At 36.0% G+C, this 124,364-nt stretch overlaps 5 protein-coding genes and 5 pseudogenes across 8 annotated transcripts; 4 read left to right on the top strand and 6 right to left on the bottom strand.

Annotated features, from left to right (window-relative positions):
- Positions 1-5,889: 5,889 nt before the first annotated feature.
- On the bottom strand, positions 5,890-12,210 carry LOC142622768 (vacuolar-processing enzyme-like). The gene is made up of 9 exons (XM_075796297.1): positions 11,862-12,210; positions 10,025-10,189; positions 9,781-9,937; positions 8,637-8,722; positions 8,349-8,548; positions 7,883-7,931; positions 7,293-7,502; positions 6,842-7,048; positions 5,890-6,364 (listed from the first exon to the last, which is right to left on the bottom strand). The coding sequence occupies exons 1-9, from the start codon at positions 12,093-12,095 to the stop codon at positions 6,182-6,184; spliced, it is 1,491 nt and encodes a 496-aa protein (XP_075652412.1). The 5' UTR covers positions 12,096-12,210; the 3' UTR covers positions 5,890-6,181.
- Positions 12,211-18,240: 6,030 nt separating this feature from the next.
- LOC142622524 (senescence-specific cysteine protease SAG39-like) lies at positions 18,241-19,508 on the top strand (annotated as a pseudogene).
- Positions 19,509-25,729: 6,221 nt separating this feature from the next.
- On the bottom strand, positions 25,730-28,069 carry LOC142622087 (putative protein phosphatase 2C 72; annotated as a pseudogene).
- Positions 28,070-33,260: 5,191 nt separating this feature from the next.
- LOC142622196 (senescence-specific cysteine protease SAG39-like) lies at positions 33,261-34,644 on the top strand. Its single transcript, XM_075795636.1, has 2 exons — positions 33,261-33,741; positions 33,847-34,644. Exons 1-2 carry the CDS (start codon positions 33,306-33,308, stop codon positions 34,434-34,436), a joined length of 1,026 nt encoding a protein of 341 aa, XP_075651751.1. The 5' UTR covers positions 33,261-33,305; the 3' UTR covers positions 34,437-34,644.
- A 19,333-nt stretch (positions 34,645-53,977) lies between these two features.
- LOC142621440 (uncharacterized) lies at positions 53,978-55,039 on the bottom strand. Its single transcript, XM_075794703.1, has one exon. The coding sequence runs from the start codon at positions 55,037-55,039 to the stop codon at positions 53,978-53,980; it is 1,062 nt and encodes a 353-aa protein (XP_075650818.1).
- Positions 55,040-55,226: 187 nt separating this feature from the next.
- On the bottom strand, positions 55,227-78,639 carry LOC142621362 (putative protein phosphatase 2C 72; annotated as a pseudogene).
- Positions 78,640-79,294: 655 nt separating this feature from the next.
- On the top strand, positions 79,295-84,553 carry LOC142622700 (senescence-specific cysteine protease SAG39-like; annotated as a pseudogene).
- A 7,283-nt stretch (positions 84,554-91,836) lies between these two features.
- On the bottom strand, positions 91,837-95,112 carry LOC142621210 (uncharacterized). Its single transcript, XM_075794531.1, has 4 exons — positions 94,110-95,112; positions 93,580-93,905; positions 93,290-93,423; positions 91,837-92,629 (listed from the first exon to the last, which is right to left on the bottom strand). The coding sequence occupies exons 1-4, from the start codon at positions 95,110-95,112 to the stop codon at positions 91,837-91,839; spliced, it is 2,256 nt and encodes a 751-aa protein (XP_075650646.1).
- An 8,242-nt stretch (positions 95,113-103,354) lies between these two features.
- LOC142622358 (uncharacterized) lies at positions 103,355-115,604 on the top strand. 4 transcript variants are annotated; one of them, XM_075795808.1, is made up of 9 exons: positions 103,355-103,648; positions 106,390-106,917; positions 107,159-108,257; positions 108,378-108,659; positions 108,771-112,904; positions 112,995-113,643; positions 113,731-114,063; positions 114,308-114,589; positions 114,738-115,604. In XM_075795808.1, exons 2-7 carry the CDS (start codon positions 106,406-106,408, stop codon positions 113,937-113,939), a joined length of 6,885 nt encoding a protein of 2,294 aa, XP_075651923.1. In that variant the 5' UTR covers positions 103,355-103,648; positions 106,390-106,405; the 3' UTR covers positions 113,940-114,063; positions 114,308-114,589; positions 114,738-115,604. The 4 variants fall into 4 exon arrangements, with proteins under 4 accessions (XP_075651923.1, XP_075651924.1, XP_075651926.1 ...); XM_075795809.1 differs by lacking the exon at positions 114,738-115,604 and adding an exon at positions 106,251-106,285 and having other exon boundaries at positions 114,308-114,729; XM_075795811.1 differs by lacking the exon at positions 114,738-115,604 and having other exon boundaries at positions 106,393-106,917; positions 114,308-114,729.
- A 2,123-nt stretch (positions 115,605-117,727) lies between these two features.
- Positions 117,728-123,751, bottom strand: LOC142621186 (nuclear intron maturase 3, mitochondrial-like; annotated as a pseudogene).
- Between the last annotated feature and the right edge of the window lie 613 nt (positions 123,752-124,364).

Genomic DNA, 124,364 nt, shown 5'->3' with positions numbered 1-124,364 from the left:
GGTGCAGCTCCAGCCCAATACGATTGAGGAGCTTTTATAAAATGGTAACAATATAATACTTTTCAAAACTATTGGCCGAGTCGGGATTTGACTTCTACATATGTCTTCATGTTAGAATCATATACCTATAAACAAAAACATCTTTAAATTAATGTTTTACACATGCACAATTCATACTAAAAAATATTTTTACGTAGCACTAGTTAAAATCTCGTGTGTTGTAAAGTTTTATCATAATTTTATAATATATATTTTATTTGACAAAGAATAACAAAATAAATGAGTACTATAAAGAAATGAATAATGAGTTTTCAATTGCTACGCCATATGGTCCATGCATGCATCATGAATTGAGTCACTGCTTCATATGCATCAACATTTGTATTTTTGTTTGAAATTTCTACGAATGGTGAAGCAAAATCAAAATATGTGTAAGGGGCAATTCTCTTTTTATAAATTCAATAATGTACAAAGCTATATTGAACAAACAATATATTTTTAATTATTTGTAAATAAAAATATTAAAAGAAAATTACACTTTGCCCATCTGTAGTTTGCCCGAAAAACATTTTGCCTGCACGTAGTTTAAAAATTAGAACTTTACTCACTTGATGTTAGTTTTATTTATTCCCACCTCAGTTAAATTTTGTTACCTTTTTATGTTTTTCTCATCTCAAAACATAAAAAAACTAAAAAATCAAGGAAAAAAAAAAGATCTAATAGCTAGGTTTTGTAAAAATTAAAGCATAATTTTTACATCTTTTTTTCTTATATCAACTTTTAGATTTCTATTTTAACACATTAAAAATTGAATTGAACAATTTTTGGAAAAGAGTTTACTCCACTATACTGAATGTTGAGCCATCAGTTTCTGTTCCCATTGAAAGACACCATCAGAAATATCACTTAATCTTTCATCAGAATCTGCTTTCCCAAAGCCCAAGAGCTCAATGTCTTCAGAAAATTGCTGATCAACATCCCCTCCAAATAGCCTCGACTGAGTGGACAATACCTTCTGATGTCTAAATTGGTCCAATGACTGCTGAGAACCAGCTTCTTGTCCTTGTCGGTGTGACTATGAGTTGGTAACATGTGGAGCTGAGGAACTGCTTCCAATTTTACATCTCTCAAAGGTCAATACTCTAATGCACTTTGAATTGAACAGTTTGATACCAAGAGCTACTGTTTCATTCTTCGCTGCCTTGAGTGCCTTCTCTATCTTTCACTTCCCTTATTTTTCCCAGCTTAATAAATAAAATTAATGTCGTATTTCTAATTTTCTATCACTATTAATACTATCAAATACTCTCTCCCTCTCCAAAACTTTTTATTTTTTTAGTACTCCGTAAAATAAGTAACGCAATATATATTTTTTTTAAATAGAAGATTTAAAAGTTGATACATGAAAAGAAGATGAAAAATTTAGGTTTTAATTTTTACAAAACCTAGCTTTTAGATCTTCTTTTCCTTTGATTTTTTATTTTTTTATGTTTTGAGAGGAAAGAGACATAAAAGGATAACAAAAATATAAATTTACCCATATTTTCAATTGATGTAGGTAACAGAAGACAAACGAAGCTAGCTTCAGGTGGATAAAGTGCCAATTTTTAAATCACAAGTAGGCAAAGTATTTTTCGAGCAAATCACTTGTGGGCACAATGTAATTTCCCCCAAATATTAATGGTCATAATTTTAATAAAATTACTATAATAAACATATAATCATGCAAAAATTGTCATTTTGAAAGGTGAAGGCTTTTTATTTGATAAAATTTAGTTTTTCATCATACCTGCAAGGCTGCATCTCCCAAATTACTGACCTTGTACAGTGTTTTTTATCAATTGATCCAATTTTATTTTGAAGACTCTAGTCTTGATCGATATTAGGTATGTCTTCAAGGTTTTTGCTAGGTATTTTATGTTTTAATGTGCACAATTGAAGCCAGATTGATACAAATTTATTATGTAAAATAAATGTATGACTATAATGATTACCTTCAATTATTCATTGCTTATATGATCTATTCGCAAGAATAATGTTTCTTTATCTTTTTTTGGCTGAATCTACAGATCTTGATAGTCATAAATTTAACAGTATGCATATTTGAAAGACAAATCAAGTGTATGTAAAGTGTAAAAATAAAAAAAATAAAAAAATACTTGCATGTGATGGTGGTTATGTCTTCCATGTCAAACCGCTTTTTGGAGAGGGAGTGAAAGTTTTTTTTTTTTAAAAAAAAAACCCGAGAGAGAGACATCGTTTGAAAAAGAAATCAATATATAATGGCTAAAACATTAGTAATATTTAGAATAGGTATTTGATGCAGATAGTATTTCAATTGAAATCAAATTATCTTCTCCTTTTTTTATGTGTATTCTCCTTTTTGTTCAGGTGTCTTAGGCTTTATCAAATTAGCTTTGTTGATCCTTGTAATTCATTTTAATTAGAAGTTTTTGTATTCACACTTTATCTAATTAGTTTTGGAGGTGGTATTTGACTCGGAGCAGTATTTCAATTGTGATCAAATTTAAGTAGCATATAGTGATATACATAGGACTTAATATTTATTTATTTATTTATTTGATTTTATCTATAAACTTCTTGCAATTTGGAGCAGCCCAATTTTTATTATATAGTATATGATATTAAATTATGGAGCTTGTTAAATAATAATTTTTAAATTTCATTACTTTACACCCATTTCTATGAAAATAATAAATTACTACATAATAATTTGAAAGGTAACAATCTTCCTTATTACTATTTTTTGGTTTTTTGTTTTTTGTTGAATCTTCAATCTAAAATTTTGCTTATTTATTTTCCTTTTTTTTTCCTGTTCTTGTTTTTCTTTTACAAATTTTGAAATTTAGAAAACATTAATAAAATAAGAAAATATTTTCTTTTTATATATTTTCAATTAAATTTATCATGTAAAAGAGAGAGAGAGATATATACATACATACATATATATATATATATATATATATATATATATATATTAAATTGCCCCTTAGCTCTGCCATTGCTTGTTGTGATTAGAGTAGTATCACTTTCACTTAGATTCACTATTGACACCATTTTTATTATACATCAATCACAATATACTATATCAATAATTAAATTTAAAAAAATTGTAAAAGATGTGTTTTTATACTTATTCAAATATTTAAGGGGAGCCCCATGGTGATTTTTTACACTTTTATTGGTTAAGTTTTGCTTGTTAATTGATTGCCCTCCTATGGCCGTATGTTAAGTAAGAGAGTAATGCTAGGTTTATAGTAAATATTAGTATGTCTTGTAAATTGATGTATTACCGATCCAAAGAAGAAGCTACAAAAACTTGCAATTTAAACAATTTATTGATAACATTACTATTGATATTTAATTTTTTAGAAATTTTACAAGCATGAAGGATATAAGAATGACGTAATCCAATGGTGGATTTATCAAAATTCACTTCCAATAAAAAGATATTGAATAAGGTTGTAGTTTTACTACAACCAATTTTGTAGCTAAACTTTGTTCTAATCCAACCCCTTTGCATAGTCTTTTGAGAGTTTGACTTAAGATTATATTAATAAAGTACTTCTCTTCATTACCTACTTTAAAAAGGAAAAACATGTCTTTGCACATTAAATTTTTTATATTTATGATATATTTGCTATAATTGTCCCTAATTTGTGAAAACAATCTGCTTTTATGGAGAAATTATTATTTACAACAGCACGACGGCTGATGTGATCTTTCCTGACCAATGAGATGATGTCATCTATGCAAATGTATGTGTGGGCTTTTTAATCAGCATAAGGAATAAAAAATAAAAATTACTAGATGATGTCACATTTGCATAAACAGCATTTTATTGGTTAAAATGTTATGGAGGACCATGTCAGCAGTCCTCCTGATAGACCAATAATTTCTCACTTTTATGGTCAGTATTCATATATGAGTGTTCATTTTGCCATCTTAATGGTATTCCTTTAAAAAAAAAAACAAAAAACAAAAGGATCAAAACAAAAAGATAAAATATATATAAATAAAAAACACAGAACAAAAGGATCAAAACAAAGAACAAGCGTTAGTAAAAGCTTTACAAAATATAGGAAAGCTAATACCAAAGGAGTCAAGGCCAGGATATGTGCAAAAAATCCTTTGGGGCCATCTTAGCACAAGCCGGCTTGTCTTTTTCAAGAACAGATCCGCTGATTTTCTAATGCAAAATGCTTGAAAGGACTTCAGAGAATGACCGCTCCGTACATGTGCTAGCACTCCCAGCATTTCATTTTTTATTAGCAATCAGTAAGTTGATTCTCCACACATACACACACACAAAACACTAATAAGTTACACACATAGTTAATTGATCTTGAACCAACAACCTCACCTCCCACCTAGCCTTATAAGAGAAGAGGTGCCAATTAAACTAAAGTTCATCTGTCACCCAAGCATACTTGCAAACCCTATCACTACTTGTCAGGATCAAAATAATTCCGACATGCACAAGCAACATCTCAATTATATAAGGCACTGTGCTAATTACCTGACAAATGACCCTATTGGTGCAATGGTGAAAACTTGCAGTAAACTCCAGAAGCTTGCAGTTGAAAAATTATTGATCCACCCGACTTTTGAGTTCATTGAGAATTAGCAATGACAAAAATCTATGAGAAAATACTCTTAGTCCATGGGTTTACAATGTGTATCAAGAAGTTGTCCAAACCCAATTGAGGAAACTTGAGATTAAGGAGGAGGGGTGTTCCGTTTGGGAATGTGGTGTTCCTCTCGAGTTTCAAGAAATATGAACCTATGAGGTCACGGCAAAGTGACAATGAATGGCTATAGATTGTCGGAAAAAGATTCACATATTCCACTATGGAGGTAATGAAGTTCAGAGTGATGACAGTCGACAAAGTTTATGTTATTTTTGTTGCCTTGGTAGAGGATCCCATTACTAAACTTCAATTCCTTGGCCTTTGTCAAGGGACATTGTTAAGGGTATAAATTATGTTTGTACCCCCTAGGTATCCATTATTTTTCAAGCACCCAATTAATTTTCCTAAATGTGTGTGATTCTTTAGTGTCCCCCCTCCCCACGACACGTACCCACCCACCATGTAATTAGAGAGAAGAATTTTTTGGTTATGGATGAGTTGTCTCAAAAAGTTATCTCCATGGTATAATAACCCTTCAAATTGTGCATGTTATATTTTACTGTGTTTGTGATGTGTTCGTACCTTTGATGTATGTTATTAGAGGGTATTAAAGATTTTGACGTGTATTTACAACCATATTTTTCAAAGAGCATGATTTTTTTCATTAATTTGACCCAAAAAGTACCAACAAATAAGGTAAGGTATTTGTAACAAAAAAGATAAGGGGGGAACATTACTAGATTTTAAACTAAATGAGGACATTGCAACTATCCTATATTTAAGGGGGGAAGTCCAATTTGCCCTTACAATAATTGACATGATTCCAAAAATTTAACCAACCCATGAGAGAGCCACAGTCACCTGGCCTACCATAGTTACTCAATTTGTCGATTGCCATGTTTCTACCTTATTTTCCCAATAAGTCTAGAGGCACAATTTTCTCATAATATTTGTTACAATTATTAAGGTAGTATGTTTCTACTTTCTTTTCACAGCAAGTCTCGAGACACAATTTTCTCACAATATTTGTTACAATTATTAAGGTCACACATTAATGATAAAATAATAAAGCCGTGTTGGTGCCATGTTAAAATTAATAACTTGCCATCTTAATAAGTTGTTAAAAATGTTATGTATCTAACATACTCTTCTTTTCTTCTTTTCCTAGAACGAATCATACGTGCATACACGTATTAATAAATCATTTGGAATTGCATCATCAAGGACCCACATGCAATAGTTTGGAAGCACATTTAAAGCTCTTGCCCCTTCTGTTCATGCAATAGCTTATAGCTGTTCAAGTTACATAAGACAATCGGATGCATGTTCATAAAATCACAACAGCCACTGTCATATTAATTACAATTTATGACAAGTTCTTCAGTACAGAGCAGAATAATGAAGGAGCTGGATTTCTATTTACATGAGGAAATCATGAGAACCATCATCAAATTACAGTACGTTACAAACCTGTATATAGATTACTACAGTCCAAGTTTTGGACTTCCAAATTGCGCATTATGATTCAATCATGCGCTGAATCCCTTGTGCAGAGAGCTCCACGGCCCAGAAGGAATGCTAACACATGCTTGAGCTGATACCTCAGCCATCTGATCCTTCTTAATCCCAGCATTACAGATGTTTGCAAAGGAGCGCATGTGTTTCATCCCATATTGGGATATGGATCCACAATGTGTCTCAAATGTCCTCACCTACAAAAATGATTGATTAGGACACACCATTATAAATAGGGTCCGGTTAATGTGTGCCCTTAAGGCACACGTTAAGCTTTTCATTTTTGGAAATATTTTCCCGAGAATTGAAAAAGTTGTCAATACTTTTTCAATTTCCGAGAAAATATTTTCAAAAGTGATTTATTATTGTGCCCTAAGGGCACACATTAACAAAATCCTTATAAATATAGCAGCAAGAGAATAATTCACTTAAGAATACTCAAGGAAAATGGTCCCACAGATCTTTCATTCAAAATGATTAAAAAAAGGTGGTCTTGCCGTTTTTGTTAAAGCTAATCTTGGTGTAGGCTTTGCCTAGAAGCAATTACGTGTATTAGTTTAGTCATAGCCAGATGAGCTACAAGTAGATCTGGATTATTTTTGTTAAAACAAGAGGGAATACAATAATAAAGGTTTTCACGGAGGTGAAGGGGAGGCAGAGGATTGGTAATATACCAGTGTCTTAAGGCAGTCCCAGTCTTCAACAAGTGGTTGCCCAGCAGGTCGAACAGTGTTGAGTACCTCTGGACCTTTCTCAATTCCAAATAGGAGCTTCCCAATAAGTTTAACGCTGTTATCTATATGCATTCTATGTGACATTGCTTCAACAAACTGCTTCTGAGCTTCAATTTTCCTAGGAGAGCCTTCAGGAGCCTTGCGGAACTGAAAAAAGATTTAGAAAGAAAAGCTTGAATCACAGGCTAAAATTAAAGGATGTGAGCTTCCAAAGAAAATGTATTAGGTGTTGCCAATATATAATGGAGAGCCCCTTACATTTACAACTAGAATTTCACAGCAAGAAAGAAAAGTTACATTGATGGCCCATTTTCCTTATAATCAACAGGTCCTTGTATTATTTGGAATTAAGGACAGTAAAAGATAAATAAAAACAGTTGGGAGAACAAACCTTATCCCAAAAATGGACGAGATCAGCATCTCGCTGGTTGATAGCTTTTGTAGGTGGCCTCAAGGAGTTTTCATCCACAAAAGTGGAGTTTTCATTTTCAGGATTTGTACCCAGATACCAGACGAGATTGTCCGTGCTAAGATCTATATCACCGTATTGCATGACATGAGAACCATAGGCAGAATTTTCATTTGCAGTCCTCGTTTTGACCTGTGAATGCCAGCATAATGATATCATTAGATGCTATCAGAAATTAATAATTGCACGGGCAGCATCTGGACCCTTCTAACACAGCAGATCCCAAAAACACACATAGTTTGTTCTTGACTCCTTGTACATGTCCCATTGTTGACATGAAGGAAACTTGGCCCACATTGCCCAATCAAACAAAAATATTTTAAGTACATGGTAACTCTCTCTTTGCCCTTTAGAATTAGGTGTTTGGCTTGGGTCCAGTGCATTGCAACCAACACGATTTAGACACGTGTCCGCATCATGTCCCATCCAACACAATGGGGCACTGAATGGAAGCTATGCCAAAGATCCCCCCCCCCTTTTTGAACTTTCATAACAATGCAGTTGGTTCTTACCAATCTATACTGATCGCGCAAAGTTTCTGTCCGCAGATTGTGTTGGTCACTGATCACAAAGTCATACCGTTAAAACTAGAACAGAAAAATAGGAATTGAACAGTATCAAGTGTATACTTCTAAATTTTTGTTCATCAGCTTAGTGAAATACCTAAACAGGAGTGATCATATAAAGAGAAGCAACCCAAAATAGGTGTAGAGAAAAGAGATTCATGATGTGATAGATTTCAGCCAACATGCACTTACCTTTCAATTTTTCTATGTTTATATGACTTATTTTTCATTTTTTGGAGGACAGTGGAGGTGCAGAGTCTACTCAACCATGTAAATTGGAACCATTTTGGAGATAGTTCTTCTATATGGTTGAGACTAATCTTAGTATAACTAAAGTGAATCTGATATTTGCAAACTATTCTTGTTATTTCTCATATAACATGCATAAAAATACAGAAATATTTTTGCATACCTGTCTTCCATCCAAGCAACACTATACAAGTCACCCAAACAAGTTTCATATTCTTCGGGAGGACTAGGATCCTCTCCAGGACAATAAGTTCCCCAACTGCTCTCTTCTGCATTTGATGCTGTTGTTGCGTAGATATTCAAACCTTCTGGAAGAAGGCCCTCAAAGATGCTTCCAGACTCACAAGCTTCAAGATAAAATACCTACAAGTTCACATAGTCCAGCTAAAAATTAACATCACACCAAAATGTAAAATGCCTCAAGAAAATGATAGTTCAACTTGTAACACACCAATTTGTTATAGGTCCCAGAAGCGTGCTTCTTCTTTAAAACTTCAATCAGATCGTCAGCATAAAGGTAAGGACTGGTAGGCATGCCTGACAAAAAATTATAATACAGATAAAGAAAATATAAAATTCATCATCTAATAAAATATTTTAAATTACAGGAAATAATATTCTGAACAACGTTTACAAACTAATTGTATAAAATGTATTCAGACTTATTTTCTTGAGTAGACTTTGAACAAGTTTTAGCCCTGGCCAACTGCTTGGGAACTCAAGACTGGTTTGAACTACATCAGGTTGGACAACTCAGGAGATTCCAAGCCTTATAGTAGAGATCTTGCCTTATAATATCGTCGCCAACTTTTAAAAGGATGGTCATCAATATAATCAGGGGAGAGGGATTGAAATTTTTTCTGCTGAACAGATACTTCTATGGTTTTAGCCATGTATATAAGAAAAAAATTAGTGCTTGAACTCCTGCTTCCATCATTTCTTCCAAATGGATGTTCCAATATCTTCTTGTCATTTATTTATCCATGCTTCCTTCCTTCTTTTTTAATTAAAAAAAAAAGAATAAATAAATAAATAATTGTTCCAATGGAACCTTCATTTCTATTAGAGGATTTAAATTGATCCTTTCCAGAGAATTAGATGGTCTTCCTAAACAGGCTTAAGGGTGCATATCATAGAATAATTCGTTTAATTGCCAAGATGATGAAGAAGAAAAGCACATACGTATTTAAAATCTTATACCCATATCGGATAGTAGCCTTACACACGTGTGCTTGAGCACACACAAACACAAAAAATCTATTTGCCAGAACTCTTTAGCAGACCCTGACTCCTCTACAGCTAAATGGGAGTATAACTTTGAAATATCCCATTCCAAAATCATCCAATTATTAATATGTGATGCATAAGTCATAGTTACACACCAAGAAAGATATCTTTTGACATGGGAACCCATGCATCACAGCTTCAGTTTGAGGAAATTAAAAGGTACCTAAACCAGACACAAATAATAGGAAAGCCACACCAAAACTTAAGAGACTAATAGCCCAAGTAAATGAAAACTAAGCAATCTGATGAACTCCTGCAACCAACAAAAGCAAGCACTGAAAAAAATATATTTAAAGATCGCTACTAACCAAGAACACCAGGACCCCCATGATCACTATAGTATATGAAAATATGATCGTTTGGACCGCTATCCACAACCTTCCCACTACCCCCTGTAAGAGCAGTTTTATTTCCAAGGATTACAGCAAAAAAGTTGCCAACAGTAACATCTTCCCCAGTATAATCCTGCCACAATAGAACCCACTGTATAAGTGAGAAAATCACAACTTACAGTATTAGCAGTAATTAAGACCTTAAGGAAAGAAATCTGACCTTTGGCACTCCTTCATACACATCATCGCCATCCGGTTTGTTAATAATAACTCCAGGCCTAGGGTTCTCTTCATTTAAAGCAATGTCATCATACATGAAAACAATAATGTTTTCATCTTTCAACCCACCTTTCTTCAACAGTTGATAGGCATGACAAATATCAGCCTGTAAAAGAAGTTATAGAAGGGGGGAGGGAGGGGGGGCATTAACAATCTCATCAAACAATAAAATCACACTTACAAACAAGAGACAATGGTTTACTGCTAAGCTCTAAATAGGACACAAGCATGCCCAAGATATCCATAGCACAAAAAACAATAACAAATGATCTCATTACTTTATACATACAATAGGAACTCATTAAACTAGTCAACATACCACCGCACACCCTTAGTGCGATGGTCACTCCACAAGTATAAGTGCTTGTGAGGCGTGGGGGGCAAGAGCTGGGATTCAAGTCTCCAGTTGGGAGTTTCACACACGTCTACACTTAGATTATGGTATAGTAGAATTTCTATCTTGTATTAAAAAAAATTAAAAAAAAAAAATTAAACTAGTCAACATAACTGCACTATGCTACAAAACATACAGTTTCTTTTCTTGTCTCAAGGCGAATTATCTTTACGTACCCTATAGCTTTTTGTTCATTAATAGTAATTTTATCCCCTAGAACAACTAAGAAAATGGCAAGGTTCAAGTTAGATTGCATCACACCGGGATTTAACATGTAAAGTCCAACAAAGAGTCCAAATAGGGGAAAAAAGTTATGAATACTTGTGGAACCATGTGAGAGGAGAGCATAACATGGCACTCAAGAGGAGGTTGAATAAATACTTATTCAGTGTACTCACACAGTGGTCCTCCCAACTCAAGATATCAAACCGCAAAGTCCCTGTTATCAATCCATAAACTCACTTATAAAACAAATTGGTCCATCATTGACAATTCTGTTTTCAATGCGGTCATGGTAGGAATGATTAGATCAGTACAAGGTCCTTCCAAATACAACACAATAGTAATGTATTGATAATCCCGAAACTCACAAAGTAAAAGACACAAAAATCGATTGATAATCTCATCCAATAAATCGGCCCGAGCCAGCTTACTAATCAGGTGCCCTAATGCATTACAAAATTTCAAAACACACACACACACACATATATATATACAGAGGAAGACATCCAGTGTTCAAATCCACGCTCGATCGAATTATCAAAGAAAAAGAAGTTCATAAAATTTAATTTGCTATATTTTTATTTGTCAATATAACATGTTATCAAAGGTGGTGCTAATTTCGAACCCTTCTCTACTTGCATCATCTCCTAATATCTTATGCTTTTGCAACATAAGATCAAATTCACCGTTTCCTAATAGCTTATACTTTTGAATCAAGCGAAAGTTCATCAATTGGAACTGATAATAAGTTCTGATCTTTATTGTTACGCAAAAATCATAAAAATCTCACTTATTCAATTCAAACTCGCGCACCTATTTATTGAAAACACTAATCCTAAGTGCTGACTGATTCTTAGACAAAAGCCATTAAATAAAGTACTTAAGAAAATTATTAGAAGCTTTTAACCCAATAATAATTCCATCAACTTTTTACTACTTTTAGGCAAATCCATTATGATCATTTAGCTTTCTTAACACACCACTCAAAACAAAAAATATATATACAAATAAATAAAAACAAAATCAACCCAGGGGTAAAAAAAAGAAATCAAGGAAACACAGTTAAAAATTAGATATTTGTGAAAATAACAAGTTCAGAAAAATCGAAAAAACAAAAATTTACTGGAAGGTAAAAAAATAAATAAATAAATAAATAAATAACCTGATGCCTGTAATTCCAGTAACCATTGGAACCGGCAATCAGAACCGCCCATTTGGTTCCGGACGAATCATCATCGGCCACATCAGCACCACGACCTCTTCCGAAGAATCTGGAAGCTTCTGAAGGCAACCGGAGAATATCTCCGACTAGGTCCCTACCGGCGGAGACCGAACCGGAGAGGCCGATAAAGAGGAGGACGACGACGACGACGACGCTAAAAGCTGTGCGAGCCATTGGGAGGCAGCTCTGAGTTTTTTTTTTTTGTTTGGTTTGGAAAGGAAGGAAGGTTTCTTGAAGTTTGATTGGTTGGTGGAGCTGAGATTTTTTATAAACAGAAAGAAACGTATTTTGGGGTGAGGTGGGGTCCAGTAGCCTTTTTTTTCTGTTTCATTAATATATGGGGGTGTGTCAGGTATGGCCGTACACGTCACCGCTGAGCTCGGGAGTGTGAGACTTTTGGTGTGATTGAAGGGTAAGAGATTAGATAAGGGTGGGACCCGTTGTCTCGTTTTCTACTGGTAGGTACTATGACTTTTTCTACGCATTGGCCTTAATACGATCAATTTTTTTTTCTTTCAATAATTATTGGACTATCACTTGTGAAAAATAGCATCACAAATTTTTTTTACACCTTTTTCCTATTATTGTGACGCGGTAAGATGTCATTAATAAAATAATAATAATAAGGAGTTGACAGATAAGTGATGATTTTTTTTTTTTTACCGAATAAATAAATGATAGTTAACTACTCATAGTTTGCTATATTAAAATTGTGATTAAAAAATTATAGATTAATTTATGATTCTAAAATTACTCAAAAGTGAGTGGTAAATGCAGCTAATGTAACAAGAAATGTTATGTCCATAACATTTTCATAATATTTTTCACATAAAATTTTAAGTGGCAAGTTATTACTGATTATTATTGTTGAGGCAAAAAAATAATTTTAGTAATAGATTCAAATGTAAACCAATAATAACTAACCACATATAATTTGTTGTAAAAATATTGTGAATATAAAACTTTTTTTTTAGAAATAAACACACACATAAAAGAGTGGAAAAGGAGTTTGTAGATGTAGAACTTAATAGGTAGTCCATCACAATTTGTTACATAAAATAATTTTAAAAAATTAGTCTCTGTTTTTCTTAGCCAGAATAAAGCAAAAGTGGTTTGGTTTACAATATGGAAAAGATTTTTTTTTGTTTTTTGAGAAGAAAATAGCCTACTAATAGAAAATGTAACTAATATTTATTATCAAATAATGTCTCCTATTAATTAGCACCACCCACAAAATTATTTCTTCTCTCTCATTTTTCTCTAAAATTGGGAGGTAATGGGCATAAGAGGAAAATAAATCCCCCCCCCCCCCCCCCTTTCCCTTTCTATTGTCACTGTTCATTCCAACCAAACACTTGATATACTTTCCTTTCTCTCTAGTTCTTTCCTTTACCCCCCACAAATCAAACATAAAAGAGTCTGGATTGCTTTCAATTTTGGTGTTATAATTTGTTATTTAATTTATGTTTGTGACTGATCTAACTGTTAAGAGAGAGGAAAAAGGCATCATTTTATTAGTACTTAAATCAATCACAAATATGTACGAAAGGAATATTTTGAAAATGGAATTAAATTTGATAGACCAAAATAAAAACAACCTTAAACTTATTGTCAAAAGTAAAATCTACTTTTTTCTTCTTCTTTTAACGCAAATATACTTTCTTTTCCTTTAAGTTTGGTCATATTCTATTTTAACCCTTGAAATTTGAAAATTTTCCCTTTTAATCCTCTAAAAATTATAAACATATCAAGCTTATCCTCACATGTCCTTTTCCTTATGAATTAGAATTATCTAAATTCAATATAATTACAATGAACTCTGTTACGGCAGTAAGGTTATGAAAATATTAACTTTGTACTTTTACACTATTTTAGACTACAGCTAGTACTTTTCAAATTTCAAGGATTAAAATCAAATATGACCCAAATTTTATTAATAAATTGTATATATTCACCTCTTTTTTCTTTCATAAATCATAATATTGTTTGAATTGGTTCAAAATTAAGCAAGATATATTTTCATAAAATATCATTTCTTTTATTTTAAAGATAAGTATTTTATTTTATCCTCACATTGATTCATTAGTCGAGTTTACATTTAATATAAGTATTAATCAGGGTCAACTTTAAGTTTATGTCACTTGGCCCCCCTATTAATTGTTTTTTTTTCCTTCTAAAAATGTCAATTTGGCTTACATCCAATACATTTTTAACTAAACATATCATTTTGTTTTAAATATACAATAGTAAGTGGTAGTGAGTATTTTTTTTTTTTTATAGAAAAAGTGGTAATAGAAAAAGTGATGCCGACACGAGAAGGAATTTCCTCTCCACACAGCTTTTGTGTTTGCTTGCGCTCGTTCCTTATCTTCATGGGGACAACTTTTGTTTTAGTAAAATAAATTTTTTTGTATGGATGTAAGGAAAACTAACTTAATATCAACTTAACTAGAAAACAAAAAAAGAAAAAGAAATATATTGTCTAAATTATATAATCCATATGTATTATTATTCAATAAAAATGCACATATATAAATTTTTTCTCAATAACCAACGTGTTTCTTGAGTGAAAAAAAAAAAAAAAACTAATATATAATTTTTTTTTTCTTTTTTGGGTTGGGTGAACAACTGATATATAAAGCTTAAGTTGTCAAAGAAAAATTAAGTTTTGGTTTACCATAGAGGAAACTTTGAATATAATACTGAATTCAATTTATATGCCTGCTTCCTATTTGCTAATGACACATTTTATTTTTATATATACGACATAAGACATGATTTGACATGTAGACTTGATTTTTTATTAATTATTTAGTACCGTCCAAATACCAAGAAATATATTTTATTTCAACGGGATTTACTCCTAAATTTCTTATCTAATGGTAAGATATTTAAACAATTAAACTAATTAAAATCCGAGGAAATAAATAATCTTGAATATCTTGATTGGTAGTGCCTTGTATTTTTTTTTTATAGATAAAATAAAATTTTAACATATGTGTGTTTATCAATTTTTATTTTATTTTTGAGAGATAGTTTTACTTTCAAGTTTCAACCTATAATATCGACTCAAAATCTTTTATTCGTTAACAAGAGATTTTGTCAATAGAGTTAACTAGAACTTACATGTGTGTTTATCCATTGAGTTAAGTGAAACTCATATATATTTGTTAATAATGAAAGCTAACTAGTCTTGTTATATACTCCTATTGGACCCTAGTGGCTTTCATTGTGAAGTTTCATCTGTGTGGCTTTTTTTTTTTTTTTTTTGGTAGAAGACGAATTGCATTAAAAACTAAAGGAGAGCAACATACAGTTGAGGGCAGAGCCTCTCACAATATACTTCAAAACTGTCATGATACATCAACATATTCATGTCCACAAGCAAACTATTGAAAACAATAAAATCATAATTCAGATCCGAGCCTTTTCTCATAAGAGCATCCACACAATTGTTAACTTCATGAAAGCAGTGACTCATTCTCATTTGAGGAATCTGGCTGATGAGAGTCCTGCAATCCAAAATAAGACATCCATATGTGGCTTATTTTAGATGTCTAATTGTATTTATTACTGAGAAACAAAGCTATCAGAGTCGTTCGTCTTTCATGGTTCTTTGATTGATTTTAAGCCTATGCACTGACCGCATTGTAACAAGAGCGTCCGCACACTTGTTAGTTTCACGAAAATAGTGGCTCGTCCTCGCCTGAGGATGATGAGGATTTTACAATCCAAAATGAGAGATGCATGTGTAGCTTATTTTAGATGTCTAGTTGTATTTATTACGAAGAAACAAAGTTGTCAAAGTCATTTACCTTTCATTGTTCATTGATTGATTTTAAGCCTATGCACTGACCGCACTATAATTAAGCTCCAGGGGTGATGGGGATTGGCCTGTGGTCCTGTGGACCATCAATGTATGTTAAAAGGGTTCATTTTCATGATTGATTAGAGTAAGATACGTATTTAGAGATAAATAAAGGTGTCTATGTTCAACGAACCTATATATGACTGAATCTAAACATCTAATGTTTTTTTTATATATATAAAATCGAATGTATGGCTGAATCTAATCAGTAAAACACTTTTTTTTCTCATAAATAAATAATAATATAACCTACAAGAAGTTCAATCAGAGACGCAATCTACTAATCTTTTCATAGACAACGAGGATGTAGGATTGTAGGTACCTCTAAAATTGTGTGTTTCTGCCATCTAAAGAAAAATCACCCACCTAAAATGTTTGATAAGAAAATAAAAAATCCCCCACCTAAAATGTTTGATAAGGAAATTTCATATTAAGCTATCATAAAGTCAGTCATTAACGCATTAGGACAAAATTCTTTCCAAACCCACAAGTCACCGGGTGATAACTTTCAAAATAATCCTTTTATTTTTATTTTATTTTTGGTAAATGGTACTTTTAAAGTTTGGGATATTTAAATTTTACACCCTAAAATTTTAGAATTCGAAATTTACCTCCTGAAGTTTAAGGGTGTTTGGATTTTACACTTTAACGTTTTAGAATTTGGATTTTACCTCCTAAAACTTGAAAGTATTTGTATTTTACACCCCAAATTCTAAAACTTTTGAGTGTAAAATTTTAATACTTTCAAACTTTTCAAACTTTTAGAGTGTAATATCCAAACACCTCTAAAATTTAGGGGGTAAAATACAAATTATGAAAAGTTAAGGTGTAAAATCCAAACATCCTCAACAGGGAGTACACGTGATCGTATCAGTAAGTTACTATTGGAGGTAGCAATAGATTTAGAGTTAAATCTTTTGTAAAATCTTCAATTCTCTATTAGTGAATTTGTTTATTTTGAGGATAGCTAGATCAAATCCTCTTAAGTAGTCTTTACCTTGAAATGATTCATTTCATTAGTTTTTTTGGGTGATCATATTATTGTATTCTTTACATTACCACTTTGCATGATATGATATTTTGCTGTTTAATTTAGATCTCATAATTAACCTAAGTAACTACTTGGCTAATTTAAATGTGTTAAAGGGTCTAAACAAACAAACAATTCGGACCAAGGCGTGGATTTCCACGCTCATTATTTGGGTTTGTCTTTTTAAGTTGTAACCAAGGCAATCAGAAGGTCTCAAAGGTCAACAAGAGCATCACTGGGTCTTTCTTATGCCTTAATATTTTACGTGAGAACTTAAAGGAAATGCTGTATGGGATTTTGGTGTGGCTATATGTGGGTTGGGTATTGACTGGGAACTAGGTTTTTGTTTAGGATGTTGGAAAGGATTGGGAAAAACATTGTGCTAGGCTTGAAGATGGCCATGCAACATGAAACCAAAGAGGTTTAATGCTTGATTGGCAGAGGTCGATAACTGAATGGATGGGGCAAGGTGAGTCATTGATTTGTTCTTTCATGCTTGATTGGCTGAGGTCAATAACTGAATGGATGGGGCAAGGTGAGTCATTGATTTGTTCTTTCATGCTTGATTGGCTGAGGTCAATAGCTTTTATTTCCTTAAACATAAAAGAATGGTTCGTGCATTGTGATTTATTGTTTCATGCCCAATTAGTATATTTCCTTACTGAATATTAATTAATAACTAGATGCTTGTTGTTGGATTGTATCTTTGATCACTGAGATACTTTTTATAATTGAATGTTCTTAGTTTACATTTTTTTTAAAAGTCATTTTATCATTTTTGCGTGGTGAGTGATGACAACCAAATGTGAAATGGAAAAGTGAAATTGGAAAACTGGGAAAGAAAAAACTGCAAGAAGCGCTAATTATCATCATCCGTCCAAAAAAAACCCTGCATATAGTCAGCATGGAAAGTTGGAAACAACCTACATGAATGGATTGACAGCATCACAGCAATACCACATTTATAAATGATAGATCCCCAGAACTTGGGAGTTTATTCGTGTTCTCCACAAAGAACAATAGCCACTCAGACATAGCAGTTAGCCGTATAGCAAAAGTTCAGTTTAAATAATAAGTTGGCTACAGCAAATGAAAGCCATCAATCACGAGCATCAATCCAGAACACTCCTGCATAAAATACAAATGGAAACAACCTCGAAGATAGGTCTTACTTGAAATTTGGTTGGCAGAACTTTGGAGTCTATTCTTATTCTCCATTAAGAACAATAGCTAGCCACACATTACAATCAGTAGTATTACAACAGTCCGTTTGATGCGCTAAAATTAACCTTTAAAATCACGTTTAACTTGCTCAACACGCTTAGAAAAAAGGGGCCACTTTACTTCCCAAGATACACATCATAATGGGGATGATCTATTTCCTATATATAGGGAAAATGTATGCTTTCTTCCTCACCATTTATCACCAAAGCCATTGCCAAAGAACCCTCTTCGGTTTGTATACAATGGCTTTAACACAGCAAAAAAAACTTATCACAGTCATGTTTTTTATTCTAGAGACTTTGATATCCCAAGCCATGTGCCGCACTTTGCTTGAAGACGCCCTTGCTGAGAGGCATGAGCGATGGATGGTTCAGTATGGACGCAGCTACAAAGATAGTGCAGAGAAGGAAAAGCGTTTCAAGATATTCAAGGACAACGTTGAATATATAGACAAATTCAATAATGAAGGGAATCGCACTTTCAAGCTAAGTGCCAACGTATTTGCAGACTTAACCAATGAAGAATTTGTTGCGTCTCATACTGGATACAAGATTTCCACCCAACCAAGTTCTCTCAAAGCAAAAAGTTTCAAGTATGAAAACCTTACAGAAATTCCAATGACTATGGATTGGAGAGAGAAAGGAGCTGTTACCTCCATAAAGGACCAAGGCCGTTGTGGTAAGAGGATCACAGTTCCCAACACTCATAAGTTTGGCTTCAATTCCCGTAATTATTGTTCTCATCAAAACATTTTTCACTTATATTTGATTCTTATACACGCAGGATGTTGCTGGGCCTTTTCGGCGGTGGCGGCCGTAGAAGGGATCACCCAAATCAAAACTGGCAACTTGATCTCTTTGTCGAGCAACAACTAGTGGACTGTCTTGTGGAAGGCAATCATGGCTGCAACGGTGGTTGGATGGATAATGCTTTTAGATATATAATAAAAAACCAAGGGCTCACTACTGAAGAAAAATACCCATATGAGACCATGGAAGGAACTTGTGACCATGAAAAGGAATCTATTCATGCAGCTCAAATAAGTGCATTTGAAGATGTACCTTCCAATAATGAGGAGGCATTACTACAGGCTGTGGCCAACCAACCAGTTTCAATTGCCCTCGATGGTTCTGGTCGTAATTTTCAATTCTATCAAGGCGGAGTTTTCATGCAAGAGTGTGGGACTCATTTAACACATGCCGTTACTGCAATTGGGTATGGAACAAGTGATGATGGTACCAAGTACTGGTTAATGAAGAATTCGTGGGGCACCCGTTGGGGTGAGAATGGCTACATGCGGATTCAAAGAGACACCGGTGCTCCAGGAGGTCTTTGTGGCCTTGCCCAGAAAGCGTCCTATCCTGTTGCTTAGATACTCCAATGGTGACATATCAAGTCACCTATGGCTATGATACTTATTGCTCTCGTTCACTATATCTATGTTAAATTTGTTACGGCTATGAAAATGCCTGTACTGCTTCTTGCTACTTCAAAATATGAAAGTTGTAATAAATAAACTTTCTAGCTACTGCTAGTATTAAGTAATGTAATGATAGCTTATAAAATCTTCACATTTCTTTCACTATATGTTGTTAAATTTGTTACGGATGTGATTACGCATGTGCTACTACTTGTAACATCAAAATATGAACATTGTAATAAATGAATTTAACAAGTGCTGATATTATTAAGTAACATAATGATAGTTGACTCTTCAGCATTTAACATATGAAAGTGGCCATGTGTAACGCCCCAATCGGTCAAAAAAAAGTAGAGATCAAATTTTTTAAGTTCCCACGTGCCCCACCTAACATCCTTCCCCACCACCTATTTTCACTCATCTCTTTATCTTTTTGGCCGGCTCACTCTTTTCCCTTCTTTTTTTTTTTTTTTTTTTTCATTTTCTCTCGTACACTCATCTCTATTACTCCGGTCATCCTCTCCACTGGTACTTCCATACACCACCACCATTTCCAGCATCATTTTTCCGGCAAGATCACTGGAAAATTCTTAAGAACCTATTAGCACCTTCACATCCTTTTTTTTCTTTAGGTAAAAATTTCTAATATTTTTTGTGAGTTTTACACATTTACTTGAGGATATTTTTATCTAAGTTTTAATAATAATACTCATGTGATTTATGAGCATTAGAAGTGATATTTATGTATTTTTATGTATGGGTTTTGTATTGGTAGAATTATTTGATGAGTGGGTATATGGTTTGTGCTAATGATGACTACTTAAGGTTTATGTATGGTGGAAAATTTTGGGGTTTTGAGTTGTAATGTGATGGTTGGTAAATCTAATTTTTTTAATTCCATTGGGTTTATTTGGAGTTAGTTGAAGTTCTAAATTTCTTGTCTTGGTAGATATTTTGATTTTACTTTTATGAGTCTCTTAATGATGTAGTGTAAATTTTATGGAAGCTAATCATAATGTTGGAGATGATATTAAATGGGTTAACTTTATATGTTGGAGTTGAAAAATTCTTAGGTAGTCCCAGAGTATAGTGAAATGGTGCTCCTCCTCTCACATTCATGGTGGACCCCACCATGGATTTAATGAGCGGGCCCCACCATGAATGTGAGAGAAGGGAGCTCCATTCTCCGTGCTTTGGGAGTACCTAAGAATTACTCGTTGGAGTTTATGCCTTGTGAATCAATTTGTTGAGAAACTTTGGAAGTGGAATATATTATTATTGATAAGGTTAAATACTAGGCTTGCTTAATTAAGTGCTTATTTGGCAATTCCTAAATTGTAGCTAGATATAATTTCAAACTCTATGCTTATTGTAATAGGTTTACTTGATATTGTTTAGATTCTATTTAATCTCCTTGGAGCTTGGAGAATTAGGTTTTTGCGGTTGTAAGGTAAGTAGTTTTTTAATGGGGTAAAATTCAATTTCTAAAACTTTAGAATGTAAAATCCAAATACTCCCAAATTTTAGGGATGTAATTTGCAATTTACCTTTTTTTTTAGAAAATAATTCACATATATTATCTATTATGATTTGGGCTTGCCACTAATATCACTTTTTTACCTACCTCTAATAGTTTACGAGAGGTGCTATGTCCACAACATTTTTACAACAAATCATAGGTGGTTAGTTGTTATTGGTTCAAATTTGAACCTAACACTAAGATTACTTTTTTGCCCCAACAATAACAACCAGTAACATCCTACCACTTAGGATTTGTTGTAAAAATGTTGTGGACATATCATTGTTGGGAAAGAACTGTAGACTTAACTTTTAACCCTCTTAACTATTTTATTAGGAGTTTTTTTTTTTTTTTTTTTTGAGAAGAACATTCTATCATTTTTAAATTGGGCTTGTCCCCATACCACTATTGGGCTTGACTGCCTAAAACCAAAGTGAAAATTGCATGGGCATTGGACCGACCACTTCAGATAGAATGGGTTTCCCCAAGAGAGAAAAACCAAAACCTCCACGAATGCAAAGGCAGACAGAGAGCCAATCAGACTCAGCCAAACTCAACCTCGTCATCGTCGATGTAGTGCGGTTCAATTCCCTAAAGGTGAGCGAGCATAAAGGTGAGCAACAAGGACGGACCCGGATTTCAAACTGGGGGGCTGAAAATAAGCAAAAAAAAAAAAAATTTCAAATACGCATCCATATAGTATTAATAAACTATCAACCAAAATAAATACCCAAAAATCATTGCTTTTTAATATATTAAGATACAATGATTTTTGGCAATCTCACGTTGACTTTGGAAGAATTTGAATATTTTCTTTTGAAAAAAATGAAAAAACAAGCATTATAGTTGATTTTTTCATGATCTACAAAATTTGTGTGACAATTTTCTTAAATTTGTTTGACAATTTTCTGTATTATAAGATTTGTTTTTTTTCTTTTTGTCTTTGGTCTGTCTTTATTTATCTTTGTCTCTGACATTAACCCACTAACCCAATCCCACTATCGACACTACAAATTTATTCTGCACGCAGCCCTACTTTTTTTTTTTTTTTTTTTTTTTTTTTTTTTTTTTTTCTGTCACAGTATCACTTGTCCCTATTATGTCCAACCCCCAGTCAAACAAACACTTCTCTACAAACTCTACTCTCTCTTTATCTCTCTTATCTATATAATACAAAAGAGAGTCACAAACACACACAGAGTGACAGAGAGTCAAAGCCAAAAAGCCCAAAAAAAAAGAAGAAAACACCACAGGCAATAAAAACATCATCAGTTCAATTCACAGATTCAATTCACAGTTCATCTTCATCACTCATCATCAGTTCAATTAAAAATTTAAAACACAAACACTCCACAAGCAAGCACAAACATTTTATTTATTTTTTAGGTTTTGAAGGAAATTAGGAAAGAATCATAGAATAAATACCTGTGAAGGCTCAAGCAACCGGCGGCGGCGGCGGCAAGATAGGGCTCACGTGGGCAGTGGCGATAGCTGAGCGTGATGATGGCGGCATCGGCGTGGGGCAGTCTGTACTGGGTCTGGATAGACTCTTGCTGTCTCGCGTCGGCGTCAGCGTGGCGTGGGTAGTCTCGCCTCTCTATCTTTCTCACTCTCTGTCTCGCCTCTCTATCTCTATTTCCTTTCTTTTTATTTTTCCTTCTTCCTTCCACATTCTCCGTTAGTTTATTGCTGAGTTTAGTTTTTTTTTTTTTTTTTACATGGGTCATGGGCTCTTGCATCTTGGACTGGCCGGCTAGGCTTGGAATTCAGAAAGGGGGCCTGAGCTAAAAAACCAAGGGGGGCCCAAGCCTATAATTTTTTTTTTTTGAAAAATTGAACCCGTAAAAAAAAAATTTGGGCACAGGGGGGGCTTGGGCCCCCTTAGGCCCCCACCTGGGTCTGTCCCTGGTGAGTGAGCATAAGACCACCCATGTATTAGACTAAGGCTTCGTTTAAGAATTCATAAAAGAATGAAATGGAATGCAATGATCATAAGAAATGAAATGAAATGGAGTGAATTTAAGTAAGGGAAATGAATGAAAAAGAATGGAATGGAATTAAGTAACCTTGATTGGATGTTTTAAAATAAAGGAATAGAAATGAAAGAAAATCAATGGAAAAGAAAGAAATGAATGGAATGTAAATAAGTTTTTTTGGGGGGTAACATGGAGGGAATGGAATAGAATCATTTTATGACAATATTATTATTAGACCCCTATTTTAAAATAAAGAATTGAATATATAGGGGTATTTTGAGAGTTTTAGTAAAAAATTCATTAAATTTGATTTCATTCCCCCTCATTCATCTCAATTTTGGGGAATGAAAATTTGAGGTTTTAAGGAAATAGAGAGAAATGAGTGTTCCCTGCTACCCATTTCATTCCCTTCCACTTAGACTCTCAAACAAGGGAATGAACTTTACATTCCCTCCATTAAAACTCCCAAACAAAGAGATAGAAGAATATTCTAAAATTATTCTTTTCATTCCTTTCCATTACATTCCATTCTCTCTTCCCAACCGAGACCTAAGATTTATTGCTTCAAGCTCCAATAAGTTCCATAAGTTACCGCAAACAAAATTTTAAGAGTAAGGTTTGGTTGATACTGTCTTCATCTTTGGTTTATCCAGTATGTACCAATATTCAAAACCCCTATGTAATAATACAACCACCTTAACAACACAGCGATAATTCCAAAAACATGAGAACCAAATGTCCACAAAGAGATACTTAAAAAAGTGAAGGAGTTTGAGGTGTGTAATTGTAAATAAACTTTATTTATTTTATATACATGTGGCTGAACCAATACTTGATTGCTGTTGTTGTTGTATAGCTTGAAATGCTATTAAGTTGTAGCTTAAGTGTGTTTTCCAGGTACCAATTCATGTGCACATACGTATTACATTTCTATTTGTATGAGTTGAGGACCACAATTTGACTTCCTACTACTATTTTAAAAACAGGCTCACGTGGCGTGATATTGAATGTCATATAAGATTTGAGTGTGTCTTCCTCATCACCAATTAGTTTTGAGGTGGAATGATACAACACACAGTGCGACCGCATATATCTATATGCTATGTTTGTTTGAAAAAGTGGATATTGGAAAAGACTTATTGGCCTTGCTATCATGTTTGGAGCAATTAAAGATTGTTTCTCGATTCAAAGAAAATTCCTTAAGTCGATTGGGCACTTGAAAAAATTAATAGCCTGCAACAAATATAGTTTCTGTTGATGCCCCTGGGAAAAAAAAAAAAAAAAAAAACATATAAAATAGAAGTAAAGTTGACAGTTCGGAGCTCAAGACACAAACGGTGATGCCCTGGTTTAATAAACTAATAATCTGAAAAGGCAAACTGAAGTGCATGCCCTTTTGACTCAATCATATTTCGAGATGCCACTTCCTTGGAGATAGGTTTCTTGCTCATAATCTCTCTCTCTCTGGGAGTCAAAACTGGCCCACGTCTCATACATCTAAGATTATACAAATACTTGTAAGTTTTTATTGGATTAAGTAAATGTCCAATCACATTCATACTCTTTTCATGGGCATACTGAAAAGGGAGTCAGGTTGTTAAAACTGAAGAAACTTAGGAGTCTAGCTAGCTGTCAAAGATTGAAGGGGACAGAATACTTTCATGTTTGTCTCAAATGGTTTGTTTTATTCATCTAAGAGAAGAGTGCTTTATTCATTCATTCCTATATTTGTAAAGCAATGGCACTTCCTCCTTTAACAAGAGTGGGTGGAGGGTGAGATTTTGGGTTCAAATCCCATTGGTTTTGTATATATAACTTCCTAATTTGAAAAAAATTATAATAAAAATGTTTATGACCATTAGTTACTTTGGTTGTTGTATAAAGTTGCTATGCTTAATGATGGTAAATCAATATGAATTATGTTTCAGTGTACCTGTACTGTATTGACTCTACCGTCCACAGCTTATTCTAAAATTGTTGTCCTTTGGCTCTAAATAATTTGGTAAATAATCTTCCTTTATGCCAAACCTTCTTCTTGCATTGGCAGCATTATGTTCTTTCTAAACTTAAAATTATTGTATCATTAACATCATTCATGATGATTTTTTGAAGTGAATGTAACGTAAAGTGCTGACATTAAAAATAAAAATCATTATGCAGAAGCAATTCAAGCAATCAAATATTAGACGAGGAGGAAAGCAAAAGAAAGAGAGTGGTTCACCAGGAATTGAAAATTCATTTATGGATACTAACTCAAATTTTAAGATGGTTCCAAGCTAAAATTTAAATGCACAATCAACATGATCAATCAAATATCTGTCTCTTATGATGATGACCTTCTTGGAGAAGATATGAAGGGTGATGCAGCTTGATTTTTGAATCATAGGAACCTTATATAGCTTGGTATTATAGTTTTCATTCACAGATGAAGTGCAAAAATATATTTTGTTTCTATGCCATAGAACAGAACAAAGTGTTCAGCCCATTTGTGTGGGGATGTTTTGGGGGGGGGGGGGGGGTGTTGAGGATTCCTTGGAGGCAACAAATTAGTTTTTTTTTTTTTACCTTGTACAAAGGTTGCTGCCGTATTGATGATAATGATATTGGATTTTTTTATTCCAATAGAATCTCAAGTGAAGAATGTAGTTCATTTCCTTCTAGTCACCGTTTTTGTGATATATTCAGATATTCTTGACTTACATGCACTCTTTTTTTCATCTTTTTAAATGTCAAATGATAAGCTTGTTGGATTAGGATTGAAAAGAGAATCTCTAATCTGAATATTTTCATTTATTTTTTCCCCCACTGAGCTTCTTGATACAATTAATTATCGTGCTACTCAACAAGTAAACAGATGCACTAGTAAATAGTTATATAGTTGAAAGCAATTGTTGTGTATTCCTTTGCCACTCAACTAGTTTTTTTCCCAGTAATTGCTCTGATTTTTGGTTTCCAAATAATAAAAAAGAACTGTTCCAAGGCCAAAACAAGGCAGGAACGGCCACACATTCAAATAGAGGAAGAAATGCTGCTAGCTCAAGTCTGCACTGGCACAATAAAAATGTTGCTTCTTTTGTAAAAAGAGGCAAGTCGCAGTGCAGTCATCTACTTTTGCACAAGGGTATCTCTTTTTCCATGTGGCAGTAGCCGCCTCCACCACGGCTCTTGCTGCTGCCTGTTCACTATCTGCTGCCCACACAATTGATGCAACTTGATTGTTATTGAGCACATCCCAGACCTAAATTTTCAGGCACAAACGATGAAAATAAAACGCATTATACTAATTAGCAATACAATGAGAAGGAGAATGAAAAGGTATCTGACACTTGAACATGTACAAATTAAAATTTCATTCAATTTGCACTTACCCCATCAGTTGCAAGAATGATGAATTGGTCATTGGAAGTTACACAGTGATAGTAGATATTGGGGATGGCAATTATGCCATGGTTTTGGAGTATGAAGTCTCCGATAGCTCATGACATGGCTAGGCCCAGAGAGTCATCGTGGGGCAGCCACACTCGTTGGACATGTGGTTCTTGCCTTAATGCAGCCACCCGGCCATTGCAGTTCCTTATTCTTTCTGCTTCACCTATGTCAGAAATGAAAATTGATTAGTCACTGAAAAGTTATCTAAAATTAGTAGGTCCTCAATGGTAAGGTGAGTGAAATAACAAGGAAAAAAAATTCACAACTGTGTAGTTGACATGTTACAATTGGTGAAAATAATGGTAGTGTCAATAACAGGCCAATGTAAAAGTGATATTGTTCCAATCATAACTTATCACATCAGCAGTTGCGTAAAGATTGTGAAAATTTGTATCTAATTACTTGTATGGATCAACTCCTTGGTGTGACAAGAACCATAGCAAAATACTATGTAGTATATACCCCCAGCCCTACAATTTTTCAATGCATAAAATGTTGGGAAGGAAATGAGGTCTTACAAGGTAAGCCTGGCTTTAAGTCAGTGGTTAACTGGATGGCAGTAACTCCATTGTTGGTGATTGTCCCCAAGACAGCTCTGGAGTCACCTAGATTAGCTATAATAAGATCTTCATCCTGTTTAGTTTTCCAATTTTAGAAAGAAAGCAAAAATTAAGAAACAAATTGAAAAATTCATAAGAAGTAATTCGTTCATAACTACTTGGCCTTTTTTACCTGTCTTATGACTACAACAGCAGTTGTTCCACCACAAGAGCTGTCCAACTTCTTTTGTAGTTGTACCTCCTTGTCCATCAACTTGAAGGCACTGATACAAGCCTCTTTCCATATGTGAAAATTCTTGCTTGGTCTTAATTCAACATCTATTCTCTCAACATGGTTCTGGAAAGTGCTATCATTTGCTACTGTATAAGTCTTTGCAAGAGCATTCCTTTGGCTTAGTAAGAGCGAAGGCAGGCGGTTACACACTATCTTGCTAACTATGTGACCATTCTTCCCATGCCCATCAAAAACTCCACAGAAAGCTCCATCTTTCCACTCCATAGCCCTTATTAAAGAAAAAAGAATTTATGTTTCAAAACTAATAGTACAGTACTACATGTTAGTTAAAATTATAGTAGTGTTAAAAGCCATTGATTTTTACCTAAAAATCCAAGATTGTATACCATGGTAAATTGAATTTCACCAGTGGTGTATGGTCCAATTTTTATCTAGGAAACTTTTGCATAAACTTTTATGGTATACCTTTGGATAGCTTTAAAATTTTAAATGAACAAACATATCATACAATGATTTAATTGCCACAATATAAATGATTTTGAATTGCCTATGAAGAAACATGAGAAACTAAATTGAGAAGTTGACTTTTCTCGTGAGAATGTAGACCAACTTAAATTCTAATTTAAGCACAAGCTGTAAAACTAGGGACCATAGATACAATTTGAGAGAACCATGTAACAAAACCTGGTAAAGAATGGCAGCATCTTGGTTTAGTCCTTTGCTTCCTTGCTTAGAGTAAAGAGAGCCAAGACCCAGAGCTTCATTAGAAACATTATTTCCTTGGAAGAATATCACATTTTCATGGCTTTCTTCAGCATCATGAATCTCCTTTGATGCAACTGATATGCAGATTCCCATTGCAACTTATATTATTTATTCTATTTTTATTTTTCACTTTACTTTTATAGTCCGAGGATAACTGAAGCAGTTTCCTTAATCATGAATCCAAGGACCCCAAGATGTGCATGTTATAGCAAAATAATGATTATAAGGGGTAGATAACTGTAGAAGTGACTCCCAGAGATCAGAAAGCACGCTTTAGATTCAATAATTCACAGTTTTTTAATTGTTGTGTATTATTTTAGGCCACCCCAAGATTCAGTTGAAGGGACGCATGATGTGTATTTTCTCTTTTTATAAGCTGGTTCTTTTCACGCATGATGTGACTTTTTCTACGCATTGGCCTTAATACGATCAATTTTTTTTCTTTCAATAATTATTGGACTATCACCTGTGAAAAATAGCATCACAAATTTTTTTACACCCTTTTCCTATTATTGTGACGCGGTAAGATGTGATTAATAAAAAAATAATAATAATGAGTTGACAGATAAGTGATGATTTTTTTTTTACTGAATAAATAAATGATAGTTAATTACTCATAGTTTGATATATTAAAATTGTGATAAAAAAATTGTAGATTAATTTATGATCTTAAAATTACTCAAAAATGAGTGGTAAATGCAGCTAATGTAACGAGAAATGTTATGTCCATAACATTTTTATAATATTTTTTACAAAAAATTTTAAGTGGTAACTTATTACTGGTTATTATTGTTAAGGCAAAAAAGTAATCTTAGTAGTAGATTCAAATGTAAACCAATAATAATTAACCACGTATAATTTGTTGTAAAAACATTGTGAATGTAAAACCTTTTTTTTTTCAGAAACAAACACGCGTATAAAAGAGTGGAAAAAGGGTTTGTAGACCTAGAACTTAATAGGTAGTCCATCACAATTTGTTACATAAAATAATTTTAAAAAATTAGTCTCTTTTTTTCTTAGCCAGAATAAAGCAAAAGTGGTTTGGTTTACAATATGGAAAAGATTTTTTTTTTTTGAGAAGAAAATAGCCTACTAATAGAAAATGTAACTAATATTTATTATCAAATGATGTCTCCTATTAATTAGCACCACCCATAAAATTATTTCTTCTCTCTCATTTTTCTTATAAATTGGGAGGTAATGGGCACTAGAGGAAAATAAATCCCCCCCCCCCCCCTTTCCCTTTCTTTTGTCACTGTTCATTCCAACCAAACACTTGATATACTTTCCTTTCTCCCTAGTTCTTTCCTTTTTCTCTTTTTTTTTTCCCCTTCAAATCAAACATAAAAAAGTCTGGATTGCTTTCAATTTTGGTGTTATAATTTGTTATTTAATTTATGTTTGTGACTGATCTAATTGTTAAGAGAGAGGAAAAAGGCATCATTTTATTAGTACTTAAATCAATCACAAATATGTACGGAAGGAATATTTTGAAAATGGAATTAAATTTGATAGACCAAAGTAAAAACAACCTTAAACTTATTGTCAAAAGTAAAATCTACTTTTTTCTTTTAACACAAATATACTTTCTTTTCCTTTAATTTTGGTCATATTCTATTTTAACCCTTGAAATTTGAAAAATTTCCCTTTTAATCCTCTAAAAATTATAAACATATCAAGCTTATCCTCACAAGTCCTTTTTTATGAATTAGAATTATCTAAATTCAATAAAATTACACGAACTCTGTCGCGGCAGTAAGGTTATGAAAATATTAACTTTGTACTTTTACACTATTTTAGACTACAGCCAGTATTTTTCAAATTTCAAGGATTAAAATCAAATATGACCCAAATTTTATTAATAAATTGTATATATTCACCTCTTTTTTCTTTCATAAATCATAATATTGTTTGAATCGGTTCACAATTAAGCAAGATATATTTTCATAAAATATCATTTCTTTTATTTTAAAGATAAGTATTTTATTTTATCCTCACATTGATTCATTAGTCGAGTTTACATTTAATGTAAGTATTAATCAGGGTCAACTTTAAGTTTATGTCACTTGGCCCCCCTATTAATTGTTTTTTTTTTCTTCTAAAAATGTCGATTTAGCTTACCTCCAATACTTTTTTAACTAAACATGTCCTTTTATTTTAAATATACAATAGTAAGTGGTAGTAGTTTTTTTTTTTTTTTTTTGAGAAATGGTAATAGGTTCTAATCTCCACTTTTTATTTAGTTAGTGAATGATGTATCAATTTTTCATTAAAACAAAAGAAAATTTCATTTAAAAAAAGTATTGGAGATAAGCCAAACCCCATAAAAAATGGATCAATAATTGGTTTTGCACGTGTGAGGCATGCGACCCCTAAGCAATTTTATTTTAAAACCAAAAATTTTAAGGATAAAATTTTGCAATGGAAAATTTTAAGACTAAATTGCGATAAATGAAATTGCCATGAGGTAATTGTAATTTATAAAATAAGGATCTTGAAGAATAAATTTGTCTATGAAATACAAAATTTGTTCATTTGCCATGGGTCTCTTAGACCCTTAGTTAATTTCCATCCAAACTAAAAGTTTGTTCAAACCGATATAATTAACCCTTTCTTAGTTTCTTTAATTAATCAGGGCATGGTGTAAGTTTTTTTTTCCAAAGCAAACCTACTTTACTTTTGGCTAAGAACTCAAACACAGGAAGGAAATAAAAAGTTTTTTGTACTATGAAATTATTGATGAACTTTGTCATGTGTCTCTCTTATTGAATTCCAAAGGATAATGAGATAATCTTACAAGTTACGACTAAGACTTGTAGGGAAACTATCAGAATCAATGTACATAAAAACAAGATTGAATATTAGATGATAAAGCAATGATGCCGACACGAGAAGGAATTTCCTCTCCACACTGCTTTTGTGTTTGCTTGCGCTCTTTCTTTATCTTCATTGGGACAACTTTTGTTTTAGTAAAATAATTTTTTTTGTATGGATGTAAGGAAAACTAACTTAATATCAACTTAACCAGAAAACAAAAAAAAGAAAAAGAAAAAGAAATATATTGTCTAACTTATATAATCCATATGTATTATTATTCAATAAAAATGCACATATATAAATTTTTTCTCAATAACCAATGTGTTTCTTGAGTGAAAAAAGAAAAAAACTAATATATAATTTTTTTTTCTTTTTTGGGTTGGGAGAACAACTGATATATAAAGCTTAAGTTGTCAAAGAAAAATTAAGTTTTGGTTTACCATAGAGGAAACTTTGAATATACTACTGAATTCAATTTATATGCCTGCTTCCTATTTGCTAATGACACATTTTATTTTTATATGTACGACATAAGACATGACATGTAAAATTGATTTTTTATTAATTATTTAGTACCGTCCAAATACCAAGAAATATATTTTATTTCAGAGGGATTTACTCCTAAATTTCTTATCTAATGGTAAGATATTTAAACAATTAAACTAATTAAAATCCGGGGAAATAAATAATCTTGAATATCTTGATTGGTAGTGCCTTGTATTTTTTTTATACATAAAATAAAATTGTAACATATGTGTTTATCAATTTTTATTTTATTTTTGAGAGATAATTTCACTTTCAAATTTCAACCTATAGTATCGACTCCAAATCTTTTATTCATTAACAAGAGATTTTGCCAATTGAGTTGACTAGAACTTACATGTGTGTTTATCCATTGAGTTAAGTGTAACTCATATATATTTGTTAATAATGAATGCTAACTAGTCTTGTTATATACTCCTATTGGACCCTAGTGGCTTTCATGGTGAAGTTTCATCTGTGTGGCTTTTTTTTTTCTTTTTTGGTAGAAGACGAATTGCATTAAAAACTAAAGGAGAGTAACATACAGTTGAGGGCAGAGCCTCTCACAATATACTCTAAGACTGTCATAATACATCAACATATTCATGTCCACAAACAGACTATTGAAAACAATAAAATCATAATTCAGATCCGAGCCTTTTCTCTCAAGAGCGTTCACACAATTGTTAACTTCATGAAAGCAGTGGCTCATACTCACTTGAGGAATCTGGCTGATGAGGGTCCTGCAATCCAAAATAAGACATTCATATGTGGCTTATTTTAGATGTCTAATTGTATTTATTACTGAGAAACAAAGCTGTCAAAGTCGTTTGCCTCTCATGGTTCTTTGATTGATTTTAAGCCTATGCACAGACCGCACTATAACAAGAGTGTCCGCACACTTGTTAATTTCACAAAAGCACTGGCTCGTTCTCACCTGAAGAATCTAACTGATGATGGCCATGCAACATGAAACCAAAGAGGTTTAATGCTTGATTGGCAGAGGTCAATAACTGAATGGATGGGGCAAGGTGAGTCATTGATTGTTCTTTCATGCTTGATTCGCTGAGGTCAATAACTGAATGGATGGGGCAAGGTGAGTCATTGATTTGTTCTTTCATGCTTGATTGGCTGAGGTCAATTGCTTTTATTTCCTTAAACATAAAAGAATGGTTCGTGCATTGTGATTTATTGTTTCATGCCCAATTAGTATATTTCCTTACTGAATATTAATTAATAACTAGATGCTTGTTGTTGGATTGTATCTTTGATCACTGAGATACTTTTTATAATTGAATGTTCTTAGTTTACATTTTTTATAAAAGTACTTTTATCATTTTTGCGTGATGAGTGATGACAACCAAATGTGAAATGGAAAAGTGAAATTGGCAAACTGGGAAAGAAAAAACTGCAAGAAGCGCTAATTATCATCATCCGTCCAAAAAAAACCCTGCATATAGTCAGCATGGAAAGTTGGAAACAACCTACATGAATGGATTGACAGCAATACCACATTTATAAATGATAGATCCCCAGAACTTGGGAGTTTATTCGTGTTCTCCACAAAGAACAATAGCCACTCAGACATAGCAGTTAGCCGTATAGCAAAAGTTCAGTTTAAATAAAAAGTTGGCTACAGCTAATGAAAGCCATCAATCACGAGCATCAATCCAGAACACTCCTGCATAAAATACAAATGGAAACAACCTTAAAGATAGGTCTTACTTGAAATTTGGTTGGCAGAACTTTGGAGTCTATTCTTATTCTCCATTAAGAACAATAGCTAGCCACACATTACAATCAGTAGTATTACAACAGTCCGTTTGATGCGCTAAAATTAACCTTTAAAATCACGTTTAACTTGCTTAACACGCTAAGAAAAAAGGGGCCACTTTACTTCCCAAGATACACATCATAATGGGGATGATCTATTTCCTATATATAGGGAAAATGTATGCTTTCTTCCTCACCATTTATCACCAAAGCCATTGCCAAAGAACCCTCTTCGGTTTGTATACAATGGCTTTAACACAGCAAAAAAAACTTATCACAGTCATGTTTTTTATTCTAGAGACTTTGATATCCCAAGCCATGTGCCGCACTTTGCTTGAAGACACCCTTGCTGAGAGGCATGAGAAATGGATGGTTCAGTATGGACGCAGCTACAAAGATAGTGTAGAGAAGGAAAAGCGTTTCAAGATATTCAAGGACAACGTTGAATATATAGACAAATTCAATAATGAAGGGAATCGCACTTTCAAGCTAAGTGCCAACGTATTTGCAGACTTAACCAATGAAGAATTTGTTGCGTCTCATACTGGATACAAGATTTCCACCCAACCAAGTTCTCTCAAAGCGAAAAGTTTCAAGTATGAAAACCTTACAGAAATTCCAATGACTATGGATTGGAGAGAGAAAGGAGCTGTTACCTCCATAAAGAACCAAGGCCGTTGTGGTAAGAGGATCACAGTTCCCAACACTCATAAGTTTGGCTTCAATTCCCGTAATTATTGTTCTCATCAAAACATTTTTCACTTATATTTGATTCTTATACACGCAGGATGTTGCTGGGCCTTTTCAGCAGTGGCAGCCGTAGAAGGGATCACCCAAATCAAAGCTGGCAACTTGATCTCTTTGTCTGAGCAACAACTAGTGGACTGTGCTGTGGAAGGCAATTATGGCTGCAACGGTGGTTGGATGGATAATGCTTTTAGATATATAATAAAAAACCAAGGGCTCACTACTGAAGAAAAATACCCATATGAGACCATGGAAGGAACTTGTGACAATGAAAAGGAATCTATTCATGTAGCTCAAATAAGTGCATTTGAAGATGTACCTTCCAATAATGAGGAGGCATTACTACAGGCTGTGGCCAACCAACCAGTTTCAATTGCCCTCGATGGTTCTGGTCGTAATTTTCAATTCTATCAAGGCGGAGTTTTCATGCAAGAGTGTGGGACTCGTTTAACACATGCCGTTACTGCAATTGGGTATGGAACAAGTGATGATGGTACCAAGTACTGGTTATTGAAGAATTCGTGGGGCACCCGTTGGGGTGAGAATGGCTACATGCGGATTCAGAGAGACACCGGTGCTCCAGGAGGTCTTTGTGGCCTTGCCCAGAAAGCGTCCTATCCTGTTGCTTAGATACTCCAATGGTGACATATCAAGTCACCTATGGCTATGATACTTATTGCTCTCGTTCACTATATCTATGTTAAATTTGTTACGGCTATGAAAATGCCTGTACTGCTTCTTGCAACTTCAAAATATGAACGTTGTAATAAATAAACTTGTTAGCTACTGCTAGTATTAAGTAATGTAATGATAGCTTATAAAATCTTCACATTTCTTTCACTATATGTTGTTAAATTTGTTACGGATGTGATTACGCATGTGCTACTACTTGTAACATCAAAATATGAACATTGTAATAAATGAATCTAACAGGTGCTGATATTATTAAGTAACATAATGATAGCTAACTCTTCAGAATTTAACATATGAAAGTGGCCATATGTAACGCCCCAATCGGTCAAAAAAAAGTAGAGATCAAATTTTTAAAGCTCCCACGTGCCCCACCTAACATCTTTTCCCACCACCTATTTTCACTCATCTCTTTATCTTTTTGGCCGGCTCACTCTTTTCCCTTCTTCTTTTTTTTTTTTTTTCTCGTACACTCATCTCTATCACTCCAGTCATCCTCTCCACTGGTACTTCCATACCACCACCACCATTTCCAGCATCATTTTTCTGGCAAGATCACCGGAAAATTCTTAAGAACCTATTAGCACCTTCACATCCTTTTTTTTCTTTAGGTAAAAATTTCTAATCTTTTTTGTGAGTTTTACACATTTACTTGAGGTTATTTTTATCTAAGCTTTAATAATAATACTCATGTGATTTATGAGCATTAGAAGTAATATTTATGTATTTTTATGTATGGGTTTTGTATTGGTGGAATTATTTGATGAGTGGGTATATGGTTTGTGCTAATGATGACTACTTAAGGTTTATGCATGGTAGAAAATTTTGGGGTTTTGAGTTGTAATGTGATGGTTGGTAAATCTAATTTTTTTCATATCCATTGGATTTATTTGGAGTTAGTTGAAGTTCTAAATTTCTTGTCTTGGTAGATATTTTGATTTTACTTTTATGGGTCTCTTAATGATGTAGTGTAAATTTTATGGAAGCTAATCATAATGTTGGAGATGATATTAAATGGGTTAACTTTATATGTTGGAATTGAAAAATTCTTAGGTAGTCCCGAAGTATATTGAAATGGTGCTCCTCCTCTCACATTCATGGTGGACCCCACCATGAATGTGAGAGAAGGGAGCATCATTCTCCGTACTCTGGGAGTACCTAAGAATTACTCGTTAGAGTTTATGCCTTGTGAATCAATTTGTTGAGAAACTTTGAAAGTGGAATATATTATTATTGATGAGGTTAAATACTAGGCTTGCTTAATTAAGTACTTATTTGACAATTCCTAAATTGTAACTAGATATAATTTCAAACTCTATGCTTATTGTAATAGGTTTACTTGATATTGTTTAGATTCTATTTAATCTCCTTGGAGCTTGGAGAATTAGGTTTTTGCGGTTGTAAGGTAAGTAGTTTTTTAATGGGGTAAAATTCAATTTTTAAAACTTTAGAATGTAAAATCCAAATACTCCCAAATTTTAGGGATGTAATTTGCAATTTACCCTTTTTTTTAGAAAATAATTCACATATATTATCTATTATGATTTGGGCTTGCCACTAATATCACTTTTTTACCTACCTCTAATAGTTTGCTACCAAGAATTTGTTGGGAAAGAACTGTGGACTTAACTTTTAACCCTCTTAACTATTTTATTAGGAGTTTTTTTTTTTTTTTTTTTTTTGAGAAGAACATTCTATCATTTTAAATTGGGCTTGTCCCCGTACCACTATTGGGCTTGACTGCCTAAAACCGAAGTGAAAATTGCATGGGCATTGGACCGACCACTTCAGATAGAATGGGTTTCCCCAAGAGAGAAAAACCAAAACCTCCACGAATGCAGAGGCAGACAGAGAGCCAATCAGAATCAGCCAAACTCAACCTCGTCATCGTCGATGTAGTGCGTTCAATTCCCTAAAGGTGAGCGAGCATAAAGGTGAGCGACAGGGATGGACCCGGATTTCAAGCTGGGGGGCCGAAAATAAGCGAAATTTTTTTTTTTTCAAATACGCATCCATATAGTATTAATAAACTATCAACCAAAATAAATACCCAAAAATCATTGTTTCTTAATATATTAAGATACAATGATTTTTGGCAATCTCACGTTGACTTTGGAAGAATTTGAATCTTTTCTTCTGAAAAAAATGAAAAAAACAAGCATTATAGTTGATTTTTTCATGATCTACAAAATTTGTGTGACAATTTTCTTAAATTTGTTTGTTGACAATTTTCTTAAATTTGTTTGACAATTTTCTGTATTATAAGATTTGTTTTTTTCTTTTTGTCTTTGGTTTGCCTTTATTTATCTTTGTCTTTGACATTAACCCACTAACCCAATCCCACTACCGACACTACAAATTTATTCTGTACGCAGCCCTACTTTTTTTTTCTGTCACAGTATCACTTGTCCCTATTATGTCCAACCCCCAATCAAACAAACACTTCTCTACAAACTCTACTCTCTCTTTATCTCTCTTATCTATATAATACAAAAGAGAGTCACAAACACACACAGAGTGACAGAGAGTCAAAGCCAAAAAGCCCAAACAAAAAAAAAAAAAAAACACCACAGGCAATAAAAACATCATCAGTTCAATTCACAGTTCATCTTCATCACTCATCATCAGTTCAATTAAAAATTTAAAACACAAGCACTCCACAAGCAAGCAAAAACATTTTATTTATTTTTTAGGTTTTGAAGGAAATTAGGAAAGGATCATAGAATAAATACTTGTGAAGGCTCAAGCAACCGGTAGCGGTGGCAAGATGGGGCTCGCGTGGGGCAGTCTGTACTGTTAGGATTTGTGCCCTTAAATCCTATTGTATGATGCTATGTATGATATTATGTATGACATTATGTATGACATGATGTATGACTTAATATTGTATTTGATAAAGTTATTTTATTATTATCTAAAATAATGGTAACATGAATATGAGGCATTATCATATAGTCCATGAGATGCATTGTATGTGATTTATGTGAAAAGTCACAGAAGATGTAAATCACAAGTTCTTTGTAAACTCAGAATTTATAGTTCGTAGTCGATGATGAAATTGGGTATTTCATCTGCGAAGACTATAACGTGTCAACTAAGATGATTTGTCTTGATCATGGAAGTGGAAACTTCTAGTTGATATGTTTTAAGAGTTAAAATATATTGAACAGGACCGCTGTGAGATTTATTATTTTCCTAACGACTGTCAAATGAATAATAATTCTCACGACTTCTATTTGCATGAACTCTTAATCCTGAGAGAATAATGGACCTGATCATGAAGTGTAGGTTGCTTTGATATATCAAGAGTGAGATCTGAAGTGACGGTCAAAATCTCAGTATGTTGGGCAGTCACATTTAGTGTTGATGGAACATATATTCTCAAGATGGAATTCATAGTCTCTTGATGGAGATATAAAATATTCCTTTGAGATAAGTTTAATGGGTTCAGTTATTCAAAGAGTTAGGCCTAACCACTTTAGTAAGAAATTACTAAAGTATATATTTATGAAATTGGATTTCATAAATATATAATGAATAACTTTAAAGAATTAAACCGGGTACTCAAGGATAAGATGTAGTAATTTACAAAGTGGCAGTCTACATTTATGACTTTGTGTTACTACGAATATTTTATGAAGGGGTTACGTGTATAATAAAGTCTTGGGATATAATTTATTAATAAGGCCTAGAATGCAATTATATTTATATAGTGGTATTAAATATAATTAATGGTAACTTTGGACTTGTCAAAAGTTGACGGAAAAGCCCAAGGCCCATTGGAGCTAGTGTCTTATTGGTCCCTTTTGGTCCCACTCCAAGCCACACACTAAAGCCCAATTAGAAAGGCCCAATAGGCTAGCCCAATTAGATAATCAGTTAGTTATAAAGGGAGAAACATACAGAATTTTTTTTAAGAGATTAGAAAAGAAAAAGAAACGGTGTGTGAGAGAGTGTGAAACACACTTTCATTCTCCCTTTGAAAAACTGATTGAGAGACCACACATCTTGGGCGTAAAGTGGAATTGGAGTGAAGATTAAAAGTGTTCCCAAGTGCTTCTAATCTTTGTTTTGAATTTCTCCACACCAAGGTATTCTATCTTGTTCTTAAATTCTGAAATTTATGTAGTGCACGTTATCAATCATGAATGAAATAGATCATTGTTTGTTGCTTCCGCTATGTGTTTTGTATGAGATACAAAACCAGAATTTTTTCCTTCAATTGGTATCAGAGCCAGGTTTTCATATCATGATTGTATAGCGTGTGATTGAATTTTAGAATTTAAGAAAACCGATATCTTTGTGTTTTCAAATTTCTACATAAAGATATTGTTCCATAAATTTTGTGTGCATTAATAAATATATGTGATGTATTGTTCTGCATGTGCACGAATTGGTCATTAATTCTATAACCATTAATGGAAGAATATGATTGGATGTTAATGCTTTATAGCCATTGAAATATGTATGGGCACATTCAAAATGATAACCACTTTTTACATTCTATACATGTTCCATACGGATAGGTAGGTGGTTATTGAAATGGATGGTAGTTATTTAAAAAAAAATAACTACCATTTCATTCACGGCATAGATTTTTTTTTTCTTTTTCTTTGCACCTCTTGAATGGATTGCATGGCTTGGTCTTTTAATTGCATGGCTTGTATATGGCTTGCATGGTTTGTATATTAGTTTTTCAAGGCTAATAGTTTATACGGATTGCATGTGAAGAACATTGGTGCATTTTTGACTTTGTCTTAATTGCATGTTTTGTCCTTTATTGCATGATATGTGCCTTGGTTTATATACAATGCATACGGCTTGGCCACCTTGCATGAATCAAAGCCTTCTTTCCTGGATTGTTTTGGAGTACAATTCCTTGATGGCCCACTTTTATATATAATAAGACAATTCAATAGTAATTGTCTTGATGGATGTTGTCTTCATGTCCAATATATATATATATATATATATATAAAAGATGTAATAATTATATATTACATATATTAATTTTTTATATTATATTATATATAATATAATATGAATTTTTATATGTAATAAAGGTTTTTATTACGTTATATATATTTATATACGTTAATGCTAGTTTAATAAAATTTATTCCTAATTAGATTAGGATTATTTTTCAACGTGTCTAGCATTATTGTATCTCACAGCCTCCATTGTTGATTTATAATAGTGTGAAATATATATTTTGTCTTTGCCTTGAGCTTAGCATTCCATGCGGAGAGTATTTATTTCATGGTCCTACAAGATTAAATTTCTTGGTTTATAGTGGTTTGATAAACACCTTGTCTTAGCTTCGAGCTTTGCATTCCATGCGGATGGTGTTTTATCATGGTACTACAAAATAAGCCTGTTAAAGGGATGAAATGTGGTTACACATAATTCTAGACAATGGTATACACTAGACTAAGTATTATAGTATCATCTATGCCGAGTTCTTACTATTATTACTTAGAGGCTAAATATAAAACGGCATATTATTAGTATTTGATAAGAGTTATCATGATAGTATTAATAATGAGAATAGTTCTCAATCAATCATAGTATTTTATGTTCACTCTATGCTGAGGGATATTGAATATGAGATTGAGTTGTCGTTGCATATATTATTTTATGGTTTTATTAAGGTTCCATATTGTATGCTTATATGCTAAATTGATAATGTCCAATTTACTTATTATATTCATGTTTATTATTTTCAGATTTTGTCATGGCATCATTTAGCCCACTTGTTTCTATTCTTAACCAAAACAAACTGACTGGATCCAACTATGTTGATTGGAAAAGAAATTTGGACATTGTTCTTACTGCTGAAGAGCACAAATATGTGCTTACTCAACCATGTCCTAACTTTCCTTCATTAGATGCTCCTCTTGAGGAAAAACAACAATATAATCGTTGGCAGAAATCTAATGAGATGGCCAAGTGCTACACCCTAGCATCTATCTCAAATGTTCTACAGCATCAAATACAGGATGTAGAACTTGCTTCGGACATAATGCATAGTCTAAAGGAGATGTTTGGTAAGCAAGGCCGTTCTGCAAGGCAAGAAACCATGAGGCAAATTTATAATACTAAAATGGCTGCAGGAAGTTCAGTGAGGGAGCATTATCTTAGGATGATTGCTAATCTGAACACATTAAAAGTTTTAGGTGCCAACATTGATGGAGAATCCCAAGTGGATATGATACTCCAGTCACTACCAGAATCATTCAAGGAATTCAGACTCAATTATAATATGAACAAAAAGATTTATTCTTTGTCTGAATTAATGAATGAGTTAGTGGCGGCGGAAGGCATCCTTGGTACTTCTAGTGTTGAAGCCAATGTGGGTGAAGCTTCTACTTCTCAACCTAAGTCGAAAGGCAAAGGTAAGAAGAAGAAGAAGAAGGACTTCACTAAGAATGGTGGTAAACAAATTGCCTTAGGGGTTGCCAACAAAGAAAAGAAAACCAAAGGAAAGTGTTTCCATTGTGACGAGAAAGGACATTGGAAGAGGAATTGTCCAACATTCAAGGCTGCCAAGAATAAGGGTATGAAAAGTTCATTTCTTCTTGAAATATGTTTGGTACAGAATCCAACAGATTCCTGGTGTGTGGATTCAAGTTGTACTAATCATATCTGCAATGCTTTGCAGGGGTTCCAGGAGACCAGAAAGTTGAATGAGGGAGAACTATTTCTTACTTTGACTGATGGGAGCAAGATTCCGGTTGAAACTATTGGAGTATTTAATTTGTATTTTAAGTCTAGAGTTTTAATATTGGAAGACTGTTTGTATGTACCTAATGTTCGTAGGAATTTAATTTCTGCAACTTACTTAGGTAAACATGGATATTGTGTTATCCTGAAAGACAATGTTGTAATAAAGAAGGATAAAGTGTTTATCTGTTCTGGCAATATTGTGGATGGTCTTTATATTTTAACTCCTGATAAGCATGAATTACACAATTCTGAATTAGATAGTAACTCTCATGTGAAATCATTAAAGAGAAAGTTTCCTTCTACTAGTAATGCATATCTATGGCACTTACGTTTAGGTCATATTAATTCAGATAGGATTCAAAGACTAATCAAAGATGGACTTTTACAGCCCATGGACTTTTACAGCCCATGGACTTTGATGGTTTTTCAATTTACGAATCTTATTTGGAAGGTAAGATGACCAAACGACCTTTTAATGCAAAGGGTAGAAGAGCCCAAGATTTGCTAGAACTAGTACATTCAGATGTATGTGGTCCTATGTCAATCCAAGCAAAAGGTGGCTATGAGTATTTCATTACTTTTACTGATGATTACTCTAGATTTGGTTATGTGTACCTAATGAAACAGAAGTCCGAAACCTTTGAAAAGTTCAAAGAGTTTAAGGCTGAAGTTGAGAATCAATTGGGTAAACACGTAAAGGTCATTCAATCTGATCGAGGTGGCGAATACCTTCTTGGTGATTTCAAGGATTACTTGACTGAAAATGAGATTATATCCCAGTTGACTGCACCTGAAACTCCACAACAAAATAGTGTAGCAGAAAGAAGGAATAGGACTCTTTTAGATATGGTTAGGTCCATGTTGAGTTATTCGACTCTACCAATTTCCTTTTGGTGATATGCCTTAAATACTGCAATGTATCTTCTGAATTTAGTACCTTCGAAGTCTATTCCTAAAACACCTGTAGAGTTGTGGAATGGGCGTAAGCCTAGTATGAGACATCTCCACATTTGGGGTTGTCCAGCACATGTGTTGAAAGGAAAGTCTGACAAGTTACAGTCTAAATCAGAAGTGGTATTTTTTGTAGGGTATCCAAAAGGAACAGTTGGAGGTTTATTCTATGGTCATAAGGATAATAAAGTATTTGTTAGCACAAATGCCAAATTCTTGGAAAATGACTATATGAATAATTTTACTCCTAGAAGTAGAGTTGTCTTGGCTGAAATGAATGAACCGATAGTTGAACAACCAATGGATGAAACTAGGGATGATGTGACTATATTAGATACACCACAAGATACTACTCATGAGATGTCTAGTACACAGATGCCTCATCGTAGTGGGAGAATTGTTCGGCCTCCTATAAGATTCATAGGTTTGGGAGAAACTTATGAGGCTATCTCAGAAGAGGCTGAATCGGATCCTTACACTTATGATGAAGCAATGAATGATATAGATACACATTATTAGGTCCAAGCTATGAAATCTGAATTGGATTCTATGGATTCCAATCATGTATGGGATCTTGTAAAGGTGCCTAACGGTATTAAACATGTTGGTTGCAAATGGGTTTACAAGAGAAAGAGAGGGATAGATGGAAAGGTTGAAACCTTTAAAGCAAGACTAGTGGCGAAATGGTATACACAAAAAGAAAGTATTGATTATGATGAAACTTTTTCGCCAGTAGCCATGCTTAAATCTATTAGAATTCTCTTATCCATTGCTGCTCATTATGATTATGAAATTTGGCAAATAGATGTCAAGACTGCATTTCTTAATGGCAATCTTGAAGAAGAAATATACATGTTGCAACCAGAAGGTTTCATAGCAAAGAACCAAGAGCATATGGTATGCAAGTTGAATAGGTCCATTTATGGACTTAAACAAGCATCTAGGTCATGGAACATCAGATTTGATCAAGCAATCAAGTCATTTGGTTTTGAACAAAATCTTGATGAACCATGTGTGTACAAAAGACATCGAGACAAAGTAGTAATGTTCCTAGTGCTTTATGTTGATGATATTCTACTCATTGGGAATGATGTAGGGGTAATGTCATCGGTTAAAGTTTGGTTGTCAAGCCAATTTGATATGAAGGACTTAGGTGAGGCTAACTTTATTCTAGGGATCAAGCTTTGGCGAGATCGCAAGAATAAGATGTTAGGTTTATCACAAGCTAGATATATAGATAAGGTTCTAGAACGGTTTAACATGCAAAACTCCAAGAAATGATTGCTTCCTTTTAGACATGGAGTTCCTCTGTCTGATGACCAAAGACCTAAGACTCAAGAGGAAGAAAATATGATGAGACAAGTTCCTTATGCTTCTGCAGTGAGAAGTCTCATGTATGCCATGCTTTGTACTAGACCAAATATTTGTTATTCAGTTGACATGGTCAGCCGATATCAATCAAATCCAGGACCAAAACATTGGCAAGCTGTAAAGCATATTCTCAAGTATCTTAGGAGAACGAGAGATTATATGCTTGTTTACCATAGTGAGGATTTGATTCCCATTGGCTATACAGATTCAGACTTTCAGTCAGATCTAGATTTCAGAAAATCCACTTCAGGATGTGTTTTCACCTTGGGAGGTGGAGCCATAAGTTGAAGAAGCGTTAAGCAATCTTGTATTGCGGACTCTACCATGAAAGCCGAGTACGTTGCTGCTTGTGAAGCAGCAAAGGAGGCTGTTTGGCTCAAGAAATTCCTTTCGGATCTTGGTGTTGTGAGAATGGAGCAAGTTCCTATCACATTATTTTGTGACAATAGTGGAGCGGTTGCACATTCCAAAGATCCAAGGAATCACAAGAAAGGAAAGCACATTGAGAGGAAGTACCACATCATTCGAGACATTATTGCTCGTGGAGATGTTGTGGTAGCAAAGATTGAAAGTGCAAATAATCTAGCAGATCCCTTTACCAAAGCCTTGCCTCAAAAGACTTTCGAGTCACATTTGGAGGGAATGGGAGTTAGATTAGTGCACAATAGTTTTTAGGGCAAGTGGGAGATTGTTATGATTTGTGCCCTTAAATCCTATTGTATGATGCTATGTATGATATTAGTATGACATTATGTATGACATGATGTATGACTTAATATTGTGTTTAATAAAGTTATTTTATTATTATCTAAAATAATGGTAACATGAATATAGGACATTATCATATAGTCCATGAGATGCATTGTATGTGATTTATGTGAAAAGTCACAGAAGATGTAAATCACAAGTTCTTTGTAAACTCAGAATTTATAGTTCGTAGTCGTTGATGAAATTGGGCATTTCATCTGCGAAGACTATAACGTGTCAACTAAGATGATTTGTCTTGATCATGGAAGTGGAAACTTCTAGTTGATATGTTGATATGTTTTAAGAGTTAAAATATATTGAACAGGACCGCTGTGAGATTTATTATTTTCCTAACGACTGTCGAATGAATAATAAATCTCACGATTTCTATTTGCATGAACTTTTAATCCTGAGAGAATAATGGACTTGATCATGAAGTGTAGGTTGCTTTGATATATCAGGAGTGAGATCTAAAGTGACGGTCAAAACCTCAGTATGTTGGGCAGCCACATTTAGTGTTGATGGAACATATATTCTCAAGATGGAATTCATAGTCTTTTGATGGAGATATAAAATATTCCCTTGAGATAAGTTTAATGGGTTCAGTTATTCAGAGAGTTAGGCCTAACCACTTTAGTAAGAAATTACTAAAGTATATATTTATGAAATTGGATTTCATAAATATATAATGAATAACTTTAAAGAATTAAACCGGGTACTCAAGGATAAGATGTAGTAATTTACAAAGTGGCAGTCTACATTTATGACTTTGTGTTACTACGAATATTTTATGAAGGAGTTACGTGTATAATAAAGTCTTGGAATATAATTTATTAATAAGGCCTAGAGTGTAATTATATTTATATAGTGGTATTAAATATAATTAATGGTAACTTTGGACTTGTCAAGAGTTGACAGAAAAGCCCAAGGCCCATTGGAACTAGTGTCTTATTGGTCCTTTTTGGTCCCACTCCAAGCCACACACTAAAACCCAATTGGAAAGGCCTAATAGGCTAACCCAATTAGATAATCAATTCGTTATAAAGGGAGAAACATACAATTTTTTTTAAGAGATTAGAAAAGAAAAAGAAACGGTGTGTGAGAGAGTGTGAGACACACTTTCATTCTCCCTTTGAAAAATTGATTGAGAGACCACACATCTTGGGCGTAAAGTGGAATTGGAGTGAAGATTAAAAGTGTTCCCAAGTGCTTCTAATCTTTGTTTTGAATTTCTCTACACCAAGGTACTCTATCTTGTTCTTAAATTCTGAAATTTATGTAGTGCACGTTATCAATCATGAATGAAATAGATCATTGTTTGTTGTTTCCGCTATGTGTTTTGTATGAGATACAAAACCGGAATTTTTTCCTTCATGTACTAGGTTTGGGTAGACTCTCGTTGTCTCGCGTCGGCGTCGACGTGGCGTGGGTAGTCTCACCTCTCTATCTCTCTCACTCTTTGTCTCGCCTCTCTATCTCTGTTTCCTTTCTTTTTATTTTTCCTTCTTCCTTCCACTTTCTCCGTTAGTTTACTGCTGAGTTTAGTTTTTTTTTTTTTTTTTTTTACATGGGTCATGGGCTCTTGCATCTTGGGCTGGCCGACTAGGCTTGGAATTCAAAAAGGGGGGCCTGAGCTAAAAACCAAGGGGGGCCCAAGCCTATAAATTTTTTTTTTTTGAAAAATTGAACCCGTTAAAAAAAAAATTTGGGCACAGGGGGGGCCTAGGCCCCCACCTGGGTCCGTCCCTGGTGAGCGAGCATAAGACCACCCATGTATTAGACTAAGGCTTCGTTTGAGAATTCATAAAGGAATGAAATGGAATGCAATGATCATAAGAAATGAAATGGAATGGAGTGAATTTAAGTAAGGGAAATGAATGAAAAAGAATGAAATGGAATTAAGTAACCTTGATTGGATGTTTTAAAATAAAGGAATGGAAATGAAAGAAAATGAATGGAATGTAAATAATTTTGTTTGGGAGTAACATGGAGGAAATGAAATGGAATAATTTTATAACAATATTATTATTAGACCCCTATTTTAAAATAAAGAATTGAATATATAGGGGTATTTTGAGAGTTTTAGTAAAAAATTCATTAAATTTGATTTCATTCCCCCTCATTCCTGTCAATTTCGGGGAATAAAAATTTGAGGTTTTAAGGAAATAGAGAGAAATGAGTGTTCCCTGCTACCCATTTCATTCCCTTCCACTTAGACTCTCAAACAAGGGAATGGACTTTACATTCCCTCCATTAAAACTCTCAAACAAAGAAATAGAAGAATATTCTAAAATTATTCTTTTCATTCCTTTCCATTACATTCCATTCTCTCTTCCCAAACGAGACCTAAGATTTATTGCTTCAAGCTCCAATAAGTTCCATAAGTTACCGCAAACAAAATTTTAAGAGTAAGGTTTGGTTGATACTATCTTCATCTTTGGTTTATCCAGTATGTACCAATATTCAAAACCCCTATGTAATAATACAACCACCTTAACAACACAGCGATAATTCCAAAAACATGAGAACCAAAAGTCCACAAAGAGATACTTAAAAAAGTGAAGGAGTTTGAGGTGTGTAATTGTAAATAAACTTTATTTATTTTATATACATGTGGCTGAACCAATACTTGGTTGCTGTTGTTGTTGTATAGCTTGAAATGCTATTAAGTTGTAGCTTAAGTGTGTTTTCCAGGTACCAATTCATGTGCACATATATATTACATTTCTATTTGTATGAGTTGAGGACCACAATTTGACTTCCTATTACTATTTTAAAAACAGGCTCACGTGATGTGATATTGAATATCATAAAAGATTTGAGTGTGTCTTTCTCATCACCTGACACAACACACAGTGCGACCGCATGTATCTATATGCTGCGTTTGTTTGAAAAAGTGGATATTGGAAAAGACTTATTGGCCTTGCTACCATGTTTGGAGTAATTAAAGATTGTTTCTCGATTCAAAGAAAATTCCTTAAGTCGATTGGGCACTTGAAAAAATTAATAGCCTGCAACAAATATAGTTTCTGTTGATGCCCCTGGAAAAAAAAAACATATAAAATAGAAGTAAAGTTGACAGTTCGGAGCTCAAGACACAAATGGTGATGCCCTGGTTTAATAAACTAATAATCTGAAAAGGCAAACTGAAGTGCATGCCCTTTTGACTCAATCATATTTCGAGATGCCACTTCCTTGGAGATAGGTTTCTTGCTCATAATCTCTCTCTCTGTGGGAGTCAAAACTGGCCCACGTCTCATACATCTAAGATTATACAAATACTTGTTAGTTTTTATTGGATTAAGTAAATGTCCAATCACATTCATACTCTTTTCATGGGCATACGGAAAAGGGAGTCAGGTTGTTAAAACTGAAGAAACTTAGGAGTCTAGCTAGCTGTCAAAGATTGAAGGGGATAGAATATTTTCATGTTTGTCTCAAATGGTTTGTTTTATTCATCTAAGAGAAGAGTAGTTTGCTTTATTCATTCATTCCTATATTTGTAAAGCAATGGCACTTCCTCCTTTAACAAGAGTGGGTGGAGGGTGAGATTTTGGGTTCAAATCCCATTGGTTGTGTATATATAACTTCCTAATTTGAAAAAAATTATAATAAAAATGTTTATGACCATTAGTTACTTTGGTTGTTGTATAAAGTTGCTATGCTTAATGATGGTAAATCAATATGAAATATGTTTCAGTGTACCTGTACTGTATTGACTCTACCGTCCACAGCTTATTCTAAAATTGTTGTCCTTTGGCTCTAATTAAAAAAGGTGGTTAGTTAGGAAAATAATAAAAAATTGAAGAGAATTGATTATTTAATTAAAAAATGTGGTAGGATAGATGAACTGACGTGGATGTTTTATAAAATTGGATGTGTAAAATAGAAAAGTGGGTTTTTAGTGTAAAAGTGGATGTGTAAAATGAAAGAACTGATGTGGATGCTCTAAATAATTTGGTAAATAATCTTCCTTTATGCCAAACCTTCTTCTTGCATTGGCAGCATTATGTTCTTTCTGAACTTAAAATTATTGTATCATTAACATCATTCATGATGATTTTTTGAAGTGAATGTAACGTAAAGTGCTGACATTAAAAATAAAAATCATTATGCAGAAGCAATTCAAGCAATCAAATATTAGACGAGGAGGAAAGCAAAAGAAAGAGAGTGGTTCACCAGGAATTGAAAATTCATTTATGGATACTAACTCAAATTTTAAGATGGTTCCAAGCTAACATTTAAATGCACAATCAACATGATCAATCAAATATCTGTCTCTTATGATGATGACCTTCTTGGAGAAGATATGAAGGGTAGCTTGATTTTTGAATCATAGGAACCTTATATAGCTTGGTATTATAGTTTTCATTCACAGATGAAGTGCAAAAAAATATTTTGTTTCTATGCCATAAACAGAACAAAGTGTTCAGCCCATTTGTATGGGGATGTTTTGCGGGGGGGGGGGAGGATGATTCCTTGGAGGCAACAAATTAGTTTTTTTTTTTTTACCTTGTACAAAGATTGCTGCCGTATTGATGATAATGATATTGGATTTTTTTTAATTCCAATAGAATCTCAAGTGAAGAATGTAGTTCTTTTTTTGGTAAACAGAGGAGTATATTAAAAGAACTAAACAGCCAGAATAGGCTCAATACAAGATCTATTTAAGTACAAGCCATCAGAATCAGCTTTCAGCAGCTCTCTAATGTCCACAGGCGGACTACTAAAGATAGAAAAATCCTCTAAATGATTGGAGCCCAATCTTGCTAAGACATCAGCACATCGATTCGCTTCACGGAAGCAATGTTTAATTCGAGTCTGAGGGAGTTGAGTGAGAAGGTACCTGCAATCATCCACCAGTGCCGAAATAACATTTTTTGCATTCTTAGAGTTATTCAGCAGATCAACTATAGCTTTGGCGTCAATCTCAATCTCAACGAGCGGAGTAGATGAAGACTAACACCTTTGCATTAAGCCATCTGCGAGCCCCCATGGATTGCTGCAAAGCTCGTTGTGACTCCAATCTTCCTAGCATACCCACGAGACCCAATCTCCATCTTCATTTTACGATGAGGCCGCCACTACCGGCCGGGCATGGATTACCGTTGAGGACCCATCGAATTGAGTTTGAACCACCCGCCTCCGGTTTCTCCCACGATTCTCTTCACCACTTGCCTAGTAGTTGCTCACAGGAGTCCTTGCACGGTGCTCATACTCCATGGCTTCCCTAAATATTTCATGACCCGAGGTGATGTTGTATGGGCTTGTTGTGAAAAACAACTTGGTTCCTATGCTTCCATATGCGCCATAAAGCAAAAGGAAAGACGTTCTCCATGGAGGGTGGTCTTTATGTTTCTTCCAATCAGCCCTTCCATTAGTAGTGACCCAATGTTGCAAATTCCCACTAAAAAAGGAGGTGTTGACGGCCTGCTTCCGATTGAGCCCAGAACTTTTTAACTATTCTACACTCCCTTAGTGCATGGATTATGGACTCGGATTGGGAAAGGCATAGAGGGCAAGTTGACTCCACCTGGACTCCCCTCCTTATGAGGCATTCTTTTACACCAATACTATTGTGCAAACACATCCACACAAAGGTTTGAATACGGGGAGGATATTTGTTTTCCAAACCCATTGGCCAATAAAGGAAGACTCCCGCTTCCCCTCCTCCAATGGCAAGCTTATAGGCACTTTTAAGCTCGAATCCTCCATGCATGGACATACCCCAAGTTAATACGATACGACCTCGGGCTGCAAGGGAAATTGGGGTAGCTTTTAGCTTAGTGTTGATATTATCTGGTATAGGAAAGGAAACTTTAGACCAATCCCATCCATTTACTTTGTGACCACCTCCTTCACTTTAAGCTTCCCCTCTTCTAGAGACAAAGGTCCTTGTACCAAACTTCTAAGAGGCCCATCACTACACCAATTATCAAACCAAAAGCTCAACTCACTATTCCTGCCCACAACCCATCTTGTCCCTTTCAGAAAGATATCCTCGCCTTTTTTCATTCTTGACCATACTCGGAGCAAGGCGGCCTCACGGGATTCTTGGCATTCGGTCTTTGCCTATTACAATATTTGCTTCTTAAGACCTTACTCCATAACGAATCTTTCTCGGCATGAAAACGCCAATTGAGCTTAGCAAGCGAGAGAAAGGTTTCTACCCTTTGCGGTGTGAAGACCGAGCCCACCTTCACTCTTCGGCCGTGTGACCTTTTGCCAACCCACCCAATGCATCTTTTTCACCGACTCGAGAGGAGCCCCACAAAAAGTTCCTATTTACTCTATCAATGTTATCAAGAAGATTACTCGGGAGAGCATTGCATTGCATAATATATCTTTGGAATGGTCGAAGAAGATGCATTTGTACAAGGACGGTTACGCAAGTGATAGAAGATTGGCCTTCCAACTTTGCTAGTTTTTGCTTGACTCTTTCAAGAACAAAATTGAAGTCTTGGTTTGTTGGATCCTTGATGCCTAATGGGAAATCCTAGATATTTCCCCGAGGTTAGGAGGATTGAAGAAAACCCCAATATGTCGAGAAGGGCTTCCCGAGTGTCTCTGTCCACATTAGGAGAGAAAAAAACTCTAGATTTGGCTTCGCTAATTGATTGGCCCGACGTCTGAGAGAACTCATCCAAAGCCTCCCTAACGGCTAAACGATTCTTTGCCATACGCCCTTGCGAATAATACCGGAGTCATCCGCAAAAAATAAGTGAGAAAAAGCTATTCCGCTTCTAGAGGCTTTAACGAGGATTCCATTTCTTATCTCTACACTTCTCCTCTATTAAATGGCCCAAGACTTCTATACACGAGAATAAAGAGGTAGGGAGACAATGGGTCCCCTTGCCGAATACCTCGAGATGGCCGGAATGGGTCAAGGTTACCCCCATTAAATAACACAGAAGTGGCGGTGGAAGACACACAGTTCATAATGAGGTCAACCATATCTTTATGGAGGTTTGCTTTCAATAGGGTTTCTCGGATAAAACTCCATTCAAGTTTATCATAGGCTTTTTCGAGATCCACTTTAATTGCCATGTAGCCCACTCTTCCTTTCTTTTTGCTGATAGTATGGATGATCTCTTGCACTATGATTGCATTATCGATCCCTTTTCTTCCAGGCACAAAAGCTGACTGAATAGGAGAAACGAGCTTGTCTAACACAGGTCTAAGTCTGGCCACTATAATCTTTGTGATCATTTTATACACTGTATTACAGAGACTGATAGGGCGATAATTTCCAATGGTTTCAGGGCTATGAATTTTTGGGATAAGAGCCACATTAGTTTTGTTAAGGAACTCAAGAATTTTTTTTTTTTTTGTATCAAAACATTTCTTTATCTCTTCCACAACAGAGCCTCCAACTATCATCCAAAAGCGCTGAAAAAATCCAGCATGGAGACCATCTGGTCCCGGGGCCTTAAAAGCCTTATAGACCAAAGAGCTGATTTGATTTCTTCCACAGATACCGACTCATACAAACTGTCTCTCTCCATATCAGAAAGGGTCGCTTGCCAGGGAGAAATGGGACCCAGTTGAAGTTTTGCTTCAAGGTGGCTAGTTGTGTACAACTCGACGAACCCCTCTCGAATGAAACTCATTATCTAAGCCTCCTCATGAATCCATTCCCCAACACTGTTCTTTAAACAAAAGATCCGGTTCCTCCTTCTTCTCACAATGGTGGACACATGAAAGAACGACGTGTTTCTGTCACCAAGAATCATCCAATTCACTCTAGATTTCAGGGCCCATAGTTCCTGCTCTTGATTCAGAACCTCATCTAACTCTCTCTAGAGGGCTTTTTCTAATTCCACCAGTGAGTCTGAAGGCCTTTCACCTAAAGCTTTCTGAACACCGTCTAATCTGGCCATGACACGTCTCTTCTTTGCAAATATATTGCCAAAGTGATCTCGGTTCCAAGTAGTAGCATCTCTAGTAAATTTTTCCACTGTTGTATTAAGTCGGTTTGACTGACCCCAAGCATCCCTTACTATATTAGGAAAGGACAGGTCATTGAGCTAGAAGCTTTGAAATTTAAAGGGCCTGTTCAGCCTGATGCTAGCCCCCGGCTCGAACTCCAGCAAAATTGGGCAGTGATCCGAATGAACGCGAGTTAGATGAGACACCCTTGCATTAGGGTACAGGGTGCACCACTCAGGGTTCCCAAAAATTCTGTCCAGCCTTTCTTGGATGAGGTTCCGAAATCCCGGACGATTAGACCAGGTGAATTTTGGTCTAGAGAAACCCAAGTCCACCATATTACATGCATCCAAGCAATCCTTAAAGAAGGGACCAATTAGCATTCACTACCCTACCCCCATATTTCTCATAATCTACCAAAGCTTCATTAAAATTCCCTGCAATAATCCATGGACTTCTATGCAAACTAGCCACATTAACAAGATTATTCCACAACACATAACGTTCATTAAATCTAGGACTAGCATAGACAGCAGAGAAAATGCATTCAGAGTCAGAAGGTCTCACCTTGACAGAGACATGAATTTCTTGCTCGGTGGTGTCAAGTGGTTTTACTATGACCTTATCAGACTTCCACAACAACCATAGCCCGCCTGCGTACCCTATAGTTTTCGTATGGATGGCCTCGTCGAAAGGAAGCCTATCCGCGATCTCTTTAGCTCTGTCCCTGCCAACACGAGTTTCCATTACAATAAGCATGGCTGGATTATGGTGTTGAACCAACTCCCTTACATGGTTCTGAAATTCGGGCTTCAGAGTACCCCTACAGTTCCACGCAATGATATTCATGACTAACCAATGACTGAGAGTGCAGCGATCATCAAAGGGAGGCAGAAGCCTCGCCTCTGCCATCAAAATCCATCCCATTTTCCTCACAAGATTCATTGTGTTGCCCAATAACTTGGTTGCAAATAGCTATTTGATCAACCTTCTCCTTGTCAAGAGAGTCATCACCGGACCGATTACATCTAACATCGCGATTTGATGAGTGATCTCCCCAATTAGCTTCCATTCCTCCTCTGTCTTTGGTTCTTCAAACAAGTAAGACCACCATGGTTTCATCATTGCTCCCCACGCTGGGTCCGAAAATGGAAGGCTGACCAATCTTGCACTCCGACGAATTTTCGTTAGCGGCGAACTCCATCTCCATGCTTCCTTTAGCTTGTACTTGATCACCATCGTTTGGATTTCCACAACCTTTTCCTTCAAGCATATTACCCATTTCATTTCGTGACTTGCTGAGAAAAAGAAATTCTCCATTATTGTTTAGTGGTAGGTGTTCTTTCGTGGGAGACCAAATGGTCTTAGGAAGCTGCCTGCCTTTGTTACCTTCTCTAGAATCGGCGCTTCTAGAGTTTGCTGGGGCTGCCCTAAGTCTTGCCAAGACTTTTTTACCCCTGATGGATAATGGGCCTTCATTACTTTTATTTGTTCCTTCCTGAAATAGGCCCAATTTGTTTGGGCTCTCAACACTTCCCCTTTCTCCTCTAAGGCCCGAGCATTCTTTGGATGATTCTCCAACATACACCAGCCCATCATGAGCTTTCCTTTTCCCTTCAGTAATTTTTTGACTACCCGAGCCAGGTGTCAGCTTGGCCGCTCCTTCCGTGGTAGTACGCTTCTCAGTGCCTTCATGCCATTTAGCATGCATGGAATTAGTGGGACTGGGACTGGGAATGTACCATTTGTCCTTTCTACTACTGGTTTTTTTTGCGACTCACCACCATCCAAGGACCATACGTGTCGTCCTTTGGGTCCACATCATGATTAACGCATGGCCTGGGTTCCTTGGCACAATTGTCTTCCCTGTTTGGACTATCTCGATCTTCTAGTGTGGATGGATTTTCCGACGCTGGCTTCTTGACCGTGTAGAAACACTCCTCCCTTCGGTGACCGATGCGACCACAAGTGAAGCAAAACCTGTTGAGAACTTCATAAGTTACTGGTTGTTCAAAATTATCAACCAACACCGCATTTGCAAGCGGTTTCTCAATGTCCACCTGAATACATAATCTTGCATATCTACCCCTTGTCTCAGTTGCTGTGTGAGTGTCTATTCTAAGAACATTCCCAATGGCTTGGCTGATGATAAGAAGGGCTTCTGTGTCGTTATACTTGATTGGAAGTTCATTAAGGTGGACCCAAACGGCTACTGAAGACACCATCGTCGTAGCTGGTTTAAAATTTGGCACCCAAGGTCTTATGGACAGGAAGTTTTCTCCTATGAACCACGGCCCATTCTTCAATACAACATCATGGTCTTCCTTAACTAAGAAGCGGATGAGAAAGAAGTCCTTGCCAAGATCAATGCAATCTATTCTTCCTACCGGCTTCCATAAAGCAAGGATTTTGGCATGGAGAAAGTTATAGCCCACTGTTCTCCCATACACCTTAACAATCAGAGCCTTGGACCACGGTGCTCGGATGCGTTGTTTTAAGCTCTGGGAAATTTTTGCAGTAACAAGACCTTCCCTCAGTTCCCTTATCGCATCGCTTTCCATGTCCGTTTCATTGGAACTTGGTGTCATTTCGGTCTCCTCTCTATCCCTCAGATCGAAAGCTTGTGCAAAAGCTCCTGGTATCTCGCCTATAAGTTTATCCTTAAAGGACAAACGTGGGTGGATAGCGTCAGAAGCAGCCAGTGGCTCAACGGAGGCCTGCTCAGTTGTATCGTAATGTTTATCTTTAACTTTCTTGTTACTACGGATGAGTTCATTTTTTTCCTCACTAGAAAGGGAGAGAGCGTTTTCTCTCGCCATACGTTGGAGTTTCCAAGTGAAGAATGTAGTTCATTTCCTTCTAGTCACCGTTTTTGTGATATATTCAGATACTCTTGACTAACATGCACTCTTTTTTTCATCTTGTTAAATGTCAAATGATAAGCTTGTTGGATTAGGATTGAAAGGGAATCTCAAATCTGAATATTTTCATTTATTTTTTCCCCCACTGAGCTTCTTGATACAATTAATTATCGTGCTACTCAACAAGTAAACAGATGCACTAGTAAATAGTTATATAGTTGAAAGCAATTGTTGTGTATTCCTTTGCCAATCAACTAGTTTTTTTCCCAGTAATTGCTCTGATTTTTGGTTTCCAAATAATAAAAAAGAACTGTTCCAAGGCCAAAACAAGGCAGGAACGGCCACACATTCAAATAGAGGAAGAAATGCTGCTAGCTCAAGTCTCCACTGGCACAATAAAAATGTTGCTTCTTTTGTAAAAAGAGGCAAGTCGCAGTGCAGTCATCTACTTTTGCACAAGGGTATCTCTTTTTCCATGTGGCAGTAGCCGCCTCCACCACGGTTCTTGCTGCTGCCTGTTCCCTATCTGCTGCCCACACAATTGATGCAACTTGATTGTTATTGAGCACATCCCAGAACTAAATTTTCAGGCACAAACGATGAAAATAAAACGCATTATACTAATTAGCAATACAATGAGAAGGAGAATGAAAAAGTATCTGACACTTGAACATGTACAAATTAAAATTTCATTCAATTTGCACTTACCCCATCAGTTGCAAGAATGATGAATTGGTCATTGGAAGTTACACAGTGATAGTAGATATTGGATATGGCAATTATGCCATGGTTTTTGAGTATGAAGTCTCCGATAGCTCGTGACATGGCTAGGCCTGGAGAGTCATCGTGGGGCAGCCACACTCGTTGGACATGTGGTTCTTGCCTTAATGCAGCCACCCGGCCATTGCAGTTCCTTATTCTTTCTGATTCACCTATGTCAGAAATGAAAATTGATTAGTCACTGAAAAGTTATCTAAAATTAGTAGGTCCTCAATGGTAAGGTGAGTGAAATAACAAGGAAAAAAATTCACAACTGTGTAGTTGACATGTTACAATTGGTGAAAATAATGGTAGTGTCAATAACAAGCCAATGTAAAAGTGATATTGTTCCAATCATAACTTATCACATCAGCAGTTGCGTAAAGATTGTGAAAATTTGTATCTAATTACTTGTATGGATCAACTCCTTGGTGTGACAAGTACCATAGCAAAATACTATGTAGTATATACCCCCAGCCCTACAATTTTTCAATGCATATAATGTTGGGAAGTAAATGAGGTCTTACAAGGTAAGCCTGGCTTTAAGTCAGTGGTTAACTGGATGGCAGTAACTCCATCGTTGGTGATTATCCCCAAGACAGCTCTGGAGTCACCTAGATTAGCTATAATAAGATCTTCATCCTGTTTACTTTTCCAATTTTAGAAAGAAAGCAAAAATTAAGAAACAAATTGAAAAATTCATAAGAAGTAATTCGTTCATCACTACTTGGCCTTTTTTACCTGTCTTATGACTACAACAGCAGTTGTTCCACTACAAGAGCTGTCCAACTTCTTTTGTAGTTGTACCTCCTTGTCCATCAACTTGAAGGCACTGATACAAGCCTCTTTCCATATGTGAAAATTCTTGCTTGGTCTTAATTCACCATCTATTCTCTCAACATGGTTCTGGAAAGTGCTATCATTTGCTACCGTATAAGTCTTTGCAAGAGCATTCCTTTGGCTTAGTAAGAGCGAAGGCAGGCGGTTACACACTATCTTGCTAACTATGTGACCATTCTTCCCTAGGAATGGCAACGGGTCGGGTTCGGGCCGGGTTTTTGCATACCCGGACCCGACCCGCGGGCCAAGACCCGGAACCCGGACCCGGCCCGATTATTAATCGGGTTTTTTTCCCGGGGCCCATACCCGCCCCGCCGGGCCCCACGGGCCCCGTTTATCTTCTTGGGCCCAAATCTAGCCTAACAATTTTTTTTTGAAGCCCATTAAATTTTTTCCCTAGATTCAAGCCTATTCAAGCCATTTAACATGGCCCAAATGCCAAAATTTGGCATTTAGGCCACATTATAGGGCAACCAAATCAAACCAAATTATAAGTTAATCATAAATCAATAAATCACAACTAAGATTTTAAATCAACAAATCACTTAAAAAGTTACAAAATAAATCCCACAAGTCTAGGAAATTACAAAATGTCTTATCCTCCAACTAACAAATGAAAAAGACTAAGAAATTCTTACAAAATGTCTTATCCTCCATAACCGGGTTTTTATCCGGGGCGGGTTTCGGGTCGGGTTTCGGATTTTTTTTATAAAACCCGGACCCGACCCGAACCCGCTTCGGGTTTTTTTAAAAAAACCCATACCCGACCCTATTCTTTATCGGGCCGGGTAAAATCCGGCCCATTAGGGTCGGGCCGGGCCGGATATCCGCGGGCCGGATCTAAATTGCCATCCCTATTCTTCCCATGCCCATCAAAAACTCCACAGAAAGCTCCATCTTCCACTCCATAGCCCTTATTAAAGAAAAAAGAATTTATGTTTCAAAACTAATAGTACAGTACTACAAGTTAGTTGAAATTATAGTAGTTTTAAAAGCCATTGATTTTTAGCTAAAAATCTAAGATTGTATACCATGGTAAATTGGATTTCACCAGTGGTGTATGGTCCAATTTTTATCTAGGAAACTTTTGCATGAACTTTTATGGTATACCTTTGGATAGCTTTAAAATTTTAAATGAAGAAACATATCATACAATGATTTAATTGCCACAATATAAATGATTTTGAATTGCCTATGAAGAAACATGAGAAACGAAATTGAGAAGTTGACTTTTCTCGTGAGAATGTAGACCAACTTAAATTCTAATTTAAGCACAAGCTGTAAAACTAGGGACCATAGATACAATTTGAGAGAACCATGTAACAAAACCTGGTAAAGAATGGCAGCATCTTGGTTTAGTCCTTTGCTTCCTTGCTTAGAGTAAAGAGAGCCAAGACCCAGAGCTTCATTAGAAACATTATTTCCTTGGAAGAATATCACATTTTCATGGCTTTCTTCAGCATCATGAATCTCCTTTGATGCAACTGATATGCAGATTCCCGTTGCAACTTATATTATTTGTTCTATTTTTATTTTTCACTTTACTTTTATAGTCCAAGGATAACTGAAGCAGTTTCCTTAATCATGAATCCAAGGACCCCAAGATGCGCATGTTATAGCAAAATAATGATTATAAGGGGTAGATAACTGTAGAAGTGGCTCCCAGAGGTCAGAAAGCACGCTTTAGATTCAATAATTCACAGTTTTTTAATTGTTGTGTATTATTTTAGGCCAGCCCAAGATTCAGTTGAAGGGACGCATGATGTGTATTTTCTCTTTTTATAAGCTGGTTCTTTTTACATGCATGATGCACCCCATGGAACTCAAATCCATGTTCAAACTGACAAACTTGCACACCTTTTTCTGTTTGTGACAGTAATTTTCTATATCCTTTTCATGCATTTAATCCTATTCTGTGATATCAAATTAAAATTACTGCATGCAATTTAGTATGGACTTGATTTTTTATTTATGAATCATCTAAATTATGTCACGTATTGAACTATGTCTAGATTCTAGAATTGAATGATAGTTAAAACTTGAAACTCCAATTTGTTAGTTACTTCGCTTGTGATCATGTACATGATGACTTTATTTTCAGGTAAATTTGAATTGGCCCTTTAACTTATATGTTTATCAGCTTATTTACAATCTTTTAAAGTCTCACTTATCTAAATACAATTATTATTTTGCTAATTTTTAGCAAAAAGTTAATCCAAATGCATACGAAATTTATTAAAAATGAAATGTCTGACCCAAAAGCTAAACAAGCTTATATTAACTTATTGCTTGAGTGGGTGATCAAGAAATGGAGGAATAAACAAAGGTTGATTCCTATCAAAATGTGAATAAGATAAAAGATAGTTGTTGACCATTGACCAATGGATCCATTTCCTTTCCCTGTAAAGTGCATCAACTTGGTCAATGGTCAACAACTATCTTTTTCTACGACTTTTTCTTAGGTACTATGACTTTTTCTACGCATTGGCCTTAATACGATCAATTTTTTTTCTTTCAATAATTATTGGACTATCACCTGTGAAAAATAGCATCACAAATTTTTTTACACCCTTTTCCTATTATTGTGACGCGGTAAGATGTGATTAATAAAAAAAAATAATAATGAGTTGACAGATAAGTGATGATTTTTTTTTTTACTGAATAAATAAATGATAGTTAATTACTCATAGTTTGATATATTAAAATTGTGATAAAAAAATTGTAGATTAATTTATGATCTTAAAATTACTCAAAAATGAGTGGTAAATGCAGCTAATGTAACGAGAAATGTTATGTCCATAACATTTTTATAATATTTTCTACAAAAAGTTTTAAGTGATAACTTATTACTGGTTATTATTGTTGAGACAAAAAATTAATCTTAGTAGTAGATTCAAATGTAAACCAATAATAATTAACCATCTATAATTTGTTGTAAAAATATTGTGAATGTAAAACCTTTTTTTTTCAGAAACAAACACACATAAAAGAGTGGAAAAAGGGTTTGTAGACCTAGATCTTAATAGGTAGTCCATCACAATTTGTTACATAAAATAATTTTAAAAAATTAGTCTCTTTTTTTCTTAGCCAAAATAAAGCAAAAGTGGTTTGGTTTACAATATGGAAAAGATTTTTTTTTTTTTTGAGAAGAAAATAGCCTACTAATAGAAAATGTAACTAATATTTATTATCAAATGATGTCTCCTATTAATTAGCACCACCCATAAAATTATTTCTTCTCTCTCATTTTTCTTATAAATTGGGAGGTAATGGGCACTAGAGGAAAATAAATCCCCCCCCCCCTTTCCCTTTCTTTTGTCACTGTTCATTCCAACCAAACACTTGATATACTTTCCTTACTCCCTAGTTATTTCCTTTTTCTCTTTCTTTTTTTCCCCTTCAAATCAAACATAAAAAAGTCTGGATTGCTTTCAATTTTGGTGTTATAATTTGTTATTTAATTTATGTTTGTGACTGATCTAATTGTTAAGAGAGAGGAAAAATGCATCATTTTATTAGTGCTTAAATCAATCACAAATATGTACGGAAGGAATATTTTGAAAATGGAATTAAATTTGATAGACCAAAGTAAAAACAACCTTAAACTTATTGTCAAAAGTAAAATCTACTTTTTTCTTTTAACACAAATATACTTTGGGTCCGTTTGGATAGAACTTATTGCTGAAAACTGAAAACTGAAAACACTGTAGCAAAATAATTTTTAAATGTGTAAATAGTGTTGCGGGACCCACTTTTAATAAAAAATTGCTAAAAAAGTACATGCACAATGCGCGCACAGTACGCGCATAGTGCACGCACAGTACGCGCACTGCGCGCTTGTCCCCGCAGCAGCCAAAAAAAAAAAACAGCAAAACATGGACGCAACAACTTTAAGCTGCATCCAAACGCCCTCTTTCTTTTCCTTTAATTTTGGTCATATTCTATTTTAACCCTTGAAATTTGAAAAATTTCCCTTTTAATCCTCTAAAAATTATAAACATATCAAGCTTATCCTCACATGTCCTTTTCCTTATGAATTAGAATTATCTAAATTCAATAAAATTACACGAACTCTGTCACGGCAGTAAGGTTATGAAAATATTAACTTTGTACTTTTACACTATTTTAGACTACAGCCAGTATTTTTCAAATTTCAAGGATTAAAATCAAATATGACCCAAATTTTATTAATAAATTGTATATATTCACCTCTTTTTTCTTTCATAAATCATAATATTGTTTGAATTGGTTCAAAATTAAGCAAGATATATTTTCATAAAATATCATTTCTTTTATTTTAAAGATAAGTATTTTATTTTATCCTCACATTGATTCATTAGTCGAGTTTACATTTAATATAAGTATTAATCAGGGTCAACTTTAAGTTTATGTCACTTGGCCCCCCTATTAATTGTTTTTTTTTCTTCTAAAAATGTCAATTTGGCTTATCTTCAAAACTTTTTTAACCAAACATGTCCTTTTGTTTTAAATATACAATAGTAAGTGGTAGTGAGTTTTTTTTTTTTTGAGAAAAAGTAGTAATAGGTTTTAATCTCCACTTTTTATTTAGTTAGTGGATGATGTAGCAATTTTTCATTAAAATAAAAGAAAATTTCAATTAAAAAAGTATTAGAGATAAGCCAAACCTCACAAAAAATGGATCAATAATTGGTTTTGCACATGTGAGGCATGCGACCCCTGAGCAATTTTATTTTAAATCCAAAAATTTTAAGGATAAAATTTCGCAATTGAAAATTTTAAGACTAAATTGCGATAAATGAAATTGCAATGAGGTAATTGTAATCTATAAAATAAGGATCTTGAAGAATAAATTTGTCTATGAAATACAAAATTTGTTCATTTGCCATGGGTCTCTTTAGACCGTACCCTTAGTTAATTTCCATCCAAACTAAAAGTTTGTTCAAACCGATATAATTAACCCTTTCTTAGTTTCTTTAATTAATCAGGGCATGGTGTAAGTTTTTTTTTCCAAAGCAAACCTACTTTACTTTTGGCTAAGAACTCAAACACAGGAAGGAAATAAAAAGTTTTTTGTACTATGAAATTATTGATGAACTTTGTCATGTGTCTCTCTTATTGAATTCCAAAGGATAATGAGATAATCTTACAAGTTACGACTAAGACTTGTAGGGAAACTATCACAATCAATGTACATAAAAACAAGATTGAATATTAGATGATAAAGCAATGATGCCGACACGAGAAGGAATTTCCTCTCCACACTGCTTTTGTGTTTGCCTGCGCTCTTTCCTTATCTTCATTGGGACAACTTTTGTTTAGTAAAATAATTTTTTTTGTATGGATGTAAGGAAAACTAACTTAATATCTAGAAAATATATATATATATATATATATTTTCTAAATTATATAATAAAACTGCACATATATAAATTTTTTCTCAATAACCAATGTGTTTCTTGAGTGAAAAAAAAAAAAAACTAATATATAATTTCTTTTTTTTCTTTTTTGGGTTGGGTGAACAACTGATATATAAAGCTTAAGTTGTCAGAGAAAAATTAAGTTTTGGTTTACTGTAAGTGCACAACCGCACAGGACCCAAAAACAAGCATGGGCCAGCCTAATGAAATTTTTAAACAACACGAATTTGTAGAGTGTGCTTTAAACCTAGGTTAGAAGTGTATGGGGATTAAATGACACACTAAAAATTGCCAGTACTCGAAAGTAACAAGGAGTAATGCAAATAGGCCTCCTCGGACGTAAGCCGAGAGTTGTTCTTATATTATATCTCTCTCTTTGTCTTTTTTCTCTTTTAGATTACAAAAAGTTCCGTCCCGTTTCTGTTCCAGGTCCCTCCTTAAATACTCCTCTTTTTAATACTTTATACACGTGTTGCCCCAACTCCTCCCTTAGCCTAGATATTTCTTTTCTTAGTGCCTTTGAACAGTAACTAGAAGTTTCCCTTCCACTATTCAAGTGTCACTTCCCCATTAATGCGGCCAGGGTGGTAGGTGCAGGGTCTTTAATGTGGAGGTAACAGCCTTTACCTTTGACATTTTTCCAACATCGGTGCTTCTAGGACATTCAAGGGTTCACCCCCTTTAACCATTGGTCTTAACCGTGTCATTCCCTAACCTTTACCATGAAGTCCTGGGTTCTCTGGTGTCAGTCCGAGGGGAAAAACATCCTCGGCTGGATCCTCGGATCCTCGGCGTATGGGCCGACCCGAAGTACTAGCAAGCCCTAAACTCAAGAGCAAGTCGGCCTTCCTTAGCAAGACCAAACGGCCCACATTCCTATCAAGATCTTTTTACTCCCCACAATAGCCCCTCAAAACTCTAATTTTCGACATCCGAGGAGAAAAATAGGGTTTTGATCTAACGAGGATCCACTCCTACCACTTTATAAGTGATGGCACGTGTGGAAATCGTTTCGCGTCCCAGAAGATGCCACTTGGCCGTTTTATTTTCAAAAACGCGCGCATTTATTACTGTAAGTTACTTTTTGGTCTCCCATGTTCAACGGTGAGATGGGCATCCAACGGTCCTCGTTACTCCACGAAATTTTAGGCGGGACAAACATAATTTCGAGGCCGCCTTTTCGCACGTCGTGACGCTTCGGGAACCTGCGCCTTCATTTAATTCCTCAGGGGGTAATCCCATCAAGACATCAGCCATCATACCTTACTTTGCAGAAATCCGTGGAGATTTGCACACCTTCAACCTTGTAAGTTCTTACTCCTATTCTTAACCTTTTCTCCTCGATATTTGTCCTCGGCTATCACTACAAACACTCTCCCTTTTAGAGTTTAGTCTATCGTCCCTCTGCAATGGGAAAATTCAAGTGTCTAGTTGATACCGCCGCTGGGATGGAAGGTTTTAGAGCCAAATACCATATTCCCAGCGACGTAGGGTTAAAATACTGCCCGGCAACAGCCGTGGCCGGTTCTAGGAAAGAGGGAGAGGTTATCATTCCTATGATAGCCTTTATAGAGGGTGGGATGACCCTACCAATGAAACCTGTAACTAGGGAGTACCTCCACAACCATCGGTTGTGTCCCGATCAATGCCTCCCAAACGTTTTTAGAGTTCTAGGTAGTGTAGATGCTCTAAACGAGCAGATGGGTTTAAACCTCACATGGCACAATATCGTGTTCCTATATGAGTCCCATAAACTTTCTAAGGTAGGTTATTATATTAAATCTCGGTCCAGCACCGTTAGACTAATCTCCTGTCTGCCCAAATCAAACAAAGGCATGAAGGACGACTACTTGATCGTGTCCGGGAACTGGCACGACGGCTTCCACTGCCCAGTTGAGTGGGGGGATCCAGGTGCGACGCCGTAGGATTAATCTCCCCACAACTCAACTTCTCTTAACACACACATAGAAATGCGTATTCGCACTTGCTTAAATTTGTTAAACTTCTATAGAAATCTGACCAAGTTTGTTTGTTTCGATGTCTTTTTTGCAGATAAGCAACACGTGCGTCCTCGTCTAAGTCACTGTAACATCGCAGATCTAAACCGGGTACTTCGCTCCGAGGTGTTCGTTAGTGAAGACCTACAACTCCGAGCTGCTCACCTCATTCTAGGGTACACCCCCCTTTCCAAAGACTTCCAGGAGATAGAGGACGCCATAATTGCGGGCGACCGAAGACGAAAGAGGATAAACGTAGCTCGGCCCCACTTTTTGGACGACCGTGACCTCCCGGACGCTCCTAACACCATTTTGTACAACCGGCCGATAGCAGCAGTCCCCCTCGCCGTGCACTCACAAGCAACTGTCGTTCCAGAAGAGCAGGTGTCTTCTTCACATACACTTGACGACGAAATAGACCAATTCCATCTCGAAGACACCGAGAGACCTCACGGGAACCAGTTTGTGGTACTTTCCGACGAGGAGGAAGAAGCCACCGAGGCCTCTGGAATTGCAGGGTTTGTGGTTGCCCTTCCCGAGGACGAACTTGAAGAAGACATGGGAAGAATGGAGGGTCTCCTCACCAATAGGGCTGCTAAGGTTGCAGAGAAAAAGAGGGGGACGTCTCAAGTTCCCCCATCCTTACCACCTCCTCCTCCTCCAGCTGAGCCAAAGCTGCCAGCCGAGGATCCCAAGAAGAAGAGAAAGGGGGATATTGAGGGGACGACTAATAAAGACCCCAAGAAACCACGCCAACAACTCCCACCGGCCCAGCAGCAGAAGCTGGACAAGGGCAAGGGTAGAGCCCGCTCGGTTGAAATCGGGGAAATCAGGGACGAGGCTGAAGTGCGCCGAGCACCGACCACCTGGTCCCTAGATCTAAGGCTGGACGGCGCTCCCATCTCCTGCCAGTCCAGTATAAGGGCGGTTCAACAAGGCCATGCCCACCACCTGGCCGAGGTCCTGGAACGCCCTCTCCTGCTGCCCAAGGACATGGAGACCTTGGAAAAAATGGGCCAGCCACAACTATTCCTCTTCCTAAAAAGAGACTTAGCGCTGGTAAGTGTTTCTCCTTTTAACAATATTTATAAGTAAGTTTGTTTTTGTTATTCCTAACTCCATCATACTTTGTTACAGGCTATTCAGGAGGTCTTTGTAGCTGAAAAGTGTATTGAAGACACTCGAAAAATAGCCAGAGCTGAGCTCGAAATCAGGGTGGAGACTGAGAAGTCCTTGGGTACAGCCCTTGCCGAGAACGAGAAACTGACCTCGGAGGTAGCAGATCTGAGGAGAGAGAAAAATGGGGTCGAGTCAAACTTGAAGACTATGAAGACCCAGATAGAAGGACAGCGCAAGCTCCTTCGTGAAAGAGATGAAGAGCTCTCCCAAGCTCAAAGGGAGTGCTCGGATCTGAAGAAGCAACTGGCGCTGATGAAGGAAGAAGCCAGCTCCTTCCAACTCTCTCTTCAAGCTGCCAAGCAGGCAAGTTTCGATGAAGGGGTAGCAACCACCGAGGAGCAGCTGACAGAGGAGTTCGCGGCTTTATGCCACGAATACTGTCAAAAAGTATGGGGGGAAGCTTTAAACGTAGCAGGAGTTCCCCAATCTTCGGATTTGAGGAAGTCCGAGAACGTTTGGCTTCCCCTAGAAATACAGGAGATTGAAGAGGCTCCTGCTGCTACTCCTACCCCTGAGACAACTCTTCCTGCTCTACCTCCAGTGGTCCCACAAAGAAATTCCCTCGATCCTAGAACCTTCGGTTCCAATAAAGAGAAGGAAGGAGGAGTGGATGCAGAGAAGGACTTGAGCCGCAAAGGGAACCCAACGTCCTTCCAACAAAGACAGCGGATAAAGGAAAGCAGGTTATGACTCCTTTTGAGCTGGAGTTGAGAAAGACCGAGGGCACTAGTACCTTTCAGCAAGATCCTCCTCCAACAGCTTAGGACTTAGCTTAGGGCTTCTCTTTTTCCATTTTTTGAATTATATATGTAATGCATACTCAACTGATTAATGAAGAACGATTTCGTTTACCTTTCACTTGGATTGTATCTGTTTTTACTTTATTCTTTTTGTACTTATTACAAAAGTTTCCCATTAAGTCACATCAAAAGTTTCTCAGAGTATAAAAATCTAACTCCAAGGATTGCACAATCATAACTTCCACATAATCATGCGTATATCATTAAAGATTTAATACAAGGTGACATGGTTAATACATTTAAATAATGCCTCAATTAAAAAGAAGAAAGGACCTCATATAATGATTAAACCTTTGTAATGCATATCACAGTATCTAGTAAGATGTAAGATCCGAGGACCATTCCTTACACAAATTTACTCAACACTTAAGACATAAAACTTAATATCCGAGTTAATAAACAGTAGCGTATTAACATCCAGACACAATCAGAAGTTAACTTTAATCAAAGTCGTAGTCCGAAGACAAATCTCAAGCAATCTTTCGTTTAATTCTTAAAAATTGTAACTGTAAATGTTAATTTTCCCAAAGTAGGAGGTCCGAGGACCCGGCATAACTAAGGTTCTGTTTAACAAATGATAAGACATCAATTTCCACAAGGTTTGTGGTCCGAGGACTGCACTTAACCAAGTTTCTGTTTGATTCTTTAGAACAGTAACTTCAAATGTTAATTTTCCCAAAGTAGGAGGTCCGAGGACCCGGCATAACTAAGGTTCTATTTAACAAATGATAAGACATCAATTTCCACAAGGTTTGTGATCCGAGGACTGCACTTAACCAAGTTTCTGTTTGATTCTTAAGAACAGTAACTTCAAATGTTAATTTTCCCAAAGTAGGAGGTCCGAGGACCCGGCATAACTAAGGTTCTGTTTAACAAATGATAAGACATCAATTTCCACAAGGTTTGTGATCCGAGGACTGCACTTAACCAAGTTTCTGTTTGATTCTTAAGAACAGTAACTTCAAATGTTAATTTTCCCAAAGTAGGAGGTCCGAGGACCCGGCATAACTAAGGTTCTGTTTAACAAATGATAAGACATCAATTTCCACAAGGTTTGTGATCCGAGGACTGCACTTAACCAAGTTTCTGTTTGATTCTTAAAAATTGTAACTTCAAATGTTAATTTTCCCAAAGTAGGAGGTCCGAAGACCCGGCATAACTAAGGTTCTGTTTAACAAATGATAAGACATCAATTTCCACAAGGTTTGTGATCCGAGGACTGCACTTAACCAAGTTTCTGTTTGATTCTTAAAAATTGTAACTTCAAATATGAGAGCTAGCCATAACTTTGAAATATTAATTGACAAAAGCTCATTTGATTAATAATAATACCTTCTAAGATTATTTACATTCCATGGACGTGGTACAATTCGTTCGTCTAGGTCAGCTAGCCTATACGACCCTATGCCTGCTATTGAAACAATGCGATAGGGGCCTTCCCAGTTAGGTCCTAGCTTACCCCATGATGGGTTCTTAGAAGTGCCTACAACTTTCCTTAATACAAGATCACCAGGTGCAAGTGGCCTTAGCTTCACGTGGGCATCATATCCTCGTTTTAGCTTCTGCTGATAATAAGCCAATTGGACCATAGCTGCCTCACGCCGTTCCTCAAGTAAATCAAGATCTTTCTCTAGAAGTCCCTGGTTATTCTCTGGGCTAAAAGAACTTGTCTTTAGAGTAGGAAAACCAAATTCTAGTGGTATCACCGCCTCGGCTCCATAAGTCATAGAGAATGGTGTTTCTCCAGTGGACCTGCGCGGTGTGGTCCGATATGTCCACAGGACATGAGGGAGCTCTTCTACCCATTTGCCTTTCGCATCATCCAACCTCTTCTTGAGCCCGTTGACTATGACCTTGTTAACGGCCTCGGCCTGCCCATTTCCTCGAGGATAAGCTGGGGTAGAGTATCTATTTGTGATGCCCATGTCACCACAGTACTGCCTAAAGGCGTTGCTGTCGAATTGAACGCCATTGTCTGAGACAAGTGTATGCGGTATACCAAATCTAGTAACAATATTTTTCCATATAAATTTCTTGGAATCAACATCTCGGATATTGGCTAAGGGCTCAGCTTCAACCCATTTAGTGAAGTAGTCTGTCCCTACGAGCAGCCATCTTTTGTTGCCAGCAGCTCTCGGAAATGGCCTTACAATGTCCAGGCCCCATTGTGCGAAAGGCCAAGGGCTGGAGAGAGGGTTAAGAACCCCTCCAGGTTGGTGGATATTAGGGGCGAACCTCTGACATTGATCACATTTTCTGGCATAGTCCTGAGCCTCCCTCTGCATATTGGGCCACCAATAACCCTGAGTCAGGGCTCTATGGGCTAAGGACCTTCCCCCAGTGTGACTCCCACAAATTCCTTCATGCAATTCCTCCAGTAATGATTCTGTTGATTCAGGGTGTACACACAACAAATACGGTCCTGAAAAGGATCGTTTGTATAACTTCTGGTCCTCGGACAACCAGAAACGCGGCGCCTTTCGACGTACCTTTTCTGCTTCGACCTTGTCTTCAGGAAGGATGTCATTTTTAAGAAAAGATATGATCGAATTCATCCAGCTAGGACCAGGCCTTATTAGATGGATGCGAGGTGCATTAGCAGTTACAAGAGAAGGTTCTACCAGATCCTCAACGAGAATAACCCTTGGTAGACCTTGAGCCGAGGATGTGGCCAATGTAGCCAAAGAATCTGCATGAGTGTTTCCACTCCTAGAGACGTGAGCTAAGGCAAAGGAGTCGAATTCAGCTTGCTGACGTTTAACCTGGGCCATATAGTCCTGCATCCTGGGGTCTCTAGCCTCCATGGTCCCCATGACTTGGCCGACCACTAACAGAGAGTCCGAGAACACATGGATTTCCTTGCCACCCATCTTATGTACCATTTTCATGCCTACCAAGACTGCTTCATACTCGGCCTCATTATTAGTAGCTGAGAAGGCCAATCTCAAAGATTTTTCAAAGACAATTCCTTTAGGGGACATTAGAACAAGTCCAACACCAGACCCTTTATGATTAGCAGCCCCATCCACATAAACTTTCCAAGCCGAGGGCGATACGGCTGTGATCACACCAACTGATTTTTCACCCATGTGTGCTTCCTTTGAAGTTTCTTCTAACAATGGTTCAGTAAACTCTGCCATCAAATCAGCGAGGACCTGACCCTTCACCGAGGTGCGAGGCTTGTATTTAACATCAAAAGCTCCCAAAATGGTTCCCCATTTTGCCACCCTGCCAGAATAATCAGCACTACGCAACACAGCCTTGAGAGGCAACTGGGTCAAAACAACCACAGTATGAGACTGGAAATAGTGAGGAAGTTTGCGCGTGGCGTGGACTACTGCCAGAAGCGCTTTTTCCAAGGGCAAATAGCGCACCTCGGCCTCATTCAAGGACTTACTAACGTAGTAAATCGGTCTCTGCACTCCATTTTCATTCCTTATAAGGACTAAACTCACCGCATGACTAGCCACTGCCACAAAAGCGAATAAAACCTCGTCCACCTCAGGGCGAGATAAGATGGGTGGCCGAGAAAGATATTGCTTAAGCTGTTGGAAAGCTACCTCGCAGTCCTCGGTCCACTGAAACCCTTTCCACTTGTTCAACAACTGAAAGAAAGGACGGCACCGGTCAGCTGACCGAGAAATAAATCTATTCAGCGCAGCAATCATTCCGGTCAATTTTTGAATCTCTTTTGGGTTCCGAGGCGGCTGCAAATTCTGAATAGCCTTAACCTGCACTGGGTTTACCTCTATCCCCCTATGAGTAATCATATATCCCAAGAATTTTCCAGACCCCACACCAAAAGAACACTTGGAGGCGTTAAGGCGCAACTTATATTTCCTTAACATCTGGAAGGTGTTGGCCGAGTCTGTCATGTGCGAAGGTACTGTCTTACTCTTCACCACCATGTCATCCACGTATACTTCTATGGTTTTCCCCAGTTGCTGTTCAAACATTCGGGTCATCATTCTTTGGTAAGTAGCCCCAGCATTTTTTAACCCAAATGGCATGACCTTATAATGATAATTCCCTGTTGGAGTAATGAAAGCAGTCTTCTCCTGATCTTCTAACGCCAAGGGAATTTGGTGGTAACCCTGGAAGGCATCCAAAAAACTCATCCGAGGATGTCCGACAGTAGCATCTACCAGTTGATCAATCCGTGGCATTGGGAACAAATCTTTAGGACAGGCCTTGTTCAAATCAGTAAAGTCCACACATACTCTCCACTTGCCGTTCTTCTTCTTAACAATAACAGTATGAGCCAACCATTCAGGGTAGAAAACTTCTTTGATAGCCCCTGCCCTTTTGAGTTTAAGAACCTCTTCCTTCACAGCCTCAGAATGTTCTCGGGATGATCGCCGAGGTGGCTGCCTCCTCGGAATAATGGCCGGATTGACGTTTAAATGATGACAAATAAAGTTTGGATCTACGCCCGGAGCCTCATAGGGGTCCCACGCAAAGACATCTAAATTATCCTTCAGAAATTTCAACAACTCCATCTTCTCTTGGTGTGGCAATCGTATGCCAACTTGGAATAACCTCTCTGGATCATCTGTTATTACAAACTTCTCTAACTCCTCACAAACAGCCTCATCTTCTGTCATCGCTCCAGGTGCCTCCGGAGCTGTTAATTGCTATGACTCCTGGATGGGCAAGGTTGATGACTCAATTTCTGACTGACGAAGCACCGCAGCCGATATGCATTGCCTAGCCACTACCTGGTTGCTGAGGATTTCCTCAACATGCTCCCCCTAGGGGAATTTCACCTTAACATGTAAAGTAGAGGAGACAACTCCCAAGGCGTGCAACCATGGCCTGGCGAGGATGGCTGTATATGGAGAATACGTGTCAACCACGATGAAATCTACCTCAACCGTTTCTGTGCCGGATTGAACGGGTAAACGGATCTGTCCCTTCGGCACAACGGCCCTTCCTTCGAAGCTTATAAGTGGGGAGTCGTAAGGAGTTAAATCTTCCAACTCCAACCTCAGCCATTTAAATAGATCAGGGTACATGATATCTGCACCGCTGCCCTGATCTATCATCACTCTTCTCACATCATAATTCCCTATCCTGAGGGTAACCACAAGAGCATCGTCATGGGGCTGGATAGTCCCTACTTTATCCTCCTCGGAAAAACCCAAGACAGGTAAAGTACCCTTTAATCTCTTCGGCCTGCTACCCACATCCTCGGCCTGCAGATGGGAAACCGCCATAACCCTAGTGGGACCTGAGCCGGTCCTACCAGGTGCAGCGAAGATAACATTAATTGTTCCCAATGCTGGCCAAGATGAACTATTCCTCTGGTTGTTTGAACCAACTTGACTGACCTGCCCGGTGGGCTGACACAAGTGCTGCTTTAACTTTCCCTCACCGACGAGCTGCTCTAGATGGTTCCACAGGGTCCGACAGTTCTCGGTAGTGTGGCCCACATCCTGATGGTACTGACATAAAAGGTTTTGATTTCTTCTCGCAGGGTCCCCTGCCATCTTGCCGGGCCATCTGAAGAAGGGCTCTTTACGAACTTTTTCTAATAACTGATGCACTGGTTCTCGGAACACAGTATTTACAGCCTGGGGTGCCGCCGAGCCGGATTGTCCGAAGTAATCCCTCCTCGGCTTGTTGTGATATCTGTCCGACCTGAAATCCCTTCTCTCCTGCGGGATAACCTTCTCCTTTCCTTTCCCCTGCTGCTGGTCTTCCTTTACCCTTTTATATTCATCAATACGATCCATAAGACGGCGTACGCTGCGGACGGGCTTTTTCGTCAAAGACTTTCTCAGGTCGTGATCAGTAGGGAGGCCCACCTTAAAGGTATTAAGGGCCACCTCATCAAAGTCGCCATCTATCTCATTAAACATCTCCCAGTATCTGTCGGAGTATGCTTTTAGTGTCTCCCCTTCCTTCATGACCATGGATAGCAACGAATCCAATGGTCGAGGGACTCTGCTACAAGTAATAAACCGCGAAGCAAATGCCCTAGTTAGTTCCCCAAACGAGCCTACAGACCCCGATTTGAGACCGTTAAACCATCTCATAGCCACAGGTCCCAAGCTGGAGGGGAAGACTTTACACATCAGAGTCTCGTTGTGAGAGTGCACTGCCATCCTTTGGTTGAAGTGACTCACGTGCTCCACCGGATCAGTCCGGCCATTATAGATGGTAAAGGTGGGCTGGGTGAACCTCCTGGGAAGCTTTCCCCTCTCAATCCTCCGTGAAAACGGAGATTTAGAGAGCTGGTGCAACGCCCTACTCATGGTATCGTTGCCTAAGCCCCTAGAACGAAACTTCTTACGTCGGCTTGTTGGTTGATCGTCCTCCTCACCGGAGGATGTTGCGCTGGTGGGGGAACGTGACCTCGAACTGTGGACAACCCCCCTATCTTTCTCTGAGGAAGAACTAGACGAGGACGGGGAAATCTTACGTTTAGCACGGCATAACTTCCTCTTCAAACGATTGATTTCCTTCTGCATGGATTTAGAACCCTCATCGTGAGTAGTGCTACCTCCTCCATGAGTATGGCTAGCGCCTGGGTATTCTGTATGGACGCTTCCCTCACGATCCCTACGATGTTCAAGACGTTCAAAGTGATCTTCCGGTTGTGATCCTTGTGACTCTGCATGGTGAGAGCCTAAGCCTGCCATAATATCCCTACCTCTTCTAGACTAGATTCCCACAGACGGCGCCAATTGTAAGTGCACAATTGCACCTGGACCCAAAAACAGTTATGGGCTCAGGCCCAATGAGCCTTAAACAACACGAATTTGTAGAGTGCGGGCTTTAAACCTAGGTTAGAAGTGTATGGGGATTAAATGACACACTAAAAATTGCCAGTACCTGAAAGTAACAAGGAGTAATGTAAATAGGCCTCCTCGGACGTAAGCCGAGAGTTGTTCTTATATTATCTCTCTCTTTGTCTTTTTTCTCTTTTGATTACAAAAGGTTCCGTCCCGTTTCTGTTCTAGGTCCCTCCTTAAATACTCCTCTTTTTAATACTTTATACACGTGTTGCCCCAACTCCTCCCTTAGCCTAGATATTTCTTTTCTTAGTGCCTTTGAACAGTAACTAGAAGTTTCCCTTCCACTATTCAAGTGTCACTTCCCCATTAATGCGGCCAGGGTGGTAGGTGCAGGGTCTTTAATGTGGAGGTAACAGCCTTTACCTTTGACATTTTTCCAACATCGGTGCTTCTAGGACATTCAAGGGTTCACCCTCTTTAACCATTGGTCTTGACCGTGTCATTCCCTAACCTTTACCATGAAGTCCTGGATTCTCTGGTGTCAGTCCGAGGGGAAAAACATCATCGGCTGGATCCTCGGATCCTCGGCGTATGGGCCGACCCGAAGTACTAGCAAGCCCTAAATTCAAGAGCAGGTCGGCCTTCCTTAGCAAGACCAAACGGCCCACATTCCTATCAAGATCTTTTTACTCCCCACATTTACCATAGAGGAAACTTTGAATATACTACTGAATTCAATTTATATGCCTGCTTCCTATTGGCTAATGACACATTTTATTTTTGTATATACGACATAAGACATGATTTGACATGTAGAATTGATTTTTTATTAATTATTTAGTACCATCCAAATACCAAGAAATATATTTTATTTCAGAGGGATTTACTCCTAAATTTCTTATCTAATGGTAAGTGTAAGTGCACAATTGCACCTGGACCCAAGAACAGTTACGGGCTCAGGCCCAATGAGCCTTAAACAATATAAATTTGTAGAGTGTGGGCTTGAAACCCAGGTTAGAAGTATTGAGGGTTTGATGACAAGCTAAGAACTGCAAATATTCATAAACAACAAACAGATATTACAAATAAACTTCCTCGGACGTAGGCCGAGAGCTCTCCTTCTCTTATGTCTTTTTCTTTTCTTTTAGATTCAAAAAGAAGATCCCTCTACTGTTCTAGGTCCCTCCTCTTAAATACCTCTCTTTCTGATACTTTATCCACGTGTTGCTCCAACCCCTTCCCCCTAGATATTTCCTTTCTTAGTGCCTTTTCATAGTGACCAGAAGTTTCCCCTCCACTGTTCAGGGGTCACTTCCCCATTAATGCGGCCAGGGAGGTAGGTGCAGAGTCTTTAATGTGGAGGTGACAGCCTTTGCCTTTGGTGTTTCTTGAATATCGGTGCCTCTAGGGCATTCAAGGGTTCCCCCTTATAACCATTAGTCTTCAGGGAGTTGTGCCTTGACTTTTATAACGAGGTCTCAAGTTCTCCTGTGTCTATCCGAGGAGGGAGTCACCCTCGGATGAGTCCTCGGATCCTCGGCGCATGGGCCAACCCGCAGTACTAACAAACTCTTAACCCAAGAGCAGGTCGGCCCTTCTTGCTACAGCCCATAGGCCCATTACCCACTTGGGTCCTTTTACTCCCCACAGTAAGATATTTAAACAATTAAACTAATTAAAATCCGAGGAAATAAATAATCTTGAATATCTTGATTGGTAGTGCCTTGTATTTTTTTTTATAGATAAAATAAAAGTTTAACATATGTGTGTTTATCAAATTTTATTTTATTTTTGAGAGATAGTTTCATTTTTAAGTTTCAACCTATAGTATCGACTCTAAATCTTTCATTCGTTAACAAGAGATTTTGTCAATTGAATCAACTAAAACTTACATGTGTGTTTATCCATTGAGTTAAGTGAAACTCATATATATTTGTTAATAATGAAAGCTAACTAGTCTTGTTATATACTCCTGTTGGACCCTAGTGGCTTTCATGGTGAAGTTTCATCTGTGTGGCTTTTTTTTTTTTTTGGTAGAAGACGAACTGCATTAAAAACTAAAGGAGAGCAACATACAATTGAGGGTAGAGCCTCTCACAATATACTCCAAGACTGTCATAATACATCAACATATTCCTGTCCACAAGCAGACTATTGAAAATAATAAAATCATAATTCAGATCCGAGCCTTTTCTAGCAAGAGCGTCCACACAATTGTTAACTTCATGAAAGCAGTGGCTTATCCTCACTTGAAGAATCTGGCTGATGAGGGTCCTGCAATTCAAAATAAGACATCCATATGTGGCTTATTTTAGATGTCTAATTGTATTTATTACTGAGAAACAAAGCTCTCAAAGTCATTTGCCTTTCATGGTTCTTTGATTGATTTTAAGCCTATGCATTGACCGCACTGTAACAAGAGTGTCCGCACACTTGTTAATTTCACGAAAGCAATGGCTCGTCCTCACCTGATGAATCTAACTTATGAGGGTTATACAATCCAAAATGAGAGATGCATGTGTGATTTATTTTAGATGTCTAATTGTATTTATTACGGAGAAACAAAGTTGTCAAAGTCATTTGCCTTTCATTGTTCATTTGCCTCTCGCAAGAGCGTCCACACAATTGTTAACTTCATGAAAGCAGTGACTCATCCTCACTTGAAGAATCTAGCTGATGAGGGTCCTACAATCCAAAGTAAGACATCCATATGTGGCTTATTTTAGATGTCTAATTGTATTTATTCCTGAGAAACAAAGCTGTCAAAGTCATTTGCCTTTCATGGTTCTTTGATTGATTTTAAGCCTATGCATTGACCGCACTGTAACAAGAGTGTCTGCACACTTGTTAATTTCACAAAAGCAATGGCTCGTCCTCACCTGATGAATCTAACTTATGAGGGTTTTACAATCCAAAATGAGAGATGCATGTGTGATTTATTTTAGATGTCTAATTGTATTTATTACGGAGAAACAAAGTTGTCAAAGTCATTTGCCTTTCATTGTTCATTTGCCTCTCGCAAGAGCGTCCACACAATGGTTAACTTCATGAAAGCAGTGACTCAACCTCACTTGAAGAATCTAGCTGATGAGGGTCCTACAATCCAAAGTAAGACATCCATATGTGACTTATTTTAGATGTCTAATTGTATTTATTACTGAGAAACAAAGCTGTCAAAGTCATTTGCCTTTCATGGTTCTTTGATTGATTTTAAGCCTATGCATTGACCGCACTGTAACAAGAGTGTCCGCACACTTGTTAATTTCACGAAAGCAATGGCTTGTCCTCACCTGATGAATCTAACTTATGAGGGTTTTACAATCCAAAATGAGAGATGCATGTGTGATTTATTTTAGATGTCTAATTGTATTTATTACGGAGAAACAAAGTTGTCAAAGTCATTTGCCTTTCATTGTTCATTTGCCTCTCGCAAGAGCGTCCACACAATTGTTAACTTCATGAAAGCAGTGGCTTATCCTCACTTGAAGAATCTGGCTGATGAGGGTCCTGCAATTCAAAATAAGACATCCATATGTGGCTTATTTTAGATGTCTAATTGTATTTATTACTGAGAAACAAAGCTCTCAAAGTCATTTGCCTTTCATGGTTCTTTGATTGATTTTAAGCCTATGCACTGACCGCACTGTAACAAGAGTGTCCGCACACTTGTTAATTTCACGAAAGCAATGGCTCGTCCTCACCTGATGAATCTAACTTATGAGGATTTTACAATCCAAAATGAGAGATGCATGTGTGACTTATTTTAGATGTCTAATTGTATTTATTACGGAGAAACAAAGTTGTCAAAGTCATTTGCCTTTCATTGTTCATTTATTGATTTTAAGCCTATGCACTGACCGCACTATAATTAAGCTCCAGGGGTGATGGGGATTGGCCTGTGGTCCTGTGGACCATCAGTGCATGTTAAAAGGGTTCATTTTCATGATTGATTAGAGTAATATACGTATTTAGAGATAAATAAAGGTGTCTATGTTCAACGAACCTATATATGACTGAATCTAAACGTCTAATGTTTTTTTTATATATATAATCGAATGTATGGCTGAATCTAATCAGTAAAACACTTTTTTTTTTCTCATAAATAAATAATATAACCTACGAGAAGTTCAATCGGAGACGCGATCTACTCATCTTTTCATAGACAACAAGGATGTAGGATTGTAGGTACCTCTAAAATAGTGTGTTTCTGCCATCTAAAGAAAAATCACCCACCTAAAATGTTTGATAAGAAAATAAAAAATCACCCACCTAAAATGTTTGATAAGGAAATTTCACATTAAGCTATCATAAAGTCAGTCATTAACGCATTAGGACAAAATTCTTTCCAAACCCACGAGTCACCGGGTGATAACTTTCAAAATAATCATTTTCTTTTTTTCTTTTTTGTAAATTGTACTCTTAAAGTTTGGGATGGTTAAATTTTACACCTTAAAATTTTAGAATTCGAAATTTACCTTCTGAAGTTTAAGGGTATTTGGATTTTACATCTTAATATTTCAGAATTTGGATTTATCTTCCTAAAACTTGAAAGTGTTTGTATTTTATATCCCCAAATTCTAAAACTTTTGAGTGTAAAATTTTAACACTTTCAAACTTTTAGAGTGTAATATCCAAACACCTATAAAATTTAGGAGGTAAAATACAAATTCTGAAAAGTTAAGATGTAAAATCCAAACATCCTCAAAGGGGATACACGTGATCGTATCAGTAAGTTACTATTGGGGGTAGCAATAAATTTAAAGTTAAATTTTTTGTAAGATCTTCAATTCTCTATTAGTGGATTTATTTATTTTGAGGATAGCTAGATCAAATCCTCCCAAATCTTTACCTTGAAATGGTTCATTTCATTGGTTTTTCTAGGTGATCATATCATTGTATTCTTTACATTTTCGCTTTGTATGATATGATATTTTCCTATTTAATCTAGATTTCATAATTAACCTAAGTAACTACTTGGCTAATTTACTAGGATTAAACAATCAGTGTGAACAAACAAACAATTCGGACCAAGGCGTGGATTTCCACGCTCATTATTTGGGTTTGTCTTTTTAAGTTGTAACCAAGGCAATCAGAAGGTCTCAAAGGTCAACAAGAGCATCACTGGGTCTTTCTTGTGCCTTAATTTACGTGAGAACATAAAGGAAATGCTGTATGGGATTTTGGTGTGGTTATATGTGGGTTGGGTATTGACTGGGAACTAGGTTTTTGTTTGGGATGTTGGAAAGGATTGGGAAAAACATTGTGCTAGGCTTGAAGATGGCCATGCAACATGAAACCAAAGAGGTTTAATGCTTGATTGGCAGAGGTCAATAACTGAATCGATGGGGCAAGGTGAGTCATTGATTTGTTCTTTCATGCTTGATGGGCTGAGGTCAATTGCTTTTATTTCCTTAAACATAAAAGAATGGTTCGTGCATTGTGATTTATTGTTTCATGCCCAATTAGTATATTTCCTTACTGAATATTAATTAATAACTAGATGCTTGTTGTTGGATTGTATCTTTGATCACTGAGATACTTTTTATAATTGAATATTCTTAGTTTACATTTTTTATAAAAGTCCTTTTATCATTTTTACGTGATGAGTGATGGCAACCAAATGTGAAATGGAAAAGTGAAATTGGAAAACTGGGAAAGAAAAACCTGCAAGAAGCGCTAATTATCATCATCCGTCCAAAAAAAACCCTGCATATTGTCAGCATGGAAAGTTGGAAACAACCTACATGAATGGATTGACAGCAATACCACATTTGTAAATGATAGATCCCCAGAACTTGGGAGTTTATTCGTGTTCTCCACAAAGAACAATAGCCACTCAGACATAGCAGTTAGCCGTATAGCAAAAGTTCAGTTTAAATAATTGGCAGAACTTTGGAGTTTATTCTTATTCTCTATTAACGCTCGTTTATTTCAGTAATGATATTTTTTAGAAAATGAGTTATTTTCTAAAAATCATTTTCTATAAAACTATCTCATTTTTTAATGTTTGGTAGCAACTTTAAATGAGTTGAACTTGAAAAACAATCTCATAACTTCCCTTATTTAGCTTACTATGAGATAGAGTTGTCTTTCAAAAAAATTTAATGAAAAACAATTTCCAAAAATAAGCCATACTTTTTATGTTGACCAAAGATAGTTTTCTTTTGACTCATTTTTTTTTATGCTTCCAAACACTGAAAAATAAAAAAAACTATCTTTACACAAAGTTTTCCATTGAAACAAACGGAGCGTAAAGACAATAGCTAGCCACACTTTACAATCAATAGTATTACAACAGTCCGTTTGATGCGCTAAAATTAACCTTCAAAATCATCTTTAACTTGCTCAACACGCTAAGAAAAAGGGGGCCACTTTACTTCCCAAGATACACGTCATAATGGGGATGATCTATTTCCTATATATAGGGAAAATGTATGCTTTCTTCCTCACCATTTATCACCAAAGCCATTGCCAAAGAACCCTCTTCGGCTTGTATATAATGGCTTTAACACAGCAAAAAAAACTTATCGCAGTCATGTTTTTTATTCTAGAGACTTTGATATCCCAAGCCATGTGCCGCACTTTGCTTGAAGACGCCCTTGCTGAGAGGCATGAGAAATGGATGGTTCAGTATGGACACAGCTACAAAGATAGTGCAGAGAAGGAAAAGAGTTTCAAGATATTCAAGGACAACGTTGAATATATAGACAAATTCAATAATGAAGGGAATCGCACTTTCAAGCTAAGTGCCAACGTATTTGCAGACTTAACCAATGAAGAATTTGTTGCGTCTCATACTGGATACAAGATTTCCACCCAACCAAGTTCTCTCAAAGCAAAAAGTTTCAAGTATGAAAACCTTACAGAAATTCCAATGACTATGGATTGGAGAGAGAAAGGAGCTGTTACCTCCATAAAGGACCAAGGCCGTTGTGGTAAGAGGATCACAGTTCCCAACACTCATAAGTTTGGCTTCAATTCCCGTAATTATTGTTCTCATCAAAACATTTTTCACTTATATTTGATTCTTATACACGCAGGATGTTGCTGGGCCTTTTCAGCAGTGGCAGCCATAGAAGGGATCAGTGGCGGCTCTAGGAATTTTTTCCAGGGTGTTCCTTAATAAGTATAAATTACACGATCTAATAAAAAGAAAATTTTATATATTGACAACAACAATCAAAAAACATGTAAATACATAAAATTTACAATTGCCTTCTACGATTTTTCATATTTTGAAATCGTTGCATGATAGTCTCGTTATCAATGCTACAAGCTATATCTTTTTCAATATATACAACCAAGCAATCATTCATCCACTGATCTCCCATTCGATTGCGCAGTTCATTCTTTATATATTTCATTGCTGAAAAACTTCTTTCTACTGTTGCAGTAGCAACAGGAAGGGTCAAAGCTAACTTCACAAGCAAATAGACTAATGGATAAGTCTCATGCTTCCTCGTGCTCACTAACTTTTCAGCAAGTTCACTAACTCCTTGAAGCTCTAAAAACAAGTCATTGTTGCGCATATCAAAAATGAAATTCGAAGCTGAGAATCAAGTGCCAAGATATCTGTCCCAGGAAAATCATATGGATAGAACTTTGCTAGATGTATTAACTTTTCCTTATCAAAAGCCACAAATGAATTACTTGGATTCAAGCAAGCCATACAAATTAGCAAATCGGTATTCACCTCTGAAAAACGATTGTTTAGCTCTTGAAGTTGCATATCTATGACTGTGTAGAATAGCTCAACACGATAATGATGTAAATTTGTATTTTGTTGGGTGTTGCGTCGCGGCCTCCCACTAACTACAAATATTTCATCCATGTTCAAGATAGGAATTCATGTGTGGCACAAAATGAAGACACTTCAGTCAATAAAGATGTCCATTCATCATCTCTCATCACTTGCAATCGTTGCTTAGACACTTTAACAAGATCCATAGCATTTACTATATCTTGATTTTTTTTTTGCAATGCTATTGACAACTCATTTGTAATCCCTAAAATGTTTTTCATCAAGTGTAGAGCAAAAACAAATTCAAAAGATAGAATTGACCTCATAATAGATCGAGCTTCAACTTTTTGGTCGGAGAGCCCATCTTCTTCAATAATCTCAAGTACATCAGCAACAGCAGAGAACATCAAAATCAAGTTGAGAATAGTCCCATAATATGATCCCCAACGTGTATCACCAGGACGTTTAAGATTTGTCTCTTGATTCAAACCTTGTCCACTTCTTCGTACACCATTCTCTAAATCTTCTTTAATTTTGGCAAATTGAGCATCTCGAAGAGCATCTCGTCTCTTACAAGAGCCTCCAGCAACAGTTACTAAATTACTAACCACATAAAAAAAATCAGCAATGTTAATGTGATTTTTAGCAACGGCAACAAGTGTCAATTGAAGTTGATGAGCAAAACAATGGACATAAAATGCTGACTTATTCTCTTTCAAAATTAAAGTTTTGAGACCATTGATATCACCTTGCATATTACTAGCTCCGTCATAACCTTGCCCACGTAGTCTCGATAAACTCAAATTATGTTCACAAAGTAAACCTTCAATAGCACATTTGAGTGACAAAGCGGTGGTACTTGCTACATGTACAATACCAAGGAACCACTCTATAATAATTCCTTGTTTGTTCACATAACGAAGAACGAGTGCCATTTGTTCTTTCACTGAGATATCACGTGACTCATCAACTAATATTGAAAAGAACCCATTGCCAAGATCCTCGATGATGGCTTTAGATGTTTCACGTGCAATTGCATTCACCATGTCTTTTTGAATATCATGATGGGTAAGCTTGCAATTTTTCCAAGTATTTTGCATCACTTCATTGATAGATTCATTGTGATCCCCCAAAAATTGTAGAAGCTCAAGGAAATTTCCTTTATCACTTGAACCTTGAGATTCATCATGACCACGAAAAGCTAATCCTCGGAATAAAAGGAATCTTACGCAATCAACTATTGCGTTTAATTGAATCCGATAATTAGCTTTATCTTGATTTGATTGCTTAACCAAGACACTTTGAATGTGTTGCTTTTCCTTCTGTAAATCTTCACTCTTCTTGACAGCTTGGTTATGAGCACTATTAACTCCTCCAACATGGGAATCTAACTTCCCAACCTGATTCCAAAGTCTGAATCCCTTCGTTACAAAAGTGTCACCTCCTCCTTGCTTACCAACATCTTTCCCAAATAGGTAGCAATAAAAACAAAATGCTGCATCTTTGGCTATACTATATTCCAACCAATTTCTATTTTCATACCATTCGACTCTAAATCGACGGGGCTTTCCAGAAAAATATGATACCGGGTAATCATGAGGAGGTCGACAAGGGCCTTTTCCTAAATAATATCTTCTTATTTCATCATGATTATTAGGATGATAAGATGATATCTTTTGTCGTAGCCCAGGATCTGAAGGAAGATTTTCTAAGTTAAAGTCAACACGACTTCGCTTAGAAGATGGAGATGAATCTTGCACAGGAGATGAATCTTGCACAGGAGATGAATCTTGGGTACGCGGTTTTTTTATCAAGTATTTGTCCATAATTCTAGCAAAAGAATAAAAAATAAATTATAAGTTTATTTGAAATATCAATAAATTATTAATTATTATTTAGTTGTTTCATTAATTTGTTTGTCTTTTATAAATTATAATTTGTTATATTATTGTTTCATTAATTATAAGATTATTAATTGTTGTTTAGTCTAACATAATTTAATTTTTTTTTTCTTTTATAATGTATTGATTAATTAAATTATTAACGCTAAAAGACAATCAGAAAATTTCACAAAATCTAACTACCAATCAGAAAATTTCACAATCACAATTTTATAAATCACAATAACGCTAAAATACAATTAATGTCTTTGAGTTGAGTCCAATATCAATACACACCAATAGTCTAATACGGCAACACCAACACTAACACATTTCAATTTACACATCAATCAACGGATAAGATTCAATCATAAGATAAAGCCAAAAGCAAAATGTCAAATTTAAAAAGTAAAAAAATAATAATAAAGTTAAAGTGTTACTGAGTGCTTCAAGCACTCAGTAACACTTTAACTTAAAAAAAAAAAAAGCAAAACTGAGTGCTGCTGGAATCAGCAGCCAATCACGGATCACCAGTTGGTCCAGTTCCACAACGAGACAAAGTGACAAACAGACAGACAAAATGACAAACAATTGAAACAAACAAAGTCATAAATTTAATAATGACTAAAGAGAGAGAGAGAGAGTCATAAATAAAGATTAAAGGCATTTCATTCATTTATTCCTATTTCATTTCAGATTTGAGACTTGAGAGAGTATAGAGAGAGTGAGAGACCGAGAGGCGAGAGAGAGACAGAGAGTCAGAGAGAAAAAGAGAGAGAAATACCTGGGATGGCAACGGCGACGGCGATGGCGATGGCGACGGTGACGATGAGCGCGGCGACGATGAGCGCTGCGACTGGATGTTGCGGAGTTGCGGACCGATCTCCTTCTCCGATGCGACGAGGCCGATCTCCGATGAGCGACTGGAGCTGGACTGATCTGGCGATCTCCGATGTCCAATGAGCGGCTAGAACCGTGGACGGTGGATCGATCTAGCTTCGAAGGGGAGCGCCGTTGCTCACTTGCTTTGTTTCTCCTTTTTTAGGTTTGTTTAGCTTTACTAATTTTTTTAATTTTTTTGAGAAGAGCTTTAGTGATGATGTACTGAACTCTGAACTGATTTGAGGTTTCTGATGGGTCTGTAATTTTTTTTTTTTTTTTTTTTTGGTTGAGAAACCGTGGGTTTGCTTCCTCTGTCTCTGTTGGGCTTGCCGTGGGCAGTGGGCTTGTTGATGTTGGGCTTGCTGTGATCTGTTCGCTTTCTTTTCTCTTACATTTTGCTGTGATCTGTCTCTGTTGGGCTTGCTGTGATCCGTTTGCAGTTTGCTCTTACATTTTTTTTTTTCTCTGTTACAAATTTTTTTTTTTTTTCAGATTTTAGTTGAATTTTTTTTTGGGTTTTTTTTTTTGGCTTGGAAGTAGAACAAATATATATTTTTTTTTAATGTGAGGGTGTTCCTAATTTTAATTGAGGGTGTTCCTATTTTATTTTTTAAGGGTAAAAAAAAAAAAATTTATATATATAAATTTCAAGTCAGGGTGTTCCTGGGAACACCCTGACCATAACGTGGCGCCGCCACTGGAAGGGATCACCCAAATCAAAACTGGCAACTTGATCTCTTTGTCTGAGCAACAACTAGTGGACTGTGCTGTGGAAGGCAATCATGGCTGCAACGGTGGTTGGATGGATAATGCTTTTAGATATATAATAAAAAACCAAGGGCTCACTACTGAAGGAAAATACCCATATGAGACCATGGAAGGAACTTGTGACCATGAAAAGGAATCTATTCATGCAGCTCAAATAAGTGCATTTGAAGATGTACCTTCCAATAATGAGGAGGCATTACTACAGGCTGTGGCCAAACAACCAGTTTCAATTGCCCTCGATGGTTCTGGTCGTAATTTTCAATTCTATCAAGGCGGAGTTTTCATGCAAGAGTGTGGGACTCGTTTAACACATGCCGTTACTGCAATTGGGTATTGAAGAAGTGATGATGGTACCAAGTACTGGTTAATGAAGAATTCGTGGGGCACCCGTTGGGGTGAGAATGGCTACATGCGGATTCAGAGAGACACCGGTGCTCCAGGAGGTCTTTGTGGCCTTAACCTGAAAGCGTCCTATCCTGTTGCTTAGATACTCCAATGGTGACATATCAAGTCACCTATGGCTATGATACTTATTGCTCTCATCCACTATATCTATGTTAAATTTGTTACGGCTGTGAAAATGCCTGTACTGCTTCTTGCAACTTCAAAATATGAACGTTGTAATAAATAAACTTGTTAGCTACTGCTAGTATTAAGTAATGTAATGTTAGCTTATAAAATCTTCACATTTCTTTCACTATATGTATGTTAAATTTGTTACGGCTGTGAATACGCATGTGCTACTACTTGTAACATCAAAATATGAACATTGTAATAAATGAATCTAACAGGTGCTGATATTATTAAGTAACATAATGATAGCTGACTCTTCAGAATTTAACATATGAAAGTGGCCATGTGTAACGCCCCAATCGGTCAAAAAAAAAAGTAGAGATCAAATTTTTTAAGCTCCCACGTGCCCCACCTAACATCTTTTCCCACCACCTATTTTCACTCATATCTTTATCTTTTTGGCCGGCTCACTCTTTTCCCTTCTTTTTTTTTTTTTTTTTTTTTTTTCATTTTCTCTCGTACACTCATCTCTATCACTCCGGTCATCCTCTCCACTGGTACTTCCATACCACCACCACCATTTCCAGCAGCATTTTTCCGGCAAGATCACCGGAAAATTCTTAAGAACCTATTAGCACCTTCACATCCTTTTTTTTCTTTAGGTAAAAATTTCTAATCTTTTTTGTGAGTTTTACACATTTACTTGAGGTTATTTTTATCTAAGCTTTAATAATAATACTAATGTGATTTATGAGCATTAGAAGTGATATTTATGTATTTTTATGTATGGGTTTTGTATTGGTGGAATGATTTGATGAGTGGGTATATGGTTTGTGCTAATGATGACTACTTAAGGTTTATGCATGGTGGAAAATTTTGGGGTTTTGAGTTGTAATGTGATGGTTGGTAAATCTAATTTTTTTCATATCCATTGGGTTTATTTGGAGTTAGTTGAAGTTCTAAATTTCTTGTCTTGGTAGATATTTTGATTTTACTTTTATGGGTCTCTTAATGATGTAGTGTAAATTTTATGGAAGCTAATCATAATGTTGAGATGATATTAAATGGGTTAACTTTATATGTTGGAATTGAAAAATTCTTAGGTAGTCCCGAAGTATATTGAAATGGTGATCCTCCTCTCACATTCATGGTGGACCCCACCATGAATGTGAGAGAAGGGAGCACCATTCTCCGTGCTCTGGAAGTACCTAAGAATTACTCGTTGGAGTTTATGCCTTGTGAATCAATTTGTTGAGAAACTTTGAAAGTGGAATATATTATTATTGATGAGGTTAAATACTAGGCTTGCTTAATTAAGTACTTATTTGGCAATTCCTAAATTGTAGCTAGATATAATTTCAAACTCTATGCTTATTGTAATAGGTTTACTTGATATTGTTTAGATTCTATTTAATCTCCTTGGAGCTTGGAGAATTAGGTTTTTGCGGTTGTAAGGTAAGTAGTTTTTTAATGGGGTAAAATTCAATTTTTAAAACTTTAGAATGTAAAATCCAAATATTCCCAAATTTAGGGATGTAATTTGCAATTTACCCTTTTTTTTAGAAAATAATTCACATATATTATCTATTATGATTTGGGCTTGCCACTAATATCACTTTTTTACCTACCTCTAATAGTTTGCTACCAAGAATTTGTTGGGAAAGAACTGTGGACTTAACTTTTAACCCTCTTAACTATTTTATTAGGAGTTTGTTTTTTTGAGAAGAACATTCTATCATTTTAAATTGGGCTTGTCCCCGTACCACTATTGGGCTTGACTGCCTAAAACCGAAGTGAAAATTGCATGGGCATTGGACCGACCACTTCAGATAGAATGGGTTTCCCCAAGAGAGAAAAACCAAAACCTCCACGAATGTAGAGGCAGACAGAGAGCCAATCAGAATCAGCCAAACTCAACCTCGTCATCGTCGATGTAGTGCGTTCAATTCCCTAAAGGTGAGCGAGCATAAAGGTGAGCGATAGGGACGGACCCGGATTTCAAGCTGGGGGGCCGAAAATAAGCGAAATTTTTTTTTTTTCAAATACGCATCCATATAGTATTAATAAACTATCAACCAAAATAAATACCCAAAAATCATTGTTTCTTAATATATTAAGATACAATGATTTTTGGCAATCTCACATTGACTTTGGAAGAATTTGAATCTTTTCTTTTGAAAAAAATGAAAAAAACAAGCATTATAGTTGATTTTTTCATGATCTACAAAATTTGTGTGACAATTTTCTCAAATTTGTTTGATGACAATTTTCTTAAATTTGTTTGACAATTTTCTGTATTATAAGATTTGTTTTTTTCTTTTTGTCTTTGGTCTGCCTTATTTATCTTTGTCTTTGACATTAACCCACTAACCCAATCCCACTACCGACACTACAAATTTATTCTACACGCAGCCCTACTTTTTTTTTTCTATCACAGTATCACTTGTCCCTATTATGTCCAACCCCCAGTCAAACAAACACTTCTCTACAAACTCTACTCTCTCTTTATCTCTCTTATCTATATAATACAAAAGAGAGTCACAAACACACACAGAGTGACAGAGAGTCAAAGCCAAAAAGCCCAAAAAAAAAAAAAAAAACACCACAGGCAGTAAAAACATCATCAGTTCAATTCACAGTTCATCTTCATCACTCATCATCAGTTCAATTAAAAATTTAAAACACAAACACTCCACAAGCAAGCACAAACATTTTATTTATTTTTTAGGTTTTGAAGGAAATTAGGAAAGGATCATAGAATAAATACCTGTGAAGGCTCAAGCAATTGGCGGCGGCGGCAAGATGGGGCTCGCGTGGGCGGCGGCGATAGCTAAGCGTGATGATGGCGGCATCGGCGTGGGGCAGTCTGTACTGGGTCTGGGTAGACTCTCGTTGTCTCATGTCGGCGTCGGCGTGGCGTGGGTAGTCTCGCCTCTCTATCTATCTCACTCTTTGTCTCGCCTCTCTATCTCTGTTTCCTTTCTTTTTATTTTTCCTTCTTCCTTCCACTTTCTCCGTTAGTTTACTGCTGAGTTTAGTTTTTTTTTTTTTTTTTTACATGGGTCATGGGCTCTTGCATCTTGGGCTGGCCGACTAGGCTTGGAATTCAGAAAGGGGGGCCTGAGCTAAAAACCAAGGGGGGCCTAAGCCTATAATTTTTTTTTTTTTGAAAAATTGAACCCGTTAAAAAAAAAAATTTGGGCACAGGGGGGGCCTGGGCCCCCTTAGGCCCCCACCTGGGTCTGTCCCTGGTGAGCGAGCATAAGACCACCCATGTATTAGACTAAGGCTTCGTTTGAGAATTCATAAAGGAATGAAATGGAATGCAATGATCATAAGAAATGAAATGGAATGGAGTGAATTTAAGTAAGGGAAATGAATGAAAAAGAATGGAATGGAATTAAGTAACCTTGATTGGATGTTTTAAAATAAATGAATGGAAATGAAAGAAAATGAATGGAAAAGAAAGAAATGAATGGAATGTAAATAATTTTGTTTGGGAGTAACATGGAGAGAATGGAATGGAATCATTTTATAACAATATTATTATTAGACCCCTATTTTAAAATAAAGAATTGAATATATAAGGGTATTTTGGGAGTTTTAGTAAAAAATTCATTAAATCTGATTTCATTCCCCCTCATTCCTCTCAATTTCGGGGAATGAGAATTTGAGATTTTAAGGAAATAGAGAGAAATGAGTGTTCCCTGCTACTCATTTCATTCTCTTCCACTTAGACTCTCAAACAAGGGAATGGACTTTACATTCCCTCCACTAAAACTCCCAAACAAAGAAATAGAAGAATATTCTGAAATTATTCTTTTCATTCATTTCCATTACATTCCATTCCCTCTTCCCAAACGAGACCTAAGATTTATTGCTTCAAGCTCCAATGAATTCCATAAGTTACCGCAAACAAAATTTTAAGAGTAAGGTTTGGTTGATACTGTCTTCATCTTTGGTTTATCCAGTATGTACCAATATTCAAAACCCCTATGTAATAATACAACCACCTTAACAACACAGCGATATTTCCAAAAACATGAGAACCAAAAGCCCACAAAGAGATACTGAAAAAAGTGAAGGAGATTGAGGTGTGCAATTGTAAATAACCTTTATTTATTTTATATACATGTGGCTGAACCAATACTTGGTTGCTGTTGTTGTTGTATAGCTTGAAATGCTATTAAGTTGTAGCTTAAGTGTGTTTTCCAGGTACCAATTCATGTGCACATATGTATTACATTTCTATTTGTATGAGTTGGGGACCACAATTTGACTTCCTACTACTATTTTAAAAACAGGCTCATGTGGTGTGATATTGAATGTCATAAAAGATTTGAGTGTGTCTTCCTCATCACCAATTAATTTTGAGGTGGAATAACACAACACACAGTGCGACCGCATGTATCTATATGCTGTGTTTGTTTGAAAAAGTGGATCTTGGAAATGACTTATTGGCCTTGCTATCATGTTTGGAGCAATTAAAGATTGTTTCCCGATTCAAAGAAAATTCCTTAAGTTGATTGGGCACTTGAAAAAATTAATAGCCTGCAACAAATATAGTTTCTGTTGATGCCCCTGGAAAGAAAAAAAAAACATATAAAATAGAAGTAAAGTTGACAGTTCGGAGCTCAAGACACAAATGGTGATGCCCTGGTTTAATAAACTAATAATCTGAAAAGGCAAACTGAAGTGCATGCCCTTTTGACTCAATCATATTTCGAGATGCCACTTCCTTGGAGATAGGTTTCTTGCTCATAATCTCTCTTTCTCTGGGAGTCAAAACTGGCCCACATCTCATACATCTAAGATTATACAAATACTTGTTAGTTTTTATTGGATTAAGTAAATGTCCAATCACATTCATACTCTTTTCATGGGCATACTGAAAAGGGAGTCAGGTTGTTAAAACTGAAGAAACTTAGGAGTCTAGCTGGCTGTCAAAGATTGAAGGGGACAGAATACTTTCATGTTTGTCTCAAATGGTTTGTTTTATTCATCTAAGAGAAGAGTAGTTTGCTTTACTCATTCATTCCTATATTTGTAAAGCAATGGCACTTCCTCCTTTGACAAGAGTGGGTGGAGGGTGAGATTTTGGGTTCAAATCCCATTAGTTTTGTATATATAACTTCCTAATTTAAAAAAATATATATTATAAAAATGTTTATGACCATTAGTTACTTTGGTTGTTGTATAAAGTTGCTATGCTTAATGATGGTAAATCAATATGAAAAATGTTTCAGTGTACCTGTACTATGTTGACTCTACCGTCCACAGCTTATTTTTAAATTGTTGTCCTTTGGCTCTAAATAATTTGGTAAATAATCTTCCTTTATGCCACAACCTTCTTCTTGCATTGGCAGCAATATGCTCTTTCTGGACTTAACATTATTGTATCATTAACATCATTCATGATGATTTTTTGAAGTGAATGTAACGTAAAGTGCTGACATTTTAAAAATAAAAATCATTATGCAGAAGCAATTTGTAAGATAACAGAGGATCAAAGAATGCTCAAACTTTCATTAACTGAAAAATGATTTATAAAACAGAATTTCTTGAATCACTGCTGACTAAGCTGCTTTAAATACAAGTCCAAAAAACAGAGCATTGCAATGCTCCAGGCGCCAAAATTAACTAACTGATTTTTCAACCTATCAGCCAATTACATCTTGACAGGTGGTCCTTTCTCTAACTAAATGCCTTGATCCTTCTCACGTGTGGCTTGTGTGACTTCATTAAGTAAAACGCCTCGTTTCAACCTTCCTCTTGTTTATGTCGTTTCACTATTTATTTGTTCTTTTCCTCTGTCGTTTTTCCTATCATTTCCTCTGTCGTTCACAGTGCTTGTGTTCTTGTCTTCAACACTCCCCCTCAAGTCCAGAGTATTGAATTCTGAGACTTGAATTGGAGAGGCAACCCAAGAATCCTCCTTTGATAATTTAGATTGAAAAATATCCTTCATTCCTAATTTGTCTAACAATCTCACAAAGGATGCAAAACCCAAAGCTTTAGTGAAAATATCTGCCACTTGTGAATTTGTAGCAACATAGAAGGTTTTAATCATTCCTTCTAAAATTTTATCTCTAACAAAGTAGCAGTCAACTTCTATATGCTTCGTCCTCTCATGAAAGACAGGGTTCGCTGCTATATATAAAGCAGCCTAATTATCACATAGAAGCATTGCTGGTTTTGAATGTTCAATCCTCAAATCTTTCAACAATTGCAAAACCCAAGTGATCTCACAAGCTACACTTGCCATGGCTCTGTACTCGGCTTCAGCTGTGGACCTTGACACAACCCCTTGTTTCTTTGATCTCCAAGAAATCAAGGAATCTCCTAAATATACTGCATAACCAGTGAGAGATCTTGTGTTTGGGCATCCAGCCCAATCTGCATCACAAAAAGACTTAATATGCAACTCAGCTTTGCTTGGGAAGAAAAGTCCTTTACCTGGTGACCCTTAATAAATTGAAGCACCCTGTGAGCTACCTGCAAATGTGGTTCTCTTGGTTGTGAAACAAATTGACTTAACCTATGTACTACATAAGTCAGGTCAGGTCTGGTTAAGGTAAGGTACAAGAGTCTACCAATTAGTCTTCTATACTGCCTTGGTTCCTCTAACAACTTCCCTTCATATTTTGATAACCTCAAGTTTTGCTCCATGGGAAACTTAACAGGTTTGCTGCCAATGAAACCAATATCCTTGAGGATTTCCAAAGCATATTTTCTTTGGTTGAGACTGATTCCCTCATTAGTCCTAGCCATTTCCAATCCCAGAAAATATCTCAGTGAGCCTAAATCCTTCAAACCAAATTTATCATCAAGAATCTTCTTCAAATTGTTGACACAAGCAACATTATTTCCTGTCAAAAGTATATGATCAACATATACCAACAAAACTGTGAATGAAGTCCCTTGAGTATGAGTGAACAAGGAGTAGTCAGACTTGGACTGAATAAACCCTATTTGTAGAATAGTTGATGAAAACTTCTCAAACCATTTTCTAGAAGCTTGTTTAAGGCCATAGAGACTCTTATTCAACTTGCAAACCAAATGAGGCTCCCCCTTGCTTTGAAAACCAGGTGGTAAGCACATGTAAACATCTTCAAGCAACTCACCATGAAGAAAAGCATTGTTTACATCCATTTGGTGGAGAAACCACCCTTTCACAGCAGCCAAGGATAAAACAATCCTAACTGAAACAGACTTAGCAACTGAAGAGAAAGTTTCTGAGTAGTCCAACCCAAGTTTCTAAGTGAATCCCTTAGCAACAAGCCTAGCTTTGTATCTTTCAATGGTACCATCAGGCAAATATTTCACTCTATAAACCCATTTACACCCAATAGCAGACTTACCAGGTGGCAAAGAGGTTAAAGTCCAAGTATCATTAACCTCCAAATCCTCAATTTCCTTGTCCATGGCAGCTCTCCACTCAGAGAATTGAATTGCCTGTTGAAAAGAGACAAGTTCTGAGGAATTGGAAGAAACAGCCATGACAAAGGAGTGAAAACTAGGTCCAAGGTGAAAATAAGTCAAGTGATCTGAAAGAACATAAGGCACACCAGAGCTAGGCTTGGTACTAGCAAATTGACAAGAGTATTCAGACAAGTAGGAAGGAGGTTTATGGGATCTAGAAGACCTCCTAAGAGGAGTTGGATTGATGGTAGAACATGGGACAGAAGAGGTTTGAGAAGCTGGAGGAACAATGAGATCAGAAATAGAATCTGCAGAAAGAGATTCTACAGAAGCACTGGCAGGAGAAGAAATGGGATTGACATGATTAAGGTCAGGTGGAGAAGAAGATGGAGGGCATAAAACAATATCAGAAGTAATATCAAAAATAGAAACATGAGGGAAAACAAAAGTATCCAGGAGTGATGTGGAAGAAGGAGAACACTTAGCATTAGGAAAAATAGTTTCATAAAAGACAATGTCTCTAGAAACATAGACAGAATTAGATTGAAGATCAAGAACCTTGTAGCCCTTAATGCCATGAGGATAGCCAAGAAACACACATTTCCTAGCCCTAGGTGCAAACTTGTGCCTAAGGTGAGAAAAAGTGGAAATAAAACATAAACAGCCAAAATTTCTTGAGATGATGATAAGAAGGAGCTGAATGGTAGAGAATTTCATAAGGGCTTTTATTGCCTAAAGCCTTTGAAGGAATTCTATTAATAAGATGTACAGCTGTTAAAATACAGTCACCCCAAAAACAAAGAGGAAGACTAGATTGAAATTGTAAGGCCCTTGCAACATTTAGAATGTGCTGATGCTTCCTCTCAGCAATCCCATTTTGCTGAGGAGTATCAACACATGAAAGTTGATGTACCATTGTCAACTTCTAATGGTCTTAATTTTGCAATTGAATTGAGTGTAAACCATTGAGGCAAAGTTAGGAAACATAGACTAAGTGTCAGATTTGTGTTTAAGCAAATAAACCCATGTGCATCGAGTAAAATCATCCACAATGGTTAAAAAAAACCTATAACCATCAATAGTAGGAATAGAAAAGGGACCCCATAGATCACAATTAATCACTTCAAAGGGTGTAGTAGTTGCATGAGTGCTAGAGGGAAAAGAAAGCCTTTTCTATTTTGCAAAATGGCAAACATCACAGCAAGAAGCCTTATTAGAAAGATCAATATCTACAAATGGCTTCAACATTTGAAGTTTGGCTAAAGAAGGATGGCCTAATCTAGAATGCCACAAATCTGAGGAGGTAATATGACTAGCAGTAGTTGCAAGAGCAGCTGCATTTATGGAAGAAACAGCAGCTTGAAGGAGGTATAAGCCATTGCTTTCCTTACCTAGACCAATCATGCTCCATTGAGCAAGGTCCTGGATGAAACACCAATGACCAAGAAAGATAAGACAACAAAGTTTGGTCTGAGTAAGTTTACTAACAGAAATAAGATTGAAGCTGAAAGTAGGAACACACAAAAAATTTGTGAGTGTAAGTGTGGAAGAGAGTTGCACAGTGCCTATGTGTGTTACTATAGCCTTATCCCCATTTGGCAAATAGACATAAGAATGGACAGCAGAAGTGATTGTAGTCAATTGTGAAACTGAATGCACCATGTGATTAGTGGCTCCAGTGTCAATGATCCAACGATTAGACTTAAAACATTGCCAATCAATGACTTGAGCAGAAAAAATAGAGTGCGTAAAATTTGGAGGAATCCAGAAGGGATTACCTAAAAAATTGGAAGAAGATGAAGAAGCAGAAGCAACTGATGGACAAGGAAGAATAGGTGCCATAACTGATGCAACCTGTGATGCAGTCTGAGCACTAAGTCCAGTTGGAGTACCAAAACCAAAACCTGATGCATTATAAGCTTTCAGATAATTGAGTAGTTGTTCACAATGGACCTGAGAAATTGGACATTGAGGTTGAGTGGTTTGTTGACAAGGTTGAGGATTAAAACCACTAGGAAAGCCACCAAATCCTGACTGTGAGACATCAAAAGGAGTCTGTAACCCAATGTTAGGTTGTGTAATACCACCAAACTATGCAGTAGAAGAACCATCAAAACCAAATCCTCCTGTGATTTGATTAGCCATAGCTTTAGCCCCACCTTTGGGCTTATACCCTGGGAGATATCCATAAAGTTTGTAACATTTGTCTGCTACATGACCAGTAAAACCACAGTAAGTACACACTGACCTTTCCTTCTTAGAATTGCCCTTTCCTCCATTGTTTCGAGCATAACTTTGAGTGCCTTGAAAAGACCTAGGACCATTCACATGCATAGCAACAGGATCCAATTGTTGAATTTGCTGAACAACATTGACAGTATTACCTATACTTCTTCTTTTCTCTTCTTGTAAGATCAATGAACACACCTTGCTTAGAGGAGGAAAAGGCTCAACTAGCAAGATTTGCCCAATCAGAGTACCATAACTGTCATTCAACCCCATCAAGAACCTAAAAACATGCTCTTTATGCTGTGCATCTAGCTGAGATGTCTTAGAACCACAAGCACAAGGAAAATTGCAAACTGTGAAAGGTTGATTATTCACAAATTCATCCCACAAAGTCTTGAATTTGGAAAAATAGGAACTCACTGACATTGATCCTTGAACCAAATGAGAAATTTCCTTTTGAAGCTCGAACAATCTTGGAGTATTGTCTTGTGATAATCTATTCTTGAGATCAATCCACAAATCTTTTGCAGAATTGATGTAAATCACACTAGCCTTGAGATCAGGACTGAGTGAATTAGTCAGCCATGAAAGGATCATAGTGTTACACCTGTTCCAAGAATTGAACAAAGGTGAAGTTGAATCTGGCTCTGAGATTGAACCATTGACGAATCCAAATTTATTTCTAGAACTCAAAGCCAAAAACACAGATCTCGCCCAGGTCATATAATTCTCAAGACTTGTGAGAGGTTGAGATGTGAGAATTAAACCAGGATTTTCATTCGCTGGTAAGAAAAAGGGATTGTTAGCAGATTCATTTGCCATATCTACACTTGCAGTAGGTGCAGATGAAGAGGAAGGTGTGCTTGACGAATCTGAAGTCATGAGCAATCAAAAAAACGAAGAAATCAAAGAAAATCAAGAGACACTTTCTGTTTGGCAAGAGAGAAAATGAGAGAAAACGGCTCTGATACCATGTAAATTAACAGAGGATCAAAGAATGCTCAAACTTTCATTAACTGAAAATGATTTACAAAATAGAATTTCTTGAATCACTACTGACTAAGCTGCTTTAAATACAAGTCCAGAAAGCAGAGCATTGCAATGCTCCGGGCGCCAAAACTAACTAACTGATTTTTCAACCTATCAGCCAATTACATCTTGACAGGTGGTCCTTTCTCTAACTGAATGCCTTGCTCCTTCTTACGTGTGGCTTGTGTGACTTCATTAAATAAAACACCTCGTTTCAACCTTCCTTTTATTTTTGTCGTTTCACTATTTATTTGTTCTTTTCCTCTGTCGTTTTTCCTATCATTTCCTCTGTCGTTCACAGTGCTTGTGTTCTTGTCTTCAACACAATTCAAGCAATCAAATATTAGATGAGGAGGAAAGCAAAAGAAAGATAGTGGTTCACCAGGAATTGAAAAATGATTTATGGATACTAGCTCAATTTTTCAGATGGTTCCAAGCTAACATCTCAGTGCACAATCAACATGATTAGTCAAATATCTGCTATGAAGCACGGGTGCGGCGTTTGGGCCGCCGCACCCGCGTCGGACGCGGCCGGACGCGGCGACGCGCAGGCGACGCCGCTGCCTGCGCGTCCGTGCCGCGTCCGGCAATAAAATATTATTTTTTTCGGCGCGATTCGCGCCGATACGGCGCCGATTCGGGCCGACGCGCGCGAAATCGGGGCGACGCGCGCCGAATCGGCCTGAATCGGTCCGTATCGGCCTGAATCGGTCCGTATCGGGAGATTCCGGCCGATACCGGCCGATACCAGCCGAAATCGGCAGATATCGGCCGAAATCGGCCTATACCGGCCGAAATTCAACAAAAAAAAAAAAAGAAACAGGTGCGAAACGCACCGTTTTACTTAGCCCAAAAAAAAAAAAAAAAAAAAAAAAAAGCCAAACGGCTGCGTTTTGTAAAAAAAATGTTGAAACCCTTAAGGCTTAAGCTGTCTTCATTTTTTTGAAACCCTCACAGATCACTCGTCCCAGCACCAGCAGCCAAACGCCCAAACCTCTCTTCATTTTTTTTTTTCTGTACTCTCAGTTTGATTGTCTTGTTGATGTATCTTTTATTTTGTTTTAGTTTCAAACTTGTGAGTTGTATTTTAATTTTCAAACATCATGGAATGTTTATATAATGAAGTTGTATTCTAGTTATTATTTACTATTGTTCTTAAATTTGGTATATGTTTATATAATGTGAAAAAAGTATGTTTAGCAATATATTAAAAATATAAATAAAAATATTTTTAATAATTTTTTAATCGCCGCACCCCGCCGCACCCGCACCCTACTTTTTCAGAAATTGCCGAGTCCCGCACCCGCTCCCGCACCCGCACCCGAATCCCGAAACGCACCCGTGCTTCATAGAATATCTGTCTCTTATGATGATGACTTTCTTGGAGAAGATATGAAGGGTGATGCAGCTTGATTTTTGAATCATAGGAACCTTATATGGCTTGGTATTATAGTTTTCATTCACAGATGAAGTGCAAAAATATTTTTTGTTTCTATGCCATAAACAGAACAAAGTGTTCAGCCCATTTGTGCGGGGATGTTGGGGGGGATTATTCCGTGGAGGCAACAAATTAGTTTCTTCTTCTTCTTTTTTACCTTGTACAAAGGTTGCTGCTGTATTGATGATAATGAGATTGGTTTTTTATTTTTTTTAAACTATGGGCCACAAGTAACACTAGCATATGCCCCAGCTCTAAATTAAGGTTTCTTTTATTGCAATGATCCTAGCTACATAATAATTAGATCTGACGGTGTAAAACCCATTCTTGGAATGTGACCAAAACATAGCATCATTTATCCGATAACAAGTTAGGGGAACACATAAAATTGTCTCAACATTTCCACTATCAAAGTATAAAGACTTAAAAAGACTTTTTTTTTTTTTTTTTTTTTTAATTTTTAACTATGGGCCACAAGTAACATCCATCATAGTTTAAACTACGGATGTGCTCAGTTCGATTCAGTCAGTTTTGTATGTGTATGGCCAATCGAAACCGAATATTTCGGTTTGTGAAATTCTCAACCGAAATGGTTTGAAATCAATCGGTTTCGGTGGTATTTCGATTTTAGTTGGTTTCGGTCGGGTTTCGGTTTTCCAAAGAGAGGGTTATTGATATTTTCAAAACCCTAACTTTAATGAATTAAACACATTAAAAAAAAAAAAGCAATTAAGCAATAGAGTAGTTGAACAAAGCTGGTGAACGAAGTTGATATAAAGCGACAGAGAAAGAAAAGAGAAGAGAGAGAAAGAAAAAAGAAGAATCATACCTTGAGAAAAGAAGGAAGATGATCGTGTTGTGGGGAGACCGGTGTGGGGAAGCCATCGTGTGGAGGCCGGCGGCAAAAAGAAGATTTGGAGTGACTGTGGAGTAAAACTTACCAATGTGAAGGGTCTCTCTGTCTCTCTTACTTATGTGTGAGAGTGGAGGGCTGGAGGTTGTGTTTTGTGTGTGAGAGTGAGAATGAGATGAGTAGGGGTGTGCAAAATATCCGCTTAACCCGCCAACCCGCCCGCCTTGTGCGGGTCATTAAGTTAGGCAGTTTGGATTGGGCAGGTTAGACCCCTAAAATTGCGGATTGGATTGGGTTATGGATTAAAAAATTGTCAACCTATTACAACCCAACCCGCCCGCTTAATTATACATACATAAAAAAAATATATATATATATTAGTTCAAATTGTTAAGTATTTAAAGTTAATCAATTCAACTAATAAAATTTTACAACTAATTAATAATCAATTCCCTAAACAGAACTAGTCTTTAAAAAATTCCTTAAACAAAATCTAAAAAGTCAACATTGAAACCCTAAACACCTCTACCTACCACCTATCCCATTTATTTCAACCATATGTACAGTATACACTTTGTGGCTCTAGGTCTCATTTTTTCTTCTCACCTTTCACTTTTGGCTTTCACCTTCAACCACTGTCTTTCCCTTCCTCTTTCTTCTTTAACCTTTTTGCAGCCTATTTCTTATCATTTTAATTCTTCACCGACAATCACAAAGGTATGCAATTGCGTTATTGTCTTCTATTGTTTAAATATTTTGTCTTTTTTTATTTCAGTTTATGTCATTTGATCTGTTTATATATTATAAAATGTGATATAATATTACAAGTAAAGCCGTTTTGGCAAGCAGGTTCATTGTATACTCAAGTTAAATATGTTATATATTACATAAGAATACAGTTCATCTAATTCTTTGTCTTTGTCTATTTTTTTTTTAATCCTTGATGTGACTTTGGAAATTTTAAAACTTTGAGTTTGTTGATTTAATTTTCCTAAGTTGTAAGGCAGAGCCTACTATTTTTAATTTCCTAAGTTGTAAGGCAGAGCCTACTTTTGCTAGAGATGATATATCTTTTTTTCATTGACCCTATGTTTATGTTAGAATTGAGATTATTCAATAAAATCTACCTTTAGTTTTTTTGTGCATTAGTTATATTTTAAGATTATTCAATAAAAAATTGTAGTTTGTGATTTTTTTTTAAATGTTGTTAATGCCAACCCGCCTAACCCGCCGAGTTGAAACCACCAATATTTGTTACCAATCCGTCGGATTTAAACTTTGGTGGTTTGGTAGCATATTGGAATTTTCTCAACCCACTAGTGGCGGATTGGATAGAAATATTGGCGTTTACCCACCAAATCCAACCCGTGCACACCCCTAGAGATGAGAGTGAACCGTGTGCTGGGGTTTTTAAATTTTTGTTTTAGTTTAATTAGTTTACCTAATTAATTTAAGTTTAATTAGATATTTAATTAGTTTAATGGGTTAATGGGCTTGATTATTTGCAGGGCTTGAGGCCTAATGCATGAATGCAATTGAAAGGCCTAGTTGCAGGTTGCCCAATATATTTAAAAGGCTGGCCCAATCTGATTTTATATTATATATATAATATTATAATAGAAAATATATTATATATTATTCGGTTCGATTTCTGCCGGTTCGGTGCATACATACCAAAAACTGAAACCAAAACTTCGATTTGTGAGAAATAGAAACCAAAATCGAACCGAACCGAAACTGAACTAAAATTTTGGACATGGTTCAGCCAATTTCATTCAGTTTTTCCGGTTCTTTGGTTTTATGCACACCCCTACATTATACCAACAATGTGCGGTGGTAAAGATAAAGACTTTAAGACTTAAAACGCTGTAATAGTTATCTTAATTTTATGTTTTTAGCAATACTTGCAAATTATGTCTTATTCAAAATTAAAAATAGATTCTTATAAAATAAAATAAAAAACTGTTAAAAATAAAGTGAGGCTAATAAAGTATATTCTCCGTTAAATTTTAAAAATATAGTTTAAACTTTAAAGTTTTAATAGCTTGCAATGCAAAGTGCAAATAATTTATAATTTAGACTTTTAGAGTGAATTAACTGAATTTAAGTATTTTTTTTAGTGAATTTAAGTAATTAATACATAAAACTAACAATATTTATGTTTTTGTTTTTTTGAGCTGACATTATTTATTATATTAGTCATGCAAAGACGCCGTCGTGTTACTAATACTAGGCGCATGCACAATATATATGAGAACCTGGAACTATGCAAATGCACTTTTAAAGTAAGACAGAGAAGTTAAAAGGTATATTATTCATTTGTTCTAATGTTGAATTTAAAAATTAATTTTTTAATTTTAAATCTCAGTTCTTAAAAGACAATTGCATGATTTTTCTTGCTTCACTTAAATAATTAATTTTTTTTAATAAATATATAAACAAACTCTTAACTTGGGTGAAAAAGCAAATGTAAAAAGAACTTTATAATGGGCGAAAATTAGCAATATAAACATGACTTCTCTGGTCAATGGGAACTTAGAGCCTGTCTTCCTTGTTGTAGTGCTTTAAATTTTTTAGTATTTTTACTATAAAGAAAAAACTATACACACCTGGTGAAAACGCAATATGAAAAGAACTTTTTTCCAAAAGAAAATATGCAAAGAGGTTTATAGTAGCCTTTAAAATTCTAAGGAAAATTTTAACGTGTCCTTTTTGTGTTTCACTTAAAAAGAAGAAAAAAAAGCTGTTAAAAAAATTGTCAACAAATAAAAAAATTGCCAAAAATAAAAAAATTGCTAAAAACTAAAAAGGTTACCTAAAAAGTTATCTAAAATTGTGTTTTTAATCGACACCACACGACCCAAATTTTAAAATAACTAGTGTGGGTTGCACGTGCGAGGCATGTGTTGCCCCTTTAGTGAGAGAATTAATATAGATTTTTTGTTTGTTTGTTGAAGAAGTATGAAATCATGTACTTAAATTTAAAATAGTTATTTGAATATCTATTTAGTATTTACTATGATAATTTTTAGAACCTATTTACTAAATGTAATATCTACTCACCGAAAAATGCTACAAAAAATGATAATGAATGTCATCATCTTTTCACAATATTTAAATTTTTGCAATAAACGATGATATATGCTATAATTTTTTTGAAGATCTTCATCAAATTTAATACTTGCAACCATCTACAATGAAGATATTGTTATTCATACTTCATTCTTTATCATCTTATTTTTTTAGTCCAGTTACGATGTTTAGCTTACTTATTTTTAATGAACACCCTTTTATGTAGGAAAAGAAATTAAAAAAAAATAACAAAATAATAAAAGACATCTGTCATCAAAGTTTCTATTAAATAAAATTATGAGTATAGAAGATTTAAACCTAATAATAGAACACCATATATCATCATTCTAACTTTCCAAGCATGACTACCAGTCTACCATATAATATTCAAAATACAAGAAGAAATTTTTGGGATATTAAAATTTAATAAGAGTATTTTAGACATTGCATAATGGAAATTTTAGAAATTATAAGATTTCGTTAGGGTTTAACTAAGATAGTAACAGTAGGAGTATATGCTCATTTACAAAATATAAATGAGGAAATTATTCAACTTTAATTTGGGGGGGGGGGAGAATGAAACTACCCCAAACATGAAGGAGAAAAGTGTTACTTCGTCAATTTGTGTGTGTGTGTGTGTGTAAAACAATGTGTTTTTTTTATAATAAAAAAAAAAACTTGAAACAATGTGTTAAAAAAATCAACCTAAAAAAATTATGCATAAAACAGTGAATTTTGGTTCAACAAATTGACTAAACCAAAAACGAAGTCTAGGAACACAACAAAATATTACGATATTTTTACAATACATTTATTTCTAGCTATGATGGGTTTTGGTATGATATTTTATTATTTTATTTTAAAGTAATGTTACATTCACAACATTTTTATAATAAATCCTAGGTAGTAAATTGTTATTGGTTTTAAATTAGGCTAACCACTTTTGACTGTGCATTAAAAAAAACAAATAACAAATAAAAAGCCAATTGAAAAAATTGTGCCTAAAACAATGAATTTTGGCTTACCAAATGTGACTAAATAAAAAAAGAAGCCCAGTAAGAAAACAAAATGTCACAAAAAAAAAAAAAAATCTTAGGAACATAACAAAATGTCATAACATTTTCGCAATTTTTTTTTTATTCCCAACTGTGGTAGGTCTTAGTTTGATATTATTTTATTTTTTACGTCCACAGTATTTTCACAACAAATCTTAAGTGAAAAATTATTACTAGTTTTAAAATTATACATTAAAAACAAATAAACAAAAAGACAATACAAGAAAATTGTGTGAAACCATGAATTTTTTGGCTCACCCAATTTGACTATATTAAAATATAAGTCTAATAATACAACAAAAATATTACAACATTTTTACAATACCTTCATTTTTAGGATCCGAAGAGATATTTTTTATTTTATTTGAGAGAAATTTTACATCCATAATATTTTTAAAACAAATTCTAAATAACAAGTTGTTATTAGTTTTAAATTGAGCCCACTACTAATATCACTTTTTTATCCATAAAAAATACCCTGCCACATAAAATTTGTTGTGAAATTATTGTGAAAATGTTGTGGACATATCATTACTCCTTAAATTTTAAAATCAAGCAATTTTTAACTTAATATTTTGGAAAATAGCAAATATGTCATATTGTTATTCTCTCAGTTAAACCTTAATAAAAACTTATGATTATTAAAATATTTAATATGTAATGTCTAAAATACTCCCACATAATTTTAACATCCCCAAAATTTTTGTTCATGTATTTTGAGTTTTAGATGGTAGTAATTCTCGGTCTCTTATTTTATTATTTTATTTTGACCTTTAAAAAATTGACACCTCAATAATTGTGAAAATATTGTAAGAATGTGTTGTATTAGTGTAACTATATATGCACATATAAATATTTAAAAGAAAATACAAAAAAAAGCACAAGCAAAACCGGCATACAGTGTAAAAAAGAAAAAATAAATAAAAAAAGAGGCCCATGAACGGTGCAGATTGTCAAATAATTGTGAAAATATTGTAAGAATTTTTTAAATTAGTGTAATTGAATATATACATATAAATAATAAATATTTAAAAGAAAAGACAAAAAAAGCACAAATAAAACCGGTTGGAAAAAAAAAAAAAAAAGCCAGTCCAAGTTGAAGAAACCAAATGCACTATGTAAAATTGTTTGCACATTGGAATAAATGTCTAAAATACTCCCACTAAATTTTAACATCCCAAAATTTTCTTCATATATTTTTAGTTTTAGATGGTAGTAATTGTCAGTCTCTTATTTTATTATTTTATTTTGATCTTTAAAAAATTGACACTTTAATAATTATGAAAATATTGTAAAAATGTGTTGTGTTAGTGTAATTATGTATGCACATATAAATACTTATAAGAAAAGACAAAAAGAGCATAAGCAAAACCAGCATACAGTGAAAAAAAAAAGCCCATAAAAAGTACAGATTGTCAAATAATTGTGAAAATATTATAAGAATTTGTTAAGTCATATAATTGAATAGGTCTATATAAATAATAAATATTTAAAAGAAAAAAAAAAAGCACAAACAAAACCAGCTGAAAAATAAAAAATAAAAAAAGCCAAAGCAGTGAATTACAGTAAAAAGAGCCTATGCCATCTACAGTAAATTTGGCATAGGCTCTTTTTATATAGTCAATAGAAATAGATTCCCGCACTGCAACTCTCAGCGCCACTTTTGAGAAAGCGTAAAAAAAAGAAAAAGAAAAAAAAAAAAGGAGCATCTTTCCCTCCTCACTAGCAAGTGGATGTACTCAGAAAACATATGTTAATAAAAAAGAGCAGTGGAAGTTTCTTGTAATTTTTCCTAAAAGGAGCACTGAAATTTCAGTTCTCTTTCATCACTTCCAAAAGTCAAAGTCCTCTCCTCAGTCTTTTCTCCTCTTCATTTGCAAATTTCAGATTGGATTTCTACTCACTCCGATTCGACGCATTTTCAAAACTACGCGAGTCAGGCTAGGGATCAAGTTATTGTTAAATTTTCAGGTGCGTCTCTTTGATACTCTCAGTCTCATCTATTGTTAAAATTTTGTGGAGTTTGATGAGTTGTTACAGTCTTTTATGGCTATGATTTTTGGACTAGATTATTTTAGTTTTAGTTTTTTTTTTTTGGTATTTTCTGGGTTTATGATGTTTGTGTTATTTACTGGGTTTATGATATGGGATCAGAACTTCAAATATCAACACCAAACCCTTAAAACTGAGATCTTTTGGATTTATTTCTGGGTTTATTTTTATGAGATCAAAGCTTTCATTTTTTTCAACTTTGCATTCTTCTTTTATTTTCAGATTGGGTTTGCGTGTAGAAGAAAGAAACGTGGGTAGCCATTCTGACATTGGCCCCACTTACTTTTTACAAACTAAAAACTGAGTTCAACCTTGGGTTCCAAGCAGGAATTTGAAAATTGAGAACTAATAAATTATGAAAATTGAGATGTGGGCTTGTTGAGAATCACTATACACTTTCAAATCTTTGAGACTTTGACCACACTTGCTTTTGCCCCATTTGAGCTCTATATTAAAATTTCTTTTATTGCGTAATCTTAGCCACATAATAACTAGATTTGACTGTGTTGTACTCATTGTTGGAATGTGACCAAAACATAGCATCATTTGTCTGATAACAAGTTAGGGGAACACCTAGAGTTGCGTCAACATCCCCACTATCAAAGTTTTAAGACTAGACCTAAGAGTTGTAATAGCCATCTTAATCGAGAATAAATTGGGTCAGAAGCTGGCGTAAAAGGTGTGTTTTATGCGAGCCAATCCTGACCCGCCACGCCAAATTTTTACCTACTAAACAATAAACTTTAACTCACAATTACCCTCAAATCTTCATAAATCAAAGCCCAATTTTACTGTGAAAATCACAGAAGTGACCATTGGAGATGGTGACAATGATGCTTATAGTCTGAAAGTGACACCAGACAAAACCACCAGGACCAGGTGGTTGTGCCGATGATGTTGGCTATTTTTTAAATATCAGTGACTTGGAGTTCTAGACCAAGTTTCTCTTCAATCTTACGGAGAGTAGCTAAAAAAAAAAAACAGCAATAACTCAGAAAAAAATCCTGCTGTTTACAAATCTCCAACAACTTCTTAGACTATCTTGCTGGACTCATTTCCAAAAGCTCTTGCGGTAACTATTCTTTTGAACAGTAAGATTGGGTTTTGATTTTCTGCAAATTTTGGGTTTAATTTTTCCATGACCTTTCACAGTTTTTGATGTCTTTTTACTTTTCAACTTTTCAGATATTATTTTTTCTCCTTGTCATCTATTTACCTTCTTCACTGACCTGACCGGACCTTTTTCTTCCCTCTCTCACTTTCTTCCATTCTCACTGTACCCTCTCCACCTCTCAGGATCTACTCATCGTTTAGTTCTTTGTTTTCTCTTAGGAGCATTGAAATTTCTAGGAAGTGGAAGTACTCTGAACAATATAATAAAACAAAGCAGTGGAAGTTTCTTGTTGAAAGCTCGAATTTGTGTGAAAACACAAGAGCTTGTTTAGCCCCCCAATTAAAAGTTACAGTTCGGTTGCTTTTACTTTAACTTAAACTAAGTGTGGAATAAAAGTAAATGCATGCGAACAAACGATAAAACTAAAAGAGTAGGGAAAAAGAATGCAAACACAAAATAACACCGAGACGTGTTATCGAAGAGGAAACTGAAGAACTAAGCGAAAAATCTCTTCGCTGCCCTCCAAGTGGTAATAAGTTGGAGTAAGTTGGAGTACACAAATTACAAAAGACCCTCCAAGCCTAGTCTACCCAATGTACTTGAGCTCTCTAAGCTCCTGCTACTAACTGACTTGACGAAGTCTTGTCTTTTCTAGCTTTACCGGATCACGTTATTCAGCCTGATTGCATCCGTTAATGATTGGCTTCTTCCAATACTTCTCAGCAGCACCAAAACCTCACTTTACACTCAGATTGGGTGTGATAAGTGTTTCGGCTATCAACCACTCAAAGATTTGGATATGGAGAGGTAGGAATAGAGGAAAACCACAAGGGAATGTATAAATGATTGTGGGTATGACAATCTCTAACTCTCAAGGATAATTCCTAGGGATTTTTCTCTGAAAAGCACTCTTTACAATATGTGGGTAATGAGAGTATATATAGTGTGGGTAAAGATTTGGTAGAGCACAAATGACAAAATAGTAAAACAGAATATTTCGCAAGTATTTTGCGGGAAGGCCTTACTCGCGAGACACTTGCGAAAATTCCAGGTTGTCATGACTCTTGGCATTCCAGTCATGTGCTCAACACATGGTTACTTTGCAAGTTAGCTTGTCGTGAGCTTCTTGTGAAATCCACTTGATCTTCAATGCAAGCTTCAGTCTTCACACTCTCTCTCACACAACCATTACAATAAAAATCCCATATAAATACGGAGAAAAAATGATTGAATAAAATTACAATCAAATTTGACATTGAATTAAAACCAACACAAAATATTTGTAAATAACAACGTTATACTTGTAATATTTCCAAAAAGGTGCAATTGAATTTCATCACTTATTGAATTTCTAGGTCCTCTCAAATTATCTTCTCAGTCTTCTCTCTCTTCATTTGCAAATTTCAGATTGGATTGGACGCATTTTCAAAACTAGGGATCAAGTTATTTCTTCTTCCATAATTTATTTTCTTTTTACTCGTTTTTTGGTTCCAAATTTCTAATTGATTATTATTATTTTTTTTTTGGTTTTTTTAAAATTTTGCAGCAGATTTATTTTTCTAATGGCTTTAATGGACATGGAAACGGACTCATCATCTTTCCCAAGTTCTTCTTCTTCCTTTGCCAGACGGAAGTATGAAGTCTTTCTCAGTTTCAGAGGCAAGGACACCCGCTACAAGTTTATGGGTCATCTATACGAAGCTTTGATCCAGAAAGGCATTTTCACCTTTAAGGACGACGAAAAACTTGAGAGAGGAAAACCCATTTCACTAGACCTGTTGAAAGCAATAGAAGAGTCGAGATTTGCTGTAGTCATTCTCTCAGAAAACTATGCATCTTCAACTTGGTGCTTAGATGAACTTGCAAAGATCATTTGCTGCAAAAATAAGACGGGAATGACAGTTCTGCCTGTTTTTCACTACGTGGAGCCATCTGATGTGCGGAAACAAATGGGAACTTTTGCACGAGCATTTGCTAAACATGAAGAAAAGGAGAACAAAGAGAGGGTGGAGAAATGGAGAGATGCTTTGACACAAGTGGGCAGCCTTCGTGGATGGCATTTAAAGGATTATTGGTAATTTAACTTGACTTATTTATTTCTTTTAAATGTTTAGATGACCCACTTCATATATGTAACTTTATTTGGAACTTTAAGCAAATCTACATACATGTTTATTCTACTTATTTTAATTTTGCCCTCAGCGAATCAATTTATATATTTTTGTTTCAGTCAACAGAATTAAACTTTAAATATGTATCGTATTCTTTTTGTGACCTATTGGTGGCTCAAACTCAATGCATATTGTTCATTGCAGCTCTGAGATAGAAAACATCAAAGATATCGTGGGATGGATATCACTTCACTTGAAATATGATGCATTATCATACATTTCCAAGGACCTAGTAGGAATATACTCTCGAATGGTGGAATTGGAGTCGTATTTAGCTCTAGGGTCAAACGATGTTCGCTTTATAGGGATTTGGGGGATGGGGGGAATGGGCAAGACAACTCTTGCTAGAGTCCTTTATTATATGGTTTTTGAAAAATTTGAAGCTTGTGGTTTTATTGAGGATATTAGGGAAAAATATGAAAGAGATGGATTACTTTCACTTCAACATAAAATTATTTATGATATTTTGAAGGAAAAAGATTTGGAAATAAGTGGTAAGTATGAAGGAGTTTTCGAGATCAAGAAAAGGTTATGTTGTAAAAGGATTCTTCTTGTCCTTGATGATGTAGACAAATTGGACCAGTTGAAATTCTTAGTTGGGGAGCATGATTGGTTTGGTCCAGGTAGTAGAATTATCGTAACAACAAGAGATGAGCATGTGTTGATAGCACATAATGTAAAGGAAATATATGAAGTTAATGGATTGAATCGTGAATATTCTCTTCAACTATTTTTATCAAAAGCCTTTAAAAACAAACATGTCCTAGATGATTATTTGGAGCTATCTAACCATTTTTTGAATTATGCTGGGGGCCTTCCGTTAGCTCTTGAGGTTTTAGGTTCATTTTTGATTGGAAAAAGTATTGCTGAATGGAAAAGTGCATTAGAGAGGCTCAAAGAATTTCCTGAGAGAACCATTCTCCAAGTACTTAAAATAAGTTTTGATGGGCTCCATGACACAGAGAAGAAAATATTCCTACATATTGCATGCTTCTTTAACCACAAGAAGAAAGATCATGTACTAGAAGTACTGGATAGTCTTGGCCTTTACCCTATCATTGGATTGAAGAACCTCATTGATAAATCCCTTTTGAAAATTTTGGATGAGGATATAGTGTGGATGCATGATTTACTAGAAGAAATGGGTAGAGACATAGTTTGTCACGAGTGCCTTGATGATGCTGGGAAGCGTAGTAGATTGTGGCGTTATAAGGACATTGAAAACGTGTTGAAAAAAAATAAGGTACGAGGTTATTTAGAGAATTTGAGCTCATTCCTTACCTTCTTGTTTAAAAATTTTGATAATTAAATATTTATGCTAATAAGATATTTCACAATTCACCAATTCTTTCTTGATTATTAGGGAATAGAAGCAGTTCAAGCCATGCATATTATGGGTACTTTTGATGAACAAGACATGCATATCATAGGTACTTATGATGAGGCCTTTTCGAAGATGTACAATCTTAAATTTCTTAGAATTCATGCTTCTTTCCACAACCTTCAACATCTTCCAAATTCTTTAAGAGTTCTCGATTGGATGTATTATCCTTCAAAATCTTTGCCTTCAACTTTCCAGCTAGATGAGCTTGTTTGGCTTTGTTTGCAACAAAGTAGAATTGAAGAACTGTGGATAGGAAGAAAGGTAATTTTGTTATTAGGTATCCTCACAACTTTGCATTTAAATTTCAATAAATTGGACACTAGGAAGCTCATTGACATGACTTCTTTTTTAACTTTTTCTTTCTTGTAACAGAATTTTGACAAGTTGAAGTTCATCTACTTGACAACGTGCTCCAACCTGATTGTATCCCCAGACTTCACTGGAGTCCCAAATCTTGAGAAATTAATTCTTGCATATTGTAAAAATTTACGTGAGCTTCACCCATCCGTCGGAATTCTTAAAAAGCTTGTTCTTCTTGATCTAAAATATTGCTCAAAACTAAGTTGTCTTCCAAGCAAGTTTGAAATGGATTCCCTCGTGACTCTTGATTTTATGGGTTGCTCAATACTAGAGAAAATTCCAAAATTTATGGGAAACATGGAACACTTACAGAGGCTTACTTTGAATTACACGGCTATTTTGGAACTACCTTCATTAGTTGGACGCTTGATTGGCCTGACTTCATTAACTATGATGGGTTGCAAGAATCTTGTGTGTCTTCCTATTACCATTTGTAGTTTGAATTCGCTTGAATGCCTTGATCTTTCTAAGTGCTCAAATTTTGACAACTTGCCGGAGAACCTAGGGAATCTCAAAGGTCTCAAGCAGCTTGATTTGAGTGGAACGGCCATAAAAGAGTTTCCTTCATCAATTGAAGGGTTGACAACCCTTACTTTCTTGACTCTCAAACATTGCAAGAATCTTGTGTGTCTCCCTAGCACCATTTGTAGTATGAATTCGTTTGAATGCCTTGATCTTTCTGGGTGCTCAAATTTTGACAACTTGTCGGAGAACCTAGGGAATCTCAAAGGTCTCAAGCAGCTTGATTTGAGTGGAACGGCCATAAAAGAGTTTCCTTCATCAATTGAAGGGTTGACAACCCTTACTTTGTTGACTCTCAATGATTGCAAGAATCTTGTGTGTCTTCCTAGCACCATTTGTAGTTTGAATTCGCTTGAATGCCTTCATCTATCTGGGTGCTCAAATTTTGAAAACTTGCCGGAGAACCTAGGGAATCTCAAAGGTCTCAAGCAGCTTCATTTGAGTGGAACGGCCATAAAAGAGTTTCCTTCATCAATTGAAGGGTTGACAACCCTTACTTTGTTGACTCTCAATGATTGTAAGAATCTTGTATGTCTTCCTAGCACCATTTGTAATTTGAATTCGCTTGAATGCCTTGATCTTTGTGGGTGCTCAAATTTTGACAACTTGCCGGAGAACCTAGGGAATCTCAAAGGTCTCGAGCAGCTTGATTTGAGTAGAACAGCTATAAAAGAGTTTCCTTCATCAATTGAAGGGTTGACAACCCTTACTTTATTGATTCTCAAAGAATGTAAGAATCTTGTGTGTCTTCCTATTACCATTTGTAGTTTGAATTCGCTTGAATGCCTTGATCTTTCTAAGTGCTCAAATTTTGACAACTTGCCGGAGAACCTAGGGAATCTCAAAGGTCTCGAGCAGCTTGATTTGAGTGGAACGGCCATAAAAGAGTTTCCTTCATCAATTGAAGGGTTGACAACCCTTACTTTGTTGAGTCTCAGAGATTGCAAGAATCTTGTGTGTCTTCCTATCACCATTTGTAATTTGAATTCGCTTGAATGCCTTGATCTTTATGGGTGCTCAAATTTTGACAACTTGCTGGAGAACCTAGAAAATCTCAAAGGTCTCAAGCAGCTTCATTTGAGTGGAATGGCCATAAAAGAGTTTCCTTCATCAATTGAAGGGTTGACAACCCTTACTTTGTTGACTCTCAATGATTTTAAGAATCTTGTGTGTCTTCCTATTACCATTTGTAGTTTGAATTCGCTTGAATGCCTTGATCTTTCTGAGTGCTCAAATTTTGACAACTTGCCGGAGAACTTAGGGAATCTCAAAGGTCTCGAGCAGCTTGATTTGAGTGGAACAGCTATAAAAGAGTTTCCTTCATCAATTGAAGGGTTGACAACCCTTACTTTATTGACTCTCAAAGATTGCAAGAATCTTGTGTGTCTTCCTAGCACCATTTGTAGTTTGAATTCGCTTGAATGCCTTGATCTTTCTGAGTGCTCAAATTTTGACAACTTGCCGGAGAACTTAGGGAATCTCAAAGGTCTCGAGCTGCTTGATTTGAGTGGAACAGCTATAAAAGAGTTTCCTTCATCAATTGAAGGGTTGACAATCCTTACTTTATTGACTCTCAAAGATTGCAAGAATCTTGTGTGTCTTCCTAGCACCATTTGTAGTTTGAATTCGCTTGAATATCTTAATCTTTGTGGGTGCTCAAATTTTGACAACTTGCCGGAGAACCTAGGGAATCTCAAAGGTCTCAAGCAGCTTGATTTGAGTAGAACAGCTATAAAAGAGTTTCCTTCATCAATTGAAGGGTTGACAACCCTTACTTTATTGACTCTCAAAGAATGTAAGAATCTTGTGTGTCTTCCTAGCACCACTTGTAGTTTGAATTCGTTTGAATATCTTAATCTTTGTGGGTGCTCAAATTTTGACAACTTGCCGGAGAATCTAGGGAATCTCATAGGTCTCAAGCAGCTTGATTTGAGTAAAACGGCCATAAAAGAGTTTCCTTCATCAATTGAAGGGTTGACAACCCTTACTTTGTTGAGTCTCAGAGATTGCAAGAATCTTGTGTGTCTTCCTATCACCATTTGTAATTTGAATTCGCTCGAATGCCTTGATCTTTGTGGGTGCTCAAATTTTGACAACTTGCCGGAGAACCTAGGAAATCTCAAAGGTCTTAGGAAGCTTCACTTGAGTGGTACGGCTATAAAAGAGCTGCCTTCATCAATTGATGGTTTGACAACTCTTACTTTATTGACTCTCAAATATTGCAAGAATCTTGTGTGTCTTCCTAGCACAATTTGTAGTTTGAATTCCCTTGAATGCCTTGATCTTTGTGGGTGCTCAAATTTTGACAACTTGCCGAAGAACCTAGGAAATCTCAAAGGTCTCAGGAAGCTTCACTTGAGTGGTACGGCTATAAAAGAGCTGCCTTCATCAATTGATGGTTTGACAACCCTTACTTTATTGATTCTCAAAGATTGTAAGAATCTTGTATGTCTTCCTAGCACCATTTGTAGTTTGAATTCGCTTGAATGCCTTGATCTTTTTGGGTGCTCAAATTTTGATTACTTGCCGGAGAATTTAGGGAATGTTAAAGGTTTGAAGAATCTTGATTTGTGTGGAACATCTATAAAAGAGTTGCCTTCATCAATTAAAGGCTTGACGAGCCTTACTTCATTGACTCTACTGTCTTGCAATAAACTTGTGTGTCTTCCTAACACCACTTGTGGTTTGAAGTTGTGTGGTGCTCTAAATCTTTCAAAATGCTCCCAATTTAAGAACTTGCCAGAGAACCTATGGATGATTGAAGGTCTAGGGGAGCTTGATTTGAGTATAACAGCTATAGGAGAGTTGCCTTCATCAATTGAACGTTTAACTAACCTTACTTTATTGACTCTAAGATATTGCATAAATCTTGTGTGCCTACCTAGCACCATTTGTAGTTTAAAGCTGCTCAAATCTCTTGATCTTTTTGGATGCTTAAAATTTGATAACTTGCCAGAGAACATAGGAAACATGGAAGGTTTGGAGCTACTTAATTTGTGTTGGACAGCCATAAAAGAGGTTCCTTCTTCCATTGTTCTCCTTAAAAATCTCAAACAGCTTTGTATCCATGGATGGAAGTTATCTGGATTTTATTCCCGGCTCGCAAGTCCTGAGTCGATGGAACCATTATGGGTTTCATTTTCTTGCTTGCCAACAAGTCCTACCACGGAAAGAATATTTTTGCCTTCATTTGTATATTCTTCCTTGCAAACAATTCCAGTTCCAGTGGGCTTATCATTGCTTTCCTTATCAGGTCTACAATCTTTGACAGATTTGAATCTTAGTCACTGTGATCTTTGGTCAATCCCCAATGACATTGGCTGCTTGTCCTCTTTAGAATACTTAGATCTAAGTGGAAATAGTTTTCTTTCCCTTCCTGAAAGCATGTCTCAACTCTCTAATCTTCGAAGACTCTATTTGGAGGGTTGCAAGAGACTTCAATCATTGGAAAATGTTCCGTCAACTATTGATTCCATAATTGCAAACGATTGTATGTCTCTAGAAAGATTGCCAGATCTGATTTATCTTTCTGGGTCAAATCGCACCTATTTGCAATTCCTGTTTTTCAACTGCTTCAAATTGGTTGACGATAGCATGCTACGAGGCGTTAATAACATGCTTCAGGTCTGTCTGTCTGTCTATCTCTCTCTCTCTCTAACTCTCTCTCTCTCTCTCTCTCTCAAAGTTTTAAATGTTATGCTTTGTATATTTCAGGGACAAAGTGGTAGACTACCAAAGAAGTTACAAATTATTATTCCTGGAAGTGAAATTTCGAAATATTTTAACCATGAATGTACTGGTCATGAATTGAAAGTACAAGTGCCTTCTAATTGGTCTATTCCGCCGATTAGAATTGCATTTTGTGTTGTTTTTGTACCCGACAATTGGCTTGAATGCCCTCGTAATTTGGAGCTTTCATTTATAATCGATGGATTTCCAATGAATGAGGGAGAAATTTCTGGTTCTAGGAAAGAATATGGTACAATTAAATCACATCACCTTTGGCTGACCTATTATTCCTATCGGAACGGATTTCATCCTCTTACGATTAGAGCATCTTCCCGGAACTTGGAGGTGGAAAAAATTGGAGTCCGATTCATATACCGGCAAGACATCGAAAATCCCAGTAAAACTTTGGCACAGTGCATCAACAACAGCAGCATCGTAATCCATCATGATATTGATGATTCAATTGCAGAAGGTAGTGGAAATAAGCGAAGCCATGATGAGGATGATGGGGCAGGACCTAGTGAAGAATGCTGCTCTATTTTGGAACCACCGTCAAAAAGAATTCAAAGGCTTGGAGGATTTATAGCTGATTCTGAGGATTCTAGTCAAAGGGAATTTTTCGACTTCTTTGCAAGTAAGTCTTTTATCTTTCTTCTCACTTTCAAGTTTTAACTTTTACCAGTCATCATGTACAACTACTTGTTGGTGCACTTTTATCTAGTGGATGGAGAGGATCAAATGTCCAAGAACCTTGAAGCCATTCACGAAGGTAGTAGTTACCAAGACATCGTAGATCTCAATCTAACTATGGCACAAAGCAGCAACAATAGCAGCACACTCTATAAGGGTCTGGTGAAATCTATCGTGATATTGAACGATTCAACCGCAGAAGGTAGCAAAAATAAGCAAAAACGTCATGAGGATGATTAGGCTGGACCTAGTGGAGAAGGCTACTCTAATGAGGAGCCACAGCCAAATTGGATTTATAAAGTTGGAGAATTTATGGCTGATTGTGAGGAGTCTAGTCAAAGGGAAATTTTCGACTTCTTTGCTAGTAAGTGATCATCTTTCTACTTACTTACTACTTTAAAAGTCGTCATCATTTTTTTTGGGGATGTATTCTATCCTTTTTTTTTTTTTTTTTTTAAATGTTAACTTTAAAGTATTGTGCTAGTTGTGAACTTCAAAAATTAAAATCATACCATATCAATTTTCTTTTCTTTTTTTATTTATTTTTTTAATCAGGTTGGAGTAATAGAAATTTTTCTTGTTTGTCATGTTGGTGAACTTTGTTTTAGTGGAAAGAGAGTAAGAAATGTCCAAGACATTGAAGATCCCAATCAAACTATGACTCAGTTAAGCATCAACAGCAGGACACTCTGAGGATCTGGGGGATCTACGCCATGATCTTTAAGATTCAATCACAGAAGGTAGCAGAAATAAGCAAAGCCGTGATGAGGATGATGGGGCTAGACCAAGTGGAGAAGGCTAATCTAGTGACGAACCCCATCCAAAGACTACCAGGATGTTTGGCTGATTCTAAAGAATTTAGTATAAGGAACGTTTCGACTTCTTTGCTTGTAAGTCATCGTCATTCTTCTTGCTATTATAGTTTAGGAGTCTTGATGTTCTCTTTTATTTTGGGGAGGGGAATCCAATGAAATTAAAGTGTGGGTTTTGTTTCTCAGGTTTAAATTGGCTTGAAATTTTGTTTTTAATTTGTCACAGGTATAAATTGGAGTTTTTCTTCTTGATTTTTATACTAGCATTGCGAGAGGAAAAAAGAAAAGTTCAAAGTATTGTGCTTGTTAACATCACCTTTTGGCACTCACATCCCAATCACCACAAACTCAAAAATTAAAATTATTCCATATATCTATTTTTTAAATAGTTTTTTCATCATGTTTGAAAAATGCAAATTTCTCTTCTTGGCTTGTTGAGGCACTTTTATATAATGGAAGGAGGAGACCCAAGAAACTCAAAGCCTATCGCGGTGGTAAAAGGGATAGTTATGAGAGAGATGTTGAAGAATTAGCCAAGGAGGGTCATTCCTCTCACACCCACCTTGGCACTCGCTCAAGTGGGCAAGAATTAATCAAGGAGGGTTACTTTTTGCTGCATGTGTGTGTGGCTTTGTTTATTTGGTTTTATAGAGTTTAAGCCATGGCATTAAAGATTCTCTTGTCCCATGCTTTTGTGCTATTTTGTAACCTCCCATTTTCTTAGTGAAATATTCTGTTAGACACTGTCCGTGGATGTAGGCTTAAAGCCGAATCACGGCCGTGGATGTAGGCTTAAAGCCGAACCACGTAAATCTTTGTGTTCTATGTGTGATTGTTTTTTCTATTTCAATTTCACATAACATATTATTATTTTGTTACACACACCAAATAAGCATAAAATAACCTACTATTAGTTTGTTACACACAACTAATAAGCATAAAAGCTTCCACTAACTCAGCAGTTTGTGATCAGAGCAATGTATGCTTATGAAATGAAGTTGCATTGTTGTAACAATTGAGTGCCCTGCTGGGCTTGTAAAGTGCGGCTGCAAATGTAGCTGTTTGCACTTTGGTAGCAGAGAGGGGTTGTTTGAGTGTTGTATTTGTTGGGCTGTTATTTGTATCCAACTTTGTTTGAAGTTTTTCTTCTAGTGTTTTATAAATAAAAATGAATTATTCATTAAAAAAAATTCTCCTAAGTTTTGTTGTATTAATATAATTCTCTTGGGCTATTGGTCGATTTATGCTTCTCTGCTAGGGACAAACAAGATACCTAAGAACATTTAGTTATAAGTTACTAAATTTTGAATCATCTTGAAGTTTTGACAGCAACAGAAGAAATCAAACCACCTGATAGTATCAGTATCTTAAAGAGCAATGAGTAACTTGATCATCCTAGGGCGATCCATGATATTTGTAAACGCAGCCAACCACCTTTCTAACAAGCTCTATTGCTGCATTTCACACAGCCTCATCAATTACTCAACTGTGCTCTTAGCATATTCCTCTTCCTCTTCTACTCTCCTTTCTTCTTTCTCTAAAGTCTTTCTAGCCAGAAACGGACTCAAATTTTGTCATCATTTGCTTGGAACTTATTATAGGCATCAACCAAACCTTGGGGCAATTGATCTTTAATGTGCCTTATAGAGAGAAAATTGCGTGCAGTAAGAATCTATTGCCATTCTCAATAATTCATTTTAAAAGTTTTAAGAACTTATTAGTTTTGAATTAGTTGGATTAGTCGAACTAGGTTGTATTTCTAATACTCCTACGCTATTTTCCTTCTTTTTTGTGTTTAAATAGAGCAAAAATTCCATGCAGAAGCAAAATTATCAATTCCATTTTCTTCAAGTTATTTATCAGGATGAATCAACCCTCCATCCACCTCGTCCAAAATTTCAGTATATTTCACTAATTTCTGGTCTGGTTGATATAGAATTTTTGGCTAATATGTGAACAAAACATTAACTTATTTGTTGGTCATTTTTTATTTAAAAAGTTTTACTCAAAATATGAAATTAGAATTTGATTGTTTGATTTGATGTAATGAGAAATTTGAACCCAATGATTAGGAAGTGGTCAAAATCATGTCATACTAAGCTGGTTGAGCAATTTAAGTTATTGACTTGATTCATCTTAAATTGTTTTTCTTGATTTGATAATTAAAATTTGGTCCTTTTAGGCTAAACTCTTATTCATCCTAAATTACTGGGTTTTTGTTATATTATAAACCTCTTTGTTGAGTAATAATTATGATAAGAACATGTATTATTTGATAATAAATAATGCTTGAATCTTTGAATGAGCATTATTTAGGACCTTAGCCAATGTATGAAGTTTTCACAAAATGACATGTTTTCTTTCAATTACTCCATTTTGTTAGGGTGTGTGTAGAAAAGAACAATAATGAATTATGCCTTGTGAAGTACAAAATTTATCAAATTCAGTTGAAGTACATTCACCTAAAGGTCAAGCCATGGATTGTTAGTCCACAATAAGCTACCATTAAAATGCCATATGTTACCTAGTGTTGACGACTTCTAGAAGAATTTCAAGTGCCTAAGCTCTTCCTGATCCAAAATTATTTGCCTCCTCTTCATTAGATTCAGCTAGACTAAAAGAAACAAAAGAATTCATATCTGAAGCAATTTGAAAATTTCTGCCTCTAGTGCAAAAAAATTCAATCTCAATTGTTTGATTACTTGATAATCCCATTCACATCATGATGAAAAACATTTTTTTTTTGTTCAAACTAGGTGCCCACCTTAATAGTATTTTGAACTTATTGGGCTAGGTTTGGCACGTGACATAAAGTTGAAGGTCCAAGGTTTAATTCACTACACTATCAGTTCATGGGGTTTGGGGGTGTTTCCTAGACAAGTAGTTTAGTCTAGTCAAAGGCTAAGACACCACTCCTTTATATATATATATGCTAACAAATGTCCTTAAGGCATTGGTTAACAATTCATTTAAAAAAAATTTTATGAGAAAAAAATTAATGTTTTGACAGCTTTTTTCATTTCCTATAAAAGTAGTGTCAAAACTTTCATAAAATGGATTGTTAACCAATGCCCTAGCACTCGTTAGCATGACTCTAAAGAGAGAGAGAGAGAGAGAGAGGTTATGTGTCTCGGTAAAACTAGCAAAATACAGAATGAAAAATCTAATCTTAATTATAGAAACTAACTTCCATCTTCAAAAACCACATTTCTCCACAAACATATACCCATTAAACTTGATATTGCAACTGCCAAATAATGAAACAATGACATTCATTCTGTCTCACCAAAACTTAAACCTCAAAAGCCTACAAAACATTACACTTCATTAGTAACAAATCCTTATTCAGCAAGTATGGCCAGTCTGCCAAAAGCTCAGCCTGCTTCGTCACAAAAATGATCAACACTTTCCTTTCTGAAGTATTCTTTTTTATTTAGAGCCTTGAAATCCAGTACCTCTGATTCCAAGATAACTCAAACAACCCCACAGCAGCCATTCCTACAACAAACAACCAAAAAGACCAGTTAAATGGAAACAAATGTTCAATGCTAACAATAAAAAATTTGTAAGCAATAGGGAAAAAAGTATATTGCATTTTTCAAAAGTGCCAAACATTGACTAAACTCTGAAAGCAAAAGAAGTAATTAGAATACAATTCAATCATCAAAGAAAAATGAAGATTAATTTTCAAGTCAATGCAGGCATATACACATACATCACACGTTATAATTCTTTTTGCAAAAAATGGCTGTGCTTAAGTTTGAACTTGCACTCCTTTGGTTAGCCAATCGTACAATTAGGAGTTAACAGAAACTGAGTTAAGCCCAACTTCCTACTACTCAGACTCGACTCTTGCAAAAGATTTATAGAACTCAATATTGGCTCAAGCTTCATTCCAGTTTCAATATTTTGGTTCTCAAATCTCTTCCAAGCTAATTGCAAGCTCCAAAAAACTTCTAAATGCTAGTTGTTTTGAGTATTTAAACTTCAAAAGCTGATGAGCTCTACATCAAGGGTAAGGTTATTGCACAACTAAGGAAGCTACACCTGTGATGGCTTTTTATTACAGGAATGGCTACTCTTTTCGTCTTTTGTTTGCAAATGGAGAACCAGAGAGAGCAAAATCCATCTTATACATGAAAAGTTCATGGCATTTTCGATGTGGTGCTACAATCCCACAGAGAGATAACAAAAATGAAAATAATAAAATAATAAATAAAAACAGATAAGTTGAGAAGAATGTGCTGTACTGCTGTCTATGCCTGATTCCTAAAATGAAAGCATCAGATCAGTTTGAAGAGAAGAATATTCCCTCAGATCTATGATGGAGAACATCTATCAAACCAGTGCACGAGAAGAGCACAATAATGCTTAAGCTCAAAAGTCAGAAAACAGAATCCCAACCAAAAACTAAAAAAAAAATCCCTACATCATATATGGACAAAAAATCCTAAAATGAGAAACAACGTAAAGGAGATAAAGATCGAAAGTGCAAAGTTGTAACTTCAACGGCACTTAGTGAAATTTCAATGAACGGAAAAACGAAAGCAACATTAGCACTAAATTGCACGCATTTAGTGCTGTTCACTCAAAATGTCACAAAATTTAATTAACAAAGATTTTTTAAAAATAACATGGACATAAATCTCTAGAAACACTTTCTAATTGGTCAACCAAAAATTGGAAACTCATGGGAAAGAAGCTTCAATGAGACACAGGTTTTACCAGTCCCATTTCCCATTAAAACAAAAGAAGCTCAGGGAAAAAAACAAATGGTCCCCTTAGTTACAGTAGCCACTAACATTTTCATCAGACACGCCAAAGGAAATGTTTAGTCCGTCTGTGACTTACAAATAAAAAATTAAAAGAGTGAAATAATTAATGTACTTTATCCATTGCAAAGGCCTAAGGGTTTGCATGAAACAAACAACAAATTAAGGATCAAATAGCTGGTGTGGTGAGCGTGACAGTCAACATGAGATACTAACATAGAAGAAGGTAAGAAGGCACCGCAAAAACAGTTTAAGGAAAGACATGATTACCATATTGAAAGGATACTTAAGCAGGGCACAAGGATAGAATTTTCATGGACAAAATGGTTTTGTAATCCTATTCCGTCATAGTATACTGAGCAATGAGATAAATCAAGTGCTTAGGGTTGGGAAAACAAAGGATGCCTTTCACAAAAACCTAGAGAAGTTACAAAATAACCACCCAAAATCCTGGAGAAGTATTGGATAATGACTACTTGAATATGTTTTTCTATAATGTTTTATACTAAAATTTCACACGAGGATTTGTCACCACAAATGACAATGACTTTAAATCAATAAAAACACAAGCAATTTACACATCACCTACCTGGCTTCATTTCAGAAAAGAAATACAGAACAATTTCTTGAACAAGGTTCAGATCATTAGCAGCCACCAGAACCAATGCCAATTACGTAGAACTGCAGCAGAACTAGCAACATTCAGTCCACATCCACAAACGAAGTTCAGTCAATGTCCTACAGGGTGATATTCCCCATATATAAATCATTTATGTGATGAGAACAGAGAGGGAGGCATTTTCGATTGAGACTTTCATGAATTGCACCCATCCCTGGGACCCACTTCTCCTCAACAGATGGGTTCACATTCAAATGGTTCTGCAATAACCGTACCCGATAATAAACAGTATCCATTCTGTCACAGAAATGACCGATACAGGAACACGAAGGCTCATCAGAAGCCAACCTGATCAAAGTCAAAGATAAAGCCCCATCAACAGGCCTTGGATCCGAAAGATTTTGATCTTCCATCATTTTAACCTCTCTTTCATTGGGGAAGTACACTTCTTCATTTCCATTAAAATCAGAGACCTTCAATCTTTAGTGTAATGCTTAATGGCTTCACGTTTGGTTGACTCGTGCTTCTCTGCTAGAGTCAAAATGCAAGAGAACCTCGAGTGATAAGTTACTACAGTTTTAACCATCTTGAAGTTTTGACAGCAGCAGAAAAAATCAAGCCACCTTCTCCCTACTCCTGCATACCACTTGATAATATCAGTATCTTCAAGAGCAATGAGTAACTTGATCAGCCTAGGGCGACCCATGTTGTTTGTAAAACCAGCCTCGTCAAATCCTCAACCGTGCTCTTAGCATATTTCTGTTCCTCTTCCTCCTCCCCTCTCTCTTCTTCTTTCTCTAATGCCTTTCTAGCTTGGACCAGACTCAAATACTTGTCAACTTGCTCTTGGAACTTATCATAAGCATCGACCAGCTCTTGGGGCAATTGATCTCTAATGTGCCTTAAAGAGAGAAAATCACCTGCTGTCAGCATTTGATGCCATTCCCAACGCTCTTCCAGGGAACCCAAGAAATCATGGACCACTTCATCAGTCCAAATTCTGAAGATTTCTCAAACCTCATTTTCAATTTGAAAGTCAAATTCAAACCCATCACTTTGCTTCAACTTCTTAAAAACATGCTGCAATATCTTCATCCCCAGTATCTTTCTATTCCTCTCTCTAGCATTTTTAAATACTAAAGCTCTAACTTCCTTCTACCTAAGGTACTTCTACAGTGCCCTAATTGCTTTCTCAGTCATGGGAGGATGCAAAACTGAAGGTGGAACCGCCTGTAGTTCCATACTGTCTTCATTTTATCCGCCCTCAAATCCAACCTACCTTCTAAATATTTCAAAACTCAATTCTTGAAGTCCATGGTCAACATTTTCGACGCCAACATTATCACTAACATTTCATTCAAATACATGACCACATGCATCTTCACTGGCTTATAAAACAGGCCAGGCATCCAAACAAGCTGCTCCGATTTAAACTTTGGATTCTCCTGATTTTTCTGAAGACGCATATCTTGAATTTCTTTATCAAACCCATTAAAGTAAATGTTAATCAAAATTGAACACAACCCGCTTTCTTGAGGAAACCCCCTTCCTAAGTAACAACCACCCAATTCAATTCTCACCACCTCACACTCAAACAACCTCTATATTAAACCAATCAAAGTACGATCTTTTATTTTCTCTTCAATAAACAAACACAACTTATTTACATGCCTATCATCAAACCTTTCTCTATCAAATGTGACACAAAATCACCAAATAGGAATCTCTACTGAGTTCTTAAGGTACCTAACGACGGTGTGGCGTCCCATACCAACACGCCCACCACAATAAAAAGTTAGAAACCATTCATCATACACAATTTCCAGTACCATCCTAATAGCTTAAATCAAAACCTTTAATTTCATGTTGGGCAAGACCAAGGACTCACCTTTCTTTCTTGAGGGCATCATTGTGACACAACAAGCTTCAATATCGAACCGATTCTCATAGAGCTGACAGACCATTTCTTCAATATCGAACCGCCTTGAGACTGAGTGGAGAAGGGACTGTGAGTCAAGGGAGTTGAGGTAATTGTTGGATTGTGGACTGGTGAGGTTTTGGCAGGCGGTGAGGAGAACATTGGGCAAAGCAATGACGTTTAAGACAAGATTGGAGAATTTTCCTTGTGAGTATTGAGTGAGAACTAAGGCTTTGAGTTGAGGTTTTGTGAGGGTTTTTATGGGGTTTTGAGTTTGGGTTTTGGGGTGTGGAGATGGGTTTTGTAAGAGAGTTGAGAATAGTCTAAGAGAGGAACGATTTGGAGGCCTGAATTCAAGTGGGTATATTCTTCCGAGGTGTATAAGCTATGCGTTTCCAGATTCGGGTGCGGGTACGGGTGCGGGTGCGGGACTTGACAATTTTTAAAAAAATAGGGTGCGGGTGCGGCGGGCTGCGGCAATTAAAAAATTATTAAAAATATTTTTATTTATATATTTTATATATTACTAAGCATTTTTTATATATAATAACAATAGAAAACTCATATAATAATAATAATAATAATAATAATAATAATAATAATAATAATAATAATAATAATAGAAAAATAAATAGATAGTAATAAGTACACAAAAGTTTTTGATACTTATTATTGACAAAAGTATTAAAATAGATAAGGCTTCTCATATATAAATTTTTTTTAAAAAAATGTGATTTAATGGCTCACGAATTTGATATATATAACAGATATTAAAATTAATGTAGTTTCTCTTTAAAAAAAAGGAAAAAAAAAAAAGAAAAAGAAAAAAAAGGATAGATGTGGCTGTCACATGTTTAGTCACTGGTCAAAAAGGCACAACAAACAAAAAAGACAAAAAAAGAGCCTTTTAAGTTGGTGTTATCAAAAAGAGAGAAACAAAGCTCTTCCAAAAAAAGAAAAAGAAAAAAAAAAGAAACAGAACAGAAGACGCGAAGAAGACGGAGAAGCAACGATTTCCTTTTTTCGGCCGAAACACACTGATATTCAGCCGGTACGATCCGATTCGGCCCGGTTTGGCGCGAATCGGTGCGCGTCAGAGCCGAATCGGCGCCGTGTCAGCGCGAATCGACACATATCGCGCCGAAAAAATTATTTTTTTAAAGGCGGACGCGGCACGGATGCGCATGTAGCGGTGTCGCCTGCGCGTCCCCGCGTCGGACGCTGATGCAGCGGCCCAAATGCCGCACCCATGCTTCCTAGTGTATAAGCATCTAGACAATAAGAAGAGAAATGGAAATTTGGATTTTGGATTTTGGAACCTCCACTTTTGAATTTATGCCTGATTTCAAATTTAAGAGAAACTGGCCAAGTCTTTGCAAATAGCAAACTTTTTTTTTATTTTTTTTTTTATAGCAAATTACATTTTTAAACCTATATTTTATGCTGGTTTTAAATTATAGTCCTACTACTGACACTTAAAAATTCATCCAATTAAATTTTTTTTTTTTTTACTGGAAATACTACTAAACTTTATTAATCAGAAGAATTGACAAATACATCCTGATTGAGAGCTTGTTCAAGGAAACAAAGAGTCTTTTCACCCAAACAGACAAATTTGCAATGCCTAAAGCATGTCTTGCAAGTAAATGGGCTGGCCTATTGCCATTACAACCAACATGAGAGAAGTCTACACAACGAAAAGAGTGGGAAGTGGCTACTGAGCTATAGACCAAAGCAGCAACTAATGAAGGAGGAGAAGACAAGTCCCTTAAAGCACTAATCAACGTCAAAGAATCACTCTCGAGTGTAAAATCCTGAATAGAAATATCCTTAGCAAATTGAAGACCCAACTCAACTACCTTTGCTTCAGCTTCAATGGAGGGGAGCTTCAATCTTCTTACTACAGGCACCAGCCAATCGACCCCCGTCATCCCTTATCAAAATCCTAACACCTGCCATTCTTTGCTCCTTGAACACAACACCATCCACGTTGATTTTGTATTGGGTGGGAGAGGGAAGAGTCCATTTCACTGCTTCAGCTGGCTGCTTTGGACTCACAGGAACCTCCAAACAGGCTTGGTACTCATCTAAATACTCTAACGCCCCTTGCAGTAAAGCCTGACAAGATTTCTTCGCACCCCTATTTCTGCACTCATTCTTGTTCTTCGACCATATTGCCTAAGCCACCACAATCAGCTTCTCCACTTCACTGTGCTCCCATTGAGCAACCATTACCACATACCATAGCATATCCATGAATGACCTGAAGTGTTGGACCAATGATTCCCGAAACAGATCAGACATACACCAGATGTCACGAGCTCTCTAACAACACCAAAAGAGATGGCCCGATGTTTCTTCCTCCATTTTACACTCATCACAACAGCTATCCAAGAGCACTTTGCGCCTGACCAGATTCTCCTTTGTGGGCAGCACATCTCTACAAGCCTTCCAAGCAAAGTGGCAGATCTTATGTGGAATATTGCAACTCCATAGGTACTGCCAGAACTTCCTCAAGTGACTCCCATTAGACACGTCCCCCAC

This window comes from Castanea sativa, chromosome 1, assembly GCF_040712315.1.
Source record: "Castanea sativa cultivar Marrone di Chiusa Pesio chromosome 1, ASM4071231v1".
In the NCBI taxonomy this organism is placed as follows: Eukaryota; Viridiplantae; Streptophyta; class Magnoliopsida; order Fagales; family Fagaceae; genus Castanea; species Castanea sativa.
Note: the sequence above shows the minus strand (reverse complement) of the source record. Positions and strands in the feature narration are given on the sequence as shown.

Bases quoted from the DNA above. Each gene is read 5' to 3' on its own strand.
- LOC142622358 (XM_075795808.1), top strand. From the start codon at position 106,406: ATGGCTTTAATGGACATGGAAACGGACTCATCATCTTTCCCAAGTTCT. The intron at 108,660-108,770 runs GTAATTTTGTTA...TTCTTGTAACAG, and splicing joins AACTGTGGATAGGAAGAAAG to AATTTTGACAAGTTGAAGTT. The intron at 112,905-112,994 runs GTCTGTCTGTCT...TGTATATTTCAG, and splicing joins GCGTTAATAACATGCTTCAG to GGACAAAGTGGTAGACTACC.
- LOC142621440 (XM_075794703.1), bottom strand. From the start codon at position 55,039: ATGGCGAGAGAAAACGCTCTCTCCCTTTCTAGTGAGGAAAAAAATGAA.
- LOC142621210 (XM_075794531.1), bottom strand. From the start codon at position 95,112: ATGACTTCAGATTCGTCAAGCACACCTTCCTCTTCATCTGCACCTACT. The intron at 93,424-93,579 runs GTAACACACATA...TGTTTCATCCAG, and splicing joins CAAATGGGGATAAGGCTATA to GACCTTGCTCAATGGAGCAT. The intron at 92,630-93,289 runs GCATTCTAGATT...TTCTCACCTTAG, and splicing joins ATTACCTCCTCAGATTTGTG to GCACAAGTTTGCACCTAGGG.
- LOC142622768 (XM_075796297.1), bottom strand. From the start codon at position 12,095: ATGGCTCGCACAGCTTTTAGCGTCGTCGTCGTCGTCGTCCTCCTCTTT. The intron at 8,723-9,780 runs GTTAGTAGCGAT...ATTTTTTGTCAG, and splicing joins TGGGGGTCCTGGTGTTCTTG to GCATGCCTACCAGTCCTTAC. The intron at 8,549-8,636 runs GTGTGTTACAAG...GTGAACTTGTAG, and splicing joins CTGGGACCTATAACAAATTG to GTATTTTATCTTGAAGCTTG.
- LOC142622196 (XM_075795636.1), top strand. From the start codon at position 33,306: ATGGCTTTAACACAGCAAAAAAAACTTATCACAGTCATGTTTTTTATT. The intron at 33,742-33,846 runs GTAAGAGGATCA...TTATACACGCAG, and splicing joins AAAGAACCAAGGCCGTTGTG to GATGTTGCTGGGCCTTTTCA.